At 46.0% G+C, this 121,896-nt stretch overlaps 3 protein-coding genes across 4 annotated transcripts; 2 read left to right on the top strand and 1 right to left on the bottom strand.

Annotated features, from left to right (window-relative positions):
- Window positions 1-1,304: 1,304 nt before the first annotated feature.
- Riok3 (RIO kinase 3) lies at window positions 1,305-26,543 on the top strand. Its single transcript, XM_057789071.1, has 13 exons — window positions 1,305-1,526; window positions 5,566-5,681; window positions 6,384-6,529; window positions 6,616-6,723; window positions 6,929-7,038; window positions 9,230-9,373; window positions 14,398-14,525; window positions 18,362-18,559; window positions 19,088-19,247; window positions 22,225-22,305; window positions 22,397-22,486; window positions 23,465-23,572; window positions 25,012-26,543. Exons 1-13 carry the CDS (start codon window positions 1,464-1,466, stop codon window positions 25,117-25,119), a joined length of 1,560 nt encoding a protein of 519 aa, XP_057645054.1. The 5' UTR covers window positions 1,305-1,463; the 3' UTR covers window positions 25,120-26,543.
- Window positions 26,544-43,152: 16,609 nt separating this feature from the next.
- Window positions 43,153-71,545, top strand: Rmc1 (regulator of MON1-CCZ1). 2 transcript variants are annotated; one of them, XM_057788532.1, is made up of 20 exons: window positions 43,153-43,321; window positions 43,688-43,764; window positions 45,548-45,632; window positions 48,278-48,334; window positions 50,262-50,348; window positions 58,471-58,611; window positions 58,851-58,954; window positions 60,789-60,878; window positions 60,974-61,079; window positions 61,972-62,083; window positions 64,887-64,931; window positions 65,117-65,170; window positions 66,687-66,815; window positions 67,453-67,559; window positions 69,252-69,371; window positions 69,589-69,666; window positions 69,927-70,031; window positions 70,122-70,190; window positions 70,271-70,496; window positions 71,383-71,545. In XM_057788532.1, the coding sequence occupies exons 1-20, from the start codon at window positions 43,220-43,222 to the stop codon at window positions 71,460-71,462; spliced, it is 1,974 nt and encodes a 657-aa protein (XP_057644515.1). In that variant the 5' UTR covers window positions 43,153-43,219; the 3' UTR covers window positions 71,463-71,545. The 2 variants fall into 2 exon arrangements, with proteins under 2 accessions (XP_057644515.1, XP_057644516.1); XM_057788533.1 differs by lacking the exon at window positions 43,688-43,764 and having other exon boundaries at window positions 43,201-43,321.
- On the bottom strand, window positions 71,230-119,374 carry Npc1 (NPC intracellular cholesterol transporter 1). The gene is made up of 25 exons (XM_057788530.1): window positions 119,220-119,374; window positions 106,405-106,527; window positions 105,494-105,600; window positions 100,452-100,627; window positions 98,092-98,259; window positions 97,221-97,470; window positions 94,916-94,989; window positions 94,190-94,560; window positions 93,035-93,261; window positions 89,743-89,843; window positions 86,711-86,813; window positions 84,118-84,307; window positions 83,732-83,914; window positions 82,860-82,974; window positions 81,582-81,709; window positions 81,361-81,501; window positions 80,751-80,840; window positions 80,175-80,365; window positions 79,606-79,721; window positions 78,989-79,118; window positions 76,683-76,883; window positions 75,646-75,877; window positions 74,232-74,345; window positions 72,768-72,930; window positions 71,230-71,992 (listed from the first exon to the last, which is right to left on the bottom strand). Exons 1-25 carry the CDS (start codon window positions 119,274-119,276, stop codon window positions 71,910-71,912), a joined length of 3,834 nt encoding a protein of 1,277 aa, XP_057644513.1. The 5' UTR covers window positions 119,277-119,374; the 3' UTR covers window positions 71,230-71,909.
- Between the last annotated feature and the right edge of the window lie 2,522 nt (window positions 119,375-121,896).

The raw sequence follows: 121,896 nt of genomic DNA, 5'->3' as shown, positions 1-121,896 counted from the left end.
CACACCACCTACTAGCCTCATGGGTACAACCTGAATGTTTTCTGACGACTGTGGCTACTGCACATGCTTCCACACCACTCCAAGAACTGTCATCCGCTGAGAGATTTCAAGATCCACCTGGCTTCCTTACTCAATACCCTGACTCTGTATCCTGATCTTGTAAGCATCCCAGATCAACCCTACTTACACTTCTCCATGGTTTCCTTTCAGTTGAGAACATCCTGCATTTGCTTCTAAGAGTTTCCACGGCCCACCACCAACATCAGCACCCAACCCAAAACCCAAGTCTTAGAAATAAGAGGAATATCTAGGCTGGAATATGCAAAATTGCCTGAAAGAAATGTGCCCACGCGCCTGAGACTTGAAATTACACAGATGGCTTAACACATTGAGAAAATATGTCAAGGCAAGTCTAGGCAGTCCTTGCTAACCCAGGCTAGCCTTACCCACTGCCATCTACCCACCGCACAGCTGTCAGAAATATTTGGTAACCAAGCTGCAAGCAGTACACTCGCTTTTAATGTCGTTTTACTGCTTGCTATTTATTTTGTTATAGCTAGTTTTGTGCTCTATTTTATCTTGGCACTTGTGATTTGAACCTGAACAACACCCCAAAGCTCATGAGTTGAAAGTCTAGGTGACCAGCTAGAGGGGCCATATAATCTCCAAACAGAGTTACTCTATTTCTATGTGCCTGTTTCATTTTCAGTAAACTTGGGGGAAGGATAGACTCTTTTCCTCAAGGTCGGGTTGGGATTAAAACACTGCCCAGTGCTTGGACGTAGTGCCAAATAACGCTTACGCTCATCCAGTCATTTTGTGAATTTCTCGACAAAATTGAGAATCGCAAATTTTATTATGCCGTCTTATTTTTTGATCGGTGTTATTCCACATATTTAGCAGTTTTTCTCATTCCACACCTGCCCCTAAATGACTTCTGCAACATCCTCAATCCCTAAGAAATCCTTTTCCCTCTTTAAACCTGCTAGTTCCGACCCCCGAATCCGTTCCAGTTTCGAATTATCCCGGGAAATAAAGGATGAGCAGAGACAGCCTGGCCTGAGCGTCGGGAGGCCACGCTGCCTGGATAACGTAGATTCGGTGACTGGGAGGAGGAAGGGACGGGCAGGCGGTGCCCGCACCCGGAGTACCAGCTCAGAGGAAGCCACACCTAGCACCGCGCAGGATCGAGTCAACACTCGACCTTTGAACCCCGACGAGCCCGAGGTGCAGAGACCGGAAGTAATGCCTCCTGGGCGGGCGACCAATAAGAAGTGAGAGCCCCAGCGAGGAGGGCGGAAAAGGAGCGGTCCAGTTCCGGAGGCGGCCACCGCCGCCGCCATCTGTCACCTCACCTCCGGCACCGGCAGCGGGTTGCTAGTGCCCCGCCCGTGTCCTCGGCGGAGCCCGCTCCTCGTCCTGTCACCTCTCGGCTCCGTTCTCGTCCTCGCCTTCTTCCCGGAATGGATCTGGTCGGAGTGTCTTCACCTGAGCCCGGGCCCGCGGCAGCCTGGGGACCCAGTAAGGTGAGCGGTGGTCGCGGCACCCGCGGGATGCTGGTCTCCGAAGCCGGAGAGGCGCTCGGCCAGCCGTGGGGACCGCCCCGGGTGGTCGGGACTCTGGCTGGGTCTGTGCTTGCCGTCTCCATTTGTCGCCTGCCGTGAGCAGACCGCCCCGCACTTAGTGCGTCGGCCCTACCCCGAGAAAGCTGGCAGAAAATTGCTTTAAGAAGGTGTTGCCTTCAGACGGCTACGGTTATGCCAGTTCGGTAATTTCTTGTTTCTAAAATGGTAAAGATAAAAACGTAGGTGCGCCTTCCCGTTCCAACTACAGAAGGCAGTAATACTGTAAAATGATTATGAATGTTCATGATCTGCCATAGGCTTGGCTTCCCCGTACTGCTCGAATGGCAAACTTAGGTTCTTTTCTGTTCACGTCTGATTTTGGTCATCGGTTGGAATGATCCTGAGTGTGTCATTGCTTAGAATGGAAAGAACGCAGTCAATTGGTGAAAACAGTAGGCTTCATTTTAGGTTTGTATGCCTCAGCTGTAAGATCCTGAAGGGGGTCCAGCGTTTTAAACCCCGGGAGAGTAATTAATTCACATAGTATTCTTATTGGAGCATACTTTTTACAGAAAAGGAATAATTAATTATTAAGAGGTTTTTTGTTGTTGTTGTTGTTTGTTTTTGCTTTGTGTGTGTGTGTGTGTGTGTGTGTGTGTGTGTGAGAGAGAGAGAGAGAGAGAGAGAGAGAGAGAGAGAGAGAGAGAGAGAGAGAGAGAGAGAGAGAGACAGGATTTCTCTGTGTAGACCTGACTGTCCTGGAAAACTTGCTCTGTGGACTAGGCTGGCCTTGAACTCACAGAGATCCGCCTGAGGACTGGGATTGAAGGCAGGCGTGGGTCACCACTGCCGGGCTCAACTGTTAAGTTTTTTAAAAGTTGATTTTATAAGTTTATAAACCTGTAGGAAGAGTCAAATATTCTGTTGGTAAATGTGCTTACATCTTGATGTCATTTTCCCCATTTGTGTGTGAGACTCTAAGCTTGTTGATGAGGTCAAGATTAACAGACATAAAAAGACAAAATTAGACCACAAAAATACAGGCCAGATTCTTTCAATTTCTCCAGTTAAACACCCACAGAGGTTGTAGGAAAAGTTCAATGAAAACATTGTACTCTGAGAAATGTTTCACTTCCTAAATAATTAATACCGGATAAATGATGCCCATCTTCTTATCTAAGTGTATATCTAAGTATAAAATCCCATTTTCATCATTTCTCAAAAATTATGTTCCTGGAATTTATTGGTAGTTTGTTGGGTAGACCAAACCAGGCCTATCTCATCACTTAACCGTTTCCTTTTCTAATCAGTGGAGAACCGAGTGAGGAGTGAGTGCCTAAGGAGTAAGAGACTTGAGAATATTATTGTTTTATCTGTTTGCCTGTTTGGCTGTTGTGGAACGTGCTCGGTAGATCAGGTTGGGCTTGAACTCTGCCTACCTCTACCTCCCAAATTCTGAAATTAAAGGCATAGACCACTGCCACCCAGCTTTGTTTTACATTTTTAAAAAAATCACTACTGTTCGGTACTTTTTTTGTTTTTGTTTTTTTTGTTTTTTTTTTTTTTGAGACAGGTTTTCTCTGTAGCTTTGGAGCCAGTCCTGGAACTCACTTTATAGCTCAGGCTGGTCTCAAACTCACAGAGATCCTATCTGCCTCTCTGCCTCCCGAGTGCTGGCATTAAAGGTGTGCGCCACCAATAATTTAAAAGGAGAAAAATCTTGACTCACGGTTTCAGAGACTGTGGCTGCCTGGCTGTGCCATGACTGGGCATGTCATGGAAGTCAGCGCTGTTGTTCCTGTAGTGGCCAGGAAAGAGAACAGAAAGAACCCTTATGGTCTGGTTGTCTCTGGAAGGATCCTCACAGGCGCCCAGAGGAGAGAAGCTAGGCATTTCCTAATCTGACTATATTGACAGTCACAGTTGACCTCAGATGTACCCGGAAATGAAAAGGGGCAGGAGGTGGCTGCTACTTACTGTTCGTCATTGTCCCGTTGTGATGAGAATCACCACGGGGAGAGGACAGTCATCTGCTTTTGGAGGCTGGACTTTGGAACTGTCAGACTAAGAATTTCACATGCATGGTGAGGGCCAACGGAAGCCATGTTCTACCATTACAGAGAGCTTCAGTCAACCTTCAGAAAGTCTCTGTTCTTTCCTGGTGGTCCTTCCATAAGGAGGGACCAGCTAGCTCTACAATGGCTGGTGTCAGTGTGTGCAAGGGGCCATGTGCACCTCTCTGTCTTAGGCTGAGTGCAGACCGAACTTGCTCTGGTTCCCTCGGGCATGAAATAGTTGTCATTTGGGCTGGAGAGATGGCTCAGAGGTTAAGAACACTGACTGCTCTTCCAGAGATCCTGAGTTCAATTCCTAGCAACCACATGGTGGCTCATAACCATCTATAATGAGATCTGGTTCCCTGTTCTGGAGTGCAGGCATACATGAAGGCAGAATGTTATATACATAAAAATAAATCTCTTTTAAAAAAATCTTTAAAAAAAATAAAAGAAAGAAAAAAGGAAAAAAATAATTGTCATTGTTGATCACCCCCAGCCTCCACCCGGGCAGCCTACCCAAGTCAGTTCTGACCTGAACGGGGTGGTTCTTGCTCAGTTGTCTCAGAGGTGGCAGGCAGGATATTTGCCGCATCACCGTGGTTAGATAGTTCTTTGGCTGATAGAGATGTCACTGTTAATCCTGAAGTCGACATTTAAGGGATGAATTCACTTTCTTTATACCAAGAAAGATAGTGAAAGCAACAAAAAATTTAACTAAGGAAATATAAGTAGTGAAATCTAAGACCGTGGTATTGTAGAGAGTGGACTCGAGACGGAGTAGATGATGAGATGTTTTAGGAAAATATGAAATAAATCTAGAATCTGTGTTTTAAGAAAGCAGTGAAAGTGGTGTCTTTGAGGGAGAATCCCAAGGAATATTACTCTTTTGTGATCATACTTTGACAAGCCTGAGTCTCAGACCCTGAAGTTTAGAAATATAGTTTTTGTGTCATGTTCTTGGTTTGTTTTAGCGTACTCAGACATCTTAAGGAGGATTGACACTTTTTAAAATAGACATGTTCTCAGCCGGGCGGTGGTGGCGCACGCCTTTAATCCCAGCACTCGGGAGGCAGAGGCAGGCGGATCTCTGTGAGTTCGAGACCAGCCTGGTCTACAAGAGCTAGTTCCAGGACAGGCTCCAAAACTACAGAGAAACCCTGTCTCGAAAAACCAAAAAAAAAAAAAAATAATAATAAAAAAAAAATAGACATGTTCTCATGCTTAAATTGGAATTAGGCATAATTTCTGAGTGGGATTTGAATTGTATTAGTTGGTAAGATTAATTATTTTTTTCTTTCTGAGATGGCCTTGCTCTGTAGCTCCAACCCGACAGCAGTCCCTTTCCATCTGCTCCTCAGCACTGGGGTTACAGGAGTGCACCATATGGCTGGTGGTGTGGTCTATCCCCATATGAAAATCTACTAGGGAAGCTAAATCATAAGCAGAAGGGTGTTTGAGAAGAAGTGCCTGAGCTGAGAACTCCTTGCCTGGTGGGCAATGCAGTGTAATAGCCTGGTACGTTCTAACCTTGAGAGCATGCCTGCCAAACAGGCTGGGTGCGTCTGTTTAAGATTACTGCTACCTCCATAGGATTTGCGTGGGGGCTGACCTATGGCTCAGTGAGTAAAGGTACCTACCTGCTGCCACTCTGACAGTCTGATTTCAGTCCAGTTCCTGGGGCTCACATGGTAGAAGGAGAGAATCAACTCCACAGTTGTTCTTTGACCTCACTTGCATTGTGGCTTAGATACATAAAAGTAAATAAGTGAAAATGTAACTTAAAAAAAATAGATTTGTGCTGAGAGATGCTTTCTTTTAAGGTAATTTTTGTAAATATCAAATTACTTGTTTTGGTCATTTTAATTAGTTTAATTCTCAAAAGATAACCTCATTTTCCAGTTTTTAAATCATTATCATAAAGTTTTGTCTCTTTTGTTAAATAGTGCCCGTGGGCTACCACTCAAAACACAGCGTCCTGTCCGCTGACCGAGGTGATGAGTGAAGAGTTGGCCAAAGAGCTGCAGCTGGAAGAAGAAGCGGCTGCTTTCCCCGAAGTTGTGTACGTGACACTCAGCACTTGCTTTAACAAAGCTTTAGACTTTAGCTTCTGACTGAGAACTGCCCTTACAAATGAGTAAGAATGCACCCAGAAAGCAGTGTAGGAGAAACTCTACTGAATTTCATTCCTGATCCTCAGTACGGTTTGAGTAGCCCCTAAAACTTTGGACACTCAAAAAGTACTCAGAATATGTCAGGTCTTAGAGCATTTCAGATCAGGAATACTTAACTGAGTCTATCATTCCAAAATCTAAAAAATTGAAAACCATAAGTACTTTTCATCCCAAGCAATTCAGATGAAGAGATTCTGAGTCTGCATTATCTTAGACCACTCTTTCTTTAGGTTTTGTTCCTGTTACTGCAACAGTTGAGCTACTGAGGTATAGTTTTCTAGTGTTTTTTGTCTCCTCATTAGTTTTTTCTCTACTTTGATTAGACCACAGATGAAAAGCATTCTGGGTCTCAGTATGGATTTCCCGCAGACCCTTAGGTTTCTCTCCCCTCTCTCTCACCTAGCTGGGGCTCCCTCAGAGTTGCCATGGGTCTGAAGCTAACCAAGTGAACAGGAGCTGGGAAATGGTCTGGTAGATTCTCACCCTTTTTTCAGTGCAATGTTAGCATTGCAAAGACGCTTTCTACTCTGATAGTCAGTAGCTGTTTGCACAGCACACCGGGTCAGCTTGTATCACCTTATTTTCAATAGTGTTGCCGAAGGACCATTCATTTCTGGAGAAAACGTTGATACTTCCAGCGACCTAATGCTGGCTCAGATGCTACAGATGGAATTTGACAGAGAATATGACGCTCAGCTTAGGCGTGAAGAAAAAAAGTTCAATGGTGACAGCAAAGGTACCTTATTGTGATGTTTCCATTGGGTGGTAGGAGATGCTCATACACACTCCCAAATAAACAGTCAACTATTTTTACCTTTTAAGTTTCCATTTCATTTGAAAACTATCGAAAAGTGCATCCTTTTGAAGACAGTGACAGCTCTGAAGATGAGGTTGACTGGCAGGATACTCGTGATGATCCCTACAGACCAGGTGCTTTTTGTTTCTGGGGTACAGTTGGGAAGGGTAGAGAAGATTAAGTGTCCCAATGAACTTGTTTAGATATATGTTTAGATTTGAATCTCATTTGATAATTCACTTTATTAGATTCAAGTGTCTCTCCGGTGCTGAATGTAAGACTTTACTCTTTGCTGTTTTTATATTTTTGGCTTTTCTTTTTTTATATTTCTGCCTTTAGCAAAGCCAATTCCTACTCCAAAAAAGGGCTTTATTGGAAAAGGAAAAGACATCACCACTAAGCATGATGAAGTAGTATGTGGGAGAAAGAACACAGCAAGAATGGAAAATGTAAGTTAGAGAAAGTATTATCTCTCAGTCAAGAGTTTAAATATATTTTAAAAACAGCATTCTAATCCAGGTCTGGTGGAACACACCTTTAATCCCAGCACTTGGGAGGTCTACATAGTGAGTTGCAGGCCAGCCAGAGATACTTTGTGAGACCCTATCTTAAAACACAAAAGCAAACAAACCAACAGTATTCTGCATAGAGTACAGTAAATTTCTAAGTTTATTTTATTTATTTCATATGGGCCTCACGCGATAGTCGGGCTGGCCTCAGACTCATGATCCCCTTGCCACCTCCGTGCTGATCATCACATCAGACTGCAGAGATGCTTTAGAGGATTGCATAATTCTGAAAAACTCCCTCACTGAAAGTACAGAGACTGTGAGGATAGTTTCAAAACCTAATTGAGTTACAAGATTCTAGAATTTAGAGGTAAAGCTGAGCACAGTGGCATATGCTGTAAGCTAGCCTTGGGAGGGAGCGGAAGGAGGGTAAAGAACTCAAGGTCATCCTTGGCTACTAGTGTTGACAAGGCTAGCCTGGGCTACATGAGTCCCTGTCTTTAAAGAGAGAATGAATGAATTCTTAGTCCTTAGTACATTATTTTTTACAAAATTGTATTGTGTAAATGCTTTTCATCTGTGGTCTAATCTAAGCAGAGAGAAAACTAATGAAGAGACAAACAACACTAGAAAACAGAACACAGCAGTGGTGAGGAGACGAGAGCTATAAGGAAGACGTGTGTACTTTGTAGACTTTGTGACTTTGGTGCTGGTGCTCGGCTGCAGTGCCTTGTGCCTGCTGAGCAAGCCACTGAACTCCACTCCGGCCCAGCACCATGCTTTTGGAACTACCTTTCTAAAGTTAAAAATAATATTTTTTATTTAAAAAAAAATGTGTTTCTGAGGGGCTGGGAAGATGATGCAGTGGTTAAGAGCACTTGTTCTTCCAGAGGACCCAAGTTTGATTCCTAGCACCCACATCAGGTGGCTCACAACCATCTATAAACTCAAGCTCCAGGAGAGCTGATGCCTCTGGTCTCTGTGGACATTCACATGTGCTTACGTACCTGCTCATGACTAAGAATAAATCTTAAAACTAAAAAGCTTGGGGGATGGAGAGAGAGAGCTCAGCAGTTAAGAGTACTCCTGCAAAGGACTGGATTTATTTCCCAGGACCCACCTGGTGGCTCGCAACCATCCTTAACTCTAGTTCTAGATGATCTGATGTTCTTTTTTTGCTTCCATGGGCCCCAGGCATGCACGTAGTGCACATATAAATATGCAGGCAAAACAAGCATCCACGTACAGCTTTTTAAGTTGTGTTTCTGTTTTATTTGTGTCTGTAGTGAGGTATGTGTATATGAGTGAGGGAGAGAGGCCAGAAGAGGGTGCTAGGTCTGGAGCTGGAGTTACAGATTGTTTTGAACCTATTGACATGGGTGCTGGCCACTGACTCAGGTCCTCTGGAAGAACAACAAGGGTTCTTAACTGGGGAGCCACTTTTTCAGTCCCAAATAAGTAACTAAATCTTTTTAAAAAGTATTCTCTTTCATAAATGCTGTGGTCAGTAAGAAATACGCAGACCTTAGTGTACATGTTTATTAAGGAAATACGTTATCAGTATGGCTGTGTTGTATCTTGTCTGGAATGTTCTGTGGCCCTGGAACAGTGTTCTGTTCAGCAGGACTTTGTGATGACAGAAGGTTGCCTGTCTCTGTCTTTGCTACTAAGCACTTGGTGCAACTAAGGAACTGAATTTAATTAACTCAAATTTAAGTGTCCATGGGTTGGCTAGCAGCTGCCTGCGTGGACTGTGCAGCTCTGTAACCATCACTGAGGTGATTGGTGTAGTTTAGTCTTCAAAAACAATTAAGGAATTACATTTCTTTGGTAAGGTCAGTGTAGGCTTTATAATATAACATTGTTCATTGTCTTGAAAACAAGGTACAAAGCAAATGCTGAGAGTCGTTCATTTTCGTTGTGGTAAGGTGTTTTCTCTGCATAGAGTATGCCTTCCTTTGGTGTTGCTCCTCTTTGTGTCAGGGAGCTATGTCCCCTGTGGTGCCCGTGGCTCCTGTTCGGCATGAAGTCATGTGCTGAGCAGGAAATCTACAAGACTGACCTCGCACTGCTGTTTTCAGCACCATTCCTGTATAAAAATATTGAATTGCTAATTTTCTGTCTTTGTCAGTTTGCACCTGGCTTTCAGGTAGGGGATGGAATTGGAATGGATTTAAAGCTATCCAACCACGTGTTCAATGCTTTGAAACAACATGCCTACTCAGAAGAGCGCCGGAGTGCCCGTGTCCACGAGAAGAAGGAACATTCTACCGCTGTAAGCATTCTTAGCACTCCGTCACTTTGGGGAAACTCATGTTAGAAACTACTGTTTGTCGGGGCGGGGGGGGGGGGGACAAAACAAAGCTTCATGATCCGCCTTCCCCTCCCGGGCCTCCCCCCACTCTCCTGAAATCGGCTTTTCAAATCAATCCTACTCAAGTGACTTTGCTTTTTGGCATTTTTTTGCTTAACATAATAGTTAATTAGTTATTCCACACCCACATGATGTTTCCAGTTTCTAGAAGTCCTGCTGCCAGGCACCTAGGATTTGGCATAGGAGGTGAAGCCACTCTTCCTGTATGATCCTCACATGAAAGCAGTGCCCAGAACAGCACCATAGCTCAGCCTCTAGGAGTGATGCCATCTGTAGTGGGCTCACCTTCTAGTGCACCCCAGGAGCCAGGTGTGGTGGCCCAGGTGGTGTGGTTCGGGTAACTGTTAGACACACCCTGGGCCGCGCTGTTACCAGAGGCTGCAGTGGAGGTAGTAATATTAAGCTTCAAGCCCTGACATCACTTACCACGTCCCTTGAGGAACCTGTGCAGCTTAGCAGAGGCAGTTGGTGGCCCTTGATCTCCTATGCTTCCACAAGTCTCAGAGTGTGTCCAGGACCTGATGAGTTAACCCTGCTAGTGTTTAGTAAAATGGGGAAGCAGCTCAGGCCTGCCAGTGACTAGGCTGGTCAAGGAGTTCAAATTGAACCGAGGTGGCTCATGTCTATAATCTCACCACTTTGTATCTGGAGACTAACACAGGAGTATTGATTGTCATGTGTTTGAGACTATCCTGGGCTTCACAGTGATTTCCTGGCCAGCCTAGACTAGTGAGGCCTTGTCTTAGAGAGAGAGAGAGAGAGAGAGAGAGAGAGAGAGAGAGAGAGAGAGAGATGTTACATTAGTTCTCTGAACTGATGCACTTGAAGAAATGCTTGAAAATCAGTTATGAAAGTATAATGTATAAACTGAGTTAAACCTTAATAATAGGTTTTAGTAATACTTTTTTTCCCCCAAGACAGGGTTTTTGTGTGTAGCCCTAGCTGTCCTGGAATTCACTCTGTTGACCAGGCTGGCCTTGAACTCACAGAGATCTGCCTGACTCTGCCTCCCAAGTACTGGTATTAAAGGCATGTGGTGCTATTATTTTTTTAAGTAATAATCGTATTGCTTCAGAATGCCATGTCTATATAGAAGTTCATGGAGATGATAGGGAATTTGCAGTTGAGCACATGGTTATATATATGGCTTCCTTAAGCCATCTGAATGATAGCATTCGTGAATTAATTGGAATAGTTTTTTTTTCCCCTAAAAGATTATGTTATTTAGAGTATATACTGTGTATTTAGTTGAATGCTCTGGATATTTAAAGATCTGTTTTATTTTATGTGTATCGGTGTTTTGTCTGCAAGTGTGTCATTGTACTATGTGGGTGCCTGGTGCCATTGGATCCCCTGGGACTGCAGTTACAGACAGTTGTGAATTTACATGTAGTTGCTGAGAATTGAACTGAGATCCTCTAGAAGAGCAGCCGGTGCTCTTAACTGCTGAGGCATCTCTCCAGCCCAAACGTTTCAGAATTGGTTTTTCCATTTTTTTTTTTTCTAAACAATGTTTCTCTGTGTAACAGTCCTGGCTGTCTTGGAACTTACTTTGTAGACCAGGTTGGCCTTGAACTCAGAGATCCACCTGCCTCTGCCTCATGAGTGCTGGGGTAAAAGGCATGCACCACCATCAACCAGCATGTTTCAGATTTTAAAAAAATTTTTGCCAGGACTGAGGAGATGGCTCAGCAGTTAAGAGTACTGGCTGCTCCTCCAGAGGTCCTAGGTTCAATTCCCAGCAGCTACATGGTGGCTTCAAACTATCTATAATAGGATCTGATGTCTTCTTCTGACTTGCAGGTATATATGCAGAGTACTCATCTATAAAATATAAATAATTAAAAATTAGCAAAAATAATAGTGATTTTTTAAAAAAAAAATACACGCAGTGGTGGTACATGCCTTTAATCCCAGCACTCAGGAGGCAAAGGTAGGTGAATCTCTGTGAGTTCAAGGCCAGCCTGGTCTACAGAGCAAGTTTCAGGACAGCCAGGGCTACACAGAGAAACCCGGGCTCAAAACAAAAAAAGTTTTGCCTGTTACATGGATACTTGTAACTACTTGGACTTACTAGTCTCTAATGTTTTACATTAGTGAAGATAATATGTATTTTGGAAATAACAAAATTACTCAACTCTTTAAAACCCTAATCTTTTGTATTAATGAAGATAATGTGTACTCTTTTAAAAGTGAATTTACTAAACCCCTAAAACAGCTGTGCGAGGGCTGGAGATGGCTCAGTGGAAGTAAGGACACATATTCTTCTTGCAGAGGCTCAGGGTTTGACTCCCAGCGCCCACATCAGGCAGCTCACAACTGCTTGCTTATAACTCCAGCTCCAAGGGATGGCTATTATTATTATTAATAATAATAACAACAACAAAACAAAAATTTAAATATAATTAAAAATAATACTACCGAGAGAACTACTTAAAGTAAGTTAGTAAAATAAAATTTTAATTAAACCAGGGTTTGGATTTGATGTGTTTTAACTTCCAGTTTATTTTTTAAGGACAGAATGTGAAGGTAATAGCCAAAGAGCCCTTCTTCAGGGCTCAGGAGGTGGGGCCACATAGGGTACACAGGGCAGGGTGTCACAAGCTTGATACTGGATCAGGACTGGAAGGGAGCAGCTGTTGTCTCACAGCCGCAAAATACTCCAGAGGTGTTGTGTGAGTTCTACCTTTATAAAGCCAGAAAAGGGGCCTGGGTTGGGTGGGGTCTGGGGAGGAGCGCACTGACATAGTAAGAAGGAGACAGCAGGTAAATTGATCCCCTCGCTCCTCTAGCCCCTTCTTATGCTCTGTTTCTGAAGGAGAGCTGTGGGGATGGCCTCCCATTCTGTTTTCTCCTCTGGGGCTAATTGTTTATCTCGGGATAAGATTAGAGGTTACCAGGGCTCAGGGGGAACATTCTAATGGGCAGGAGTGTGTCTTGTGGCTCCTGAATTTGATATCAAACATTCCTGGAGCCACAGTGCCACCCAGGACCCATCACTGTCTCTGTACCTTGTCTGCGTTAGCATCCTTCCTGGGAAGAGGGAAAAGAACGGATGAGTATAAATGCGTGGTGCAGGACTCCAGGGTTGGTTTTCCTTGAGAGACTCCTTTCCCACAGCGGGGAGACAGCTAGGAAGCTGGGAGCGTCGTCTATGAGAAGGAGGCGAAGACGCTCTGCGGGGGAGGGGGGGCCTCGTCCTTCTCCATTAGAGCACCTCCTGCTCTGCGCACTGAGCTTACGATGAACTGGAGGAGGACAGTGTGGAGGCACAACAGATGTGTATTCATCTCCAGATGCTCTCAGAGCAGGCGGGGTGGGCCCGGCCAGGGAGTCACTTACAGTCTTTGCCTTATGTCCACATTCAAACACTCCATCCATCTCATGAGTGCCGTGCTCTTCCATCTTGGGTTTTGTCCTTCATTGGCTCCTGACCTTTGAAAATGGGTTACCATGGCACTGCTGTCAGCACATAACATCCCTTTGGAAGCCGGGCGGTGGTGGCGCACGCCTTTAATCCCAGCACTCGGGAGGCAGAGGCAGGCGGATCTCTGTGAGTTCGAGGCCAGCCTGGTCTACAAGAGCTAGTTCCAGGACAGGAACCAAAAGCTACAGAGAAATCCTGTCTTGAAAAATCAAAAAAAAAAAAACAAAAAAAACCCCTTTGGAGCCATTCCTCAAGAATCTCTGACCCCTGAAATACACGAAGGAGGGAGAGTGAGAAGTCTCTAGAAAATGAAACCCTCAATAAAGAAGAAGACTGTCACTCTCCAATGTCTGAACCTCCTAAACCTGATCAGCCTCTAAAGGTGATGCCAGCCCTTCCACCAAAGGAGAATGCATGCGGGAAGCAAAGCTCCAAACCTCCTGCTCGATCTCAGCTCAGACAGAGCAGCCGTCCCTACAAGTGGTGGAGGGAAAGTGGCTCCAGCTCAGCCCTCTGCAGACGGACCATCGAGGGAAGATGGAAATAAAGTAGATGGGGTGAGTGTCCTAGGAGGCCAAACTGGGAGCTCCAGCTGCGGTCCTGGGATGGAGGGAACAGAAATGACTGGAAGGAGTTGGATAGGAAAGAAGGCAACAAAGATCAAGGCTCGAGATCTGCTCCTGAGCCAGGGAGACCTGAGGAGAGCCCAGCCTCTAGGTTCAGCTCTACAAGCAAGTATGCTGCTCTCTGTGGATGGTGACGATGAGACTGAGGGAGACGACCACACTGAGTAGACCTCCACACGCTGTGCTTTCTTCTAGTCTCCCCAGAACACTCAAGGGCAAATCAAACCTCTATCCAGACAAGAAAAAAAAAGACCTCACCATCTCCTGGAGACCTTTCTTAACTTTTTTTTAATGAAATGAAATTGTTTCACATGCTGCTGCAGCCTTTTAAAGTACTGAAGTAACTGGAGAATCAATCACTGTTGTAGCCTGAGAGATATGGCTCCTGCTTTTTTGAATGGGGAAGTTGTAATGTGTTCTGAGGATACCAAGCCGCTACCTGTGTGGCTAGTGCCTGGGGCTCCATCCAGCAGGACTGCAGTGACAGACTCAGTGGCATCAGTTAGACAGTAGAGAAAGGCACAAGAAAGAGTGAGATTTCTACCTTTTAGTTTGTGCCCTGTGATGGCACCTATGAATTCCCATCATCTGAATAAATTTCCCATCCTTGGAAAGGTTTAAAAAAAAAGAAGAAGAAGAATCTCTGACCTCTAAGGTTGTCTGACACAGAAACAGTGACTCTATGATCCAGACTTGTGACTGTCACCAAACTCAACTCTTTAGCCTCATGGCGCTGGAGCTGAAATCCAGGGGCTTCTGAGGAAAGAACTGTATTGTGATCATGCTCTTTTAAGAACCTGATTTCATGTACCCTTTAAAAACGGAATCTTTTATGACGATCATTTTCATTTACTGTACTTTATCTCTTACAGGAAAAAGCAGTTGATCCTAAGACACGCTTACTGATGTATAAAATGGTCAACTCTGGATTGCTGGAGACAATCACTGGCTGTATAAGTACTGGAAAAGAATCTGTTGTCTTTCATGCATATGGAGGGAGGTAAATGAGCAAACACCGTTCTCCTCAGGACTGATGGATTATGTATAATCAAACATGCTGTGCAGCAAGTAGAGGCATTATTGTAGAAAGTTTAGACATTACTTTTTATTTGTTTCCTATTTAAAACAACTCAAGTGCCTACTGATCAAGTCTTTGCCTTTCACTTTTTTTTTTTTTTTTTTTTTTTTGAGATAACGATAGAACTCGTGTTTAGCATACATAAGCCTTGGGTTCAATCCCCAGCGTCATAAAAAGGAAGGTGGTATGGGAAGGACTATGCACTTTTATGCTTCTGAGACTGACCCTCATTTCATGGGATCTTTGTGGGGTTCAATGAGATCTTATTTCATAATTCCTAGTATTAATCCTAGGAAGCATTTATTTCTTCCTTTATAATTTTGAGTGCAATCTTTCAGAAGTTTGTATGCATTCGTTTACTTAGCTTATGCAGTAATCTTTTCCCCCAGTTAACATACTTTTGACTTTTAGGTATTGGTAGACTGTATATTTCTAGACTGCATTATACCTTTAAAGTTTTATTTTTTTTTATGTGTATGTGTATGCATCCCACTGACTGTAATAGGCCAGGAGGCATGGATTCCCTGGAGCTGGTGTTGAAGGTGGTTGTGAGCCGCTTCCTCTGGAACTGGAAGCGTAGCAAGTGCTCTTGACCTCTGAACCATCTCTCCATCCCCACACCATGCTATTTTAAGTAACATTATGGGAATATATAGGAAAATCCTTGAACTTAAGTGTATTTTACAGCTATACCCTTAAGCTAAATTCCTAATGAAATTGCTGTGGAAACGCTTTTTTTATGCCCTTTTTTTGTTAAATGGTTAGTAGACTTTACTGAATGGAGAGCTGGATTTGTTCCATTTTAAATCCTGAGCCGGCTAGTGTATCAAGTAATGTTGTTGGACTTCATGTTTTTTCCTTGTTTTTTTTTTCATATATGAAAATTTTGATTAAAAGTTAAACAGTATATTTTCTTGGGGCTGGAGAGTTGGCTCAGGATAAAGTGCTTGCTGTGCAAGTGTGCAGACTGGAGTCGCCTGTGCTCCTGTTGTAGGATGGGGTGGAGACAGGAGAACCCGGGAGCTCGCCTGTGCTCCTGTGGTAGGATGGGGTGGAGACAGGAGAACCCCCAGAGCTCGCCTGTGCTCCTGTGGTAGGATGGAGTGGAGACAGGAGAACCCCCAGAGCTCGCCTGTGCTCCTGTGGTAGGATGGGGTGGAGACAGGAGAGCCCCCAGAGCTCGCCTGTGCTCCTGTGGTAGGATGGGGTGCAGACAGGAGAACCCGGGAGCTCACCTGTGCTCATGTGGTAGGATGGGGTACAGACAGGAGAACCCGGGAGCTCACCTGTGCTTCTGTGGTAGGATGGGGTGGAGACAGAAGAACCCCCAGAGCTCACCTGTGCTCCTGTGGTAGGATGGGGTGGAGACAGGAGAACCCCCAGAGCTCACCTGTGCTCCTGTGGTAGGATGGGGTGGAGACAGAAGGACCCTGGAAAAGGCTAGTTGAAGTATATAGCACACCATCTCCAGCTGCTTCTCTATAGAGATTACTATATTATATTAGTCAGGCTTCTTTAAAGAAGCAGAAATGATAGAATTATACACATACACATATGTATATATTTTAAAGAGGGATGATTTATTAGAGTTCCTCACAAGCTCTGGTCTGTTAGTGGAACAATGGCTGTTTCCCCATGGAAAGGCCAAGGACCTGGTAGTTATTGGGTCCAGGAGACTGATGTCTCTGCTGTCTCGATCTGGTCCAGGAGACTGATGTCTCTGCTGTCTCGATCTGGTCCAGGAGACTGATGTCTCTGCTGTCTCGATCTGGCGCTGGAGTCCCTGGGAATCCCAGAGAGCAGCTGCTCTTCAGTCTGCCTTGGCATCATGAAATGGGTTCTAACACCAGGGAAGGGATGCCTCAGCAGCAGGGGGTGAACTTGCCAGGAGTGAGGGCAAACAGGCCTTCCTTGTCCTTTCTGTGGGCTGCCACCAGGAGTGTGGTTCAGATTTGGGGTGGGTCGTTCTCTTTAAATGATCTGATCAAGAAAATCCCTCACAGGTGCTCCCAGCTGCTTGGGTTTCGGTTGATGACAAATATAGTGAAGTTGACAACCAAGATTGGTCACCATTGTGTGTGTCCTCAGCTCTAGAAAGACAGCAGTTGTCCTGGGACGGGTGGGGAGGGAGGAAGTCAGCCACAGGCTTGGAGTAAAGGCTTGGAGTAAAGTATAGCTCTGTCTATAATTGTATTACATAATTTCCATTTTGTGCTAACCAACAGATATATACTTTTACCTGACAGTAAATGTAAGAAGTACAGGAATAGCATGGTCTAAACACAGTAGATGTGGTTAAGAAGGGTCTTAAGCTGGGCAAACGAAGCTAGACAGGATACACATAGGTAGTCCCAGCTTCTTAGGAATTTAGAATGCACTTGAGCAACAGCAAGACCTTATTCTAGAGAGAGAAGGAGCTGACCATGTTGGTACATATCCTAATCACAGACAGGATTTCAAGGACCAGGTAGAGAAGCGTGAATGTCCTCCATAGAGGACATGGCCATGGATTTGACGAGGCACAGGAAGAGAAGAGCTTGCTAAAGGACTCTGGAGAAGTAGCTGTGAGAGTGTAGCACAGAAAGAGGTTGCCGGTTAATCTGATTCCAGTCTCTGGAAGCATTTCTTTTCTCTTCCAGTTTAGCATACCTGCAGGCATTTACAAGTAAATGATGCTATAATTCCATCCATCTCCTTCCTTTCCAGTTAGCACTGGGGAGTCAAACATCTTGAGTCAGCCCCAGCCTCTGCCTCTCTTGCTCCTCCTGAACTCTGGTCACTTGATCTTCATGAAGTGTGTTGTTGAGAGTACCAGTGCTCAGAAGCCTTCATGGTTCCTGCTGACTTGGGAGAAATGTCTAAGCTCTTTGCAACTTGCCTGCCTCTTGCCTGTCATCTGCACCTTCATTTCCTCTCTGTAGCCAAGATTTAACTGCAGTGTTTGAGGTTCCTCAGGTAGCTCCTGAGTCTCTGTCAATGCTGTTCAGATCTGATTGTTTCCTGCGCCGCTGACCATGCACAGCCATGTTTGCTCTTCCTGAGCCATGCGTGCTGCTTCTCTGTTCTCTGCCCTCAGGCACTCACAGGGCAGGGCCCTTTTTACCCTTACCCATCTGCCAAGAAAGAAGGAATTATTTGTAAAAGACTGCTCTAAGTGTTAATTTTGCTGAGTTTTGCTCCCAAAGCACCCAAGGTCATAATAGTTTGTTATAGGAAGAATATTTCCTCATTATTTGTCAAGCTTGATTCTATAGTGATGAAATACAGAACATTATATTGTAGATTGATGAAAAGTATCTGGCAGTTCATTTGAAAGTATGTTTTATTAAAAGAAACAAAATCAGGGGGCTGGAGAGATAGCTCAGAGGTTAAGAGCACTAGCTGTTCTTCCAGAGGTCCTGAGTTCAATTCCCAGCAACCACATAATGGCTCATTACCATCTGTAATGAGGTCTGGTGCCCTCTTCTGGCATAGAGGTGTACATGCAGGAGAAACATTGTATACATAATAAATCCTTAAAAGAAGAAAAAGAAACAAAATCAGCTAGGAGCAACAGTGTCTGTCTGAGGTTCCAGAGCCCAATGCTTTATTAAAATAAAACTCGAAGTTTTTTTTTTGTTTTGTTTTGTTTTTTTTTTTTAAGACAAAATAGGATGACAGTTTGAAACAAAGTAGGCATACTTGAGTGGAATGGAGTCTGAGACCGTCTTACTGTACGCCCACTGATAACTTGCTGGCTTTGTTCTTCTTCCTTTCAGCCTGGAGGATGACAAGGAAGATGGTACAGCTATACCAACCGAATGTGCCATCAAGGTATTTAAAACAACCCTTAATGAGTTTAAGAATCGTGACAAATACATTAAAGATGATTTCAGGTTTAAAGATCGCTTCAGTAAACTAAATCCACGTAAGATCATCCGCATGTGGGCAGAGAAAGAAATGCACAATCTTACCAGGTAAAGAAAGCAGCGGTGCTGCGGGTGCCCTTGGGATTCCCTCTGTGTCAGGGTTGCCACCCAGGCCGAGACCCATGCTGTCTTTTGAGCTGATTTATAGAAATAACAAAGGCTGTGGCTTCCTAGTGCTTCCCAAGGCTTTTGTCAGAAAGCACCTCCATACTCTGAACCAAAATTCATACTTTGTAATGCAAAGCCATTTTCCTTCTTCATTGACACTCAGGGCAAACTAAGGTGTCATCTGCCCAGATATCCTGTCATTTGTATGAAAGCTCTCTGTTGAACAGTCTCTCTGGAGACTCCCAGCACAGGCAGAGCACCTGCCACACCTGTGCCAACCTTTGTACCATGCCATACCACCTGTCAGCTTTCCTACCAGTGGGCTGTATCTTAGTGGTTTTGTGTCCCCATATCTCCTGTGTACAGTGTAGTACCAGCTCAACACAGGCCCTAGCTAGGTGTTTGTTGAATTAATGGCATGTTTTCTCCTCCTGATCTTTATATTCTTAATCATTCCTTTCTATACAGAATGCAGAAAGCTGGAATTCCTTGTCCAACAGTTGTACAGCTTAAGAAGCATATTTTAGTTATGTCTTTCATTGGCCATGATCAAGTTCCAGCCCCTAAATTAAAAGAGGTGAAGCTGAGTAGTGAAGAAATGAAGGACGCCTACTGTCAGACTCTCCATGTAAGTTGTGCCTTTATAGCACATTTCTTCCACCTACGTTAGCGTGCACCTGTAGTCCCAGCTATTTGGGAGGCTGAGGGACTTGAACCCAGCTGTTCAAGGCCAACCTGGGGAGCATAGCACAAGAACCTATCTTAGTGATGGTAATAAGTTTTAAAAATTATGGAATCATACTTTTTTTTAAAATATTTATTTATTTATTATATATACAATATTCTGTCTGTGTGTACACCTGCAGGCCAGAAGAGGGCACCAGACCCCATTACAGATGGTTGTGAGCCACCATGTGGTTGCTGGGAATTGAACTCAGGACCTTTGGAAGAGCAGACAATGCTCTTAACCTCTGAGCCATCTCTCCAGCCCGGAATCATACTTTTGAAGCATAAGAAGGATAAACAGAATTTTATGAAGGATTGTTGACACTAAAGTTGTCTTTTAGACAGGCATGGTGGTGCTCACCTGTACACTTGAGAAGACAGAGACAGGAGGATGGTCACAAGTTCGAGGCCAGCCTTGTCAAATAGAAGACACTGTCTAAGGGGGGTGGCACTAGAGAGATGATCAAGAGCACATGGCCCTCTTGTAGAAGACAAGGTTTACTTCCCTGCACCAAAGTCAGGTGACTCACAACCACCTGTAGTTCTAGTTCCGGAGGATCTGATGCATATACAGTGCATTCAGGAACTCACAGATACACACAAAGTAAACAGAAATAATCTTTTTAAAAAACTAGAGCTGTCTGTAATCCTACAACTTGGGCAGTTACAGCTAAAGGATTGCAAGTTGAAGGCCATTGTTGAATGGTTTAAGAAGACTTTAAGCTATTCATGGAGCCAAAGCAAGCTTCATTCTTAGAACATGAAACCGTTTTTCACAGAACTTCTTCAGTCAGGTCTGACTCCCTATGACTTACGGTTCTTTAGCCCTAATGAAAGGGCCTACATGGTGTTGAGTACCTTTAATCCCAGCACTTACTTGAGAGGTGGAGGCAAGCAGATCTCTGAATTTGAGGCCAGCCTGATCTAGAGTTTCAGGACGGCCAGGGTTACGCGGAAAAATCTCATCTTGAAAAACCAAAAACAGAAAAAGAAAAGAAAGGGCCTGCAGCTCCTGTTGAGAAGTCAGGGAAGCAGATGCTATCATGATGGCGAAGTGATGATGGAAACCGAAGATGGTAGGGAGTGGTGGTAGCAGGGTGCAGGGACTGCAGTCTGAGAGCCTGTGTCGGGAGGCTTGAGTTACTTGCGTTTAGGAACAACTGGATTAAATTTGAAGCCTGCAGTTTAAGAAAATGTCCTCAGTGCTTTCATACCTCCTCTGCTGTGTTTGTGTGTCACATGGTGTCTACACAGAGCAGCTAATGTGAATATAAAATACTATCCAATAATTTATTAAGATGTGGTACAGATATCCTCAGCATTGGTTTCATCACAGCACTTCTGGTCGCCAATGCAAACAGGGAAATTTGGGGCAGGGAGTGGATTTGAAACCAGTATACTTCTGTGTAGCCCAAGACTGAATTTGCACCCCTAGTATCCCTGTAAAAAGCCAGTATTGTGTGTGCTTTAACCTAGCCCTGAGGAGAAAGCAGGAGGATCCTAGGGGCTTGCTGGCCAGCTAGTCTAGCTGACCTTGTCTCAAGAACGAAGGTGGACAGCAATAGGGGGAGACACCTGATGTGGACCTCTGGATTCACATGCATGTACATTTCCATCTCGCATGTATACATTTATGAACACAAGATACAATTAAAGAGGTTAAACCACCTTCCACTGCCAAGTGAAGAGTGAAAGAAAAGAAACCCTTTTCTGGATGTTTTGGACAGTGGGGCTGGGAAAGAGATGAAGTGATGAGCTTTTGTTGTGTAGTTCTCTTAGAGGTGGCAAACCAAACCTTGGCAAGTGGAGAGGTGGGGTCGTCATTACCCATGAGTATATGATGCTACTTAATTTAAAAGGCTGGAGCCCACATGTGCTACACACTGGGGATCCCAGCACTTGGGCGTCTAAGGCAGAGAGTTCATGAGTTTAAGACCATCCTAGGCTACACACCAATACTCTGGCTCACAAACAAAAACATCTCTTCCACCATCACTAGCAGGAAATAGTAAATACATTTTCACTTGAAATTGTGTATGTTCCATGGAGGTCTGGTGGGATACCTGTCCTTTTATAGAGGGAAGCGGCTTGCCTCGGTACATGGTTAGGTAATGGTGCCATTAGAATCTGAGCCTGATTCAGCTGTCACAGCAGGGAAGCAAAATGGCACACATGGATTCTGACAGTGTCCTGCTATCCCTCATTCTCCTAAACACAGCTAAAACAGCAATAGAAGGGCAGCAGCACTGAACTGTAGGAGAGAGAGGAGACAAGTAAGGGTGTGAGTTGCAGCTATGACTCAGCTGTAGAATGTGTGTATGCATCTTTGGGTTCAGAGTAGTGTGACTAAAACAAAAATAAATACAAAAGGAAGGAAGAGTTTTGGTTTTTGTTGTTGTTATTGTTTTGGTTTTTTTTTTTTTAATGTTTTTTGTTTTGTTTTGCAAGATAGGGTTTCTCTGTATAGCCCTGGCTGTCCTGGAACTCCCTCTGTAGACCAGGCTGACCTCAAACTTACAGAGATCTGCTTGCCTCTGCCTCCTGAGTGCTGGGATTAGAGCATCACTGTCATCTAGGAAATAGGGTTTTTTTTTTGTTTTTTTGTTTTTTTTTTTGTTTTTCGAGACAGGGTTTCTCTGTGCTTTTGGAGCCTGTCCTGGAACTAGCTCTTGTAGACCAGGCTGGTCTCGAACTCACAGAGATCCGCCTGCCTCTGCCTCCCAAGGGCTGGGATTAAAGGCGTGCACCACCACCGCCCGGCGGAAATGGGTTTTTAACTTGTTTTTCTGGGAAGTATTTGTTGACACATTCATTTTAATTAGTAATTTAATTGACTTAATAGAGGACTATTAGAACTGTGCCTTCATTTCCCCTCACAGTTGATGCAGCAATTATATAACGAATGTACCCTTGTGCATGCTGATCTCAGCGAGTACAACATGCTGTGGCATGCTGGAAAGGTAAGGGGCACATTTCAGTTACTATGCAGGGACATTTTCTGGTGTAAACTAGTGAGTGTAAATCCATTAGTCTGTGCTTTGTGTTAACTAGGTCTGGTTAATTGACGTCAGCCAGTCTGTAGAACCAACCCATCCTCATGGCCTGGAGTTCTTATTCCGGGACTGTAGGAATGTTTCACAGGTAAGTAAGTGCAAAGCATTGCCTTCTAAAGGATGTAACAAGTTCAAATATTTTTCTCCCAAGAAAACTGTATTTGTAGAAATTGAAGGAATCCAGCTGCCTTGGATAAGGAGATAAAGAAGAATTTTTCAGAATTCACTTATTCATAGACTCTTGAGTCCATGACTCACATGGCCTCCATTTCTAACAGATTAAGTTTTTAGTTTTTCTGCTGCTATTTAAGGAGTGAGTAGACTTAATGCATGCGTAATGCATAAACCAAAGCTGGAACGTGGCAAGCCTGCATACTTCCTCCCGTTCTTGTTCTTAGGAGGAGGACGGTCTCCTCAGTGGGACAGTGTCCCCTGTCTGCTCACTGTCACTTCAAGGCAGAGTGAAAACACTTTGAAATTCTCTCCCTAAACACAGAGTTAGGTCCCATCTGGTTCCCATTTCCAAAGGACTTGCTAGCGCAGATGTAGTGAGAGAGTAACGTTGTACTGTAGCTGACCTGTGCACCTGCTTAAACATTGTTTTTTTTTTTTTTTTTTTTTTTTTTTTTTTTTTTTTTTTTTTTTTTTGGTTTTTCGAGACAGGGTTTCTCTGTGGTTTTGGAGCCTGTCCTGGAACTAGCTCTTGTAGACCAGGCTGGTCTCGAACTCACAGCGATCCGCCTGCCTCTGCCTCCCGAGTGCTAGGATTAAAGGCGTGCGCCACCACCGCCCGGCTCCTGCTTAAACATTGTAAGTCATGGCATTTGGTGTGCATGGCATCTGTCCGCAGTCATTGTACACAGGGCACCACGTGTATAACTGAAGAAGAGGTACCAGGAAGTGGAAGAGTTACTGAAGACAAACAATGTTGTGTAGAGCCTGGGCTAGTTAACCTTGAGAGGGAAACCTCAGTGGCTGCAAAATAGTGAAGGAGTATAGTGCAGCTTGTTCATGCCAGCCTGTGAGAACCTCGCCGGCGTTCTGACCGTTTGCCTGTCATCACTAGTTTTTCCAGAAAGGAGGAGTAAAGGAAGCCCTCAATGAGTGGGAGCTCTTCAATGCTGTCTCTGGCTTGAACATCTTAGCCGACAACGAAGCTGACTTCTTAGCTGAGGTGAGTGGCTGGGGCACAGTTCTCTGCTGCTAGAGAGCTGCCCAGAGGAGCTTAGGGCTTGCCTGACACTCTTCCCCCAAACTTTGAATCTTCCTTCTCTCTACATGGTTCTTTTCAGACGTGAAATTTACCCCCTCCCCTGACACACACACCCTAAACGCATCTTCACAGAGTTCATCAGAGTTTGGCTAAAATGGGTGCTGACAGGCTGGGTGTGGCGCACATCTTTAATCCCAACATTCAGGAGGCAAAGGCAGAAAGATCTGAGTTCCAGGGCAGCATGGCCTAATAGTAAGTACATAGTGTGTTCCATGCCAGGGGTCTAAAGAGAAAAGATGGGCAGCAGCACATTGCCAGCTCACTCTTACTTCTCCTGTTAGAAGAGTGAGGAAGCTGACTGGGGAACACCCTGTGTCATATAAAAAGAGTAATTCAAGGACTACCTTCCCTTAGCAGAATATATTAAGCTAGAAGTAGCCACATGTAGGTATATGCCTTCATTGTAGTGCCAGAGCCACAGAAACAAAGAGGCAGAAAACCTGGTCTATATAGAGAGCTAGGCCAGTCAGGGATACATAGTGAGATGCTGTGTTTAAATAAATATTTAATATATATATCCACATAACATTGTGTGTGTGTGTTTAACAGTATCTCATTACTCCAGCATTTTGCCCACAAAGCAGAGAGTGGTTAGAGTCTGTTCTGGAATTCCCGTGTGTGACTTGAGTTTGGCCAAGCTCTGGAGGAGCTTAAGGCCAGGCAGGAAGTGGCAGAAAGCTGGTAGCTCAGTCCACTGGTGTAGACACTGCTGAATAGAAGCTTTACAGAGTGCCTAGCAAGACTGACTGGAGTTTAGTTCCTGGCTCCATGAATATGCTCAGCACTAACCCTGGTAAACAGGTATATTTGCACACATCACACACAGGCACAGACAGGGTGGGGAGAGGAAGAAGGGAGGTAATAGAAATTCTAATTCAAGCCGGGCGGTGGTGGCGCACGCCTTTAATCCCAGCACTCGGGAGGCAGAGGCAGGCGGATCTCTGTGAGTTCGAGACCAGCCTGGTCTACAAGAGCTAGTTCCAGGACAGGCTCCAAAACCACAGAGAAACCCTGTCTCAAAAAAAAAAAAAGAAGCCGGGCGGTGGTGGCGCACGCCTTTAATCCCAGCACTTGGGAGGCAGAGGCAGGCGGATCTCTGTGAGTTCGAGTCCAGCCTGGTCTACAAGAACTAGTTCCAGGACAAACTCCAAAACCACAGAGAAACCCTGTCTCAAAAAACAAAAACAAAAACAAAAAAAAAAAAAGAAATTCTAATTCAAGACCAACATCATTAGGAATGGCCGAGTGTTAGAGAGGAAAACCGTCACTGGTTGTTTTGGTTAAATACATACATATAAAGTCAGAACTTGATGACTGGATTCAATGTATTGATTCTGTAGATAGAAGCTTTGGAGAAAATGAATGAAGATCATGTTCAGAAGAACGGAAGGAAAGCAGCCTCGTTTCTGAAAGATGACGGAGGTCCACCTGTGTTGTCTACAGAATAGCACCAGTACCCTGCTCTCCACCAACAGTAGTGATCGCCAGCTGCCATAGCTGAGTGTGGGTGACTTAAATACCAAAGCAGGAGCAGACAGTGCTGCTCCTGCGCTTACCACTTGTAACCCAGGTGCCAGATGTGTGGAATTTTTAACTCGGCATTGAAAGAATAAAATGTCACTACCTCTCATCTCACAAAAAGGATAATATTCTTTAACAGGTATAGATGTCTAGTTGAAGGAGTTTGGATTATATACAGTTCATGATATGAAATATCTTGATGAGAAATTTTCCGCGTAGGGAGTATTTCCGAGCGTGGGGAGCTATGAGGCGTTGATGGGAGGTTTGCTGGCTGCACCGTGCTCCTCACCTCCGGCTTTCTGTTGCATCTTTCCGTAAATGCTATCATTCTAGTTCTCAACTTCTCTTCCAGGCTGTGACTGTGATTTTAAAGACCCCTCGTGGGTGGTAGAAATTGGGATTTGGCTTCAGAATGGATGGTGGAAATAGATATAAACAATGTACCTTTTATTGGTATGTCATGAAAATGTATGGAATTCCACATTTCCATCGCATATCCAGGAAGATGACAGGTTTCTGAAACATAAGTATAGAAGGATTTTTTAACTAACTAAAATTTAACTTTTGGATTTTCTTCATTTAGGTTAAGTGTTTGGGATGTAACTCAACCACATTTTAATAAAAATGCAAAATATCTGGAAGGACAGAATATAAGAATCATATTTGATACATTTTAAGAAGGCAATGAAACAAATTTCAATTTACAGTTTCCTAAAATTGTTCACATATTGCTAGTTGTTTGCAGAGAAATAGAGCAAAGTAATGGGAGGTGTTCAATAAGTGCAGGACAAAGCTGTGTGCAGAACAAGTCAAGTGACGAGTTCCCCAGCTCACCAAGCCGTCTGGCCTGACGTGTCCTTACACTGGCTGGACTCTGCTCTGAAAAAGCGAACAGTGGTTTGGAAGACATGGGTTGCTCGCTCTTACTTTATTAGCCTCTTTATTACCCCAGTTCCAGGAGTCAGGTTGGATCCACTACACAGCCTAACTCTGTCTGGTTATAAAGAGTAAAACTATAAATGTAATTTATGTTTGAAAGATTTTAACATTATTTTAAAATGCCAAATACGTTTTTTCTATGACTATTTTGTTTCTGCTGTGCTGCTTTCAGTCGCATTGCAGTGGAGTGGGACTTTAAGTGACTCATCCCACGCTGAGATGTTTGCTACTTTGCAACAAAGATTTAAATGATGATTAATTATTTATTGGCTGTACAGAAATTCCAGAGAATTCACTTGAAACAATCATTTAAAACTTTGTTTTCATTCTTGACATACTCATTTTCAAACCATTGCTTGGAGTGTGCTGTGAACTTGCCTTTCAAGAAATTAAAAATGAAGAGATCATTTTAGACTTGGCTCATTGTGTGGTTTATTTCTATTCCTTATTTTAATGTCCTGGCACCAAGACAACCTTTCTGTAGCAAAGTAAGCAGTGCTATTTTAAATACACACACATGTTGATAGAGGTTTCTGTTCTGCCCGGTCCCGCAGCCATTCAGTTCCAAAGAAGTACACAGAGGTCTGTCTACATTAATTATAATCTGGGGATACTTTTTTTCCCTCTTGTGAGGTCGGAATATTTTTTACATAGCAGGAAAATGATATAGAAGATACTGATTTGATAAATAATCCAGTAGAGTGTGTATATATAAATAAATATTTGCCTCACTTTATTGATATTGGATATAATTAACTATAAAAAAATAAGTTTCCACAAAACCACAAAGAAACCCTGTCTCAAAAAACCAAAAAAAATAAAAAATAAAAAAAAAATAAGTTTCCAGCATAAGGATGATTGGAGAGAATTTCTATTTCAGTAAAAAAAAAAAATTCATTACTGGTTTCCTTGACATATATAAATAATTAGATCATATAACTTGAAAGGCAGAGGCAGACAGATCTTGTCCATTTGAGGCCAACCTAGTTAACATAATGAGTTCAGGCTAGCCTAGGATACATAGTTACACCTGTCTCACAAACAAAAACAAACTAAAATATCCCAGCACTGTGGAGATGAGGCAGGAGGACTGCTACAAGTTTGAGACCAGCCAGCCTTAGACTGCCTAAGAAAACAAAATAAAATGGATAAACAGGTAGAATGAAGTCAGGCAGCTGATGGTGAGATGCTACATAGGCTGACTCATATAGGAAGATGGAGACTGTAGTGGTTTGAATCAAAACACCCCATAGGCTTATATATGTGGATCCTTGGTACCCAATTGGTGGATCTGTCTGGGAAGGATTAGGTGTGGCCTTGTTGAAGGCTTGTCACTAGTGATGGGCTCTCCAAACTGGCCATCAGAAGAGATGGCTGTCTGCACATTGAAGATCCAAGCATTTCTAACACTTTAGAAATACGGAGATGACACTCATCAGATTACATTTATGGTTATGGCAGCGTATATTTTTCTATTGGATTTTTGTAGGGCCTGCATTAAATTTTAGTAAGATTTTGGGCTAATGAGATGGCCCAGTGGGTAAAGGCACTTTTTACCAAGCCCGATAAACCTGAGTTTGATCTCTGGAATTCACCTGGTAGGAGGAGAAACACATATGAGAAACGGGTCAGCTGACTGCTGGTCATCCAAGGCTGACTGGGACTGGACAATCTACTTCCAAAGTGGCCCCACTCATGTATGGGAGGGAAAATTGCACTTATACTGTCCGGTGCTAGAGGTTTTGATAGGGGAGTGTGCTGACATCAATGGGGCCACGTTAACAGGAGAAACCACACCTACTTATTGACTGTACATTTTGCATGGCATAGAGTGCTCACCAAAAAACAAAGGCAAGCAGGAAAGAGTTAAACGAAGGTGCACCTTATATACACCTTTAATCCTGGCAGAGGCAGGCAGGTTTGTCTTAAAAGAAAAAACCAAGCTATTCTAAGTCATTGGACAAGCACCAAAGATACTCTTGAGTTGCTGAACAAATGCCAGTGTGTTTGAGTGAATGAGAACAGGCTCATGTTTGAATGCTTGGTCCCCAGTCTGGGGACCTGTTTGGGAAGAGTTGGGAAGTGTGGCCTTGTTGGAGGGGCTGTGTCTGCTGCCCTTGGATCAGGATGTAAAACTCAGCTACTGCTCCAACACCATGCCTCTCCACCATGATGGTCACGGACTGAACCTCTAAAACTGAGCACGCACCCAACTGTGTTGCCTTGGTCAAGCTGTCTCCTCGCAGTAATACACTAAGAACCAGTAAGACAATCAGTAAGTGCATGAGGAAAAGGAGACAAGGCAAGGGTGTTGCGACAATTTGGTTCAGTGACACTCCAAGACTTAAATAAAGCTTACCGTGACTCAGGGCAGAGTAGGTGACTGGAACTGGCTGTAAAGAAGCCAGGAATTTGCTGTGATTTCGAGACCAGCCTGGTCTACAGAGCTAGTTCCAGGACAGGCTCCAAAGCCACAGAGAAACCCTGTCTCGAAAAACCAAAAAAAAAAAAAAAAAAGAAGAAGAAGAAGCCAGCAATTTGAATAGAGAAATACACCGAAAGGAAAGGGCGGGGACTTGAGTTTAGTGAAGAGACTGTCTCTTGCTGGGTCTCCAGCCAAAAAGCAAGGTCAGTTGGTTGCTTCTTGGCTCCTCTGATCTAGCAGGTTTTCACTTCATCTGACTTCCAACTCCTTAATGGCTAATAGAACAACAGAGATTGAGTTTAAACCTGCAGTCTTGGCAGAGTCTGGCACAAGACTGGAAGGCCCTCCAGACCCTGGCCTAAGTGGCCTGGCCAGCCGGGTGTTGACTGTGGGGCTGTGGGGTCACAGATTATAATTAAAACATCAGTAGATTCATGTGCAGATGCTAAGCCAACAGAAAAAAAAAATTACAAGAGGCAAAATGACTAGGAAGAGAAAGGTTAGTTAACAAGGCCGATGTGTACAGCTTTCTTCCAGCTTGACTTCCCACCTCGCGTCCTAAGAACCCTGCCCCATGCTGGGTTAATAAAAACCCTGAGACAGATATTGGGGTTCAACCTGAAGGTCAGAAAAGCAAAACATCCACTGGCTCTTACCTCTACCTCTGTCCAAAATGGTGATCCTGCCTCCAGGAATCTCAGAATGAGACCTCTGAAAGCTGTCTTCTCTCATCTTATTTCCTCTTTAGGGCTGGGATTAAAGGCCTGCGCCACTACTGCTCGGTTTCTATGGCAAACTAGCGTGGTGGCTGGGATTAAAGGTGTGGTTACCACTGTCTGTTCTCTGATCTCCAGGCAAGCTTTATTAAAACACAAATGAAATATCACTACATTGTCCTCTTTTAGGAAGGTTACAAGTGTTTCTTGCACCTGTTGCTGAATCAGCTTCTCAGAACAGCTGGCGGAGAGGGCCAGGGAGCCATACCAGAGCCATGACAGGTTTCTAATGGTCCCTGTTAGAGATCAGGCATTAGTTTTTGAAACGTTTCTGTACCCCAGTAAGCCTCTGCTGAAGCAACAGTCCAAATCAAACCAAATTAGAAAAAGTCCAGGTTTCGTGGATATAATTCTCCCCGATGGCTTTCCAGCCCCCACCAGAAAACCAGATGTCTGTTTTCTGGGGTGCAGTTTATATACCCTGTGGGAGTGGTCTTGAGCAACTCTGGGGGAGGGGCCATCATTTGGTGGGCTTTCTAAGATGCTGCAGGGTTTGGAGAGAGATGGGGAGGGGATTTGGGGTGGAACTTCCACCCAAACTTTCCAGACTCCTTGGATATTTGGATGCCAGGGGCTGGGAGAAGCTTACACCCGAACAGTTTCAGTTTACTGGAACCAGCTGGAGCTGAGCAAGTAATTCTTGGGAAAGTCACAACCCAGGGCAACCAATCAGAGGGAGCCCCAAAGTCTTGTTCAAGCTTAAGAGAATTAAAGTTAGCTTCTCGGGCCCTGCAGGCGACACTGAGCTGCCAGCCAATTGTATAACAAACCATAAACTTTTTGTTTAAGCCCACTAATCAGCCCCCAGACTAACTTCCCCTCCCTGGCATTCCCCTTCAGGTTTCTCTGCTGTTGCCCTGTGCCACCTCAAATTGTTGGAATTATAATAAAGCGCTCTTGCTTATTGCATAGGCTACTGGTGATCTCTTATAGGATTTCTTGCTGACCGTGACACAGGCCAGACTGGCGTGTTCGGGAGTGACGTGCTTTACACACTTCTGACTCTGGGACCGACTGAGCTACTTGTGGCTACTGGCAGGAGGCTCAGTCTTGAGAAGGCAACAGTGTCTCCAGGGCCCTGCTTAAGCGTCCTTGTGATGTGGCAGCTGGTTCTCCCGATAGCGGTGGACACAGGACAGTAAGGGAGGAGTCACACAGGCTTTAAAAGGAATTGGTTTTGAGATCATAATTATATCATTTCCCCCTTCCTTTTCCTCTCTCCAAAATTCTCATATACCCCTTCTCACTCTCAAATTTATGGCCTCTTTCTCATTACTGTTGGGTCTCCTAGGGAAGCTGCACCCATAGTCTCATGAACACGACTATCCAAACATGAGTTTGAACAAAGACGCCAATAGATGTGCTAACATGGACAAGAAAAAGGCTTTTTATCAGTGTGAACAAAAGTTCCAAGAGGAGGCTGTATCTTCCACTGAACCTGATCTGTTACTCATAGAGCTGATCAACTGAACGGAACTTCTCTGATTATGCAGAGGTTGGAATCCTGCAGACCGAGAACAACTCACAGTTTCCCTTGCCACAGTCTGCCTCCTCCACAGCTAGTCCTTACCTTCTTTATCTGACCCAACATCCTTTGAAATGTATTGACTTAATGAAACCTAAGGATGTCCTCAGATAGCCTCTGGGCCATAGCATGTGTTTCCTCTCTCTTGCTACAATCCACCTACCTAATGTTTCCACCAGTGCTTTTGTTTTTGTTTGATGTTTGTTTTGTTTGTTTGTCCTGGGACTCACTCTGTAGACCAGGCTGACCTTGAACTCGGAGATCTGCCTGCCTCTGCCTCCCTAGCGCTTCTCAGTCCCACCAGTCATGCGCCACCACCACCCAGCTCTACCAGTGTATTTTTAAAAAGTGTCTTAATTAATGATTTTCTTTATTTTTACTACATAAATGACACTGCTTCCACATTGGAACATGGAATTTGAGGTAATCTACAATTGTGTTCCTGGGCCATTGTCACTCATATTTGGTTTCAGAATAAGCTATCCCATCTCCGCTGAAGTTAGAGCTATGTTTTTTGTTTTGTTTATCTTGCACAAATGTTAGCTATACTCTGAAATTGCATTAAATCATGTACTATTCTGTTGGTTCATGGGGCAACCTTGTACAACTTGGTGAGTCCCTGCTTCCCAAGACTAGGAAGGCCCTAAGTCCTGGGAAACAGGAAGCACTGAAGGTGGTGTTGGATGCTGGCTACCATGGTAACTGTGATAGTGTGGCAACCACTCCCTCACTCCTTTTGGCATTGATCTGTCTTTCCAGAAAACTTGTTCCTTTCAAACCCACTGTCCTCATCTGTTTATGTGACTACACAGTAGCTATGAGACAGTTGTAAACCCACTGTCCTTGTCTGTTTATGTGACTACACAGCAATGTTTAGACAGTGTTTTTACTCTATTCACTGCTGCTTCAAGTATCCTGATAGTGCCTGGCAATGTGAGCAGATGCTCACCTCTACTTTAAATGTATGGAACTTGATTATAACTGTGTGGCTCTGTCTTAGTTAGGGTTTCTAATGCTGTGAAGAGACACAATGACCACACAAGTCTTATAAAGAAAAACATTTAATTGGAGTGGTGGCTTACAGTTTCAGAGGTTCAGTCCATTCTCATCATGGCAGGAAGCATGGCATATGTAGGCAGGCATGATACTGTCTACATCTTGGCTCACAGGCAACAGGAAATCAACTAAGAAATTGGGTGGTATCCTGAGCACAGAAACCTGAAAGCCCACCCCACAGTGACACACTTCTTCCAACAAGGTCAAATGTACTCCCACAAAACTACACCTACTAATAGTGCCCCTTTCTATGAGATTCTAACCACCACATTCTACTCCCTGGTACCCATAGTCTTGTAACAATATTATAATGTAAAATGCATTAGCCCAACTTTGAAAGTTTCCATATAACTTCAAGAGTCCCCAACTTCAAAAGTCTGTAACAGCTTTATAATGTTTTAAAGTCTCTTCTGAGATTCATACAATTTCTTAACTGTAATTTCCTGTAAAAATAAAAAAGCAGACAAAGTGGTGGTGGCACATGCCTTTAATCCCAGCACTCAGGAGACAGAGGCAGGTGGATCTCTGTAAATTCAAGGTCAGCCTGGTCTACAGAGTGAGCTTCAGGACAGCTAGGGCTGTTACACAGAGATATTCTGTCTCGAAAAACAAAACAAACAAATAAATAAAAAAAGCAGGTCATATACTTCCAACATATAATGGAACAGGAAATACATTACCATTCCAAAATACAGAGAAGAGCAGTGTAGTCGCCAGCAAGACATGGAGAGGAAACAGGAAGTACAGATGAAAAAGAGGTAAGGCCACATAACAAAATGTAGAGCAATATAAATGGGTTAATTTAATTTGCAAGAGCTAGTTAGTAATAAGCCTGAGCTAAAGCTGAGCATTTATAATTAATGTTGAACCTCTGAGTTGGTTATTTGGGAACTGGTGGGTGGGAAAGAAAAGTTTGCCTACAAATGATATCTAAGATGGGTGATGTGGGAGTGATTTTTTTTAATCTGCTGTTTTTATTGGTTAATTAATAAAGAAACTGCCTTGGCCCTTAGGTGGGTGGAATAAACAGAACAGAATGCTGGGAGAAAGAAGCCGAGTCAGGCAGTCGCCATGATTTTTCCACTTGACACAGACGCAAGTTAAGATCTTCCCTGGTAAGCCAGCTCATGGTGCTACACAAAATATTAAAAATAGGTTAGATCAATATGTAAGAGCTAGCTAGCCAATAAGAGGTTAAAACTAATGGGCAAAACAGTGTTTAAAAAAAATACAGTTTCCATGTAATTATTTCGGGTAAAGCTAGTCCGCAGAAAGTTGCCCGCCACTCCCACTACAACAGATGGGACAGTAATCTCCACATAAGAATTCATCTCGCTGGGGCCTACGACACACTCACCTTTGCCGGGCGGTGGTGGCACACGCCTTTAATCCCAGCACTCAGGAGGCAGAGGCAGGCGGGTCTCTGTGAGTTTGAGACCAGCCTGGTCTACAAGAGCTAGTTCCAGGACAGGCTCCAAAACCACAGAGAAACCCTGTCTCGAAAAAAAAACGAAAAAAAAAATGTACAAAGGCTTGGGAGATAAAAGAAAAAAGGTATAGACAATCATAAAAAAGAAATAATAAAGTCAAGTCCTTAAAAAAGGAGTAAAATAATATTAAAAAGTCACATGAAGATGGGAAATACACAGAGAGTCTGGATCCTGTATGTTATTGTGTTGTCTTTGAATTTTTCTGGCTGCTAAGAGACACTGGATTATAAAAGCAGCTAGATTAAACCAACCTATATGTTTTAAAAATATCTTGATTAGCCGGGCGGTGGTGGCGCACGCCTTTAATCCCAGCACTTGGGAGGCAGAGACAGGTGAATCTCTGTGAGTTCGAGACCAGCCTGGTCTACAAGAGCTAGTTCCAGGACAGGCTCCAAAGCCACAGAGAAACCCTGTCTCGAAAAACAAAACAAAACAAAACAAAAAACCAAAAAAAAAAAAAAAAACCAAAAAAAAAAAAATCTTGATTTCAAAATTTAAGTCAAAACATGTGTTCCTTTGGGGGAGAGGTTATGCTTTTATTTCTACAGGAAATAAGAAGCTGTGAACTTGTTCCAAGTTAACAAAAATCAGGTTTGATCTGGGAATATCCCCTGGAATCCTGGCTACAGACATTTAAAAAAATAAACATAGAAGAGCTAAAAGACACGTAATGTATATTTTACTTACTCAAACTTAAACAAACAATTACCTTTAATTGACTTGTGCAACCACATATTCCATACTTGTAATATATGTTACCTTTAAAAGTTTATGTGTTTTCAGAACAAGGGGACCAAACACCAAGGAAAATTAATGACCCAGCTGATCAGGCATCTTAAAATACCTCTGTTACAGTCTCCTCAAAATTCTGCCTCCAAAACAGCTTTAAGGCTGCTGGTTGAGATGGTCCAACCTCACAGACTACTCCAGTTGGGACTTCATTTTTATCCCAATTTCTCAAGGTTCTGCCAAAGATACTAGTGCCCACGGATGACAGGAAATAGTCTAGAGAATGGCACCCACATTCCCAAAATACTAGTTAAAGATGTTTGTTATCATTACAGGGGCATTGATTACAAGTTGTTATTGGTAATGGTCAGGGGAAAAAAAGCTGAACAAAGGAGATTAGACTCAGGAATCTTATTCTGAAAAGAAAAAGGGGGGTTATAGAAATGATAGGATAAAAAGGTAGATTGTTTAATCTAATTAAAAAACAACTATTAATCTCAAAATATTTTACATTGCTATGGATTGTGGTTTACTGATACAAATTTAAAGTTATTTTTGCTATACAATATGTATGTTTGTACTCTTGCTTGGGGCTTTGCGCTTATGCAACTTATTTAAACTATAACGTATAAGATATAATTAAGAAATACAGATTAATAGTCATCTATAAACCCAAATTTATAGCTATGTTAGGTATGTCTTCATTGTCATACACAGATATATTTAGATAGAGAGATCTATAGATGTCCAAACACTTCAAAGACCTACACAATGTGGCGTTTAATATGTTTAATAACCTAAGGCTTTTCATGACAGACATAGCTGTTCCTGACAGCGCCTGTTTACTTTAAAAGAAGATGATGAACATTGAAGAAAATCCACATGGAGTTTGCTTTTTTATGGCAAAAGCTAGTCATTTGGGCAAAGAAACTGCCCTTGCCTCAATTGCTGTCAGTATTCTGTCCAAACTGGACCATCAGGATGCAAAAGAAAGCAATTGCCAAATCATGCCAAGACAAGGTAAGACAGTCCTTCAAAGTTCCCTGCTTCTCAGAAATGTCTATAGGCCAAAGTTGGAAGCCCCAATGTTACAGAAGAACCTAGGGTGAATAGTCAGACAGCCAGTTGTCCCTGTCATTATGTAACATTTCAACTCTCTGGGGTCTTTGATGGAGTTGAAGACTAGACAGCCATAATTAAGGTTTTCCTTAGTTATAATAAAAGGTAAATTAGATAGAAAATGTTGATTCATAAAGATAAGATAATAATAGAGTATTTTCTCTAATTTTGCAAAATATAAATGGACAGGATATTATAACTGTAATTCTTACTTGTTCTATATACTTTTACTATATTAAAGTTAAAAATAATTTTTTTAGACAAAAAGGGGGAAATGTGGAATGTTAAGTTGTGAATGTAGCCCCCACCCCTCATACCATCCTAGCCTCCAGGCCTGAGAGTTGTATTAGTCTGGACTCCAAATACCAGCATGGGGTCAGGACCACTCCCACAGGTTAAGTGAGTACATAAAGGAGAAACACGTGGTCTCCCCCCCCCCCATCATGGTGGCATTTACAGCCTCCTGGTTCCCCCTCAGGGCCACCTGAGAACGCAGGTGTTATTCTTTCTTTCGTCCCGCCCTAGCCACGCCCACTCCTTTTTTACCTCTGACCTCTGCTGCCCCCCCCCCCTTCTGTTCTCTCCCGGTGTACACACGGGGCTTTGCCTCTCTCCTCCTTCTCTCTCTCTCTCTCTCTCTCTCTCTCTCTCTCTCTCTCTCTCTCTCCCTCCCTCCCTCCCTCCCTCCCTCCCTCCCTCCCTCTCTCCCTCAATAAATGTTTTTATGGTTACCCTTTGTGTCTATGGGTCTGCTCACAGGCGCCCACTGCATTGGGAATTCCACCGCGTGGCTCCCCGCTGATGGGAACTCTGCTGTGCTGGACTCCGGAGTCGGGGCACCTGCCCACCCCGCTGGCATCTGCTGGAGCTCGCTGTTGCTCTGTGAGGGGGCAGGGGGTGGGGGGGCGGGGGGGGCGGACCCCACTCCCCCATATTTTTTAAGAACAACGGCAGGAATCCCATTAAACCTGGATATTTCTTAATTTGGCTTGTTGTGATCTGGCTTGATTGGGATTTTTGCATCATCAAAGAGCTCATGTTAGGAAAAATTCCTAACATAGAATATTTCTTTACTCTGTGTAAATTATGTTGTGATTGGTTTAATAAAGAAGCTGGACAGGATAACATTAGGCAGGAAAACCAGAAAAGAACACCAGGTAGAAAAAGGGTAGATTGAGAGGAGTAACCAGCAAGACACAGAAGAAACAGGAGGTGCAAGATGAAAGAGGTCCACCACATAGCAGAATGTGGGTTAATTTAAATTGTAAGAGCTAGTTAGTAGCCTGGCAGTGGTGGCATTTAGGAAGCAGAGGCAGGCGGGTCTCAGTGAGTTCAAGGCCAACCTAGTCTACAAAGTAAGTTCAGAGACAGTCAGGACTGTCACGCGTCTATCCTTAACTCTAAAGCCAGAATCACGTGACCAAAGCAACAAGTTCTGCTGCCTACTGGGGCTGGAACATGGGCCCCTCATTTAATTACATCATCACCAGCTTTCTGTCCTTCACTGCCTAATCTTTCTCTGTTGATCAAGCTGGTTTCAAACTCAGAAATTCACCAGCCTCTGCCTTCCCAGTGCTAGGATTAAAGTTGTGCCCCCACCACACTCGGATTTAAGATTTTCTTAATTCCTTTTCACAAATTGGAAATTTAGCTGGGAAATCTTAGCCTGAGGTTACCACTCCCTGCATTCCATTTCCTAAAATCTATTTATCTCCTTGATTTAGCTCCATTCCCTTCCTGGTGCTCTTTTTTTCTTTTAAATGACTTATTTATTTTTATTTAAGGTGCACAGGTGTTTTGCCAAAATACACTCTGTATGGGTGTGTTGGATCGCCTGGGACAGGAGTTACACGCGCACGCGCGCGCGCGCACACACACAGAGTTGTGAGCCACCATATGAGTGCTGGGAATTTAATCCAGATCCTCTGGAAGAATAGCCAGTGCTCTTAACCACTGAACTATCTTTCCAGCCCCTCCTGGCTCTTTTTCTTCTCAAAATTTACATTTTGTAATTTACTCTGCTCAGCTTGCTCCTTTTCATTATAGATTTTTCATAAGCATGAACACTAATATCCACATGGCAGAGTCTATACTAGGTTGTTTTAAATTCCCTCTGCCAATGGAATTAATCCAAACCTCTTTACCTTAGCCTCAGGCAGACTCTTCGGACAAGGGCAAAAGGCAGCCACTTTCTTCACCAAATATCACAAGAACAATCTCTAGGCAACACACTAAAATTCCCTCTGAAACCTCTTGAGTGAGCCCCTGACAGATCAAATGACTCTTAGTACTCTGTCTTCCATGCTTCTACTAGTGTGGTCCATTAAGTAGTGGTTAAAGCATTCCACTACTTCCATAGTCCAAAGTGACCACGTCCAAATTCCTCCACACAAAAGCATGGTCAGGCTATACTCCAGTACCTGGTACCAACTTCTGTCTTAGTCAGGGTTTCTACTGCTGTGAAGAGATACTTGACCATGGCAACTCTTATAAAGAAAACATTTAATTAGGGTGGCAGCTTACAATTTCTGAGGTTCAGTCCATTATCATCACTGACCATAGCTGTGCAGGCAGATATGGCGCTGGCTATATCTTGGCTTGTAGGCAACAGTAAGTCAACAGAGACACTGGATAATGTCTGAGACAGCCACGCCCACTCCCCCACCACCACTGAGGCAAGCTGATCTTCATCTTCCAGCCTGAGCTCCTTCCTTTTCCATTTCCCTCTCTGTCTCCCTCTCAAAGAGGCAGCTTCTGTCTCCCCCCCACTTCTTCCCTTCCCCTTCTGTTTCTCTCTCTCTCTCCCTCTCTCTTTCTCTGCCTCTCTGCTCTCTTCCCTTTCTCCATAACCCACTAAATAAATACCCAACCTCACTTAACATGGCGTGCCTATCCATGTCTCTGTCTCTCGCCCGCCACCAGCCGTCTTCAGAGACCTGTGGTATGGTCTCGTGGCATGCCCGTCTGTCTGTCTCTCCTTGTGGGACTGGCTGCCCTATCGAGGTCTCTCACCTAACACGCGGCTCTCTGCCTGGGACTCATGGCCTACTGCAGCCACTCCAGGAACTGCACAGTCTCTGCCTGGGACTGGCTGTTCTCAGACCTGCTGCCCACTTAGAAACCTGTACTGTTTCTGCCGCTGCAGCCATTTGAGGATCCATAGCATTTTTATTTTTACCATTATACACTGGGCCATGCTTTTACACGGCGTGAAGATGTGTCTATGTTTTGCTTCATCTGCATAAGGCACCTGATTGGTTTAATAAACTGCTGAATGGCCAATAGCTAGGCAGGAAAGGATAGGCAGGATTCCTAAAGAGAGAGAAGAACTCCGAGGAGAGGTGGAATTTCACCAGTGAGATGTGGAGCATTGAACTCACAGTACTGAAGAGAGGTAAGAGTCATGTGGTAAAATGTTGATTAATAGAAAAGGGTTATTTATATTATAAGAGCTAGTGGGTCAAGCCTAAGCTAAGGCGAAGCTTTCACAATTAATAAGATGTCACCATGTCATTATTTGGGAGTTGGTGGCCCAAAAGGAAGTCTGGCTATAGGGTGGCATCCTGAGCATAGGAACCCACCTCTACAGTGACACACTACCTCCAATAAAGCCACACCCACTCCAACAAGATCACACTTCCTAATAGTGCTATTCCCTCTGAGATTATGGGGCCAATTACCTTCAAAACACCACAGGTACAAGGCTAAAAGCAGATGTCCCCAGAGTAGACATGAAAGGGAATCCTGTTTTAGTCTTGCTAAATGTATCAAAAACTCAATAGCAGGACATGAACCTTGAGGTGAGTTCGTCATAAACAAGCACAAAATGGTTGCCTGGGCCAGATAATCGTCATGGACCTTTCTGTCTCCTTTATCCTCACAGCTGTAGGAGAACTCCAACTTCATCCTCTCGAGGTCTTGTTGGGTCAAGGAATTACTATTATTTTTATAAAGATTTATTTTTATTATTTTTATATGTGTCTACCACATTAGTGCAGGTGCTCACAGAAGCCAGGGGTGTCTGATCCTCTGGAGCTGGATTTACAGGCAGCCGTGAGCCCCTGCCCCCCAATGTGTGCTGGGAACTGAACTTGTGTCTTCTGGAAGAGCAACAAGTGCTCTTAACTTCTAGCTTCTGCTCTGATCCATATAAATTAGTTTACCATACACTAGATGGATAAGAAGAAAGCATACATGTGGTGATATTTTGTTTGTGATCTAACAAATAAAACTTGCTTGAAGATCAGAGTGCGCAACCAGCCACTAGTTAGCCAAAGAAGCCGGGCAGTGGCACACACCTTTAATCCCAGCACTTGGGGAGGCAGAGACAGAGGCAGAAGCAGGGGGATTTCTGTGAGTTCAAGGCCACCCTGGAGTACATGAAATTGATTCTGTCTAAAAGAGAAACAGAGCCAGGCAGTGGTGGCTCACACCTTTAACCCCAGTACTTGGGAGTCACACGCTTTTAATTTCCAACACTAGGACGGTGAGGACAGGAGTGATATGGCTGGGTGGAGAGAGGAGTGTAAGGTGGGAGGAGGCCTGGTCCTGACTAGAGTTCTCTCACTGGGAAGGGAACTCCTCCAGACTGCTGGCAGCAATGCTGGGCTGTACCCCCCAACACACACACACTTCAAAAATTAGCTTCTCTTATAATATAGTATTCTTGCTAATTTTCTAACTAAAAGGAATTTGAAAAGTTCAAAGAGGGACACAGAAGTCATCCAAACAGCAGCTAAGTAGTGAGAATCACTCCTGGACTAAGGCCAACAGCATTTGCTCCTCTGACACATGGTCTGACAAAGACTAGGCAACAAAACCCAAAACAAGAAAACAGCAACGGGAAACTGGGCGTGCTTTTAGGTTCTAGGAAGTGTCAGGAGCGCCCTCTAGCACCTGCGGACTAGCACAGCACCCGCTTATCGAACAGACCAGAGCTTCCGAGATCAGGAAAACACAGGCCAGGAGTCGGAGGAAGAAGTAAACATCCGGCCTGGTGGCTGCTCACTCACTCTTCCTGGGGTGTCGGGGTGTCAGCGCAGGAAGGACACTGATCCTCACTTGAGCTGCACTCAGTCTGTCTCCCTACTAATGTGAGCTCACCCATTCCAGGCAGGAATCTCTCCTAGAGTCCCCATGTCTGCACAGAAAGTCTGGTCTCAACCTTGCTTTTCTTATTGTTGTATTGTTGTTTTGGATTTGTTTTTTGTTTGTTTGTTGTTTTCTTTACACCTATTCCAGTCCTGCGTGTTTGGGTCAGCCCTTTAACTTCTTATCTTTCCCATTTTGCACAGCCTCAACCCTTGCTGATCACCTCTAAACCAGCACATTCTCGGTAGAGCAAAGCGGCAGCTAGTGTCCAGCCCTCACCCAGGAGCTTGGTCCCTCAGCTTCTGGCTGCCTCGGGAGCAGTAAAAGGACTCCACAGTGAATGCAAGCTAAGATTTTAGTTTGCTAATTCTTCTTCCATCTTCCAATTTTAGCTTTCAGATGTAGCAAAAGTTGTTGAGTAGTTTTATAATTTCTGCTCTTGGGAGATGAGCGGTTGGTAGAGTGGGGTTGGTAGAGTGGCTGCCTAGCAAGCAAACCCTCTTCTGTTCTCTCAGGTCACCTACACTCATGTGGACACACCCACATAGCATAGACAAAACCTTCGGAAAACAGAAATACAAGTCAGCCCAGGAGGGGGTGCCACACAAAGGCAAGGCTCCTCAATTCTACTGAGGTTGGTCCTTTGTGGTGATCTAAAAGAGTACCGGGAACCTGGAAGTCCAGGTCCTCAAGATGCCTGTTTGTTCAAATTTTGCATGAACCATATCCAGCTTCATTTTCTTTTTTTTTAAAATTCTACTTTCCCATTTCTTTTATTTTAAATTCTTTATTTATTTTACATACCAACCACAGTTACCCCTCCCTTCCTCTGCTTTCCCCCAGATTCATTTTCTTTCTTTCTTTCTTTTTTTTTTTTTTTTTTTTTGGTTTTTCGAGACAGGGTTTCTCTGTGGTTTTGGAGCCTGTCCTGGAACTAGCTCTTGTAGACCAGGCTGGTCTCGAACTCACAGAGATCCCAGCTTCATTTTCTTAACAATTTTTAATTTATTAATTTTTTTTAATCTAGGAAGAATAAGTGCTCCTATCTGGGCACAGGACAAACAATCAAGTGGTCTTTATTGTTGATGGATTCCGTTTGCAATGGGGCTGAGGAGATGGCTTAGGTGGTAGGGTGCCTGAGATATAAGTTTGATGGGCTGAGTTCAGATCCCCAGCACCTTTGGAAAGGTTGAGTAAACCCTGTTGGATAAGGAGATCCCTGGAGCTCATTGGTCAGTCATTCCAGCCAGTGAGTTTTGAGTTCATGAGTGACCCTTTCTCAAAAACTTGAGTGACAGAAAGACACCCAGTGCTGACCTCTGACCTTCACACAGATGTACATCTACACATATTCAACACACCACACATACATATTTAAAAATAAATAAAAATTATGTTTGCCGTAGAAAGAGACAATACCTGGATGGGTAAAATACTTGATTCTGGATTTTCTGGATTCTCTCAGCCTGTGGTAGTTGGAGCATCTCCTGAGCCCACAACACTGTGAAGTTGACTGTAACAGGATCTTCCACCTGGCAGCAGCAAAGAACTGCAGGCTAAGGGACTAAACATCTATCTTCTCATAGTCTTGAGGCAGGTAGCCCAAAGTCAGGGTCAGCAGGGCTGTTTCGTTTCTTCTGTTTTTTTAAAGATTTGTTTGTTTATTTATTATGTATAGTGTTCTGCCTGCATGAACATCTGCAGGCCAGAAGAGGGCACCAGATCTCATTACAGGTGGTGTGAGCCACCCTGTGGGTGCTGGGAATTGAACTTAGGCTCTCTGGAAGAACAACCAGTGCTCTTAACTGCAAACTATCTCTCCAGCCCTCATTTCTTTTTTAAAATTTTATTACATTTTTCCAGGTGTGGTGGGTGGTACACACCTTTAATCCCAGCACTTGGGAGGCAGAGGCAGGTGGATCTCTGTGAGTTTGAGGCCATCTGGTCTAATTAACATAGATAGTTCCAAGCCAGCCAGGACTACCTTGAGAAATTCTGTCTCAAATATAATAAATTTTTTTTATTACATTCGTTTATGTATGTGGGTGCTGACTTACTACAGTGCATGTGTGGAGGTCAGAGGGCAGCTTACAGGGGTCCTTCTATTCTCCATCCATGTAAGTCTCAGGGATCAAACTCAGGCCATCATACTGGGTGGTGAAGGCCTTTACTTACAGAGCCATCTCCCTGGACCAGGACTTCTTTTTGGCCCTCTGGCTCGCAGATGGCCGACCACCTGGCAGACTGGGAACTTAATGCCCTCATCTCTCTTTTTCTTCTTTAAATAAAAGTCATATCGGTTTAAGGCAACATCTGATGACTTCATTTTGCCTTAATTACATCTTTGAAGCTCCAAACACAGGCACATTTTGAGATATTGCGGGTTAAAAGTTCAACATGAAAACTTGGTGGGGGAGGGCAGAATTTAGTTCCCAGTATCCTGGCCCATGACTGATTGTTCAAAAAAATCAGTCCTCGGGGCTGGGCACAGATCTCCCCGAGTGGTTGCCTGGGGCGAGTGAGGTCCTGAGGGGAGCACAGAAATCAGTCTTGACTCGTAGGTCTCCTCTGCTGCACGATTACAGCCAGCCTCCTGCCTCATATCTCCGACTAAACAGACAGAGGAAGAAACCCTGCGTAAAGGCGACAACTCACCATTGACTGGCAGTCTCCCAGCAGTCAGCAGGCTTCCGGGTCACGTGACTCTGGGTCCCCACCCAGAGGGGGCGTGGCTATGATGGTGGGACCTTCCAGGGCCCAGTGAAGCGCCGAAGGCCGCGAGTCACGTGAGGTGGGGGCGGGGCCTAGGGCAGCGCCTGAGCGACGGCGGAGACCCAGGACGTCAGCGGGGCTGCGGGGCTCCCGCGGGTCCCAGCCATGGGCGGCGAGGACTACTACCTGGAGCTGAGCGAGCGGCCCGTGCAGTTCGAGAAGGCGAACCCGGTCAACTGCGTGTTCTTCGACGAGGCCAACAAGCAGGTGAGCGGCGCCCGCAGCGAGGCCCCGCGCCCGGACGCTTCCCGGCGCCGGACTTGCCGTGCGCACAAGGACTTAGCGCTGAGTACCCGGTGTTTTGTGCGGGAGCAGAGACGGGTGTGCAATTGCACGGGCGGTGCTAGAGTGCGAGCTGGCTTTCAGATGGTCAACCTTAGGGTCTGGCCTGCTTGTGCACGGTGCTCTGTTTGCTCTCTTCTTTCTTAAATTTGTCTGAGCACCTACCTAGGAATTTGCCAGGTTAGTTTGTTTAGACGAATCAAGGGTGTGGTACGGTAGACATGATCCTTGGAAGGTTGACTCTAGGTCTTTACAAAGCCCTGACCATTAACGTTGCCCCTTCTTCCTCAGGTTTTTGCTGTTCGATCGGGTGGAGCTACCGGAGTGGTCGTTAAAGGCCCAGATGATAGGAATCCCATCTCTTTTAGGTAATTTGCCCTTTTCAGAATAATATCCACGTGTAAATACTGAGGCTTTTCTGATTAAGAAAGTTGAATCATTTTCTTTGGCCTCATCTAAGCAGCCTGGGATGGAATCCTGTGTGTAGGAGAAAGCAGTAGGCACCTGCGGGTACAGTTTGACTGTCAGAGTGACTTGGGAATCAAAATTTCCCAGGACACCTACTTCCTGGTGCTTGAAGGTCCACTATTCATGCACTCATTTCTGCTGTGCCGGACCTGGGGACTTCCCCAGAGGTTAAAGCGGCAGACCCGCTGGCCTGAGTGAGGAGACTGATAACAGCGGCCCCTGTCACCTTCACGAGTGCCCCGGTTTGGGTGATCTTAATTCTTCTGATTGCAGCAGCAGAGAGAAAGTATCGCGTAGGGTCTCAGTTCAGTTGTGGAGCAGGCCTGTGACCCCAGCCTTCTGGGAAGCTAGAGAGATAGCTTGCAGGTTATTAGCCAGTCTGAGTGACATAGCAAGACTCTGTTTCAAAAAAGACATCGCTTTTACCTTGTGTCAACTGTTTGAAGTAGAGGACAGTTATTGGTCCTCATTCGGTGGCGCACACCAGCGGTGGCACACAAGTGACGACTGAATTAGCCTGCCCCTCTCCGGAACTCAGACTTAATGCAGGAGAGAAGAGATTCAGCCAGTGTTTGATGCGAGTAGCTCTGTGCTGGGCTCTGTTCAGAATGTGGGAGGACTCAAGGGATGCAGTTTTGACCTTGAGACAGGGTTGAGCAAGGCTTAAAAATATGAAGGGAGTGATTTCTGGTTGGATATTAGACCTAAATAACACCATGAGCAAAGGCATAGTGTTTTGGGGACTTTAGGTCAGGGTATCAGTAGGGAAGGGGACATGGGGAAGGTGTGCCCACTGGCAGAGACTGCCTTGACATTATGCATTCCCTATGGGGATTAGGGCTTTTCCTTGATGGTGAAAATCTGTCGGGTCAGCTGTGGTGTGGGTATCCAGCGTTTGGAAATAGCGTATTTCCCTGTCGAGAGCAGAGACAGCGATAACTCTGAGAGAGAGTGTTAGTTCGGCTGTGTATTGCCCAAAGCCACGGGGCTCTGAGGTGCAGACACAGGCTCGGGAAGTTACGGGGTGAGATACACCAGTGACACATGGAAACTGAGAGGGGACTGCCTGCCATAGGTGACATCTCGGGGTTCCCAGGAGCTCGAATTGTTGGTAGGATGCAACATTGAACTTGTGTGTGTATGTGTGTGCATCTTTTCTTAACTCCTTGTGTTTTGAGACAAGGTCTCCTTGGCATATTAGCATAAGTGACCCTCAGGGGCCTGCAGGTCTTTGTGTCCCCAGCACTGGAATTACAGTGCCACAGTATCGATTTTTTATATGGATTCACAATCTGGAGATCACACTTAGGTCTCTGTGAGTCAACGGAGCCCAAATACTTTTTTTTTTTTAAAGAAAAAACAACTTTATTGAGTTGTAATTGACTCACAGTATGTTGCACAGTTACTGTATACCGAGATATTTACACACCCCGGGAGCCATCGCTCTAATCCTGAGAATGAGTGCATCTCTAGTTCTCAGGTGATGTGTGTGTGACTCCAACCACTTGGGTGTGTCCTCTGTCCACTTCTCTAGCAAGTTGTTGATGCCAGTAGATTGTGTCCACAGCTTCAGAGTTGCAATTCTAACATTAGGCTTCCCGCAGAGTCACGTGGCTTTTTGTCACAGAAGCAAGAGCTAGGATTCAGGGTACATTTCCTCTAACATGTTCTTTCTTGTTTCAGAATGGACGACAGAGGAGAAGTGAAGTGCATTAAGTTCTCTTTAGAAAATAAGATCCTGGCTGTCCAGAGGACCTCCAAGGCAGTGGTAAGGCAGCGTACACACCAGCAAGAACAATAGACACGCTCTTGGCAGAGGCAGGGCTGCTGAGTTCTAGTGCTTTCCTCACCCCGAGGGATCCAGTGATGCGGAGCTGTTGAGAGCGTTTGCAATTGAGTGGATGAATGAGCTGAGCATCAGTCTGACTTTAAAACAGTGTGTATTCATAATATAAGACGCTGTCTAGCACGGCATTGTCACACTTGTGTACTATGTCCCATGCTCATGTTCTGCCCCCATTACCTTCTCCTGTCTCCTCTTCTGGTCCCTCTCTTTCCATGTGTCCCTTTTCTACTGTGATTTATTATTATTATTTTTAATATTTATTTATTTATTTATTTATTTATTTATTTATTATGAGTACAATATTCTGTCTGCATGTATGCCTGCAGGCCAGAAGAGGGTACCAGACCTCATTACAGATGGTTGTGAACCACCATGTGGTTGCTGGGAATTGAACTCAGGACCTTTGGAAGAGCAGGCAATGCTCTTAATCACTGAGCCATCTCTCCAGCCCTGTGATTTATTATTTTTATGTGTATGGATATTTTATCTGTCTGTGTAGCATGTGTGTGCAGTGCCTGAGGAGTTCAGAAGAGGGCATAGGATCCCCTGGATCTGGAGCTACAGGGGGTTGGTAGCTGCCATGTGGGTGCTGGGAATGGAGCAGCCAGTGAGTGCTCTTAACTGTTGAGCCACCTCTCCAACCTGTATTTATTTTAAAAAGTAATTTGAGTTGTCCTGCATATTTGTGTTGCTTGCTAACTGGTAACATGGATTATGTGAGGTATATTTTTGACTACTTGGTGAATTAATCTTATTCAAGTCACTTTGTCTGCTGGTGTTTCTCATATCTGCTGCTGGGTCGGGTAGGGATAGGTAGATAAACATAGTTGGAACGGCTTGATGGCACTTCATCTCTTAGAAATCGTCGCCATTGTCCATCGTGGGATGGGATGCGTGGTACTTCCGCCTAGCACAAAGGAGGCCTGCGTCTGCTCTCAGCACCCACTCACCAACTAACCAGTGTTATCCATTCAGTTCACTGCTGTGGTCTGGAGAAGCTTCGGGAGGAGAAGCAGGCTGTGCTTGCTGTGCTTTAGTATTGTATTTGCAGGAAGCCCGAGGAAAGTCAGTACATTTCCCTGATGTCACCCACTTGAGAAGTTTATTTCTTCTCTTTCTCCTCTCTCCCTCCCTTCTTCCTTTCCTCCGCTTCCTCTTTCCTTTGCCATCTCCTCTCTCCTCTCCCTCTCATCCTCTTTCTCTTCCCTCTCCGTTTCTCTCCAACAGGTCATCCTTTTATGACCTGGGTTAGCCTGGAACTTACTACATAGCCCAAGTTGGTATTGAGCTTAGTGCAATCCTCCAGCCTCAGCTTCTTGAGTGCTGAGATCCTAGGTATAAGCTGCCGTACCTTACTTGAGGAATGAATTTTAAAAGTCTCTTCATGAGTTCCAACTGAGCATTTGGATGGACTCTTCAGTGGACTGATGTCTTAGGGTTTCTGTAGCTGTGCAGCGACACTGTGACCACGGCAGCTCTTAAAAGAAAACACTTCACTGGGCAGCTTACAGCTGCAGAGGTTCATCCTCGTCATGGTGGGTGGCATACAGGCAGATGTGGTGCTGGAGAAGCAGCTGAGAGTTCTGTACCTTAATCTGTAGGCAGCAGAAGCAACTGTGTCCCATTGAGTGTAGCTTTAACAAAGGAGACCCCAAAGCCCACTCCACAGTGACACACTTCCTCCAGCAAGGTCACACCTACTCCAACAAAGCCACACCTCCTAATAGTGCCACTTCTGGGGGGCCATTTTCTTTCAAACCCCCACAACTGGTAACCTGGTGTTGGTGACAGTTAACCGTGATTGGTCTCTCTGTCTTTTGTCTGTGGGTGTTTGTGTAGTTTGATTGATTGATTGATTGATTGATTGATTTCGAGATAGGGTTTTGCTTTGTAGCCCTAGTTGTCCTGGAATTCACTCTGTAGACCAGACTGGCCTTAAACTCAGAGATCCGCCTGCCCCTGTCGCCCGAATGCTGGGATTAAAGGAGTGCGTTACTACTGCCCACCTGACATGAGCTATTTTCTAATCATTTTAAAAATCTGTTTGTCGGGGCTGGAGAGATGGCTCAGCGGTTAAGAGCATTGATTGCTCTTCCAGGGGACCCGGGTTCAATTCCCAGCACCCACATGGCAGCTCACAACTGTCTGAAAGGGATCTGACACCAATGCACATAAAATAAAGTTAAAAATCTGTTTGTCAGAGCTGGGCGGTGGTGGCACATACCTTTAATCCCAGCACTTGGGAAGCAGAGGTAGGCAGATCTCTGTGAGTTTGAGGCTAACCTGGTTTACAGAGGGAATTCCAAGACAGGTTCCAAAGCTATACAGAAAAACCCTGTCTTGAAAAACCAAAACAACAAAAAATCTGTTTATCCAGCATAGTGGCTCACATCTTTAAATTCCTCACATGGCTCAGAAGGCAGAGGCAGGCAGATCTCTGTGAGGAATTCCAGGACAGCCAGAAATATATAGCGAGACCTTGTATCAAAACAAACACATTTGTCCATTTTATTGCATGTTAGGCTGTTCCGTCTGAAATTTTCTCTGTTTTTTTTCCTGTCTTTCAGGACTTTTGTAATTTTATTCCCGATAACTCTCAGCTGGAATACACACAGGAGTGCAAGGTACAAGGGGGTGGGGCCTCATTGCTCACTGCAGCTTCTTTTGTGGGTTGTGTGTGGAAACCGGATGGGCTGGGTGGTGGAGGCACAAGCTGGGAATCCTGTCTGGGTTGGTGATGAGCTGCAGAGGTTGGCTGTGGGTTCAGCTATGATGTTGGACAGTTTCCCTTGTTTTGAAATTCTGGCTCGTTAGCCATAAAGTGGAGGAGTGCATGAGCGAAGAGGTTCCTCTCAGTGTTGTCTGGGGCTTCCTCACTGCGCTTGCTGCCTTCTGTGTCTCAGGCCTGGCAGCCACTGCTGCCTTCTAGTGATGTTCTCTGCAGTGTTCTTTCCTCCCACGTCCTTGCACTGTCTGTGGGTATAGATCCTGGTCTCTCGGATAGATTAGTGCAGTTCAGTAAATGAGCCCAAAGGAGCTCCTGGGGTAGCTGGGAGATTGACCAGAGCTGCCATTGGATAGGAGTTTTATTTGGCATCTTATTGTTCTTGGTAAGTGGCACTCAAGAAGGGATCATATCGATGAGAGGAGCCTCCACCACTTAGTCAGGCTCCTCCCAGCCCTTCAGGTGCTGTCAGTATGAAACAGCTCCTTGTCTGAGCCCTGCTTTGCCCATCTGCTGTTGGACCACCCAGCCCTGGTCTCAGGCAGCTGGGACCTATCTTGGCCTGTGCTCACTGCATAACTTCAGGCCCTTGTACATTGTAATGACTGGGAGAATGTCAACAGTTTGAATGGCATAAGTTGGATTTTGGGTATTATCTTTTTATAAAACTCAGGCTTTCTCCTCTGTTCAGCAGATAGAATGAATTAAGATGCATACTCTTGGGTTAGGACAAAGATCTGGAAAGCTGTGTTTAAAAGAGCATTTGAATCACAGCATGTGGTAGGGTGAAGCAGCATGCTGAGTTCCAGGTGGCCCAGCTTCATAGATCAATTCATAGATCAAGGCCAGCTTCTGTTGTCATAGTGAGATCTTTTTTTCTTTTTGGGGGGGAGGGGTTGTTACTGAGTAGCCATTCTGAGAAACTCATTAATAAGAGATAGTGGCAGCCGAGCCCTTCGGAAGAGTTGCACAGCCTTTCTTATTACAAATTAGAAACTTTAAGTCTTTAAAACACCATAATATAAATTTCATTTGTGTGTGGTATAAGCATATAATGTGTGTAGGTATTCATGCTCTCACGGGTCAGTGAGAGATGTAGAGTGTCCTGTGTCGTGAGGTATTTTGTTTGCACTCCTGAGACTGCCAGTAAAGTTTATCTTGAATCAGAGGGTGGGGCTATCTACTAATTGATCAGAATTAGCCATAGAGGTTTTGGAGGACCCAGGACATAAAGAGGGACAAAGGAAGTAATCGGGAGGGCTTTAGAGAGATCCAAGGGCCCCTTTGCTTTGAAAGATTTGTGGGTGCTTTTGGGTCAAGGAGAAAGAGGAGGTCACTGATCACTTTTCCACTGTTTCTCTGATCAGTCAGAATTTTACCCGAGGTTTTTTTTTTTTTTTTTTAAATAAATCGCTTAACCCTGCCTTGTGCTTGCGTTTTAGGCCCTTAGGACAGATCTCTTACTGAATCTGGCTGGTGGCCAGCAAGCCCAAGAGATGCACTGTTTCTGTTCCCTCCCACCCCAGTGCTAGGGTTATGGCTATTCCTGGTGATTTGTGTGAGTGCTGGGGATTTGAACCCCAGACCTCGAGTTGTGCAGCAGGTGCTCTTACCCACTGAGGCATCTCCTAGCCCCTTTTGTTAATTTTTATTTGTTTATTTTTTGGGGGACAGTGTCTCATATAGCTCAGCCTGGCTTCCCACTTGAAATGCAGCCAAGGATTTCCTTGAATTCCCGGTTCTCCTGCCTCAGCCTCCCAGATGCCGGGATTATAGGCATGTACAACCAAAGCCAGCTAAAAACATTCTTTCTGCAATTCTTCCAGACCAAGAATGCCAACATACTAGGATTCTGCTGGACCAGTTCTACAGAAATCGTCTTCATAACAGATCAAGGCATTGAATTTTACCAGGTTTGTGTGGGTTGTTTGGTTTTCTAGAGAAAGCAAGGGCAAAGGGCAGTTCAGCAGCCTGTGTTGTGCACCGGGGTTCACAAGAAGTAAAAGTTCATCGTCCCTAAAAATGACTGTCAGCAGCAGTTTGCACACGTCTTCACTCTTCTTCTCTACACATTGTTATTATTATTATCTTTTACAAAAGGGGACTGTTGGAAGGGAGGCCACTTGCTGGTTCCTGGCTTCTCAGCCCCGAAATAATTACACAGAAACTGTATTATTTAAATCACTGCTTGGCCCATTAGCTCTAGCTTCTTATTGGCTAACTCTTACATCTTAATTTAACCCATTTCTAGTAATCTGTGTATCACCACAAGGTCATGGCCTACCAGCAAGTTTCAGCATGTCTAGTGGCCCTGCAGTGGCCCTGTGGCTTCTCCTGACTCTGCCCTTCTTTCTCTCAGCATTCAACTTGGTTTTCCCCACCTACCTCTATTCCCTGCACAGGCCCAAAACAGCTTCTTTATTAACCAATGGTATTCACAGCATACAGAGGGGAATCTCACATCACTTCCCTTTTTCTGTTTAAATAAAAAGGAAGGTTTTAACTTTAACATAGTAAAATTACATATAACAAAACAGGTATCAAGCAATAATTACAGTTACAATATTTATATCTATTTTATCTTTTATTATAACTAAGGAAAACTGTAACTCTAACTATAAATTCATCAACTTCATCAAAGACTCCAGAAGGATATAATATTACCTAAGTAAACAGGAAGTGCATTGTAAGCAACTTCCAAAACTCTAGAATTGACAGAGACATCTCACTGCCTGGATAGTTACCCAAACTTGTTCTGTACTTTTGGGGCATCCATCTTTGGCCTAAAGGCCCATAGTATCCAGCAGATTTTTCCACAAAACAGGAAATTTTAAAGACAGTTCAGCCTATATTGGCAGTTTGTCAGTCACTTTCTTCTGTGTCCTGCAGAATGTTTAGCAGACTCTTTTTGTTCTTTTATGAAGCAGGAACCCCGAAGGTTTGTCTCATCTTTAGGCAAGTTCAGCAGTCATTTCTCTGTGGGTCCTGCATGTCCAGTTCATCAAGCAGTTCAGGCAAGAGCAGTTTCTTGCGCAAATGGCTAGCAAACTCCATAAGGAGCCTCTTCAATGCCCATCTTCCTCTTGAAATAATTGGTGCTGCCAGGAGCAGATGTGTCTCATTTTCATGAAAAGTCCTAAGTTATTAAAACATTTTAAATGCCATATTCTGTAGTCTTTGAAAGGTTTAAAGAATGCATATCCATCTGAAATACATCTCTGTACATCTAGAAAACCTTTTTGTCTTTTTGGGGTATTTTTGTTTTGTTTTTTTGCTTTTTCAAGATAGGATTTTGCTGTAGCTATCAAGCCTGTCCTGGAACTAGCTCTTTTAGACCAGGCTGGCCTCGAACTCACAGGGATCCGCCTGTCTCTGTCTCCCGAGTGATGGGATTAAAGGTGTGCGCCACCACCGCCTAGTTCATTTAGAAAATCTAACTAACATGACTACAAGATTGGCTATTCTAGATGACTGTCTATTAACCTATATTTCTTAATTATACATTTCATTTTTAAATGAGCTGGACAAACACAGTACCTTAATCAAGAGTGGAAATATATATATAACAAAATTGATCTTAAGTTTGTATCAATAAACCAAGATTCATACCAAAGCAAATCTCTATAGCATATCCCCCCCTTAAATGTAAACAAACATTTATAAACAATATTTGGGAGTATGGATGTAGTTCTTCTCCAAACTGCTTCCTGCTTTTTGTTGGGTGAAATAATTTTTGGGGGTGTTCACAGTGACCTTTTGGGAGGTGTTGGTCCATCAAACCACATTAGCCTGGAATGAATCCACAGGTTCTCAATCTCTGTGGAAACAAAAGAAGAACCATTTTTCCAAAGCAACAACATATCCTTAGACCCAAATTCTGAAATTAAGATACCTTTAAAATATTTATGCTGGTTTAGTTTAGCTGTAACACCCGATTTTGTGTTACACTCTTTGTACCGTATGTGAGTCGGGCAAGGGCCTGGAGATTGAAAGAACACACAAAGAGATCTGGGTCATTCGAAAGGAGATCAGCCGAATGCCGTTTATTCAAACTTGGGGAAATCCTTATGTACCTAACTGCTGCACAAGGATTTCCGCCCAGGCAGGTGGGAAATTACCATACCAACAATGGAGTCAATGCCCTACAGCTAATCACCAGGCGGGGCAGGGGGAGCACAGGAACAAACAGAATGCTTTAGTTAGCTGACCAGAAACTGTCCTCAAGATGCACCCCAGGAACAAGGGTAGACCCCGGGCCCTACAGTTTAGCAATGCCAAGAATCAAATGTTCCTCTGCAGTCAAAAAATTCAAAGAAAACACAATAATATACGTAATCCATACTCTCTGTTTTTAGTCCATCTTTATTTTTTGTTTTTATTCTACTACTTTTTTTTTTTTTTGGTTTTTCGAGACAGGGTTTCTCTGTAGCTTTGGTGCCTGTCCTGGAACTAGCTCTTGTAGAACAGGCTGGCCTTGAACTCACAGAGATCTGCCTGCCTCTGCCTCCCGAGTGCTGGGATTAAAGACGTGCGCCACCACCGCCCCGGCTATTCTATTACTTTTTAATATTTATTTTATTATATCTAAAGACTTTTCTTTTAAGATAGAAACTTACTATAAAGCTTAGGCTATTCTTGACTTTGAGATCCTTCTTCCTCAGCCTCCCAAGTATTGTAGTATAATTTTTATCTGTAAACACATTTTAGACTGGCAATCAGGTATTTAGGTCCATCACAAATACTGTACAGATTGCAGTTTTTCTTCTCCCCGAGACAGGGTTTTTCCATGTAGCCCTGGCTATCTTGCAAATTATTCTGTAGACCAGGCTGGCCTTCAGACTTTGTTTTATTTTTAACTCTCTTTATATACTCTTTTTTTTCTTTCTCGCAAGCCTATGTACATTTATCCAACACTGTGACCCCTTTAGAGGTCTGTAGCTGTCAGATATTGTGTATCTGTAATTATTTTCTGACCAGGATGGCTTCTTAAAATGCTAAGCACTTCTTAAGAACCTAAGCTACAGCATTGCTAGGGGAAATAGGGCACTGCCTGCTTGCCCCGCCAGTCCAGCACTGCAGAGCTGTTTCCTGCCTCTGAGAGCCATGTTCGTCGCCCCATTTTTAGGCACTCAGTGGGTGTATGTTGCCATTAAGCCGTTGTAGCACTCTACTCACAAAACCCATTTAAATGCTCCTAGCTGGACCTTCATACTGTCAGCATGGCCCAGGAAGCCGCAGCCATTTCAAAACAGCATGGATTTTTTTCTGCTACCACTGAATCGGGAAAACCTCTCTTAAAGGAGCCATGCCTCTGCTTGCTTCTAGCAAACAGAGCCCACCCAAGAAAATGCCACTACCAAACCATGCTTAACTGTGTTCTTTTGTGTCTATGATTCCTTTTTAAGCTTTCTCAGGTTTTATGCATATTTAGTTAGCCATGTAGGGTGCCAATTTATTGAAAGGGAGATCACTTGTTGGTTCCCAGCTGCTCAGCCCCGAAATAATCACAGAAACTATATTATTTAAACCACTGCCTGGACCGTTAACTCTAGCTTCTTATTGGCTAACTCTTACATCTTAATTTAACCCATCTTCATCAATCTGTGCATCTCCACGAGGTTGTGGTGCGCCAGCAAAGTTTTAGCACGTCTGTTTCTGGCAGCGGCTTCATGGCTTCTCTTGACTCTGTCCTTTCTCCCAGCATTCAGCTTAGTTTTTCTTGCCTACCTCTATTCTGCTCTGCTTAGGCCCAGGACAGTTCCTTTATTAACCAATGGTATTCACAGCACACAGAGGGAAATCCCATATCAGGGGACTCTTGCATATAAGTTTCTGCAGCCTAGTTTTTTCTTGCATAGCTGTATGCTTTTGCTGTTGTTCCCACATTTTGTTCTGAGAACAGTTCTGCTCTGTGGGTGATCTGCTTTTGTCTTGCATTTTCTGTTCCAGGATGTCTAGTTCAAGTTTAGTGTTTTATAGTTATAGTTAGAAAGTTCGGTGAGCTTGCTTACATCTTCATAGATAAAGCAGTGCTTGGAATTACATAGATGCGAACAGATACCATGACATTTGTCATAGAAGTTTGCACTTTCAGTAGCAGTGTGGGAATCTCTTTTGTGCTATGTTGCTGGGCCTGGATTCATTGGTTTATAGACAGTTCCCATCTTGGAGAGAGAAAGCGTCTCACTGCCTACTAGGACACGGTTCTCAGCCCCTGGGTTGTGGCCATTTATGTTTCCCTTCCTGGGACCACGTCAGCTTTCTTTGGCTTCGGAGAAAGTGTATATTTGAGTAGCGTTATGAAGCATCCCCAGAACTGAAGCTCTTCACACAGAGACAGCTTCCTTTCTCCTTCCCCCAGCCTACAGCCACTATCACTGCACTTGTGTGACTGTGTTGTTATTCATGTAATAGTGGTTAATACAGTGTCAGTTTGTTCCTGGATTGTTTTAGTTTGCATTGCTGTCAGGGGTCCTTCATGTTGTCGCTTGTGGCAGGATTTCTATCTTAAGACTGGGACCCAGCCAGGCGGTGGTGGCGCACGCCTTTAATCCCAGCACTCGGGAGGCAGAGGCAGGTGGATCTCTGGGAGTTCGAGGCCAGCCTGGTCTACAAGAGCTAGTTCCGGGACGGGCACCAAAGCTACAGAGAAACCCTGTCTCGAAAAACCAAAAAAAAAAAAAAAAAAAAAAGACTGGGATACAGTCACTGGACTGTGTTTTTTTGTCCACTCATCTCATGATGGGTATTTGACTACTTCTTTTTGCTTTTCTGAATCATGGGTGTGCATATACATTTCACAATTTGGTTTTGTTGTTTTAGATGCATATAGTCAGAGTGGGATTGCTGATTTTTTGGCCAACTGCTGGGCTTTCCTATCACCATGCTGTAACCCCTGCAGAAGTGCACAGGGCTCTAGTTTTCCACATCCTTGCCCACACTTGTTATTGTGGTTCTGAGGATCAGTGCATGCTAGGCAAGCTGACTGGGAACTCCTGACAATTGTCCTGTCTCAGTTGCTGTATTAGAGTTGTCACCGTGTCCTAGCAGCCTGTTTTTTGCTTTGCTAATGTCTGTTTTAATGGACATGAGACACTCTCACTGTGGATTTGACTTCTAATTCTCTGATGGTTAATAATGTGGAACACCCCTCCTCATAGCTGCTAGAGCTCACACCTAGGCCCTGGTCCTTGGAAAGGCTTCTGCCCCAGCCTGGAGTATGTTCTTATACACATCACCTGAGATTACACACGGCAATGCAGGTACTGGGGAGACACCATAGTTGCTTTTGCACATGTGAAATTACAGACAGGAGCAACAGTTTCCAGAGTCAGTGGTCCTGCAGGCCTTGGCTGAACAGGATTCTCCTCCAACAGAGATTCATTCCTCTGACGGGTTGACGTCTGAACACTAGCTGTCACCTGCTTTATATTCCCACGGCCTCTGACAAGGACTGTAAAGTTTAAATCCATGAATGGAGAAGGAGAAGTCTGGATATTCTGGACACAGGCTGACAGAGGGGCTCCCTGCAGTCATCTCTCTCTCTTGTCTTTTCTTTTGAGACAGGGTTTCACTGTATAGACCAGGCTGGCCTCAAACTCACAGAGATCTGATTGCCTCTGCCTCCCCAGTGATAGGATCAAAGGTGTGCACCACCACCATCCAGCCCCCTACAATCATCTTTAAAAATCTATCTGCGCTCAGTGGTCAAGAGCATGTGTTGCTCTTTCAGGAACATAGTGGGTCACAACCACCTGTAACTCTAGTGCCAGCATATTAAAATGCCTCTTCTGACTCTCATGGGCACCAAACACACACATAGTCCAAATAGATGCATGTAGGCGAGACGTTTGTTACACATAAAATTACTCTGAAAACAATCTGCTGTCTCTAGTGAGAAAGTGTTCATTGTAGGTCTTCGGGTCCTAACACAGGCTTGGTCTGATGAGGTGGGTCAGCACTTGCCACACAGGCCTGATGATCTGACTCCGATCTCTGGAGCCCTAGTGTAAGGAGCACACTGTCTCCCAAAGTTGTCTTCTGACCTTCATGTGCACAGTGTGACATACCCATGTCAACACACACACAATAGCAGAAAAGAATTAGAACTCTAGCAAAGCCACTTCTGGTTTTTAGTGTGTACTGTCATGCTGCAGTGCATATGTGTGGGGGTCGGAGGGCAAAATGTGACGGCGTAAATGAATGCAGACAGATTATAAAAATATATACAGCTTTAATAAGGAAATAGACTTACAGGACCACAGGTTCCTGCGGAGAACAGGAAAAGCAGAGAAAAAAGGGCTGCTGGGATCACGCCCGGCAGATTTATCCGTAAACATTAGCCCGAGGCGAACACGCCCCCAATGGGTGGGGCTATATCCCTACATCTTCCCCTTTTGTCTAAATAAAATAGAACTAAACCAAATACAACTATATACAATAATAACAAATAATAAATATAACTAACAATATTGAGAACAAAAGTTTTGATAAACATTTTATCTCAAGGAGTCTTAATAACATAAAGAGTAACTACAATTATATAATCTTTAACTCCGTCAAAGATCTGAGAAGGGAATAAATATTACTTAATAAATGAGAGATATCCAAAATGTGCAACAATTGACAAAGACAACTGACTACCTGGGCAATCACCCAAAGTCTCATTTGCAATGTTGAGTCAACCAACTTTGGCTAAGGCCTAACATAACTGACATACCATTCTTAGAACTATCCTACCCTGTCTTGACAGGATAAGACAATCCTGTTTCATCCACTTAGGGATATTTTGTATCTTTGTCAGAAGTTGAGGTATGGGCTTTTCTTAACCCAAAGGCCAGTTCTGCCAAGAAGACAAGCTCCCAGTGGAGTGTCTTTGGTGCTCAACGTTCTCTCGGGAGTAGAGTGGCGTTGCCAGGAGTAATTGTGTCTCGTTGGCACAGAAATTTTAGGTTAGATTAAAGGCCATTTTCTACAGCTCTTCGAAGAGGCTGAAGATCATACTATCGATACTAAATATAATGTCTATGTAACTAAAAGACCTGATTAACTTAAAAATAAATATGACAAACATATAATTCTCAATACCTATCTAACTTGAAGACTAAAAGAATAAACAACTGTGCAATATATGAAGACAATGATCTTGAACTGTAAACAATGTCATAGTATCAGAGGTAGAAATGTACATTGTAATATGGTAGATGTATCAATACAATATAGACAAAGTTATAAGCATACTCATACAAAAATAGAGGTAGTAACACTCACATTCAATATTCAATATATCAATATACAAGAAACAGTACCAATACAATTTTCTATAAACAGTAATTTTCCTGCCACCTTTTCGTGGGTTCTGGATCAGATTTAGGTCAGGCAGCAGGTGCCTTTACCTTCTGAGCTAGTTCTCTGACCCTTTACACTCTTATTTTGTGAGGCTTGACTGACAAGGTTCATGCTTTATGATATTGATTTTCGTCACAGGTCTTTGGCATGTTACTGGGTGAGTGTTGCTATCTTGAGTCTGCACAGTGTTTTGACTGTGTCAGAATATGGAACAAACATTTAGATGTGCCTAGACTCTAAAGTGCTGCACTTGCAAGCAGTCTTAGTAAGGTTTCAAAGGGGTCTGCCTGGGACCCAGTGCCAGGTGGGGTGCAGATGGAGCCTAGTGGCTCATGGGAAGGCGGTTGACTCAATGCCTAGGGTCCACACATTGCTTCACTCTGACTGCTTAATGAAAGCTCCTCCGTGCATGGAGGCCCAGCCATGGTTATAATTGCTGTCCCACCATTCCTAGCCTCTGTCAGCCCGAATTTCTCGTCTCTTATGTTGTCTGTCTCTCAGGGTGTAGTAAAGAGCCTTGGAAAACATTGTGTAACCCATTGACTGGACTTACTTGTTTTGGTGTTTGGTGGTATTGGGATTGAACTGGAGCCTCATGCTTGCTAGTCAAGCTCTACACCACTTGGGTCCATCCCGAGCCCTCAGTGGGCAATCTCTTAATGTTTTGTTTCTTGACCTTGGTCCCAGGTGTTGCCTGAGAAACGAAGTCTCAAACTCCTGAAGAGCCACAACCTCAATGTGAACTGGTACATGTACTGTCCCGAGAGCGCTGTGGTCCTGCTGTCCACCACCGTCCTTGAGAATGTTCTGCAGCCTTTTCATTTTAGGGTGAGAGCGAGCCCCGGGCCCCTCCCTAACCCAGCTCTAAAGCAGTGATGAGTCAAGCCCCTGAAAGGAACCCCATGCTCAATATGACTACCAGAGGCCCACTTCCCTGTCCGGCAGTTCAAGAATGGTTAGTTCTGTGAAGAAGAATTAGAAGATAGTGTGTGCCTTCATTGATTTAATGTAGAGCAACTAAAACATGGAAGGAGTGTGTAAACTTTCCTAAACTTTCCCCCAAACAGGCCGGCACCATGTCGAAGCTTCCCAAGTTTGAGATTGAATTACCAGCTGCACCGAAGTCAACCAAACTTAGCCTTTCAGAACGAGACATTGCAATGGCGACCATGTATGTCTGTCTCTCGAGGGTTCCTTTTGTAATTGCCACTAGTGACCCAAGTAACGAGGGCGTGTTAGGAGCTCACAGGAAAAGAATCCTTAAAACAAATAACAAGAGCCGAGCGGTGGTGGTGCACGCCTTTAATCCCAGCACTTGGGAAGCAGAGGCGGGCGGATCTCTGTGAGTTCGAGGCCAGCCTGGTCTACAAGAGTTAGTTCCAGGACAGAAAAACCTAAGATCTTTTGACACTTTTTAAAAAGATTTATTTTTATGTGTATGCTTTACCTGTATGTATGCGTATGCACCATATGTGTGCAGTGTGTACAGGGCATCAAGTTCCCTGGAAGTGGAGTTAGAGATGGTTGTTGGCTACCCTTGGGTGCTGGGAATTGAACCTGGGTCCTCTGGAGAAATAGCAAGTGCTCTTAACTGCTGAACCATCTTTCCAGTTGTATCATTTTCTTTTGATTGTATTAGTTTGTGATCTCAGCATGATTTTTTTTAACCTGTCTTGTCTGACACAATGAGAACATTGAAACAATTTCAATGAAACATTCAAACAATTAAATAGGTTTGCCTTAGAATTTAAAAAAATTGTTAATTGAAGCATAAGAAGGATTTTTAAGCTAATATATAAATGTTCACACACACATATACACACACACACATATATATATACACACACACACAGACACACATTTATAAATGTGTGTCTGTGTGTGTGTGGTTTTTTTCCCTTTTTTCTTTTTGGTTTTTCAAGACAGGGTTTCTCTGCATAGCCCTAGCTGTCCTGGAACTTACTTTGTAGAGCAGGATGACCTTGAACTCACAGAGAGTGCCACCACTGCCAGGCCATCAAAATACCTAATTTTTAAAACTCTAACAAACATGGAGTGGAATTATTTATGTAGGGAATTATATAATCGCTTGGAAATACAGGTATCTCAAATTTTACGTTTCATACTCTAAACCTTAAGCCAAAATGAAATCAGTACAAAGAAACATTTTCTGCCCTGCATCTCTGCTTCAGGGGTTGCCACGGGTTTGCTCCAGGGGCTGAGGATGTGACTTAGTAACTAACACTTGGCTGCTCAAGATTCTGAGATTATCCCCAGGTCCAAAAACAAATTCCAAATCACTTCTAGTTCGGCTCTGTGTTTCCCAACTTAGCTTTTTAAAAATTACCATTATTTTAGTAGAATATACTGCTTCTTTTCCTTCTGAGGGCAGAGAAGTGAGCGCAGTCCTGGCTGCAACGGCTGGGATCTGTTCTGTCCCTTTTGTGTCTTCTTTTATGTCACTGGGGCCAGCCCAGCACTGAATTCATTGCTGGGATAGAAGTGCACATTTTAAAGCTGCTCACAGGAGGGTCCGCGAGGTGACGTCTACTGTGGAGAGTGAGTGTCCTGTCTGTTATGGGGTGTGTCCTGCTACTGTGGAAGAGAACACAGAGCTGGGAGTGAAATAGCGTTCCTTGTCATGACTGCTGGCCTGCTTCTCTTCCCTGGCTGGACTCAGTGCTTGTTCATGGCTTTCTTTCAGAAGACCATAATCAAACTGTATGTGGAGGAATTTTATTACCCCTTTAAGACAGGGGCTTATACAGCCGAGGCTGTGCTGGAACTTGTTCTGTAGTCAAGGTGACCTTGAACTCCTGATCCTCCTGAGTGTCAAAATTAGGAGCTAAGCCACCATACCCAGTTTATGTCATGTTAGGGTTCAAACTCAGAGTTTTGTGCAGCTAGGCAAGCCTTATTCTGCCAACCCAGCTACATACCCAGCTCGGGGGAGGAGGGACTCTCAAATGGCCAGTTATGCCTCATGCACCTCTGTCTCTGCTTAGATACGGACAGCTCTACGTCCTCTTCCTGCGGCACCATTCGCGGACCTCCAATAGTACGGGAGCAGAGGTGGTGCTGTATCACCTCCCACGGTATGTCTGCTGCTGCACGTTCTCGCCCTTCTTTGATTTTAAAACGGAACTGAGGCTTGCTGACCTCTTGCCACAATCTCGGTGTTGTCTTTCAGAGAGGGCGCATGTAAGAAGATGCACATTCTGAAGTTAAATAGGACGGGAAAGTTTGCTCTAAATGTCGTGGACAACCTGGTAGTGGTCCACCACCAGGACACAGAGGTAGGACTTGTGCCCCAAGCTGTGCTGCTGTCTGTGCCGGCACTTGTTTTTGAGACAGGGTTTCCATGTGTAGCCCCGATTGTCCTGGAACTCTCTCTGTAGACCAGGCTGACCTCGAAGTCAGAGGTCCCCTTGTGCACCGCCACCGCCACCGCCACCACCACCACCGGCTTGTGCCAGGACTCTCAATAGGCTTTGTGAGAACTGGCAAACCCAGACACGGGTGGGAAGAGTGCTTAAGCGCAAAGGAGTTAAACAGCGATTCCCTAACAGTTTACCAAAAACCGTTTCCGTTTGGGGACACAACTCGCTTGGTCGGGCGCTTGCCCAGTGTGTTCCCTCCCCGGATAAAAACCAGCTGTCGTGGTGCACACCTGTTCCCCGGTACTTTAGCACAGTAGCGAGCTTGAGGGCAGCCTGGGCTGCAGGAGTCCCTGTCTCAAAAAGAACCAAAGAAGTTAGAAACGTTGAGAAAATTTTTGATTTGATCTTTGGAGCTCTTACTCGACTGAGCCAGCCGGGCTGGGACTCTGCTTCAGATCCCCAGTGTCACGAGTCTGTGGCCTTTGTCACGTGGTGAGTGTGGGTAACAGGATTTGACGATGTAGGCCCATCAGTCTGCGACAGGTCTTCTCCAAATGTCTAACTGAACACCTGGCAGCAGGAGTCACGCTGCTCTATCTGTCTCTGAAGCTATTTCCGGTCCAAGTAGAAACAACCTGCCTGTATCTCTCTACAATCTCACAGTGAAGCAGGCCGTGGGTGCAGGAGTATTGTGGAAGTGATGAGGGTGGAAAGAGACTTGTGAGGATCAGGTCCCTGGGGTGGGCACGAGCAGAGGCCTCAGGCTTCCACACTGGCGACATGCGATGCATTTCTCCCTGCCCTGTAGACATCAGTGATATTTGACATCAAGTTGCGGGGAGAGTTCGATGGCAGTGTGACTTTCCACCACCCTGTACTTCCAGCCCGGTCAATCCAACCTTACCAGATCCCTGTGGCAGGTAAGAGAATTCCGTGGGCTGGCAGTGCTATCTTTTCCCTCGGGCCATATTCTTGCTGGAGTCGTCAGGGGTCATGTTTGGAACAGGAGAAGGAAAATGGACTCCCAGAGGGTTAACTCAGGACCTTATTCTCACCAGGCAGATGCTCTACCACTGAGCTACGTCTCCAGCCAGTTTGTTCTATTTTATAAAAACCAAACACTCCTGCTGCTTCTCTAAGCTGTCATTGTTTCTCGAGAAGCAATTTATACATTAAATGATTTTTCCTTTGGAGAAAATACTTTTCCTTCCTTGGGTCTCATAGTGGAGAGTTGAGATTACCAGAAGCCAAAGCCTTTATTCTCTCCCTCTCTCTTCTTCTTCCTTTTTTTTTTTTTTTTTTTGAGGCGAGGTTTCTTTATGCAGTCCTCGCTATCCTGGAACTCACTCTTGTAGACCAGGCTGGCCTCAAACCCACAGAGATCCGCCTGCCTCTGCCTCCAAGTACTGGGATAAAAGGTGTGCACCACCACACCTGGCTGCTGTGTACCCTTTTAATGTTGGTAAGCCCTTAACATTTTTCTGTTTCCCCTGGCTTTGTAATCCGGGAATTAAATTCAGTTGATTGTGGCTGTTATTTTAATGGGGTCACATACCCCTTTGTTTCTAACATTCTGGGTTGTAGTTATTAAGATTTGCCTTTTATTTTGATTTATGTTCATCTGTGTGTATCTTCATATATGTATGAGCCTTTGTGTATCTGCATATATGTATGAGCCTGTGTGTATCTGCATATATGTATGAGCATGTGTGTACGTGTGCTGCCAGAAGTCAGAAGAGGGTATTGGATTTCCAGCAGCCATGAAAATGTCCCCAGGAAGTAGTGTGTAAAGATCCCTCACTGTGGTTGATTTTAAGGTTTATTTTTAAAAATATTTTATGGATTGAGTGTGTGTAGCACACCCATGTCTGGTGCCTGATGAGGACGCTGGACCCCCTGACACTGGAGTTACAGTTGCCTACCACCACGTGGGTGCTGGGAACCAAACCCAGGTCCACCCAGGTCCTTTGTCAGAGCAGCAAACGCTCTTCCCCACTCAGCCACCCGGCCAAACCTGACACAGTGACAGCTTACAGGTGTGATTCCGGCCAGTGCCCACAGGTGTGGTTCCTGAGTGTATTCTAGATCATTCCCCCTTCTGAGATGGGGAGGAAGTCAAGAGAGTAGCAGGTTAGGAGCTGAGAGAACCCACTCAGAATAGGGTTCCCTTAGTTCTAAAGGAGACTGCAGAGAGTTAGCTGATCGAATCCCCAGTCTCTGGTGTTTCCTTAGGAGGCACACATGTGAGCTGACCTGTGACAGTTGCTCAGCCTGTGATCTCCTTATGTGCTGAGTGTGACATCTGAGAGCCACACTCTAGGTGGTAGGTCATCAAACACTCAGCGTTTGGGCAGCTGGCCCATCGTGCTGGCTCAGTAAACCCAGACACCTGTGAGCGCCAGGTGTCTGATGGCCCTAACGCCCTCCTGTGTGCTCTCTGGCATCTGGCTCCCCTAGATAATAACATGACCAGAAAGGAAGAGATTGGGGGAAACCCTCGGCTCTGATCTAGTAGTAGAGGATCGATAAAGAGGCTAATTGCTTGATAAGCCTGCTAACTGAAGGGGGTCAGACTAGTCTGGGAGACAACTGACAGTAAGAGGCAAGAGAGCATGCCTTTCTTTTTGTGTTTCCTCCTGTATCGTGAGCCCAGCCTGTACAGACACTGGAACTGATTTTGAGAGAGGTGTTGATTTTGTCTTGCTGAACAGGTGACTTTTGTTTGACTGTTAATCACCTAGAGTCTCGAAGGCTGAAATACCCAGGCATGGCATGGGCACTGGAGTTTTCCTCTTCTGCCTGGCGTGCAAGTGCTTTCCTGAAACTTGTCTGCCTGTGTACAGCCCTCATCTGGGTGGGTGGTGTGTTCAGAGTGACCGTCTTACCGAGGCAGCTCACTAATGCCGTCTTTTGAGTCTATCTGGGTAATTGGCACAGAACTGGGAGTCTTCCTCATTTCCCCAGGGTGACTGGGATGGGTCCCTGTCGTGTGAGGACGGGAGGACTTCTTAGCTGAGTTTTCTTGCGCCTAGACCTGCCAGTGCAGTGCAGTCCACGTGACTAAACCACAGCCATCTTCCTTTGCACCATCAGTGAATCTGGGTATCCCAGGTCAATTTCGTAGAGTTTTAATGTACACTTGTAAATGGTGATGTGTCATCTCCAGTTAGAACAAACCTGGGGCTGGAGAACAAACTTGAGTGCGTACGACTCAGTGGTTAAGAACACTTGCTGCACTTGCAGAGGACCTGGGTGTGTTTCCCTGCACCCATGTGGTGGTGCAGAGCCTGGGCATTTCAGTCTTTGAGACCCCAGGTGATTAACAGTCAAACAAAAGTGGTAGAAAACTGTCTGTAACTCCAGCTTTGGGGATCCAGCGTCCTCTTCTGGCCTCATCAGGCACCAGACATGTATGAGCTACAAACATATACACTTAGGTAAAACACTCAACCCACAAAACATTTAAAAAATAAACTTTAAAATCAACCATGGTGAGGAAATCTTTGACACACTTCCTGTTTTGGGGGACATTTTCATGTTTGTAACGGACACTGTCCTTCTTCCCAGGTGTGTCATTAGTGAGACAGGACAGTCTCTTCCTCCTCCCCTCCTAACTACAGTTAGTAATGTCTGCTTGAGGCAGTACGAAGTATTTTTTCGAGTCTGTTGTAGTTCCTGCAGGATTTCCTGGCTGCTGGTCACACTTGTATTCTCAATTTGTAGGTCCTGCTGCTGTGACCAGCCAGTCTCCAGTCCCCTGTAAACTCTGTATCCTCACAAAGGTGGTGTCGCTGTGCACAAAGGGACTGTGTCCCCACCCACTGCACAGCCCTGGGAGCTGCTCCTGGGGACGCAGGCCTTTTGTGGCCTCCAGTGTGGGGGCTGGGCAAGTGCTAAGTGAAACAGGGCTTGCCTTCAATTTTCTTCGACTTGGAATTTCCTTTAACGTATAGATTCTTCATCATGGATCGTCTTTCAACCAGACATCATTATCAGTGCAAGCCAAGGTAGGTCTGCATAGCAAAGTGTGTGCTGACTTAGATTCGTCACCGCTATTGCCACTTCGGTGTGAATCTTCGAAATGACCCCTCCCTTCAGTCTTGAGAATGGGATAGCATCTCACCTTAGACTCTCATCTGTAAGTTCATTCTTTTTTCCATGAGCATGTGTGATTCTTACAAGTAAGGTGACAGAATGGCCAGTCCCCCTTACATTCCTGTGGCCATTTCAGAAAACTGCCTTGGTGAGTGTGTAGAAGGAGCTGCCAGCAGGCCTGCTTTTTGTCCTGTCCGGTTCCTGCACAGCTAGCTTGACACCCGAAATAACAACACACAAACTGTATTCATTTAAACACTGCCTGGCCCATTAGTTTCAGCCTCTTTTTTTTTTTTTTTTTTTTTTTTTTTTTTTGGTTTTTCGAGACAGGGTTTCTCTGTGGTTTTGGAGCCTGTCCTGGAACTAGCTCTTGTAGACCAGGCTGGTCTCGAACTCACAGAGATCCGCCTGCCTCTGCCTCCCGAGTGCTGGGATTAAAGGCGTGCACCACCACCGCCCGGCTAGTTTCAGCCTCTTCTTGGCTAACTCTCACATCTTGACTAACCCATTTCTAATAATCTGTGTAGCACCATGAAGTGGTGGCTTTACCGGAAAGGATTCTAGTGTAAGTCCATCTTGGGCTGGAGCTTCATCACGACTGCCCTGGAGAAGGAGCGGCATGGCGTCTGAGCTCACTTCCCTTCTTCCCAGCATTCTGTTCTGTCTACTCTACCTACCTAGTTTTCTGACCTATCAGGCCAAGCAGTTTTCTTTATTGATTAACCAATGAAACAACAGATTGACAAATGACCTTCCCACATCATGAGTGGTTTGCGTTCTCATCCCTAACTCCACCTCCCCATGGACTTCTGTTTGTCTTCACCCCTTATTTTGTCTTGCTGGTGAGCCCTCCTTCAGCCTCTTGTCTCTTCCTGTGGCTTTGCATTTGAGAACGCTGAATTGAGAATTTTCCAGCCTCATCCTCTGGGGGGAGTAACGAATTCACTTTTCTTCCATACATTGACAACAGTGCCAGATCTTGGAAGCTGAGAAATTGGTCCCGCTGATTATTTTTGATGTGACATACCTTTCTCCCAAGGAACTCTGAGAAACCAGCTCGCCTGTTAGTACATGCCTAGGCTAGTGAGTGGATAGCAACCTCACTATTGTTTGGGTCTTACCTCTGCATCCATGAGTCAGTACAGAGGAGGAACGAAGTACGCCATCTACAGCTGATGACCTGGGATGGGCACGTTGTAGGGAGTGGAGTGCTGTCCTTGTCTCCATGGAGATAACACTGGTGCGACTCTAAAATGCAGTTTGCTGAGAGCATGACTGTCAGTTCCTCCAACCCTCCAGCTTCCTGAGTGTCCTGAGTGTTGGTTAGGAAGACAGGGACACTAACTGTGTGTTTGAAGAGGTCTGGGGTGCTCTTTGTTGGCTCTGGCTTGCACTGAGTTGCTGAGCTTGCTGCCTCTCAACCCCTAGGTTACCTCTGGAACCTCCAGGTGAAACTTCAGCCCATAGTCAATCTCCTGCCAGATAAAGGGAGGTTGATGGACTTTCTTCTCCAGAGGAAGGAGTGCAAGATGGTCATCCTATCTGTCTGTTCACAGAGTAAGTGGACTGGTCCTTCCCACAAGGTCTGTGCTCTCACCACCATCCTCCCCCCTATCTGCCTCCTGAGTGCTGGGACTGAAGATGTGTACCATCACTGCCCAGCCTACCACCACCTTTAAAAAAATAGTTATACCTGTGTGTATATGTGTATGGGCACGTGCCATGGTACACAGTTAGATGTCAGAGAATCACTTAACGGGAGTCTGCTCTCTTAGCATTGGGGTCCGATTGAACTCAGGCAGTCAGGCCTGGTGGTGGGTGGGTGCTTATTGTCTGCTGAGCCATCTCGCCAGGAGCCCCTACCCCCATTTTTCATCTTTTGCACTTAGGGCTGTGTACTTGAACGATGGATTACTTAACTCTTCAGAAATACTGGGAAACGCACAAACGATTTGTAGGCAGGTGGCTTCAGGCGAGATCTGACTACACACCCAGTGCCCTCTAGTGACACCTGCCTTGCTTGCTTCTTCTCGTCCCTGAAAGGGACTCTGACTGTGAGGTGTCGGTCCTCTGAAACAACATTTCTTTGAAGGTCCTTGAAGACGGTTTGCATTGGTCACCTTTGCGAGTCCTTGTCGCCGTCGTACTGGGGTTCTGATTACACTGGGTCTGACGTGTGTGTTGTCCTTTCTAGTGCTGGCCGAGTCAGACAGAGCCACGCTGCCCGTGATAGCCACTGTTTTTGATAAACTCAACCATGAGTATAAAAAGTACTTGGATGCTGAGCAGAGCTACACCATGGTAAGTTAAACTGAAGGAGCCCCACCACACAATGTAGGTCATGTAATGTAATGTCAGAGGCTTGCTGTTGGCAGCACAGGGTGACAGTCACAGGCCCAGAGTCCCTGCATGCTCCTAGCTTGAGGCTTCGATCAGTACCTCACTCTTTCTGCTTTTTCAAGCCTGTTTGAGCTTACCTGTGTTTATGTTCTTGGTGTTCTTCTGTTTTGTAGAAAGAAAATCACCCTTGGCTTTGGCCAGAGCCTGTGCTTGGTAAATTAGAGATGTGGTTTTTGCTGTTGGCTACCTTCTTCCCTTCACTTTAGCGAGTATTTACAAATTCAGGGTTATCTAGAGGGAAGTGTGGGAGAGGTGTGAGGGGTGTCCAGTGTCTCCCCCATTTTGATGGGTTTGTTTCGTGACCAGATTTTAACGAGGACTGTGAGTAGAGGTTTGAAAATGCCCATTGGAGCCTGGATCACTGTTGGGGTCACACCTGAAGGCCATGACTGTCCCTCCCCCAGAGTCCATCAGTAGCCAGTAGTTCAGCAGGGAGGGTTAGGGCCTTGTGAGCCTCCCCCAGATCCGTGATTGACTGCTGATAGGTCCAGTGCAGTGCAATGCAGCTGTTGTGGGATGCTGGCAGTCGCTGTCTCAAGCTCTGTAGATAGCAGTTTGTAGCCCTTTCCCTGTCTTCTGCTTTTATATCCTGTTTCCTCTTTTGTGATGTTCTCTGAGCCTCAAAAAGGGATGAGTATTTGACAGTCAGCTGTCCTCAGTGTCTTGAGCAGCCACATCTCTGCATTCATTGGCAGGACCACAAGAAGGTTTATCCTAAGATTAGCAAAAAGGGATATCCTAGAATACTGCTGCCATCAGTATCAGGGGCGTTGTAAGTTCCTAGCACTGTGTGTTCCAGTTAGTGGACGCCACACGTTCAGTGAAAGGCTGGGGGTTTGTGTGGCTGTACAGCACTAGTACTTACGGTTTCTGAAGCAGGGACATTTGAGACAATAGGAGAGATTAGTTCAAGGATGTGATTACCTACAGAGGACACTGCTTTGCTTGAGGATAGTGGGTCTGATAGACGGCCTCAGTCATCTCTGTCCGTCCTCTGTCGCCCTGTCTGGTTGTGTCCCACTGGTGCTGTCCGGGGCTGCAGTCAGTGGGTTTGGGCCTCCACACTGTGATCATGAGGTGTGAAGAACAAGCCATCTGCACTGAAGTTGAGCATGCTCACTAGGGACACACAGGTGGAGCAGCTCTGCTCAGTCACCACTGAATCCCCATCACACTGGGCTGTGACTGTGACCTAGACCGTGCAGGAAATGTGGAGATGGGTGAGGCCCTGGATCTATTTCAAACACTACAAAAGGGAATCAAAAATTCCAGCATAGACCGAGTGCAAGAGCCATTCCTTTACTGTCTGGTAGAGCTTCGTAAACGATGGTGCAGTGGCCAAGAGGAACAAAGAAAGTCAAGTTGGTTCCAAGTTTCCAGAGGTTGGAAAATGTGTGACTGTGGCTTGGTTATTTAATCTGATCACGCACAAACCCTGGAGTGTTTGCCAGGACTACCTCTGCTTTGCAGAGTTGTGTCTGGTCTGTCCGGGGTTTTGCTCATGTTCGTTTGGGTAAGGATTCAGCCTCGGGTTGACTGTAATGGGACTGTTTCTGTGGACGGTGACTAAGGGCACAGCTTGTCTCACTTCAGGCAGTAGAAGCAGGGCAAAGCCGGAGCAACCCACCTCTCAAAAGGCCGGTGCGGACCCAGGCAGTGGTGGACCAGTCTGATGTGTACACACACGTGCTGTCGCCGTTCGTGGAAAACAAGGTGTGTTGGGCTCCGGGCTCCTGTGGGGCAGCCACAGGACTTACTGTGATTAAACCAGCAGCACTGCCCCGGGAGAGGGCCTGGGGCTGTCCAGCGTGGACGGTTCACAAGGGCTAATGCAACTCCAGCAGAGCAGAACACTGGACCACTTTACTGGGGATCAGTGGGCTGCCTGCAGCTTCTTTTACAACTGAGAAGACCCCTTCTTCCTCCGTAGGAAATGCCGCACAAGTTCGTGATAGCTGTGCTGATGGAATATATTCGTTCTCTGAACCAGTTCCAGATCCCAGTGCAGGTACCTTCAGAAGGGTATTTGCTATCCTACATTAGTGGAATCAGGTCAGAACACCGCCGGTCTAATAAGAGATGGCTTTTTCGTGTGCAGAATTCTGATTTTTAACATGGCAGTTGTTTTTGTGGGGATGGAAACGTTGGTGTTGGTGGAGAACACTGTTACAGCTAAACGATGGCCTGGGAGGGAGTTCAGACTGTTGCAGCCTCAGCCAACCATGGTGGGCGACTTGGTAATGTCTTTTACCTTTCTTGTGTTCCTAGCATTACTTACACGAACTTGTCATCAAGACCCTTGTCCAGCACAACCTCTTTTACATGCTCCACCAGTTCCTGCAGTACCACGTGCTCAGCGACTCCAAGCCTTTGGTCTGTACTGCTGGTTTTTCTCTTTGGTAGTCACTACAGCCTCCCAGGGGTGGCCTTTCCACTGAAGGTGGTTGGAACCCTGTCTTTCAGGCCTGCCTGCTGCTGTCCCTCGAAAGCTTTTATCCTCCCGCCCACCAGCTGTCACTGGACATGCTGAAGGTAACTGTTCTGCCACAGCTTTAGATGTCACCAGCATCCCTTCCTGTGGCTGCCCTGACCTCCATCTTCCTCACTTGCAGAGACTGTCAACAGCAAACGATGAGATAGTGGAAGTTCTTTTATCCAAACACCAGGTGCTGGCTGCGCTAAGGTTCATCCGAGGCATTGGTGGCCATGACAACATTTCTGCGCGCAAATTCTTAGATGCCGCAAAGCAGACTGATGATGTCATGCTCTTCTATACCATATTCCGCTTCTTCGAACAGCGAAACCAGCGTTTGCGAGGGAACCCTAACTTCACACCAGGTGGGAGAGGCCCGGGGTGACCACAGACAACAGGAGCAAACTTCTGGGTGGGAACTTAGGAAAGTTCCCAGCAGCCCACCTCACCCTTAGCCTGGGGTCTCTATTGAGTAGATTCAGAATGCTGATGATCTCAGCAGAGGATTGTTCAGGGCTGAGGCATTCAGGATGGAATTCAGGCATCTCAGATATAATGTATATATGATCTTGGAGTATCCCTTAAGACGAAAATAGTGATAAAGACGTGAGGGAGAACAAGCTTGAGTTACTATATGTATACGTGTGTGTGTGTGTGTGTGTGTGTGTGTGTGTATAGTGCAGATAGCGTGAGTGACAGGTCACAGCCGCCCAGTAGTTTAACGCAGGGCAGTTGGCTCTGTGTGTGTGTGTGTGTGTAGTGCAGATAGCGTGACAGGTCACAGCCGCCCAGTAGTTTAACACAGGGCAGTTGGCTCTCTCTGTGTGTGTAGTGCAGATAGCGTGAGTGACAGGTCACAGCTGTCCAGTAGTTTAACGCAGGGCAGTTGGCTCTGTGTGTGTGTGTGTAGTGCAGATAGCGTGAGTGACAGGTCACAGCCGCCCAGTAGTTTAACACAGGGCAGTTGGCTCTGTGTGTGTGTGTGTGTGTGTGTGTGTGTGTGTGTGTAGTGCAGATAGCGTGACAGGTCACAGCCGCCCAGTAGTTTAACACAGGGCAGTTGGCTGGGGTTGAAGGTAGGAGCTCTGCAAAAAGATTAGTGATCTCAAAATTTAGGAGGATGAGGTATTTTATTAAAGAAAAATAAGTTAAAACCCAGTATATCAGTATATAACCCAGGAGCTTTTTGTCTGCATTTCCTTCCACGCCACACATCGCTAGCTGGTGACTGAAGCTACATTCTCCCTACAGGAGAACACTGTGAAGAGCACGTCGCCTTTTTCAAGCAGGTTTTTGGAGAACAAGCTCTAATGAGGCCTACGACATTCTGAAGTCCCTTGACAGTTTTTAATATAAAAATGTACAAAGTTAATTTATTGCATTAATAAAGCTCTTTAAACTACAAAATATTGTAATAAAGTACCTACAACATTCTCAAATGTTGCTAAAAATAAGCTATACAATGTGTGTGGTGGCTAACTCCTGAAAAAAGGAGACAGCACATGGACTGGCTTATCAGAAGTGTGATTGGGTCACATCCACTGTCCTTCCTCTTGCCCAAGACAAGGTTTCTTTGCTGTAGGGCTGACGACTGTCACCTTCAGGTTCCATACTACGTGAGCTCCTGAGTTTAAAAGGTAGGTGGGCTGCACCTGCCACAGCTGTGATGCAGCCCATCGCCTGGGAACAACCAGCACCCAGCACGGCCTGGACAGTGTGGCTGTCCTGCAGTAGACTTGACCTATCCATAGACGAAGTCACCAAAGCCCGCTACAAGGCTAAAAATTGAGGAGCCGTTCTCGTTCTGTCCCTTTGTATCGATCTTGAGTGGTCTGTCTTTTAGCTTTAGTTACCGACGGTCCTATGTGAGACAAAAGAAAAGAAGTATAAACAATCTAGGTATAGAAGAAAGCCCTGGTTCTGTTGATTTTTCTGTTTTGTGTGCAGATGTTTTGCCTGTATGTATGTTCATGCACGACATGTATGCAGGGCCCCAGAGGAGGGTGTCAGTTTCTCTTAGACTGGAGTTAGAGACAGTTGTGAGCTGCCATGTGGGTGCTGCTCGGGACTAAACCTGGGTCCTCTGGAAGAGTGCCCAGTGCTCTTAACCACTGAACTATCTCTCCAGCCTTCAATTTTCTGTTTTAATGCTTCAGCTTCCTAACGACGCTGAAAGGCGAATCACTCCTGCTCTCTTCAAGCAGAGGCCATTTGGATGAGGGATCGCCAAGAGCAGCAACAGCATTTGACAGGCTCTGGACAGTCACCACCCTGGACTGCTGGGAGGGCGGGCTGTTTCCTCCATCTCACGGCAGCAGCCAGTCAAGAGTTGACTTCAGAGCAAACAGGGCAATTAATCTGGCTAACCATAAAGTCCTGGGAAGACTTCATTTCTTCCTTGGATAATTTTGTATGCAGTATGAATTACCAAGTGGCCATCAGTGCAAATTCAAATACAAAGGAATGTTCAAGATTAAAAATTTCTTTTTGAGTCAGGGTCTTTCAGCCTAGGCTGTCCTTAAACTAACTGTAGATAACCTTGAACTCCGGATCTCACCTTCCACCTCCCAAGTGCAGGGACTGTGGGGGTTGTGACACCAAGCCCAGTAAATACGATTTTCTTTTAGCACTCTTACCTACGTAGCTGAGTAAGACGGGAAGAAATATCAGCCCGTGAGTGGCTCCGAGTAAGACCATGGCTAAGTACATCCTGAAGTAAAATATCTCAAAAATCTGAGATTTGGCAAAGGCCAACACCACAATCCCTCCAAATTTTGTAAGTGTGATTCCACTGAATACCTGAAGAGGTAGAAATGACTTGTTAGCCTATATAAGCGAGCACACATTTTCACACAAGCCTGCCTTAGCTGTGGGCGGCTGCAGAGCTACTGAGACACTGCTGTGAGCCTGGAGGAAAGGACTGTTTGCGCATATCCAACGTGTGGAGGCTGGAGGCTGACTGAGTGCCTCGCTCAGTGGATCCTAATCTCACTGGAATTGGAGCTCAGACAGCTGGACTGGCTGGCCAGTGAACTCCAGGGAGCCATTCCTCTCTGTCCACCAGAGCTGGTGTTACAAACGGGTACCTCTGTGTCCACCTTATGTGAGTGCAGGGATTCAAACTCGGGTCCTCATGCTCGTGTGGCAAGCACCTCATTGGCTGAGCCGTCTAGTCACAGAGAAAGGGTAAAAGCAATGTGCTTCCAAGACAACTGTCTTCCGCTCCTCAACTATAATGGCCTTGGCTTTTTTGTTCAAATCAAGCAGTATTTGATCTTAAGACAGAAACTAAAAAATTAAAAGGTTACAGCGTGGGGGTGGGCAGGTAACATGCATGTGTGCTCAGGACAACACTGTAGTCATTTCTTATAACGTGTGCTCAGGACAACACTGTGTAGTCATTTCTTATAACGTGTGCTCAGGACAACACTGTGTAGTCATTTCTTTTTTTTTTTTTTTTAAATATTTATTTATTTATTTATTATGTATACAATATTCTATCTGTGTGTATGTCTGCAGACCAGAAGAGGGCAGCAGACCTCGTTACAGATGGTTGTGAGCCACCATGTGGTTGCTGGGAATTGAACTCATGACCTTTGGAAGAGCAGGCAATGCTCTTAACCACTGAGCCATCTCTCCAGCCCCCTGTAGTCATTTCTTATAACAAGCACAACAGACCTGCTGGCCTGGGAAATATTTTAAGTATCTTACATCATAAAGCAAATGCTTAAATTTCCATTTTACTGATATTCTCTATAGCAGCAGAGTGATGGGGAACAGGAATAAAGAGCTGCATCAAGGACCTCCAGGAATCAACTCGACAGCTCTTCAGGCTCTGGAGCTCAGGAGAGCCTCACTGTAGCCACACAGTGCTGACTTTCCTGTTTCAGCTATCCAACTGCCTCAAAGACCACACAAACAAGGACAATTCTGAGGAATCACAGTCTGCTCAAGGTGTGGCTAGCTATTTAGTCAACTGTGTGAAAATCTGTCATTGCTGGGAGCTGTCATTTAAGGAATGGATCCAAATTCTGTTTGTGTCTCTTCCGAGAGGCACCCCCATTGCAGGCCCCACCCTCCCCGGGGCCTAGTGCACTCACAGAACTACCCATGTGGGCCAGCGCCTCTTCCGCTCGGCTCACTCGGCTTCCTTTGGTACTCATGGTGAATGCTCTTGTTATATGGCTGCAGAACTCCACGGAAATGCCACAGCTCTGAAACAAAGCGTTTCTGTGAGAACAGATCTCTCAGCAGGAAGTCCTGAACCACAGCAGGACACTCAAGTGCTCTAGGCGCTGCCTGACTCCACTTTTCTGGAGCGACTTGGTTTTGTCTAGGGATTTCTGGGAACTTTTCATGGTTACCTGTCCTTCCCCACTAGGCCAGCACACCGTCATGCCTTCGTCTGGACCTGTTACCACTCTGAAGTTGTTCCTATTTGAATGTGTACCTTTCATTAATACTCTTTCAAGCTCACATCTTCAATACTTTCTTTTTGTTGTTTCTCCACATAGCCCTAGCCGTCCTGAAACCTGCTCTGTAGACCCGCCTGCCTCTGCCTCCCGAGTGCATACATCACTATGCCTGGCTACATCTTCAGTACTTTCTAACTACCTGGCAACTGTATGGGAAGTCCTACAGAATAACCTGGTAAGTAAAACTTGGGTATCTTAATGTCATTAGGCTATAGGTTGTTTTTTTGTTTGTTTTTGAGACAGGATCTCAATTTGTAGTCCAGGCTGGTCTGGAACTCACTGTCCTCTTGAATGCTGGGATAATAAGCATGTGCCATCATACCAGGTTACGGGGCCACATTTCACGTCAGCACCACAACCTACACTGCTCACTCTACAGCTGCAAACGAAAGGGGAGAAGACTGCAGCCGTGAACTCGCGAGCCTCCTGCCTCAGCCACCCAAGCTGGGACTGCCCAGCTCAGACACTGAGTGTGCTTCTGCTCCCAGATTGTTGTAATAGGAGCGGCAGAGCTGCATCCCCGGCACCCAGCTGCCCGCATGGCTAGCTTATGCCCCGAAATAATTACACGGAAACTGTATTCTTTTAATCATTGCCTGGCCCATTAGTTTCAGCCTCTTATTGGCTAGCTCTTACATATTGATCTAACCCATTTCTAATATTCTGTGTAGCACAACGAGTTGGCTTACCAGGGAAGATCTTAACCTGCGTCTGTCTGGAGTGGGAGAAATCATGGCGACTCCCTGACTCGGCTTTTTTCTCCCAGCATTCTGTCTGTTTACTCCACCCACCTAAGGGCTGGCCTATAAATGGGCCAAGGCAGTTTCTTTATTAAATGAAAGTAACTCCTCCATCACCAGATGGTTTCCATGCTCCCCGGGCCCTGTCTGACTCAAGCGCTCATCCTGACTCTCCCTGTTCACTAAGAGCAAAAGGCAGCCATGATATTTCATCCCCCTTCAGAACTTATGAGATCCAAGAACAGTTCGTGCAGGAGTCATAGGAGGTAGGGACAAAGCAAGAGTAAAGCTGGACTCACCATCACCAAGTTGACCAAGGAAACAGCGTTTAGACTGATACCCCACAGCCACATGACACCGAACATGTTGACCAGGATCATAGCTATGGTGACACACATGATGACTGCTGACCACAACTCACAGCCCAGAATCACCAAGGTCACCAGAAATATGGAGCCCAGAGACACGCTGAGGTTAAAGATGGTGTCATCGATAATGGTCAGGTACTGCTCGTAGAAGACGTAGAACACACTAGGAAGGACAGTATTTGGTTAGAGCTCCTCGCACCCTGGGGTCTTCCTCTTTACCCCACCACCCTGCAAAGCGGGAAGACTGCTGAAAGGTAACACCCCAGACAACCACTGAGATTGGTATGATGACCCCAGAGCCACCCAACTGTCTTTCATAGCCACTGGCATCCAAAGCAAGGTCCGAAGTGACCCAAATGTGTGTTTACATAGTTCTCACTTGTAAGACCAACTCCTGCTGCTTTACAAACACTTCCAAAGAATTCTACTGGCTGCTAGGAAAAGAAACACCACTCAGGGCTGCTCTGGGAACCAACCTGGGCTGTGACAGAGTTAGCTCAGCTCTGCCTGAGCATTAGGACACACTCTGAATGGCCAAAGAAGCTGCCGTTCTTCAACTGAGAGCACGCTTATGCTCTGAGAAAAACAATCATTTGCCTGTTTTGCCTTCCTTATTTCTCAAGGAAAAGGCGGCACCAGCAATAAGGAAATAAAAAACTAACCCAGCAAATGAAAAGTCTGTATCAAAGCACTGTCCCAGGTCTTGGGCAGGGACTCCTGCCAGCTGCTGCCTGAATGACTGGCATGTCCCTTGTGCAAGCCCTGCTCTCCTTCGCCATGTGTCTCTCTGGGCTGGGACAGTGCACCAAGTTCTGTGTCTGCAGTCCCCAGATCCACAAGGTTCTGGCCCTGCTCACCTCCAGTCCCCCTCACACTCCACTCCTGGCTAAGGGTAAAGCAGGTGTCACAAGGAGAGCGAGGAATCTGTGGCCCACCCACCTCACCACATATAGCCCTCCCTGTTTTACCTGTATGGGAACACGCGGTAGTTACTCCCCTTAGAATTCATGGTTTCTGTGATGTTTTTGGCTACAAGCTGGGCTTTTTTCATGGCGTCAATGTAGTCAGCAGAGGTCTTAAGTACAGTGTGGTAAGTCATGAAGTAAGTGGCCCCAACATAAGTGTCATCTCCGATGATGTTAACAGCAGAACCATAGGCAGCATGTCCCCTGAGGAAGAGCAGGGGTGTCAGCACGGCTAAGGTCCCCTGAGGAAGAGCAGGGGTGCCAGCACGGCTAAGGTCCCCTGAGGAAGAGCAGGGGTGCCAGCACCGCGATGGCTTAGAGTGGAATATGAGCACTCCAGGTGAGGAAGGCCCCTGACCTGGCTCTGAGGTCAGATGGATGAAGGAGGCCTCCTGCTAAGGGCCTACAGAAGGCTTTACCTTATCTTACTGTTGTGGTTTGTCTGGTGCACAGTGCTATTGTTTCGCTATCTGGTTCCATTCAAAATCAAACATGACGCAGAGCTGACCTGGTACTGCTGTGTAACAGGTAGAAAGGGCAAGAACCTGGACTTGAACCCGCCCTGGTAGAGTTCCTTTGCCTTAGCCCCAACCACCCCTCTGTGAGTGGGCACACAGGCACATGCCCAAAGGCTCACCAGCATACACACGGGCTGGGCCTTAGCACCAACCACCCCTCTGTGAATGAGCATACCAGCACATGCCCATGGGCTGGGAGTGTCAAATGGGTCAAGGCCAGTGGGGTGCTTGGCATGACACTGTACAGTGGATATTTGTGGTGATACTTTGTTTATGACTAACAAATAGAGCTTGCCTGAGGATCAGAGCACAGAACTAGCCACAGTAGTTAGCCATAGTGGCTAGGCAGTGGTGGCGCACGCCTTTAATCCCAGCACTCAGGAGACAGAGGCAGATGGATCTCTTGTTACTTCAAGACCACCCTGGGCTATATGGAATTGATTCAGTCTAAAAGAGAAACAGAGCTCACACAAAAGTGATCCCAATAGTTGGGATCCCACACCTTTAATCCCAGCACTAGGGAGGTGGAGACAGGAGTGACACACTGAGCAGAGAGAGGACTATAAGGCGGGAGGAGATAGGAGCTCAGAGCAGGCAGTCTGAGGACAGGATCGCCCTTCGGTCTGAGCACTGGAGAGGGAAGAACTATGGCCACTCTGTTTCTGTGATCCTTCAGCTTTCACCCCGATACCTGACTCTTGGTGTTTATGATTAAGAACAATTAGAATTCATGCTAAAGATACTCCCTTTAGCTAATACTTTCTAACTGAATTCCAAAGAATTCCCATGCTTTCATGAAGAAAATTCCAGAATATCCTCAATAATCACAAGCAAGGCAAATTCTAAGATCTATTCTTTTTTTTTTTTAGAGATAGTCTTTATCAGAACTAGCGGAAATCTCAAAACAGACATGACACACACACAAAGTAAGAAGACTCTCAAATGTGATTCTTACAAAACCAAGCACATCCATGTGAGTTATACCACACACTTGATGGTTAACTTTCATTGACAAAAGCTTCCAAATCAATCCCTTCATCTTTAATATTTCTGGGTCAGGCATGGGCCCACATCTTCCTGTCCATGTGAGCAATGGGCAGTGTGTTAGTCTGACTGTAACTGGCCCCTATAAGCTCATAGGGAGTGGCACTATTTGGTGTGGCATTGTTGGAGGAAGTGTGTTACTGTGGGGGCGGGCTTTCAGGTCTCTTATGCTCAAGATACTGCCCAGTGTCTGAGTTCACTTCCTGTTGCCTGGGGATCAAAGATGTAGAAATCTCAGCTCCTTCTGCAGCACCATGTCTGCCTGGACACTGCCCCGTACCACCATGATGGTCCTGGACTAATAAACCTCTACAACTGTAAGCCACCCCAATTAAATGTTTTTCTTTATAAGAGCTGCTGTGGTCATGGTGGCTCTTCAGCGATTGAGACCCTCAGACAGGTGGTCTGGCTGGCTTAAACTGTGCCAACGTTACCAAAGCAGAGATATTGTTCCTTAAGCACAATGGAGCGGCCCTGGGCCTCTCACTTTCCAGTGTGTTCACCTCTGCCTCTTTTCCTTCATGGTGTGCATAGAAATCTGCCCAGGGTCAGGACAGGAACCACAGCGTAGAAAACCAGTGCCCAGTTAAATCTGCTGAACACCAGGCGGTTTCTTTAACTGGGGCCTCTACTTTTACAAGACATTAGTTCAGGGCAGAGAAGAGACCCTTTCCCACAAGTCTACCCATCCAGTTCTGTTTCTTAGTTAAATAGGATGCTTATCTGACATGGTTCCACAGTACTTACCCTTTGCCACATTTGGGGTTGGGGTTATCAGAAAGGAACATGGGCAGGAATTTCATGAACTCTTTCCCCTGAGGCTTCTGTTTGCCCTCTGGAGTCAGAGGTCTGCAACGGACACAGGTTGGGTCAATCACTGGCAAAGAGGAGAGCCAATTGTTAGAAAAAAGGGCCTCACGATTTAAACAAAAGCAACAGGAACAACAACCACTTAAGACGAAGTACAGTGTTTTTCCGCATCTTTCCCGCCATAAAAGCTTCAGCTCCATGTAATTTCATAGTTGGATAAACATCAGCCCCAAGTCATTTCATCTCAGGCAAACCACACAGAACCCCCACTGAAGTAGGTGTCCTGTTCTGAGCAGCACCAAAGAGCACAGACTCATGCTTTCATGAAGAAAATAAATGTGGTTTGGACACGCTGAAGGGTCGGACTGGGGAACCAAGTGTCCTTGTTTGGGTACGTGTGTGCATGCACAGCTGAGGACAGGGTAGTGACGGGGGAAGGAGGTGCAGCCCACACTGACAAGCAGGCACCAACTAGGGCAAAATGACATGGGTAAGTGATGCCATTTCTGAAATTTAAAAAAGAAAGGAAGATGTGGAAAAGGAGATGAAGGTACCAGAAGCGTTGCAAAACTGGTGAGAGGCATTGTAGAGTCTACAGCAGGAGGACTGCGGCGCGACCCAGTCAAAGTAATCATCAATCCAGGACGAGGGGGCAAAGCCTATCCGGGTGCTGGAGAGGAGAGAAAATCAATGACTGGCTTGGGAATTCCTGGGAACTCCCGGTCCTTCTCCCCACCTGAGACTGCTGTACTGCTGTGACTGAAGAGAACCCTTCAAGACGATATGTGGCCAATAAGCCGGCTTTGCTTACATGAAACTCGGTCTAACAGACTTTGAGATACAACAACAAAAAGCAACTTTCCCAAGAAAATCTGTTTTTAGTGCAAAATTTCAGACTTGAGTAGATGGTGGCCGAGAGGTCCTCCTTCCACCTGTTTCTGCTCAGAGGACCCAAACTGGGCTGGGCATGGTGCTGCACATCTGGTCTGTAACCCTACCGCCCAGGAGGCTAAGACGGGGCAAGCTCCAACTTCAAGACCAGCGTGGGCTATACAGGAGACCCTATCTCAAACACAGTAAAGAGGAAAGGAAGCATAAAGGAGCAGGCGGTCCCAATACTGACTAGGTGTCCAGCTCTGCTGCGTTAAATATCTGCTGTACCAGGGAGTCACTGTCACAGCCCATGCCGCCGCACACCATGCTCTGCCCCTTGCGGGTGGTGTAGTCATGGCCTTCCTCCAGGACAAAGTACACAGGTGGGCCCGAGTGCAGGTACTGACCGAGGGATTTGAAATAATCAATCACATAGGAATCCTGAAAGGAAGACCAAAGAAGAGAAAAGTATGGCTTGATGGGAACTGAAGGACATGGTGACGGCTAACAAACAAAGAGGATGTCGGGCGCCCAGTCGTCAACCTAGACTCAGGGTTCTCATCCCCAGTCCCAGTGTGCACCTGCTGCTAAGCCCCAACCAGAGGGGATTTCATTAGGTGACCTCGGGAGACTGGCTGCTTCACCGCTAAGGCTATGTACCATGAAGAGCAGTGTGAGTTCACAGCGCCAGCGGCCACTACAGCACAGCCCTGCAGTTCACTGTCACCCCTCGCTGGATTTGCATTCAGAAGCAAGCATTAACACCTACACACATGCCCTGAAAACTCCATCAGCAGGTAAAAGTTAACAAAGAGAAGCACCTTACATTTGGCATTGAAAGAGACTGATCCAATCCAATTTCCACTTTGTTCATGACTGCAATACTGAATGACAGAACACCCACAAATACGGCTATCTGGAAAGAAAAGTAAATGGCAAGACACCAGTTACTAATATAATAATAAATTGAAGAATAGAAATAAGATCTTACAGACCAAAGAAAGACATGGTTTTATTTTACTCCTGGTCCCATGCCCTGTGTAAGGTTAGGCAAGTACTCTACCACTGGGCTACATTCCCAGTCCAAAGCCAGACTTTGCTAGCATTTAAGACAGAAAACCCAAGGATACCCTGGAGGTGGTGGAACAAATCTTTAAACCCAGCACTCGGGAGGCAAAGACAGGCAGATCTTTGTGAGTTCGAGGCCAGCCAGGTCTATGGAGTGAGTTCCAGGATGGCCAGGGCAGTTATGCAGAGAAACCCTATCTCGAAAAACCAAAAGAACCAAAAAGCCCTAGAAAGGGCCTGCTGCTGTACTTTTTGTCTTTGTACTTTGCAGTGTTTAACAGTGGGTGGGACTGCCCTCCCAAGCCTCTCAGAAGGCATGTGACACACCTGTGTAGGAAGAGAAGACAGAAACCACAAAAAGTCCGTACCACAACTGGTCGCAGCCAGTCCTTCAGCAGGAAGGGGGCAAAGGAGTTTTTGAAGAAGCGAAACAAGTAGCTTTCAGAGGCCTGGGCGCCTCGGCCATCGTCAGCACCTCGGACACAGCACAGGATGTCCAGCCGATTGTTCTGAGGGGACAGAGGGGACGAGGCCATGTGAAGACTGACCTCACTTAAGACTCGAGAGTCCCACATATCCTGGATCTTACCTCTTGCCTCTTAATATCTAACCCCAGGAGGCTCACAAAGCAGGTAATCTGAAGGAGGAAGTCAATGAAGACCGCGAGGCCCGCAAACAGAGAGAAGGTGTGGACAGCCGGCACGGAGGACAGGGCCCCTGCAGGGAGAGGAAAGCGCTGTGACACCACTTAAAGGTCTGAGGGTCCCAGGCTATGCCGCCCTGCACATACACCATTTCCTCCTGACCCACTCTATACTGATCATTTTAGGATCAAAACTATTTTTAATAGATTGTCAGCATTTAGTGGAATTAAGTTTAAACAAAAATCTAGATTCACCATATTATTTTGGGGCTAAAAAAAAAAATCAAACATTATGATGCTGGGCTGGCCACATGATCGTAGAAACAGACATCGGCCTCTTTAGATGGCATAAATGCAGTCCTGAGGATGCCACAGCCAGTGGTGGAGTTTGCTAAAGTCACACTGGCGCCGAGGTACCATCTCAGCTGTTGTCACTGACACATGCACTGGTTTTCTTAGGAAAGCAGAATGCTGTGTCCCCGCTGCACCTCTGCCTGTCAAAGGCACAATAAAGACCGCAAGTTTCAAAAGCATTTGCTCTGTAGAAACGAAGAGTGACAAGGTGGCAGCATGCCTCCACTGAAAGCTTGCCACCTAAACCCAGCCTACAATGGCATGTGGAAGAGCGGGCAGTCATGTGGGCACTGAGCTGGTGACCTCAGACAGTGGGAAGACTGTCTTCTCAGCACAGACTTCCAGCCTCGTTCAGCCTCTGTAAGGACCAAGTCACTTTCTCTTTCCCACTCTGGGCGTGCAGGGCAGGCAGCAGCTGCTCAGTGCTGCTCTGCACCAAACAAGGCTTGAGGATTTTACTCTAGCTCATTCTGGTTCCTCGGACAAGAAGCTCTGCTCATTAACAACTCTGTTGCCCAGGGAGTTTGTGTTCAGTGAAGAGCCGGTCTGAAGACAATGGCAGAGCTTCCTGCTGCCAATGTACATGGCACTGCCGAGGGTAGTGGCCATGTAGGGGTGTCATTTCAAATACTAGCACTTGCTACAGCACAAGAGCGCGAGGTGGCAGGAGAGCTCAAGTCTCTGTCACCTTGGAGCCCAGCATTGACAATGTTCTGGGATGCACAGGACAGAGGACACAGCCAATAGCCAGGACATTGCGGTCCAGCAAGTGATACTCGACTATGAAACAGCTCACAAAAGGGAGCAACAAAGGGGGCATCATCAGACACCCACAAGCCACAGGCCTGGGACAATCTGCAATGAAATTACCAAAGAAAAATGCTGAGGTCTCAGAAAAGGATGAAAGGAACACAGTAGGGGCTACTTCCCCGAGGATTCTGCCCAGTTGCTGATCCAGTGTCTCTTCCTGAAGACGTTCATCTCTCTTAAAGAAAAAAAAATGCACTATTAAAATTTTTCTCTAACAGGAATGCCAGCTCATTCCTGTCTTGCATTAACTTGAGGGTAAAGGAAGCGATGGCTGGATTAGGAGCTGCAGCAACTAAGTCTGTGAATGGTGAGCCACCCAATTATCTGGCTAATGACACTTGTGTGTCACTGAGTCTCCACTCAGACAAGCAAGGGCCCCAGGCAACTGAGACCACAGTCTACAACGGCTGACTGTGTGGACACATCTGTCATGTGTCTATAGCATGCTGGAACCAATTTAATAAATTTTTTTTTTTTTTTTTTTTTTTTTTGATTTTTCGAGATAGGGTTTCTCTGTAGCTTTGGAGCCTGTCCTGGAACTAGCTCTTGTAGACCAGGCTGGCCTCGAACTCCCAGAGATCCGTCTGCCTCTGCCTCCCGAGTGCTGGGATTAAAGGCGTGCGCCACCACCGCCCGGCCAATTTAATAAAATTTGTACTTGAAATGATTTCCTTATTGTGTTGGTTCTTATTGCACACATATGAAAATGGTGTTTAATACCAAATTCTTATTTTGTATCTATTCCACACGATAAAGTCAGGGCTGAACTTCTTGGTCCCACAATGTGTAGAACAAATCAGAGGCACCAGGAGCTGCTGAGGAAAAGGACGTGAAGCTGTCTGCATTCTCAAAGGCAGTGTGGTAACTGCTGGGCATGCGTTCACAAGCCCGAGGGCTGGAAGTCTGAGCTCCCCGAGGGGATGAAGATTTACCTGGTAGGTCTGCACGAGAATGAAGATGTTGTCCACCCCGACAGCCAGCACCAAGAATGGGATGACTTCGATGACAATGAGGGTCAGTGGCATCCCCATGTAACTGAAGATGCCCAGGGAACAGGCCACTGAGCTCAGCACGATCAGGATCCCCGCGACGCCCAGTGAGATCTTAGAATCCACCTGATATCAGGCAGAGGCACAGATCATGAGAGCTTTGTCCTGCCTGTTATAGGGTCTATTCAAGATAAGTTAAATGTACAGTCCACAGTGCGAGGATACAGAAAAACCTCTAGGTTTCTCCCTAGCAACAAAGTGTATACACTCACAGGTGATAGCATGGACAAGATCGTCCTCCAGCACCTGCCCTGTGTCCCCGCACTCACCAGAAGCCGGCCGCAGCTCTGGATGTGTCCCAAGGCAAGAGAAATGTACAGAAACATGATGGCGTAGCTGACGGCAATAGTGAACACATCACTCTTACTTTCCCGATTGAGTTCATCTTCAATGCTTCGCTCAGCGATGAAAGAAATGGTCAGATTGGGATTCTTGTAGTTTTTCACAAAGTTAATAAACCTAAAGAGTAGACAAGTTTTTATATTTTTAGTTTAACGTTATATGATAGTTGAGTAAGAGCAGTCTCCTCAACACAAACGCCATCCCGCTTCACCTCTGCCCGGGAGCCTGGCGAGATGCCCTCAGACCACAGGCAAATCCCAGCTGCTGACCGTTCTGCCTTTTGTGGTGGTGCAGGGTGCCAGACACAGGATCCTGGCACTCTCGGGTCACGGTTCTACCTTTAAGTGTAACCCCAGTCCTGAAATGACCTGTTTAGAACATGTTTTAAATTGGCTTTTTTCCCCTTCATCTTCAGAGATACATCTCATTATGTGTCCAGGCTGGTCTAGTATTTCTGAGTTAAGTGATCCCTCTACCTTAGCCAGAGCACTGGGATCACTGGCACACACCACCACGGGAGGCTTAAATGGAGCGTGTGTTAGTTGATATATGTATTCATAGGACAAAGTTGTTTCTTTTGAGACAAGCTTTCTCTGTAGCTTTGGAGCCTGTCCTGGAACTAGCTCTTGTAGACCAGGTTGGCCTCGAACTCACAGAGATCCACCTGCCTCTGCCTCCCGAGTGCTGGGATTAAAGGCGTGCGCCACCACCACCCGGCCATAGGACGAAGTTTTAAAAGCAGATATGTAAGTTCAATACAAGCTGTCAGACTCCATCTATTTCTCTATAGGAAGTCAAAAGCTTCCTGTAAAATTCACCTGCGACTGCAAGGCCCCGAGCAGCCATAACAGACTGAGAGGAACAAAGCAGGACTCGTATTTTCTAATTCCAAACGTACCACAGCGATCAAGAAAGTGTGGCACCGGCACAAGAACAGACAGACAGACAAACGCATACACGTAAGGGCTGCACTGTGCCCGACAAGGATGCCATGGCCACTCGACAGTGGAGAGAATGAAGCTGGACCCCGACCTTGTGCCATACACAACGCTGACAGGCTGTGAGTGGGAGACAGGCTACTGAGGGCTAGCCTGAGCTCCACAGTAAGACCTGGTCTCAGAGCCAAGGGCTGGTTATGTCGCTCGACGGCACAGGGGCCTGGGTCTGAAAGATTTAAACGGATCAAGCAGAGGAAAGGCTCAGAAGGAAACACAGGACTAAATCTGTCATGGCGTCAGGTCATGGCTGCGGGGACACCGAAAGCAAGGCGATGAAAGGAACGGTCTGAACTCCACAATGAAGGACGTTTGTGCTTCAAAAGTTCCAAAGGGGAGAGCCACAAAAATGGAGAAAATATCTTGAAATCACATGTCTGATAAGGGACTGACTTCTACCTAAAATACATAACAGGTTTTTATAACTCTAAATAATAGAAGCACAGAAAATTCAATTAAAATGGGCAAAGGGTATGGAAAATAACTTCATGAAAAAATGCTTGCGACTTTTTTAATCAAGAAAATGCAAATCAGAGGGCTGGCTCCAATGGTGGGACACCCACTGAGCATGCACAAAACCCTAGGTCCTGCCTCTGGCACTACACAAAACAGGGCACGGTGGTGCAAGCCTGTGATCCTAGTACTTGGATGTGGAAGTAAGAGGATCAGAAGTTCAAGACCATCCTCCACTACACAGAAGGTTCAAGGCCAGCCTCAGTCACACGGCACTGTCTAGAACACAATAAAGAAATCAGTGCACTCATAATAGCCGGCATGGAAAGGTCAGATAAAGCAGCAAGCACAGATGAAGTCACACATAGGGGAAACTGCCAATCAGACCTTCAAATAGTCAAAGCAGAGTTACTATACCCCAGTGATTCAATTCCTACGGATATAATGTCAATTCCAAAGGAATTAGGCATGTCTGATCAAAGTGTGTATAAAAATATGCAGAGCCATTCTTTAGAAAAGCCAAAAGACAGATGCAACCCAAATGCGTGTTAATGATAAATATATAAATAAAATGTGGTATGGTTATACGGTGGAGTATTTGGTTGAAACAAGAAACAAAGCATTAATACATTTTACTACATAGACAACATTGAACACATTATGGCAAGCAGAGGAAGTAAGACATGAAAGTCCACATATATAACCATATTCATAGAACATTCAGAGCAGAAAAGTCTATGAGGACAAAAGGCAGATGTGTGGGCAAGAGGCTTAGAAGATGGGAGAGCAGGGCAGCTAAGGGGAACAGTGTTCATCCTAACAGAGCATCCTACTGGCTGAAACCCACGAGGAACAGATAAAAAGAGTGGATTGCACAAAAGTCTATGAATTCGTTTGTATTCTTGCATACAGAGAGCTGTTTAAATCATCTGCTTCTAGGAAGATCTCTTCAAAGACTTCTTAGCACAGCTACTGCCAAGTAAAAACAGTCCCGTAACTCAGATCTGCTGCAATTCAGAGCGTGAGGTCCAAGTGACTGCACAGCCCGTGTCCAGCCCCAGGAATGACTCACTCTTTCTCCCAGGCCTGGGCCCTCTGGAGCTTCTCTGTGTCATTATAGTAATTGTTGACAGGGAAGGTGATCACAAGAGCGGTGGCATTATTGTAGTTCTGATCTAGAAAGCAAAAATAGGACATAAAAGAGCTGAGTACTAACATGCAAAGCCGAGAAACACGAGTTGCCACGGTCCCCTGCTGATGCTGTGCCCACTAGCGCTCCCTCTGAAACACGAGTTGCCACGGTCCCCTGCTGATGCTGTGCCCACTAGCGCTCCCTCTGAAACACGAGTTGCCACGGTCCCCTGCTGATGCTGTCCACACCAGAGCTCCCCTGACCAGTGGACACAGAATGGGTCTATGTATGTAGTCAACAAATACAAAGCATTCTGACAGTTGTTATTCAGGGAGAATGATCTTTCATTAAAAAAATTAACCATCAATTCTTGTTTATTTTCCTCTTTTATAATTTTTTGGCTTCTTAATTATACATAATGAGTTTACTTCGGTATTTGCACACATGTATATAATGTATTTTGATCATGTTTGCCCAGTGGCCTCGTCTGCACTCCCCACTCCTGCTGACGCCATGCCCTGCTCTTCCACTTCCTCTTGTATTTTCAGGTCCTCTTTGAGATGAGGTCTCCGTATGTAGCCCAGACTCACCTGGAACTCGCTCTGTAGACCAGGCTGCCTTGAAGCCATAGAGATCCACTCACCTGCCTAAGCCTCCTGAGTGCTAGGATCACACCTGGCCAATGATGGCTCTTATTGTCACAGGTGTGCACTGTGAAATCGAGCCAAGCGGCAGGACGGTCGCTGAAGTCTCTAACTTTTCACTCTATTCCTCATCCTCCCGGAGCCTGGGAGCGGCCAGCTATGGGCAGTTTCAGGGGCACACAAGCAAACACACGTGTGTATTCTCCCCTTCCTTCTTTGCCCTCCAATAGTATAAAGCTGTGTGTCTTGGAACCCTCTGTGGCACACATCTCAGAACTTTGAAGGCTGAGGAAGGAAAGTCTGTGGCACTCAGGGCCACCTGGCCAACTTCTAGGCCAGCCTGAGCTACACAGTAAGGTCTCCAAACACAAAACAAAACTCGTAAAACAAAAAATGTGTCTTAAGAGATTGCTCCATTTCAGCATCTAAAGACACAAAGGACTTCCTTATTTTCTGCAGTGTAACATATCCAGCACAGTCTAACCAGGTCCCCACTGATGGATATCTTTGCAGTTTTTAAAATTACAAATAAAATGACTACAAAAGCTATCTACAAATATTTGAATACACAAAGTTCTTATTTGTAGAATCAACCTTTCCTGACATCTTGATTAGTTCTTTCAAACTTCCCTATAAAGTTTTGATTGTGTATCTAACAAAATACTGAGTCTACCTGTACATACACCAGGGACAAAGGACAGAAGAAGTCGTCCCTGCCTGGGGTTTACAGTCTAATAACTAACCAACAGAGTCTTCTCAGTTCTGTGGCTTTCGCCAGTTTGTCAGGTACAAACACTGAAGTGATTTTACTTCACAAATAGAGGTGAGCATGAGTATTTCCTCCACACAATTAAATTCATTTGAGGGGCTGCAGAGATGGCTTGGCCGCTGAGACCTGAGTTTGAGTCCTAACACTCCCGCTATCCCAGCATCGTGTGGGGCAGAGAAAGGAGGAGCTCTGGGGCTCGCTGGCCACCAGCCAACTTCCAGGTGCCTCTGTGCACACAAGCACGCACCCTGTCCCACCCCTTCATGTGAACCGCACACACGTGCACAAGCACACGTGTGGAGCACCTATTCTGCTTCTTGTAACTTTCCAATACTTTAAACTCGACCCCGCCAGCACACAGCTCTGTGATTAACAGCAGAATGTCACCTGCTGAGTGTAGTAGGTGTGTGTATGCAGTTTCCTGCATTTTACTTTTTAAAGGAAAGCAAACCAAAATTTATTAAGAAATAGCTCCCTGTAGCCAGGAAGGTGCTGAAAAATGAATTTTCCTCTTGTCTTAAAACAACAAACTGTATGCTCTCTTTCACACATGACTTTTAAATTACCCCCCCCCCCTTGCCCCAAGACAGGGTTTCTACGTGAAACAGTCCTGCCTTCACGGAACGGAACTCACTCTGTAGAGCAGGCTGGCCTTGAACCCACAGAGATCTGCCTGCCTCTGCCTCCTGAGTGCTGGGTCAAAGGCGTGTGTCATCACCACCAGGCTGACTTTAAAATTCTTACAGTCAAATTCAGTCTTTCCTTCTGAAGCTTTTTTTTTCTTTTTTAAAATCCCTCCTAGGCTTTCTTCCAGTTCTTTAACAGTTTCACTTTTCACACACCCATCTTTAATCCCCTGGAATTTATTCAGATGGAAGGAATAAGAAACCAGATGGTGCACACCTTTAATCCCAGCACTTGGGAGGCAGAGGCAGGTGGATCTTTGGGAGTTCGAGACCAGCCTGGTCTACAGAGTGAGTTCCAGGACAGTCAGGCTACAAAGAGAAACTCTGTCTCAAAAAAAAAAAAAGGGTGGGGGGGAGGGAGGGAAAGAGAGAAGGGAAAAGAGAGAGAGAAGAAAGAGACCAGATCCTCCTCCCAAGGCCCAGTTATGATATCATCCTTTTTCCCCACCATATAAGGTTTTGTTTTTTTTTTGATGGCATGAGGCAGAACACATCTCAAATACAGATCACAACTTCTCTCTTCCCTTCCGAGGGGGCAGCAGTCAGGCTGCAGATGTTGGAGATGTCACCTGTCCCAGAAGTGCCCTCAGAAGCAGCTGTGGCAAACAACTGCTCCGTCGCTGTTCTGACTGGTTTAGAAAAACGATCCTCCCTTTTTGTTTTCTTGTTATATTGGACAAGATCTCACTATGCAGCCTAGGCTAGGCCCCAGCTATGATCCCCTGCTGCCACTTCCTGAATGCTGAGGGTTTTAGGTGGGTGCCATCAAATCTGGCTTCAAACCCAAAGCTAAAGGAGATAGTTTTTGGATTCCAAGGATGAGAAATTAAGACTGCCGATTTCTGAACTGTAAACATTTCCGCAGCTTCTTACCATCATAGCCGCCCAGCACAAGCCAGGGGAAGACGGGTGCTCCAGACGTACTCAGGCAAGGATCATGGAGCATACTTGTGTCATTCAGAGAGGCGGGAGCCCTGCCAAAAGTTCAGAAAAGCTCACAATTAGAGCCCCAGATACATCAGCCTAAACACTCCCATCGCAGTGCCTATGCTCCAGGAACTCAGGTTCCTTAGCCGAGTAAGACACCTGGCACCAGCAGCTATAACCCCAGAGACCAGTGACACATGGTGCTGTATGGGACAGAGGGACAAAGGGTACGGGAGCCCATGAGACTCGGCTCTCTGAGCATGAAGTAGGTGAAAGAGATGGCTGTAAACAAAGCTTCTTAAATTGTTCTTTGTGAGCCCATGTGGGGTCACACAAATAAATGTGGGGGTACAAAAGAGCCCAACTGTCAACAATGAAAGTTTCTGAATGTTCAACAATCAAGTTATTAAAAAACTTATTTAAAAATTTATTAAAAGATCCAAGGTATTTCTGGCAGTGTCCTCTCATGCTGCATTGTGTGGCTTCAATGCAGCCCTGGTTCTGAACACGTGCAGTGTGTTACATGCATCATACCACATGCCAACAAATGCAGCCTGATTCAAGAGTGCTGTATGTTACAGACGGCAATGTGTTACTACTGTGCACACACCGTTTTCTGTTGTTCTCTGGAAAACAAAGCCTTCCAATATTTCCCCTGATCATTCCCCAGCATGTATCCAATTATAATAGTATATATTTCAAGTATATTTTGTTAGAGTGGTTTCATTTTCAAAACTAATGACTAAATTTCGAAAACCTGTTAAAAGACTTGCGGCTTGGGATTAAGTCAGTATTTCCAACAATTTCTAAAATTGCCCGAACATACTCTGCCCTTTCATACTATGTATTTATGAGAAGAAATGCTCTAACATTGATCACTGTAAAATCAAAATACCGATCAACTCTGAAAGGCTTTGAAGTTGGTCTAGCCAATATCCACCCAAGATTGCATTCTTTATGTCCAAGTATATAAGCACACCCACCTCATTAGTATGTAAATTTGCTTTCATCTTTAATGTAAATTTACCAAAGAAATGCTTCAGAACAAATCTCAAGGTTTATCACCAGTAAATGTTTGACCTGTACGGAACACTATACCCAAGAATCCATAAAATTTCTCGGGTGAGAAGGGGTCGTGAGAGGGATGAACTATGAAGGGAGCACACAGCAGGTGGCGGGGAGGTGGTGACTCAGCAGCAGTGGAAGCCTTGCCTAGGAGCACAGGGCATGCAAAGCCCCAGGGCTCCCAGGAGAGGAGTTAGGGCTGTGAGGCAAATGGCGCCTTGCTGAGTGGTTTAGATTCTCATCCCAGAGCCTCCAGGGGTCAGAGTTCTAGGAGAAGTACAGCACAAACTAAATACAAAGTGGAAGAGAGTGGCCGGATAGAGGAAGCAGGCCGGCCAATCAGGAGGCTGTGCACACCTCCCAAGACAGTCAGCAGCCCAAACTCAGCTGGGCACTTGGGAGGTCCTTAAATAACAGAGCTGCCAAGATGAGCCCTGGAGGCTGGTGACATTATAGGGAGCAGTCCTTTGCCAAGCCTGACCACGAAGGGAAAGAAGAGGCCATGCAGAGGTTAAAATGCACAACAGAATCATCACTTAAGGGAGGTACAAGCTGGGGACAGGCCTGAGACCATAAAGTGTGACCTCAGACCATGCCTGTATGCAGCTCACAGGAGCACCGTGACAGGCAGGCTCTGAGCCTAAGCCTCAGCTCTGAGGAGACACCTCACACAGGAAAATAGTTTTTCCTCCAGATATAGAAATGACATAATATTTAATGCTTTTCAGCCCCCCACAGCTCCCTCCCACCATCCCAGTTTAGAGCTATGAACACATGGGCATTCATGTCTCATGCAAACAACCTGGTTTTAGTGGCAGTGTCACTGAAGAGTGAACACAGCCAGCAGCCAAACCGTCACACACCAGTCACAGACACCATTTCAGGTTATGAGAGTTCTCAGTCAGAGAGCTTTACTGTGGACAAAGTTGAGCAATATAGTATTCAGAGACCAAGTCATTTCTGTTTCCATGGTGAACAATAAGGCAGGTCAAAACCACTCAGGGATGGTAGGCCCGCTAGGAGTCATGCCACTCTTCCTGCCGAGTCAGCTCCCTCACAGGTCACTCAAGCTGAATGACTAATCCCTGACTGCTGTAGGACAATGCTCTTGTACCCTGTAAAGATTTGCCACTTGTATTGATTTAATAGAACACCGATTGGCCAGTAGCCAGGCAGGAAGTATCAGCAGGGTGGCCAGACTAAGAAAATTCTGTGAAGAGGAAAGGCTCAGTCTGCAGTCGCTACAGACACAGGGGAAGCAAGATGAAAATGCTGCACTGAGAAAAGGTACCAAGCCATGTGATGAATACAGATTATTATGGGTTCATTCAAGTTGTAAGAGCTAGTTAATAATAAGCCTGAGCTAATAGGTCAACCAGTTTATAATATAAGCCTCTGTGTGTTTTTGGGGACTGAATGGCTGTGGGACCGGGCAGGACAGAAACCATCTACACCTGACACACAGCCTCCAAAAGGAAACCTCCAAAGGGAACCGCATGCCAATCCTCCTTCGCTCTTTGAAGGAAGGCTTCATGCATTAAAACTAATTAAGTGCAATGACAGAAGGTTCTATTTGAAGAACAAGAAAAGCACAGTGGGCTCCTAACTCTCAGGGGGAAGGATGAACCTGTGCGCTGCTGCTGTGCCCAGTTGGGCTGAGAGGTACCTGCTCTTCCCAGGTACGCTGTCCACTTCAGGGCCTCCATGCTCGCTGCTCATGCGGATTGAGCACTTTCCTTTCATATCTATCTGCAGATCCCTTTTCTTCCCCTTTGTGCAGTTCTACATGCGAAAGCAGCACGGATTCCAACCCCTTCCTGCTCAGCCTTAGTGCTCTCCTCAGGCCTCATCCCTACCCGACACGACACACACAGTCCCACACCAGATAGCTGCTTCTCTCAACGGCATGACTGGGTCCCCTCGGATAGTACTGCTCAGCGGCATCACAGTGGTCTCAGTCTGTGTAAGTATTAATGTCTGTACTAAATTAAGAGTGATGTTTTCACAATGTGCCCCCACTGTGAAGCAAAACACAACAAGTCTCCCTCCGTTAGAACGTGAGCTCCTCAAGGCACAGCTTGCTCTGTCCACTGGGTCTCGAGTCCTATGAACGGAGTGAGTCACAGAAGCTCTCAAAGAGTGACAGGGTGCATGAACGGCTGCCGCCACTCACCGTGTACAGTACAGGAAGTGTGTGTGGTAGTCAGCATAGACAAAGAAGTCATCGCCTACTTGGTGGTCCAGCACCGAATGGCTGTTCTGGAAGTAATTTAACACACTCATAATGGTGCAGTTCTTGTTGTATGGCGAGAGGGGGGCCACACAGATGTCTTGAAGTGTCACGGTCTTATTGTCATAAGATGCAGTAATGCTCTCAATGGCAATCTGTAGGTCAAGCACCTGAAATCCAGAAACACGTCAGGCTTCCTAAATCGTCATAGTCACAAACCATACTGCCTTGAGAACTCAGACGAGAAGGATGCTCTGAGCAAATCCTCCCAAGGATGGGGGAAGGTTGTACCACAGCAAGCGAGAGCCGATGGCTCCTCTAAACAGGAATTAGGATGGAGAGCGCCTGCTAGCCATGTCTGGGAAGAAGACATGACCATAACAAACCCCAACACAGGACATGAAATCATCCTTCACTCTTCTTCCGGCATCCACCAAGGCACCAGTCCTGAAGCAAATTCTTGGTCTTCTGACATTTGTCCCTTGCCAAAATATACCACTTCCTGCCTTGCTCTGCCTTGTGGACATTTATGTATATGTGCACGTTTTCTAATAGAAGATATTATGTGAGAAGACAACACTTCAATTAAGGAATTGCCTAGACCAGATTGGCCTATGGGCATATCAGCAGGAGACTGCCTTTAACTGTTAAGTGATGTAGGATAGCCTAGCCCACTATGGGCAGCACCATTCCCCAGGCAGGTGGTCCTGAACTTTAACTGTTAAGTGATGTAGGATGGCCTAGCCCACTATGGGCAGCACCATTCCCCAGGCAGGTGGTCCTGACGTTTGTAAGAAATCTAGGCGAGCATGAGCCTGCCTGACAAACAGCAAGCAGCATCCTCCACGGTTCCCACGGCATTTCTTTGGCTGTGAAGTGAGTTGCCTCACTGGAACAGCTGTGTGGGACAGCAAGCAGGCTGCCTTCAAATTCCTGCCTTGCATTCCTGCTTGACTTCCTTTAGGGATGAACTGTGTGATCTGTAAGCCACGTAACCCCTTTCTTCCCTGTGCACCTTTGGCTCAGGGTATCAATCACAGCAACAGGACAGGCACTGCAGCTTCCCTGCATCAACGGTGACTGCAAATGGCAGGTTACCTGGTGCAAAATCTCTTTGTCCAACGGAGGCCCAAAGGGCACATCGGATCCTGAAGGGTACGGCTCATAGATATGGACGCTGGTGCTGGGGGCCTGGATAATAAGCTGCTCCATGCGAAAGAAAGGCCCAAAGTGCTTATCAAAGTACTCCTTCTCCATGCGGGCCCGACTGTGAGGGGCTGACCAGAGCTCCACAGGATTGGTGGTGACCCGGACAAACACCAGCCCAGAAGAGCATGCAGCGATGAAGACCAATGAGAAGAAAATGACGCAGGTGGGATTTCGGACACAGAAAGCTCCCCACTTTGTGAACATGCGCCTCAGACAGCCATCGAATGCTGCGCCAAGTGGGTCACAGCATGAGGCCTCCCCTGGAAGAGTGAGACAAAAGGAGGAAGGAGGTCACTAGTGAAGCTATCCCAAAGGGAAATGGTCCCACAGCTGCCCCGTGCTCAGTCCCCAGAGCCTCTGCCTGCCTCTCTCTCAGTGAAGGCGCTCTTCTTGGGTGCTCAGGACGGACCCTCCACTGACTTTGCTGCACTCAACTCTGCCCTCAGGGCTTCTGTGGCTCTTTCCTTAGTCCACAATTACATCATTGCTAGTCTTACCTGGTTCTGAGGTGCCACACTGAGGCTGCCGTGTCCTCAGCAATAGCACACTGCTTCACATAAGAGCGAGGCTCTCGGGCCACTAGGATCCCATTCCTTGACCTATACACAGACTTACCGGAGTCACTGGTGTTCACAGAGAAGGCTATATTGCTGTCGATGGGAGTGTACTCAGACACAAAATACCGCCTTCTGGAAGAGAAGCATGGAGGTGGTATTAGTACACTTGCTCCCAGGTCCCTTGCTCCGTGTCAGCATTCCCAGTCTAGGCTTGGTGTGGGAGGTCCTTCTGCCTGTGTTGCTTTTATTGGTTACTGAATAAAGAAGCTGCTTTCAGCCAATGGCTTAACAGAATATAGCCAGGTTGGAAGAGATATACAGAGAGGGAGTAGGCGGAGTCAGGGAGTCACCAAGGAGCTGCCAGAGGAGAAAGACACAAGCTGTCAGTCGGAACCTTGCTGGTAGGCCATGAGCCTCATGGTAAAATATAATAGAAATGGGTAAATTTAAGAGATAAGAGTGAGCTAGAAATATGCATGAGCTAACAGGCCAAGCAGTGATTTAATTAATACAGTTGCTGTGTGGTTATTTAGAGTCTGGGCAGCAGGGAAAGAACAAGTGGGCTCCTACAGCATGGGTTCACCAGCCTCAGATAAGACTGAGGAAGGTAATAAAATGACAAAGGCACTTTCAGACCGGAACCCACAGGTGTCGCTTTTAGGTCGTCTAGACATATTTCCAGGAGCAATGAGCACCCCTAGCGTCCAGACTACGGCTCCTCAACACCATTCCCTAACAAAAGGGACCAGAAACTCCTTGGTGAGGAGGATGATTCCAGGCCTAGGGCAGGGAAAGTATCCAGTGAGCCTGGGGGTGGAGCACGGCAAAGGAACACAGGAGCTAACGAGAGGGAACTCCAATGCCTGGATATTAGATACAGTCTACAGAACGAATAAATCTAAAAAGTGCACCACTGAGTGAGTGAGCGAAGAAAGGGTTCAATTAGTAAATGATGAGGGAGAGAGAGTAACCTATAATCACCATGGGGCAACGGCATTGGTTCAAAGGACCCACCAGTGGACTGTGAGGGCTGGTTAGAGGAGAAACAGTGTTAACAATCTTTGAGTAGCTCCTCCTTCTAAGAAAGGCACAGTAGAAAGCGGTAACTACGTACTCCAGGCAAACCTCCGTGGCAATGAAACCCATGAACACCAGACTCCCTGCTGAGGTGCCCAGAAACATGACCACATCTGCAATGCTCTTATCCACACACAACCTCAATGCAACGCCAAGCAAGCACCGCATGCTGGCAACGGAAAGACAAGACCAATACCTATCAAGAGTGTCTTGGAATGGAGAAAATTAATAAAATTTAAAAAATGAATGTACTGAGGGGCCCTTGAAGCAAACAGTAGGCATGACCTTAGCAATACTGGTGAAAAAGTCTGTGGTTTAGTTGAGAACATTATGATAATGGCAATTTTGGATTCTGAACATTGCCTATGAATTCTGTAAGCTGTAATGTTACAGGAAGCTCAGAATATACACACAAAAGCTTTGCTACTACTTCAGCATTTAGATGAGTTTAAAATTATTTTATTTTACAATAAAACTACTAAAAAATGTATTGTCTTGGAGCTGGGCAGTGGTGGCGCACACCTTTAATCCCAGGACTTGGGAGGCAGAGGCAGGCGGATTTCTGTGGGTTCGAGGCCAGCCTGGCCTACAAGAGCTAGTTCCAGGACAGGCTCCAAAGCTACAGAGAAACCCTGTCTCAAAAACAAACAAAACAAAAACCTAACCAAACAAAACAACAACAACAACAAAAAACCCAACCAACAAAACAAAAAAGTGTTGTCTCAGGTTAAGTGGATGGTTTAGTCTGCAAAGTGCCTGCCATGGCAGCACACACTGGTAAACCCAGCACTAGGTGGCAGAGACAGGTGGACCCCTGGGGCTTGCTGGCCAGCCATAACTGGTAAGCTCTAGGCCATGACAGACCTTGATCCAAAAATCAAAGTAGAGGGCAACTGAGCAAAACTGACCCTAACACACACACACGTGTGCACATGTGTGTGCACATATGACTACACACAAATATATCGCTGTAAAGCAAGATGCAAACACATGTAGTACTTCATGTGACTATGTCCAATAAGATGTGGCTTACAGAGACTGCCTGTGGTACTGTGTCTTAAATCACACATCATTCTGAATAAATCAGTAAAACTAACTTCAAATGTTTAAATATCTAAACAAAACCAACTATTTACTAGCTTCAGAGAATAAGCCAACCAGGGGATGGTATCCATATATGCATTTACTTCCTGCCTGGATTAATTAATGTCAACTGTAAGCTAAGGTACCATGTGGGCAATTTTGATCTTCTTGTCTTGAAGAAAAAAGCAAATCAACCAGCTTACCTGTGGCACCACACTGCCAAAAGTCCTCCAAAAAATACAAGCAGAAATGCCATGTAGGTGATCCACATGATGACATACATGGCATCCAAGCCCAAGATCTTCCAGGGGACGGCAGGCGGTGGAGGCTGGGGCTTGGGGCCGCAGACAATGGAGCAGTCCTGGCAGCTACATGGCCCTGTGATCTCATCTACAGACTCGTTGCAGCCTTTGGTGGCATTTCTCATGGGCTCCATCTTAAGGATAGGAAGGTCTACAAGAAGAAATCATGCTGAATTAGGATCTCCTGAGACTACGTTCTAAGTTTTGTGTTTGATTATATCAACCCAATGGGAAGCACACGGGAACACAGTGTGGCACAGCTGGGGACTAAGAACGGAAGAGCCACGCTGTTATCATTTGCTAGGCTTTGGGGGTGGGCTGGGGTGGGCACTGACGCGGTTCTTCTGCTGCCGGCTTCGGAGTGCCGCCCCTGGTTTTGTGCTGGAGCCTGAGGACTCCCGGGCAAGTGCTCTCAGCTAGGCTACGTCCCTTAGGATACACTGTGACGTTAACAACCCTGTGCACAGCATGTGCCCTGATCTCTTGTGCACCAGTCACGTAGGGCGGGTCCTCCGAGCAGCTGGGCTAGTAACACAGCAAATACTTCTCGGCCTTTAGAAAACACGCACCCATGCACACATACATGCTGGTTCATTCTTTTAGTTACAGTATCAATCCCTAAAAGAAACTCCTTTTCTTACCCAGCCCTCCTAAGTTAATCAGACAGGACAAATGTCCTACTTGTATCTCTGAATTTATCTTTCTATAGCTGATTGACTCCTGGGTTTTAAAGCAAAAGTAACCACAGCAAGCGTGAGAGCTGCCATCCTACCTGAAAAGATGGGGGTGATGGTGAATGGCGCCTGCCCATTGTCTTTATTGAACATGTACTCGATCCAGTTGGTGGCATTGCAGGCACTGGCATCCCTTCCACACAGGAGCCCTAAGGCCTTTTGGTTACTTGACGGGGCCTCCACATCACGGCAGGCATTGTACATTGCTAGAAGAACCCAAAGGAAAAGATGGAGACAATTATGTTTGCTCTAACTCTCCACTCAAGATCTAACTGAAGGTCTCTGGAACGAGATGCACTGTGACCACACAGCAGCCAGTGGTGAGAACCCGGGACACTGCGAGGCAGGAGGGAAGGAGACTGTCTCTAAACTGACCCATTAAACCCGGCAGCGTGGCAGGCCTGACTCCAAGTGAACTGAAGAACCAGGAAAGGGAAACAGCATTTCAACTGCTCTCCCAGCAGCTTCGAGAAATCCCACCCCCGTTATAGAGGGGCTCCTAAGAGTCGGGGTACGGAGTCTCACTCCCGTTATGAGGGGCTCCCTAGGAGTCAGGTGACGGAAGCGCAGTCAGTGCTCTTAACCTCTGAGCCATCTCTCTGGCCCCTTGTAAAGAGTTCTTTGTATGCTCGAGGTGACAGTTCTCCGCCAGTCTATGCCTTATCTTTCATGCTCTGATGTTTGTCCTTTACTGCATCAATGATGCTCTTTTCTGGGTCTCTGTTCACACACATTTCTTGTTTCTGTAGAGAGAGTCTACCTGCTTACACATATTCATAGTTTCTGTGAGTGTGTGTGTGTGTGTGTCTGCATTCTCTTTCTTGCTCTTTCTCTCTTGATGTGGGATTCCCCTCGGTATGCCTTATTACCACTGGTTAATAAAGAAGCTGCTTTGGCCTACGGCAGGACAGAATAGAGCTAGGCAGGAGGATTAAACTGAATGCAGGGAGAAAGAAGGCAGGGTCAGAGAGATGCCATGTAGTTGCCCATATAGAAAGATGCTGGAAACTTAACGGTAGGTCACAGTCTCATGGTTTCTGTAGGGTCTCCCTGCTCACATGTATTCACGGTTTCTGTAGGGAGGGCTTTGGCATGCAGACTCTCTGAGGTAAAGGTGTGTTTATCCTCAGCTTCACTAGGTATTGTGAAATTGTTTTTCTAATGGTTTCAAGCATTTGCAGCAGCAGTGAGGGCCAGGCTATTGGTATCCCTCTTGCTTCATGTCCTCACAAAGAGCTGGAATTGACAAACTTGATTTGTGCCAATCTGATAAGGCATGAAGAGTGACACTGTTTCCCTCTGGATTTCAGGGATGGCTCTGGACACTACCCACTTGTGATTTTTGCATTTATTCTTTTGTCTAGAAATATTTTCTTTTTTTTTTTAAATATTTATTTATTATGTATACAATATTCTGTCTGTGTGTATGTCTGTAGGCCAGAAGAGGGCACCAGACCCCATTACAGATGGTTGTGAGCCACCATGTGGTTGCTGGGAATTGAACTCAGGACCTTTGGAAGAGCAGGCAATGCTCTTAACCGCTGAGCCATCTCTCCAGCCCCCTAGAAATATTTTCTTAAAGTCATAAAAAATCCTATATTTATTTGTACAAGCTAAGTACTTGTAATTTATACAACTTTTCATACATACTGAAATATAGATGAATATATCAGTTTTACTGCCCCATTTACCAACAACCCGTCTCTTCTCGTAATGATTTATAATGATACAGTTACTATGTACCAATTCTACACATATAGCTCTGTCTCTGGCCAGAATCCTCTCTAGTTGGGCTATTACTTCACATCTTTTGGAAGAGTTCATCCTACCATTTTTAATACTTTTGTGAACGGGACCTTTTCTCCATTAAGCAATTTAAAAATTCTGTTTGTTTTTTTGGTGTTTTGAGACTTAGTGTATGTAGTCTAGGTTGACCTCCGTTTCATGGTCCTGCCTCAGCCCTCTAAGTGTTAAGAGTACAGGTGGTATGTACGACCACACCTGGCTGGGTTGCTTTTTGAACTTGGCTGATTTTATTGGTCCTAGTATATTTAAACAATATTTATTAAATTCGGAAATAGAATTACGTATCATTATGACATTTTCAAACAAAGCCATCTGACGTGGGCGCTGGGAACTGAACTACAGTCCTCTGAAAGAGCAGTATGTGCTCTTACTGCTGAGCTATCCTCCTCCAATCCCCGAATTAGAGAATTTTAAAACAAATAATTTAAAGGGATTGTTTTAATGGTTATAGCTCGAGTCCCAGCATATGGCAAAACAATGACCAATGTACTAAAAACTAACTTTCCAAAGCTCCCTGGATGACAACAAGCGCAAAGCCCAGCCTGGCGCCTGACACCAGCTTTTGAAAAGGAATTCTAGTTACTTTACTTACCATTTGCAAAGCTCTGTCCAACATAGTACTCCAATTCCTTTACATTTGTTTTATTCTCCTGGGTCTTAGGATCGATGTAATCTTCAGTGGCTGTCACATTCAAAAACTGGCTCTGGTGAGGGCTACACGTTAGCTCACAAAACAGGGTCATTAGGTTATAAAAACACGACGGACACCTAAAGAAAAAGCAGATTATGTTTTATGGCTTCAGATAGAATAGCAAAAATGAAAGGTAAAATATTTATAAAATATTTAAAATTTATTTTAAAGAGATAAATGCCATGAAAACAAATAGACTCAGGAAAATTTTAATTCTCTTCCCCAGACCCACAAATTCTTTATATGCATCGGTGTCTTGTCTGCATGTGCGTCTGTGTGAGGATTTCAGAACCCCTGGAACTGGTGTCTCAGGCAGCTGTGGGCTGCTATGTGGGTGCTGGGAATTGAACCTGGGTCCCCTGGAAGAGCAGCCAGTGTTCGTCACCACTGAGCCAGCTCTCCAATCCCTAAACTCACAAATGCTTGGAACCTTATAGTAACAAAGAAATAGCTTTTAAAATTGCCCTCCTATTACATTTAGCTTACTCAGAAGTAATTTCAAAAAAGGGGGGGGGGGGTTTGAGGCTTTTCTGAATTCTGTGCTTTGTAATTTAGAGAATCCTATCTTTATACCAAAGATGTCACATTTCTGATCAAGAGAATGAGGAGTAGATGGGTGTGTGTGTGGACTGTACGTGGGGGTATTTGTGTGTGTGTGTGTGTAGGCCCACTATAGGATTTATCTTTCTTCACTTTACTGAAAGGTTTTCTTCACAGGAGGACCCTTCACCACTGCAGCCAAGTTCTGAAGATTAAAGAGCCAGGGTCAGAGGCTGGCACAGGAAAAGTAAAACTCAGAGAGCATCATGGCGGTGCCTACGGTGCACCTGCAGTGACACCCGGGTTTCTATGAGACCACAGCTGACTCCGGTCCTTCGGGTTCAAAGTTCAAGTTCCGAATGAGTCACCTCACTGTTCCGTGGAATTCTAGAAACAGGGGCAGCTGAGACTACCACCTCGTCTGACACAGGCACGCTGACCGGGTATGACAGAGAGGAGGAATGAGGAAGATGGGCTTGGCCCTCGGGAGCCTCTGACCAGAGGGGACCATGTGCAGCGGTTCTTTTTCAGAGTGCGGCTGTCACTAGGGTGACGCCGATATGCATGACTCTTTTTCAGACCATGGCTGTTAGTAGGGTTGTCTGAATGAGTACTATATGCTCTTAACTTCTCCAGCCCCTAATTAGACTTGAAAACAAATATTTACAGAAGCAGTGACAGTCACAGGACACCAGTGCAGCACTCTAGTCACAGCACCACTGCAGCACACTAGTCACAGCACCAGTGCAGCACTCTAGTCACAGCACCACTGCAGCACACTAGTCACAGCACCAGTGCAGCACTCTAGTCACAGCACCACTGCAGCACACTAGTCACAGCACCACTGCAGCACTCTAGTCACAGCACCACTGCAGCACACTAGTCACAGCACCACTGCAGCACACTAGTCACAGCACCAGTGTAGCGCTCTAGTCACAGGGCACCAGTGCGGCACTCTAGTCACAGAGAAGCACTGCGGCACTCTAGTCACAGGGCACCACTGCAGCACACTAGTCACAGGGCACCAGTGCAGCACTCTAGTCATAGCACCAGTGCAGCACACTAGTCACAGGGCACCACTGCGGCACACTAGTCACAGGGCACCAGTGCGGCACTCTAGTCACAGGGCACCAGTGCGGCACACTAGTCACAGGGCACCAGTGCGGCACTCTAGTCACAGGGCACCAGTGCAGCACTCTAGTCACAGAGAAGCACTGCAGCACTCTAGTCACAGGGCACCAGTGCGGCACACTAGTCACAGGGCACCAGTGCGGCACTCTAGTCACAGGGCACCAGTGCGGCACTCTAGTCACAGGGCACCAGTGCGGCACTCTAGTCACAGGGCACCAGTGCGGCGCTCTAGTCACAGGGCACCAGTGCAGCGCTCTAGTCACAGGGCACCAGTGCAGCACTCTAGTCACAGCACCAGTGCAGCACACTAGTCACAGGGCACCAGTGCGGCACTCTGGCAGGAATGGCTTCTGGGATGCGTACTCATATCCAATATAAGTCTCCTCCATTTAATCTCCATGATCATTGGTTTCAACAGCTGCACACAACTCCGCGGTTGTTTCTCTTGTTACTGCAATGCGAGCTTGACCCTCTGATCACATGGGCGACCTGACTCCAGTAGATGCTCTCATCCGTGGTCCATCACTAAAGTGCATACTAAAATAAATGGGCTTTGATAAGTGGCAAGGCCTCTGATCTGGTTCCATCAATGTCCAGAGCCTAGAGTGGCCTGAGCAGACTCCTCATTTTTGACCTATTGCACATTCTATGATTCCAGGAGAACAATTTAGCAATGGTTTTCCACTCTGCACTGCCCACTTCTCCTGAGCTGAAGCAGGGTAGGGTCCTCATCTTCATCCTAACCTCCTTCACTAGGCTGCTGAAGTCTGGATAATTTAAAGACAACACCACCTGTTGAAAACAGCTAGATAGGGCTGGAGAGATGGCTCAGGGGTTAAGAGCATTGCCTGCTCTTCCAAAAGTCCTGAGTTCAATTCTCAGCAACCGCATGGTGGCTCACAACCATCTGTAATGAGGTCTGGTGCCTTCTTCTGGCCTGCAGGCATACACACAGACAGAATATTGTATACATAATAAATAAAAAAATATTTAAAAAAATTTAAAAAGAAAACAGCTAGATAGGCTTAAGGAAACCTATTCTACAGTTCTTCTGGACTCCAACACTAGCACAAGCTTACCATTGACACAGCCGCTTCAGCAGAGCCGCCAAGCCTGAGGACCTGCATTTGCTCCTCAGGACCCACAGGATGGAAGGAGTTACCCAACCCCTGTCCTCTGCTCCTGTGTACCATGGACACATGATAAATAACCACCTTCAAAGCTCAGAAAAGAGTGACAGGCAAAGCAGCGCAGCAACGAGTGAGAAACAACCTGGGAAAGCACAGAGGTGAGGGCCAGGGTCCTGAGGAGGACACCATGTAAAAGCTCCACGCTTCTACATGCTGATGTCCAGGTATGCCCGCACCATTTGTTAGACATGCTTTCTTTTCTCTGTTTGATGTTTTTTGCTTCTTTGCCAAAAATTAGGCATTCACAGGTATGTGGATTAACATCTGGGTCTTGTATTCAGTTCCATTGGTCCTCCTGTCTGTTCTTATGCCAATACCAGGCTGTTTTCAGTACTGTAGCTCTGTAGCAGAGTTTGAAGTCAGGGATTATGATGCCTCCAGAAGTTCTTTTATTGTACAGGATTGTTTTGGCTATCCTGAGTTTTTTGCTTTTCCATATGAATTTGAGTACTGTCCTTTCGAGGTCTGTGAAGAATTTTGCTGGGATTTTGACGGGCATTGCATTGAATCTGTAGATTGCTTTTGGCAAGATTGCCATTTTACTAGGTTAATTCTACCTACCCAAGAACGTGGGAGATCGTTCCACTTTCTGGTGTCTTCTTCAATTCCATATCTATCACCATGCACAAAACTCAAGTGCAAATGGATCAAAGACCTCAACATAAAGCCAGCTACACTGAACCTTATAAAAGAGAAAGTGGGAAGTATACTTGAACGCAATGGCACAGGGAACCACTTCCTAAATAGAACCCCAGTAGCACACACGCTGAGAGAAATAATTAATAAATGGAACCTCCTGAAACTGAAAAGCTTCTGTAAAGCAAAGGACATGTTCAATAAGACAAAACAACAGCCTACAGAATGGGAAAATATCTTCACTAACCCCACATCAGATAGAGGTCTGATCTTCAAAATATACAAAAAACTCAAGAAATTGGTCATCAAAAGAACAAATAATCCAATAAAAACAAAAATGGAGTATAGACCTAAACAGAGAACTCTCAACAGAGGAATCTAAAATGGCTGAAAGACACTTAGGAAAATGTTCAACATCCTTAGTCATCAGAGAAATGCAAATCAAAACAACTCTGAGCTTCCATCTTACACCTGAAAGAATTGCCAAGATCAAAAACACTGATGACAACTTATGCTGGAGAGGTTGTGGGGAAAAGGGAACACTTCTGCATTGCTGGTGGAAATGCAAGCTGGTTCAATCCCTTTGGATGTCAGTGTGGCGATTTCTCAGAAAATTAGGAAACAACCTTCCTCAAGACCAAATAATACCACTTTTGGGTATATATTCAAAGGATGCTCAATCATGCCACAAGGACATGTACTCAACTATGTTCATAGCAGCATTGTTTGTCATAGTCAGAACATGGAAACAACCTAAATGACCCTCAACTGAAGAATGGATAAGGAAAATGTGGTACATTTACACAATGGAGTACTACACAGCAGAAAAAAATGACATCTTGAATTTTGCAGGCAAATGGATGGAACTAGAAAACATCATATTGAGTGAGGTAACCCAGACACAGAAAGACAATTATCACATGTACTCACTCATAGGTGGTTTTTAAACCTAAGCAAAGAAAACCAGCCCACAAATCACAATCCCAGAGAACTTAGACAACAATACGAACCCTAAGAGAGATTTAAATAGATATAATCTACATGGGAAGTAAAAAAAGACAAGATCTCCTGAGTAAATTGGGAGCGTGGGGACTTTGGCGGAGGGTTGAAGGGGAGGGGAGAGACAGGGAGGGCAGCAGAGAAAAATGTAGAGCTCAATAAAAATCAGTAATAAAAAAAAAAGAGAACAACAACAACAACAAGCTCCACTCTTAAAGGCCACAGGTCCCTGTGCAGTTTCTCTTGGGGCCAGAACAGCTCAAAGGAAACCGAGTCTTAACTCTGAATGCAACTAGGAGAACTGAGTGTACCGTGTGACTTTCTTTCCTTTCGACAGGCCATGGGCGCCTTCTCCGAGTACAACAGAGCAAACGTCTGGTCTGTAAAGCAGGCCAGAGTGGTACTGCGTCTCGAAGCCCATTGGCTGTTTGCCAATGGTCAGCCTACCTGGACAGAAACTGAAGGGGCAGCTGCAGGTTGCTCTTCAGTGTCCGAAGCTGTTGAATGTCACAGCAGAGACTGACATTGTCGAAGAAGAATCCTGGACAGAGCTCCTGCGAGGAGAGAGCCTCAGTCAGTGCGGGTGATGCGGGCAATGAGCCGTCACTCATGCTGGTCACACAGTTCTGGCAAAATCCTCTTAAAAAGCCAGAAAGTGGGGATTCACAAGCAGTTGGAGACAGCCGTATTCATTTTTCCTTCCTTTACTGCTTTGCTTTACAAGTTAACCCATTCCAGTCCAGCCACAGCGCTACACCCACTCTTTACTCCACAGCCAAATCTTAGACTAAGTCTGAAGAAAGAACAAAGGTGGGTAGAAGATCTAGTGCCACGCTGGATTATTTATGACTTCAAAGCCAGTCTTTTCAGCTTGATTTTTTTTCCCAGTATTTTTTATAACAGGCCTAAGAATCACATTAACAAAAACCAGAGTCCTGGGAGGCAGTCAGAATTTACAGGCCTGCAGAGGAACAGAAAATGGCTCAAATGGGGGAAGAGAATTCCCAGCCTCTTAGTGCTGGAGTCCAAGTAAGTCTTGAAATCTAGGAACAAAACCAACCAACCAAACAAGCTAACTTCTAACACACTTTGCAGAAGTAGCTAAAAAGCAGCATCTGAGGTCCTAAGGTCAGCTCTGAACAGTAACTCACTATTGGGAAACTCCAGGAGACTTACAAAGTCAGCACTGGAAGATTAAGCCAGAAGCCGTTCTATGGGCTCTGCGTTCTGGGGTACAGGCCGGAGCCTAGGATAAGATTTAAGCCTGAGGCCTGGGGTGACAGCAGTTAAGAGTGATTACTGATCCTATGGAGAACTCAGTTCATGTTGGTCGCCTGGCCCCACAGCAGCACCCTTACCTGCACCAGGTCATATCCGTCCTTCGGTAAGGGTTTTGGTGGACCAGAATATTTGCAGTTGTACCTCTTATCTCCAAATGCTTTCCCACATTCTCCATACCAAACACAGGATTGTGAAAACACCTAGAGAAAGTCAACATAGAAAAAACCAGATTTTATTTAGCAAGAAACAGTGCTCAGCTAGCAAACCAGTCAATGATACCTAAAAATGAAGAAACAACAACAAAGGTTCTTATTAAACACGCCAAGCAATACTGAGAAAGCTGGAACAAGTCAGGCGTGTGGGGGCTACACCAGCAATCCCGGCACTCTGAGGCTGAGACAGAGAAAGCATGAGTTCAAGGCCAGTCTGGGCTGCACAGGAAACACCCAGCCAATGCTGTCTCACAAACCAACAAGACAAAATAGGCAGGCCACAGGGTGAGACGGCTCGCAGTCGTGAGTACTTCCCTCTCTTCCAGAAGACCCACCTGTAACCCAGCTCCATACTGTCTGACCTCTACTGCTGGTCTCTGTGTGTGCAAGCATATGCACACATACTTTAAAAAAAGCAACCAGGCTCAATACCCCAAACGGCTTTGTCAAGTCAGCGATGCAGGCATGGAAAGTATTTATGAGATACAGACTTCCTGCGTATCCGGATGAGGGCTCTAATTCCAGGAGCTTCACGGTACAAGCAAAAGCAGCAGGGAGACATGGGGACAGGGCACTCGGCAAGGCAGTAATCACAAGGCACTGTTTTGGGGGCATTTGCACACACAAGAAGTTAGATAAACCACCAAAAGACTATTTCCACATAAACCTAGGTTAGCTGATGTTGGCACAAGTCCCTGGAGAACAAACCACCAGTACCACTGGTCCGACCTCAAGTGGTGCAGGATGCACACTGTCTCTGAGTGCTGAGGAAAACGAACGCAAGGACTGCATGTGCTAACTTTAAGGGCTATCACCTAGGCAACATTAACTCGTTAAAATTTCTTATGAAAAGATGTGCCAAGAGGCACTCATATTCTCCATGTGACAGTCACACGGCTATCTGGAACTTGCGACAAGGAAGGGCTCCAGTGAGTCACCACCCTGTCCATGTGTGCTGCCCAGATGAAGCCCAGACTGCATCACAGCTGACCCAGCAGAGATGACCCAGCATGCCAGGGACTTGTAACCGTCCACAGGGAAAACATGACAGCCAGGAGCAAGCTGGATCCTGAAATCCCTGGTGGAAAGCCTTGAACACACTGGACGCCCATGTGTCCCATGGTTCCCAGGCAAGATGCAGATCCCGGAACAGAAACTACAAGGGTAGGAGAAACAGAGGCAGAACAGACCCATCAACCAGACCAGGGTACAACTGTCAAGGGATTCAGACACAATATAAGTTGTTTAGACAGTAAAATTAAAACTGCAGTGTGCTGGAACCTCAGCTACCACAGAGAAGGGCTGAAACAGGAAGTAGGAGAAGCAGAGGTTGAAGACATCTTAGGTCACCTGGAGCCCCTGCCTTCACAGAAAGAGAGTAGCTTAGGAGTGAGTGTTTGCTCAACATGGGGAAGGCCTGGGTTCAAAAAGGCAACAATAGACACCCCAATCCCTACATGGGACATATGGGAGTGTGTGTATGTGGGGTACCACACCCTGTCACTTTTAGACAAGGGACAGTAGCTCAGGAGTTTCTTCCCCAGGTTGCTTGTGTCTATGGCACAATCTCCCTCTCTGAACTTAAAGTCCTATGTTTAGGCCACAGGGAGGGAAATTATCCAAATGGGGAAGTATCAAGATTTCTGTCTGTCTGTCTGTCTGTCTGTCTGTCTGTCTGTCTATCTATGTACTAGCAAACCAATCCCAGGTCTACCTTCCTCCTCTCCTCCCGCTCTCCCCACCCTCCCCCTCTCTGCTCCTCAGGCACGGTCTCCTCGAAGTCTACTAAGTCTGTCCCATCACCTAGTTGAGGCAGGACCAAGCCCCCTCCCCCATGCTGAGCAAGCCCACAGAGAATGGGCTCCACAGAGTCAGCTCATGCATCATGGTTAGATCCTGGTCCCACTACCAGTGGCCCCACACACTGCCCAACCCCACCACTGTCACCTGCCTTCAGAGGACCAAGTTCGGTCCCATGCACATTCCCCAGCTCTAAGTCCAGCTGTTTCTGTGGGCTTACTGACCCCTTTGCTCATATCATGGCTCCTCCCTCTTGTCTTCGACTGGACTGCAAGAGCTTGGGCCAGTGCTTAGTGTGGATCTCTGCATCTGCTTCCTTCAGTGTGTGCATGAGGGTTCTGTGATGTCAATTAAGGTAGTCCTCAATACAGGGAAAGGTCAGTTCAGACCCCTCTCCACTATTGCTTAGATTCTTAGCTGGGGTCATCCCTGTGTATTTCTGGGAATTTCCCCAGTGCCAGGTTCCTTATTAACCCCATGATGGTTTTTTCTATCAAGACATCTCTTTCCTTGTTCTCCCTCTCTGTAGAGCAAGTGTCAAGACTTCAAACCAAACTCAGCAACTCAAGCCAAGAACTGAAGCTCTGGCCTCCCACAGACAGGTGGTTACCAATGTAACTCAAGTCTAAAGACAAAAGCTGATTATGGAGGTGGGACACAAGGAGCCGTCTCTCATTCCTCACAACCTTCTACCAGATGCCAAGCCCGTCTCACAGCAGAATTCCAGGGGAAATTCTGGAGGCCAGTTAGAGTTTAGTTGGGCGAGATCAGGGAATTCAGCAAGGCTGACACCAGAGCAGGTTCTGAGCTGAACATTCAAACAATGTAATCGGATGGCATTTCTCAGAAAGCTAGGGGACTGGCTGTCAAAGGGCCACAGTTAACTAGTCCCAGATCAACAAGCATCCACCCCAAATCCATGGTGAACAGGACAATCAAAATGGCCCAGTGTGGTTTCACAAAGATCATGCTTTTCATGCTCAGCTCCTGACTTCAAAGCCAAGTATCCCTGCCCTTGGGAAGGAAAGGGGAAGGCAGGAGGGGAGTCGGGCACTCTGGATCCCAAGAAGTCAACACTTCAAGTCAATAGGCAGGTTGAGCCCACTACCCCTGAAGAAGTCACTTAACCACCTCAATAGAACAAAACTATTTGGGGTTTCCTGGCCATGCTCAGGCTGGCATCTCACAGAATCATCTTGCCCACAGCAGCAGCCCCAGGCAGAGAGGCCGAAGGTGTCCATCAGCTCAGGGTCCTCCCAGCTGTGATGGCCGGCACCAGTGTCTCATGTATTCCACAGATGCACACAGTGAAGCCCTAGAGACTACAGCATAATTTGTGCAAGATCACACAAGTAGTGGCTTATCCGGGATTGAAACTGAGGCCTTTTGGAGCCAGGCACAGACTCCTCATAAAAGGTAATTAACTCCACAATTAGGGCTCTTCTCTAGAGTCACCCGCCCACTCCCTCCTTTGTCAGGGCAGAGCCTACCATCTTGCAGGGCAGCACTGAAGGGCAAGACCCTCTTCACAATTACAGCAAGCAGAGCCTGTTTTCTGCATGACTCTTCCCCTGGCCTCTTTCTTGTCAACACTTTTGCCTTCTTGGTATCTGCACCTGCCTATGAACAACGCTCTAATTTCACAGACGGCTCCAAGCTCTCCACACCCACCTAGCTGCCTGCCAGCCTCTGGAAAACCAATCTCTTTCCATGCGTCTATACTCAGGCCTCTTGCAACAGTTTAACCTTCGAAACTGCCTCCACTACTAACACCATCCGCTCTGATGTGACTCCCTTGTCAACCACCTCCCAGTCTCTAGTCTTCATGTGCTTAGAACCCACCCTTTCCTGCTGCCTGTGAAAAGGGCTCTAGACACCTTGTCTCGGCTCTTCCCTTCCTTCTGTCCTATCCTGAGGAGACCTATCTGCCTCCACACTGCTCCCTGTCCTCCTCACTACCCACTAAGGCCATTCTCCAACTCCTGCGTGGTACCCGTCAAAGCGCTGAGGCATACTGTCCCATGAGGACACAGCACATTTCCCACACTTACACCACGGCACTTGCTAAGTGTCTGTTGTCAGAGCCCCACCCAGACAGATCTATGACTCATTGTACTGGAATACAGATGAGCAGGTAAAGTGCCTCATCTAAGGTCTGGACCAAGACACGGCAGCTGGACACCTACTTGTGGCCTAGGTGCTTCAGGAGGCTGGGCTCTCCTTCCGCTGCACCAAGGGACCACAGGTTTAAAGAGACAAGGCTGGACAGCGCTCATCTCTGCAACCCATGGAGAATCTAACTGGTATCTTAGTGGCAGGATTTGCAATGTCAACCTCACCACAGTACAGAAGGCAGCCAGGGCTTGTGTGACAAAGAGGGCTGATGTGTCACAACGTCTCCCCAGACAGTACAGCAGCACACGCTAATGCCACCACGCTCTGGGCAAGCGGAACTCATGCGGCCACACGCTTCCCTTTTAGACAAAGAACCTGACTTCCAAACACAATGCTGCCTGTTCTCTGACACAGAAGCCTGATTTTGAGATGAGGGCTGTGATGTTTGTCCCTAAACTCGGCATTTGGGAGGCTGAGGTAGCAGGATCGCTACTGGAGGCTAACCCAGGCTATATAGCAAGACTGGGTCACAAAACCAAACTGAACAAAACACACCCTGGTTTTAAATTCAGAAACATCCTCTTTTCCCCTCCCCCCTTCCCCTGATATAGGATTGCTCTGTGTATCCTTGACTGTCCTGGAACTCGCTCTGTAGACCAGGCTGGCCTCGAACTCACAGAGATCTGCCTGCTTCTGTCTCCTGAGTGCTGGGATTAAAGGTACGCGCCACCACCTCCCTGCTCAGAAACATCTTCTTACGGAAAGAAGTATTACGCGCAGTATTAAAATGAAACTCACCATGTTTGAGGTCTACCATCACCAAAAAGTGAGTCTAACCAAAACATGAGCCCTGCTCTAGGGATGGGCAGTAGCAAAAGCTGCACACATGTGACACACTGAGCTCACTGAACATGGCTAAAAGCAAAAGTCGTATGTGAATTTTACCACCAAAATAACACAAAGCAAAACCCGGTCTCAGCTGTTCTTCACCAGATGAAATGAAAGCCGGGTGTCACAGACGGCAGAGCTTCAGTTCTGTCAGCATCCTGAGGTCAAATGGGATTGGGGATCATGAGCTGACAGTGCATCCGCTGACTCACAGCCTGGGGGTGTTCCACAGTCTGTATGATGCTGCCACCACAGAATACCTGAGACTAAGTGATAAGTAGAAATTTATTTGTCTCACAGAGCTGGAGGCTAGGAGGCCAGGGTGGAGGGGATGCATCTACTCATTCATTTTGACAAAGGTGTATTGAGCTACTCAACGCTTGCAGGGTGTGTGTTCCAGCACAGAAATTCTGCGGGTGTGTTCAAGCCAGTGGTCAGATGTGGCATGTGCTCACACTGGCCACTCTTGTAGAGGTACTCCTAACTGAAAAGGCAACATTACTTAACTAGTACATTTTGTCCATCTCTATAATATTTTTTAAAGACTGCATATTTTTTTAACTGCAAATCAATAAACACCTATCACAAATACTCAGGTTTTGCAGATACACTGAATTACAACTGAAGACCTTCTTTGGATCAACCCCACCGTTTCTCACACTGAACCAGTGCTAACTCATCACACTGAGGTCTCTCTTCCACAGAGTTTGGGTTTTGTTTTTTTTTTTTTTTCTCTTTTTGAACTCCCCTCAATTATTTTTATCTAGATCCTTAGGGTCAAACTCCACACCACAGAAAAAACAAGCCTCATTGTCTCTTCCCCAGGCTTTTGTGTTACCCATCCTGTCTGCCCTGTCTGATGACCTTTGCTTAGATGCCTCCCCCAAGACTCACTTCCTCATTAGGCTGAACTCTGACCCCTTTCACCTTGGTCTAGTGCCTGTGTTCTCAAAGTAGGTGAGCTGTCTTAATAGTTCAGCAGGGCCTGGCACTGAAGCAGAACCCGTCCTCCAAGTGAGGCAGCAGATGTCTAGTGTCCTGGTGACATGTTTTGGTCACATCTTGAGAGCTCCCTTGTAGATCCACTAGGGCCAGGCACTGACAAAGTCCGCCTCTGAGGGCCAAACATTTACTATGTAGGCTTCTGAGACTTCAGGTTGCTGTGGCAAATACTCAACTCTGCCTGTAGACATTCAAATGCAGCCATAGCACAAAGTAAATGAAAGGACACATTCCAATAAAACTTTATTAACAAACGCTCTGGCTATGCCACAGTTTGCTGGTTGTTGCTCTAAGATCAAGCAAAATTTATGAGATCTGCAAGAGTATTTTCTTGCATTTGTTTTGATGCCTTGTAAGACCATGAGATCCTCAACAGCTGGGCCCAGGTATAAGTCTTCCTCTGAAACACCCTGCAGGCTGCATCCCAACCTTCAACAACTTAGAAACCGGCAAGACTTAGTGAGTTGAGAGAATCTCACTGGGTTTCTTCCGTTAAGAGATGAGAACTCATGGTCATCTGCCGTCAGCCCAGATTTAGTGGTGACAAGGCTAGAGTCTCTACTTTCATAAGACAGGGAAGATGTGGTTTAATTACTAGAAATATTACTGAGTCAGAAACTTGCTGTCAACAGGGCTAGTGCAGGAAGATTTAAGAAAAACTAATCCGTCTGTTATCTATCAGCAACTACAGTCGACTGTCCATGAGCACATAGGGAGGGCCGCTACCCACACTACACAGAAAGAAACCCTGACCACCACCAAGAGAGCTGTGTACTCATGGAGGCCTCTCATGAATCCTGCTAAGGGCCAAACTCACAAGCTCAGGAGGCGCACCGGTGGCACGCCAGGCACAAAGCCGTGTAGTTTCTCACTAGGCTCACTTCTCAAACACTCCATCACACAGAATACAAAGATTTTACAGGCAAGGGAACTAAGGCTCAGAAATGATATTCCAAGGTCACAGAGTTCGTAAGTGACATAATTCTGAAAAACAAGACCAATGTTCTTCAGCCCATCTTCTGAATCTTCCCACACTCCCAACCTGAGTGTCTGCACAGTTCAAACTCCAGCCCTGTCTGGGCACTGAGTCCTCCTCAGAAAACGCTGCAGCAGACAGGCAGCCCACAACCTGGTCATCTGTAGAAACAAATGACTATCATTCCCATCTCTAGGTGGCTGTCAAGTGATAACTCCTTCCTCGGTGTGACTGACAGTCCTCAGCTCCCTGCCAGCACCCAACCACGATGCTACAGAGTTGGGATTACCACACTGCTACCATTGTCCATAGGAAAAGGCAATAGAGGAACCAGCTCCAAGAGGGGAACAGGCCAGGTGGCTGCTGGTTAGCCCCATTGCCCACTGCCTCTGTAGCGAGTTTGGACACAATAACAATAAAACAGGATGGGGTAGAGGGAACTCTGCCTTTGGAATTCAGAAGACATATTAAACAAACATGGCAGGACTTGGAGGTGGAGGCTTGTTTTGATCTGACTTCTAGGGTAGAAACCTCTGGTTCTGTTTCAAAGCCGGCCTGGCACACATGCGCACACAGAGAAAGGGTAATTTTGTGCACACCAAGACTTGCCTGTGCATGGGGTTTAAGTCAAATATTTCTAGAGCTCTTCATTGAGTTTGCAGTGTAAGTAACTCACCCAAGGCCACACTACTAGTTACTGTTAGACATGTATGAGCTTCAGCTCACATAGGGTCAGAAGAGCCCCAAAGCCATAGCAAGTGAGCGCTGGTGTGTATCTGTAGAGGGCCATGGTCAGCCGACTAGCCACTCCCCAGCAACGACCAAGCCACACCGAAGACAGGAGCAGGTACTGAATGAGAAGCTTTACTGGTCAAACAGGTAACTGTTGGGCACCCACTCACTTCAGCTTGCTAAATACCAGGAATCAGGGAGCAACAGCCTGAGTAGACTGCAGAAATCAGCGCAAGCTTCTGGGCCAGCATTGACTAGTCTTGTGACCTTGAAGACAAACATGAACTCAATGCTCCTGTTGATAAAACAAGAAAAATGTGGGCTGGAGAGGACTCAGTGGCTAAGAGCTGCTCTTCCAGAAGTCCCGAGTCAATTCCCAGGCACACACCGCGGCTCACAACTGTGTATAACTATAGAAGTCCCGAGTCAATTTCCAGGCACACACCGCGGCTCACGACTGTGTATAACTATAGAAGTCCCGAGTCAATTCCCAAGAACACACCGCGGCTCACAACTGTGTATAACTATAGAAGTCCTGAGTCAATTCCCAAGAACACACCGCGGCTCACAACTGCACATAACTATAGAAGTCCCGAGTCAATTCCCAGGCACACACCGCGGCTCACAACTGCGCATAACTGTAGAAGTCCCAAGTCAATTCCCAAGAACACACCTCGGCTCACAACTACGCATAACTATAGAAGTCCCGAGTCAATTCCCAGGCACACACTGCTGCTCACAACTGCGTATAACTGTAGAAGTCCCGAGTCAATTCCCAAGAACACACCGCGGCTCACAACTGCACATAACTATAGAAGTCCCGAGTCAATTCCCAAAATCACACTGTGGCTCACAACTGTGTATAACTATAGAAGTCCTGAGTCAATTCCCAAGCACACACTGCTGCTCACAACTGCGTATAACTGTGGAAGTCCCAAGTCAATTCCCAAGAACACACCGCAGCTCACAACCGCGCATAACTATAGAAGTCCCGAGTCAATTTCCAAGCACACACTGCTGCTCACAACTGCGTATAACTGTAGAAGTCCCGAGTCAATTCCCAAGAACACACCGCGGCTCACAACTGCACATAACTATAGAAGTCCCGAGTCAATTCCCAAAATCACACTGTGGCTCACAACTGTGTATAACTATAGAAGTCCTGAGTCAATTCCCAAGCACACACTGCTGCTCACAACTGCGTATAACTGTGGAAGTCCCAAGTCAATTCCCAAGAACACACCGCAGCTCACAACCGCGCATAACTATAGAAGTCCCGAGTCAATTCCACAACCGCGCATAACTATAGAAGTCCCGAGTCAATTCCCAGGCACACACCGCGGCTCACAACTGTGTATAACTATAGAAGTCCCGAGTCAATTCCCAGGCACACACCGCGGCTCACAACTGCGCATAACTGTAGAAGTCCCAAGTCAATTCCCAAGAACACACCTCGGCTCACAACTACGCATAACTATAGAAGTCCCAAGTCAATTCCCAAGCACACACTGCTGCTCACAACTGCGTATAACTGTAGAAGTCCCGAGTCAATTCCCAAGAACACACCGCGGCTCACAACTGCACATAACTATAGAAGTCCCGAGTCAATTCCCAAAATCACACTGTGGCTCACAACTGTGTATAACTATAGAAGTCCTGAGTCAATTCCCAAGCACACACTGCTGCTCACAACTGCGTATAACTGTGGAAGTCCCAAGTCAATTCCCAAGAACACACCGCAGCTCACAACCGCGCATAACTATAGAAGTCCCGAGTCAATTTCCAAGCACACACTGCTGCTCACAACTGCGTATAACTGTAGAAGTCCCGAGTCAATTCCCAAGAACACACCGCGGCTCACAACTGCGCATAACTATATAAGTCCTGAGTCAATTCCCAAAATCACACTGTGGCTCACAACTGCATACAACTATTGTTTCATGGGATCCAATGCTCTCTTCTTGCGTGCAGATAAAATACCTATATATGTAAAATACAAAAATAAATAAATCTTAAAAACATGAAAATATGGTTTTACTGAAGGGGTTCTGTGAGGACAAAATGGTTAGCTCTGTGCTCATAATGACACACTGTGCAGCTCTCATCTGTAATCCAGGATCGTCCCCACTGCCTGTTAGGAAGACGGCTGCATATCACCTGGTAGAACTAACAGCTCCTAGGAGACCGAGGCAAGAGCATTTCTAGGCAGCCTTGCTTACACAGCAAGCACAACTCAAAAAGAAAAAGATCCCGGCTATTTTAATAACTTTATGAAGATAGTTAGTATACTATAATTTACCCCTTCATTACAATCAATGTCATCATCAGAAATCAACTGTAAATACATTATATATGGATACATGCATATATATAATTTATTGTTATTTTATGTTCATTGGTGTTTTGCACAATGTATGATGTCTGTGTGAAGGTGTCAGAAGCCCCGGAAGTGGAGTTATAGACAGGTGTGAACCCGGGTCCTCTGGAAGGGCAGCCAGCACGACCAACTGCTGAGCCCTCTCTCCAGCTTTGATCACAACTAATATAGTTCTTGCCCTCAAGAGGCCTGCGTTTGGCATTTCAGTAACAAAACAAGTAACTTTTACAAACACCTTGGAAAGTAGACACAGTTACTATGACTTTATAGGGGAGGGAACTGGAGTTCCAGTGGGGAGAGACGGAGTTAAGGACCCCTCCCACCGCCCCCCCCCCAAAGACTTTGTTAACAGAAAAAGCCACTGCAGTGTAAGCAAACTCAAGAGCTTCCATGGGAAGGCATGCTGGCTGGGGAACAGCACAATGTCACCAGTAAAGCTGCAGGCCACAGGGATCTGGGGAGGCTGGCACAGACTTTGTGTGGTCTGTCTGGGGAGCAGACACCCTCTGCAGAGCTCCAGGTGACAGTGAAGGGGGCACCTGAGACAGCCTAGATCAGACTTGCCAGGAGGTGACGCACCATGCTTCAAACAGTGAGTCTTTAAAAGGGACACGAGGAGACTTAGCCAGGAGAGGGTGCCTGTGCCTCCCTCAACAGAGGGATTCTTTGTTCTGACTAATATAATAAATTCAGAGAAATACAAGGTTCTATTCAGCAAGCCCTTTACCCACTTGCAAACAAAGAAACAAAACCTTCCTTTTCCAGTTGGTAATTTGTTATCAATCCGCCTGTAGCTGGAGAAGATCACACATACCCACTCCAATTTCACAGAGTTATTAATCCCTTCCTCCAGGTCAAAAGATTAACCCACCCCAGATCACCTCTGAAAACTCTACTTAAATATTTAAGGAGTGCTCAGACCTCAACACATTCCAAGTTCTTCAAGGGGGAAAAGGTCAGCCAGAAGAGGCTCGTTCATTTCCCCAACTGCATTCATACCTGGATGGACAGGTGGGCTGCTGTTTGTATGAGGCAGGGTCTTGATATTTACCTGACTGGTTTAGAACCTGTTAGGTAGAAGAGGTTGGCCTCTATTTAGAGATCCGCCTGACTCTTCCTCCCTAGGGCTCAGATTAAAGGCATGCACAGCATGACTATCAGCAAACACAGCATTATAAAAAGCTGTCTAGGCAGGCAGCTGCAACTTTAGCACATAAGGGGCTGAAGCAGGTTCACGGTGAATTCAAGGCACACCCGGGCAACAGAGTGTCAAAAGCTGGGCCCTTAGAAACTGACACGCAAAAAAGCCAAAACAAACGGGAAAGCAGAACATTCAACTTGGAGATGTTATTCCATCATCTGTAAATTTAAAGAGAAAAACCAAAAATCTCTCCAAAATGCATTTTAGATTTTCCAAAGGACAGCTGTGTCTAATCCCCAAGCAACCTGATTGGTGCTGAGACTGAAACCTGATGAGCTGCAGCCAACCACCAGTACAAGTTCCAAAACCAGATACCCCACCCCCATAGATAGCAGAGAGCCGCTGTTTAAAACAATGGGAGTGTTCCTAGTTCAGAGGACTTTGGAAAGACTTCCAGCATTTTGCAAGAGAATCAACTTTAGTCTACTCAAATGCTCTAGAAGAGGCGCTCACTGCTTATCAACCTTGAGGTAACTTTAAACCACTTTGTAACGTGGAGTCTGCTGATTAGGTCCTGACCTAAAACTCTGGGGAAAAGAAACTGCTGATGTTTTCTCAAAGGCACCACACTAGGCAGGGAAACGGCTTCTCCACACACTGACTTCATCTCAATAATGATGAGGTTTTTATGATTTCAAAAAATCAGGGCTGAATCAAACACCTAAAACCAGAGATGGCAAGGGTTGGTCTGTCCCAAACAGCACCCCCCCTCCGCTTTCCCTGACATTGGGTTCAGCCTGGTATATCTGTGTGTGTACACTTCCTGGCTCCTGGGTCCTCGTGGATCAGCATCCCTACATCCCTGGGCACTGCACAGAGATGTAAAGTCAAAGGATATGTTTCCTAGACTGGGTAACTGAATCACCACCATGTCATAACTCATAAGTCCAGTAGAGGGGAGTTAGTGGGCACAGGGCACAGAATTTCCATCGACTTAGTCATCCTGGCGTGGTTTAATTAGTACCCCTCCGTAGACATCACCAAACACACACCCACTGTTTCCAATGAGAAAACTAGACACACAAACAATAGTGACACACCCATGCCCAAACTGGCCACAGCAAGAAAAAGCCAGATGAGGGCCTACTGCGTTTGTGGGCCTCAGTTTCCCGAAACTTTATAACATACGTGGTAAGAGGCAAACCACACTCTTTACATCAGGCTGATTCACTTCAAGTACTCAATTTGGTGCCTGAGTTCCGTTCTCTGCCTCCACCGTCTGGAGATAAGGAGCGATAATGCAATAAGAGCTACGTAAACTTAAGAGTTGATGTGCATGTAGAATTTGTTTTGTCTAAAATGGATAAAAACAAGCAAAGTCCCTCTTCTCTGCACCCATTGTCCCTCCAATCTCACTTCCTAAATCAGGTGACCACAGCTGGAATGAGCTCAAAGCTGGCCAAATAGCGGCCCCCGCTGTCACCTCTCCCAGACCACAGGGCAGCTTGAGGGTAGACAGACGCAGGAGAAGGCGACCTCCGCGGCTGCACCCGCAAACCAACTTCCCCACGCCTGCGCCCGGGGTCTCCGGAGCCGCCGCACGGCCCAGCCCGCCCTCCCGCCCGCGCGGGGCTCTGGAAGCCGCTCACCTGCGCAGGGCACAGCAGCAGCAGCAGGAGGCCGAGGGCCGGGAGGCGCGTGCTCATGCTGTCACCGCGCGGGGCTACGGACCTCTGTGGGACTCGCTGTGTACCGCGACCCGAGCTCCCGGGTACTGGCTGGGCGGTTTCAGGGAAGGCGCCTGACCAAGGAGCGGGCAGACGCAGGCGGCGGGCTGCGCGCGCAAGTCAGGAAGGACAGGGGCGGTGTCGGCTGCCGCCACTCCGAACCCCCAGGAGGCGGGGTTAAACGTCCAGGGGCGGGGCTTAGAGCACAGAGCGGGGCGGAGCCTTGGTTGAGCCACGCTGCCAGCCCCCTCTGCTCCGGTCCTCGGTGGGTCTGCACAGCCCTGCTGCTTAGAGACTCTTAGAGCGCAGGTTTCGGTACCCATCGCCAAAGCCACGCTGGCTCGCGCCCTCCTCGGAAACTAGTCCAGCTCTTTTGTGCTGCGCCATCCCTGGCGCCCCTCGGGCTGGGATCTCTCACACCTGGGAAGCTGCAGTTTTAAAATCCATCCTGGGATGGTGCTCTGGACTTAATCCAACAACCTCTGACTTTGATGTTTCAGTTTACTGCTCCTTTTTTCCTCCTTGGTTGGAGAGGTTGGGCGAAGGTTTAACACGTACTACTTCGAGGGAAATTTCCTAATTAAGAAGCCATTCCTCAGATCACTGAAAGATTTCAAACTGTTTCTTTCATATTTATTCTTGTTTTTCGAGATAGGGTTTCTCTATATAACAGTCTTCAACCTCTGTTTCTTTAGGCCCGCATAAGTACTCTGATCAACTCTCCCAGTCCCAATTACCCAAAAGGAATCCTTGCTGTCGCATCTTCTAGCCAACGGGGCTCTTCAGAGCAGTGGCCTGACCCTGTTGGGATCTGACTGCTCGGTTAATTCAGACCAGGTTTGAGAGCGCACTAAATCGCACCACCTACCGGTAGGCCAAGGCGCGTCTAGCAGTGAACCCATGCTTACGGTGGAAATGTAAAAATACACAAAAATTTAAAGACAAGAATATTTTTTAAAAATCACTTATAATTGCACCATGATGTTCAGTATATGTTACACTGTGCTGTATTTTATCTTATGAGTTTTTTCTTGATGAAAACTATTTTAACATGATTGAGACCCAAATAGAAACTTTTTGTTTACACAATACCACCACTTTCCCTTCCCTAAACCTTTTTACATTCCCTAACTTGTCTGGATTCCACAAAGCCTTGCCTCTTCCTGAACTCTCTGCTTCCCTGTGGCACTGCAGTCCAATAGCATGGAATCTGCTGCTGATTTTCCTCATGAAGAGAGAAAGAGGGAGGTGTGACCAAAATTCCCAGAAAGCAATGCGCCCATGTCAGATCTGCAAGGCTGATTGACTGGTGAGCACTTCGGTGTTTGTGCAGAGCCAGAATAATGCAGGTCCAGGGTCAAGTTATTTCAGTGCCCCTACCACGCACCACCCACCTGTGTTTGACCTTACCCCTCACGACTGTTAGGTAAATGCCTTTGAAGTAGAGCCCTATCTTCTACCAATCCAAAGGCTAAAGTATCAAGAGCTAACATAGAGGCTTCCTGGCTTTGCTGTGATTTGTCTGTCTTTAAAAGGTGCCTTTATTATTCCTTGCTCTGTTTTGTTCATGAAACTGCTACCACATGGGCACAGGGTATTTGGGGCACCTGAACGAACCTATGTTCCTGGACCATGGTCACTCGTGTGTGTGTGTGTGTGTGTGTGCGTGCGTGCAAACTGATCCAAGCCAAAATTCTGTTTAGTTGGCCGATGAAAGAAGGCCTGAAATGCCTATGCTAATAGCTTGTGATCCATCAGGTAACTTATTTAAACAACCTTCCATTGGAGTTCCTATTGGCACTTGCTATAGGAAAGAACGACACAATACTCAAATTTCTGTAATCTTCTGAAGAAAACAGAAGTTATCCCCTGTGCTGGGGGGTTGAACCCAGAGCTTTGGACATGCCAAGCAAATGCTCTACCACTGGGCTACATTTCCAGACCCTTTAAGAGACAAGCCACACTCACTCCCTTCCCTGTCCACTGAGGCAAGCTGATCTTCAGCTTCCAACCTGAGCCCCTTCTTTTCTGTCTCCCCTCTCAAAGAGGCAGCTTCTATCTCTCCCTTCCCCCCACTTCTCCCCTTCCCCTCTCTGTTTCTCTCTCTCTGCCTCTCTCCCTGCTCTTCCCCCCTCCCCTCTTCCCTTCCATAACCCATTAAATAAATATCCAACCTCACTCTGCAAGGTGTGACTATTCGTCTTGGTCTCTCATCCACCATGCAGCTTCCTGCCTGGGACTCGGCTGCCTTCATGGTCTGCCCTGGTCTCAGGACCTGCTGCCCGCTGCAGCCACTTGGGGACCTGCAGCATTTTTACTTTTACCATTACAGAGACAGGCTCTCAGTAAGTTGTCTGGGTTGCCCTCAAATTTATAAGCCTTCTGCCTCAGCCTCCTACTAGACAGGATTGCAGGCATATGGCAATATGCCTTGTAGATTTTTATTTATTTTTTAATCAAAGGAAATATGCATTTAAATTTTTATTGTTGTTAAGCTGCTTTCCAAAGAGGTTTCAGGCTAACCCTTTGTCAGCAACACATGGAAATTCCTGATTCCCTGCTCCTTCTCCAAGACCCCCATTCTGATCAGTAAAATATC

The sequence above is a fragment of the Chionomys nivalis genome, chromosome 14, assembly GCF_950005125.1.
Source record: "Chionomys nivalis chromosome 14, mChiNiv1.1, whole genome shotgun sequence".
In the NCBI taxonomy this organism is placed as follows: Eukaryota; Metazoa; Chordata; class Mammalia; order Rodentia; family Cricetidae; genus Chionomys; species Chionomys nivalis.
Note: the sequence above shows the minus strand (reverse complement) of the source record. Positions and strands in the feature narration are given on the sequence as shown.

What these genes read in the sequence shown, in the direction of transcription:
- Riok3 (XM_057789071.1), top strand. Translation starts at nt 1,464, where the DNA reads ATGGATCTGGTCGGAGTGTCTTCACCTGAGCCCGGGCCCGCGGCAGCC. An exon ending in GAAATGCACAATCTTACCAG is followed by an intron (nt 18,560 to 19,087) that starts GTAAAGAAAGCA and finishes CTTTCTATACAG; the next exon opens with AATGCAGAAAGCTGGAATTC. An exon ending in ACTGTAGGAATGTTTCACAG is followed by an intron (nt 22,487 to 23,464) that starts GTAAGTAAGTGC and finishes TGTCATCACTAG; the next exon opens with TTTTTCCAGAAAGGAGGAGT.
- Rmc1 (XM_057788532.1), top strand. Translation starts at nt 43,220, where the DNA reads ATGGGCGGCGAGGACTACTACCTGGAGCTGAGCGAGCGGCCCGTGCAG. An exon ending in AGGAATCCCATCTCTTTTAG is followed by an intron (nt 43,765 to 45,547) that starts GTAATTTGCCCT and finishes TTCTTGTTTCAG; the next exon opens with AATGGACGACAGAGGAGAAG. An exon ending in GACATTGCAATGGCGACCAT is followed by an intron (nt 58,955 to 60,788) that starts GTATGTCTGTCT and finishes GTCTCTGCTTAG; the next exon opens with ATACGGACAGCTCTACGTCC.
- Npc1 (XM_057788530.1), bottom strand. Translation starts at nt 119,276, where the DNA reads ATGAGCACGCGCCTCCCGGCCCTCGGCCTCCTGCTGCTGCTGCTGTGC. An exon ending in TGTGAACACCAGTGACTCCG is followed by an intron (nt 94,561 to 94,915) that starts GTAAGTCTGTGT and finishes TCACTCTTCCAG; the next exon opens with GGGAGGCCTCATGCTGTGAC. An exon ending in CACTTCCTGTACTGTACACG is followed by an intron (nt 89,844 to 93,034) that starts GTGAGTGGCGGC and finishes AACTTTTGGCAG; the next exon opens with GGCTCCCGCCTCTCTGAATG.